The sequence below is a fragment of the Schistocerca cancellata genome, chromosome 6 (assembly GCF_023864275.1).
Source record: "Schistocerca cancellata isolate TAMUIC-IGC-003103 chromosome 6, iqSchCanc2.1, whole genome shotgun sequence".
NCBI lineage: Eukaryota > Metazoa > Arthropoda > Insecta > Orthoptera > Acrididae > Schistocerca > Schistocerca cancellata.
In genome coordinates this window covers 716684050-716828228 of record NC_064631.1, presented here as the reverse complement: position 1 = coordinate 716828228, position 144179 = coordinate 716684050, and positions in this window count along the sequence as shown.

Here is a 144179-nt window from a genome sequence, read left to right as displayed (position 1 = left end):
CTTATATTAGTTGTAATATTGCACTTGCTTTGCTAATTTATGCTGCTTGCTTTGCCATTTCTATTTTTTGTCATTGATGTTTGTGTTAATTATTTTTTTTGCTGCATTGCCTCGTCCCTTGGTATATATATCTGAGCTCAGTAGATTTAAGTTAGCTTAAGAGGGGGTAGACTATAAGAAACTGACTATGGAGAATAGGTAAAGAATGCATTGCGAAGAAAGATTTGGGCCCCAATGAGTATTGTACAATCAGAAATAATTATTTTGAAAGAAATATGGATAGAATACAGGAACGAGGTATAGGTAGGATTTTCTTGGAAATAAATGATGAGGTAAGCAATGTGTGAACATATAAATACAGAAAGCATGCTTGGATAGGATTTTTTTGGTGGAAACAAATGTTGAAATAAGACGAAAGATCTATCGAATGAAGTTGTGGGGTGGACTGCAGTACCAAATGTTACACTGAAAACAAACCCTGTCCTTTCCTTTTGTGTTATCCCACTATGTGTTTGGGTACCCTTGTGTATTTGTGTTTTTCCTGTCTTTATGTGTTTAGCTGATGAGAGCTCTGTTGTAGACTTTTTCTAATAATATGTTATTTACTTTGTAAAGATGCTTAGACATTATTTATTCTGTGTTGTTTTAATGCTCATGTGTGAAGTTGAATTTTTAAAAGTGATTCTGATCTTTTATGTATGTACTCATGTCATCATTCCTGTAACACTGATGTATATGTTTATGTCTATTGTTTTGTAAAGCCTGCACTACAAATATTATCTGTATTGTTATGTTTTTAATGATGTATTTTGTATCTTTGTAATTGTATTCTTATGTTATATAATTGTAATTGACACCAGTTACTCAAATTAAGTAACTTGTAAGCATTCATTTCACTGCACACATTTCTGTTGGTCATAGTATATGGACAATATGTGAGAAGTAGGGACTGTTAGTGTTTGCACATGTGTTAATAATTCAGCAAGGGACTGGATAACAGCATTGCTGGTTCTAAGGACAATTCCAAAAACTTTGTGAGTGCACAAGTGGTGGTTATGGACTTGCTCTATTATCCGCAAGACTCTTCAATGGTGATTGTGCACCTGCACAGTCGCAACAGTTGGCTGCTGGCCATCTCTACAAGGACAACAGTGGGTCTGCTCCTCTGGTGGCCCACCAATACCATACTCTCTACCAGGACTACAGTGGGTCTGCTCTGTGATGACCTACCTACCAATCTTCTTCAAAACGTCGAATGACTCTGCTGTGGGTTTGCTCTGTTGTGGCCCATTACCTGTCAGCATGTCAAGAGTCAGCACTGTCTTTCCGTTGTAAGGACAACACTACTTCTTCAAGACTGCATGGAAATCCACTACTTCTGTGTGCAATTTTTTTTACTAATGAGACTTTGTGAACAAACACCTGTAATTACTATTATGATGAACAATCTGGACTGTCTTTATGGACTGTGAGAAAATTTTAGCTTTTGACCAACATTGTATCAATAAGTGTGTGCATTGGATATCTTTGTTAGTGTAATTATGAAAAATTTTATCAAATCATTATTGGCCACCGGCCAAAAACATTTTGTAAAATTTTTTTGTGGGGAGCATGGGGGCTATGTAAGTAGGCTGTTTAGGCTTTCTTTATGTAAGTTTGCTGTTTATGTTTTTTATTGGCAACGTTACATAGCACTCTGTATGAAAATCACTGGCTGTGCTGTGTGCAGTATGTGGCTAGTTTGCATTGTTGTCTGCCATTATTGTCATGAACTGCTATAGCTGGATGCGAACAGCGCGTAGCGCTGGGCAGTTGGAGATGAGCCGCCAGCAGTGGTGGACGTGGGGAGAGAGATGGCGGAGTTTTGATAATCTGTAAGACTGAATGTCAATTATGAATATTAAGGTAAATACATTGTTTGTTCTCTATTAATATCTTTCATTTGCTAACTATCCCTATCAGTAGTTAGTACCTTCAGTAGTTTGAATCTTTTATTTAGCTGGCAGTAGTGGCGCTCGCTGTTTTGCAGTAGCTTGAGTAGCGAAGATTTTTGTGAGGTAAGTGATTTGTAAAAGGTATAGGTTAAAGTTAGTCAGGGCCATTGTTTTGTAGGGGTTATTGAAAGTCAGATTGCGTTGCGCTAAATAATATTGTGTGTCAGGTTAAGCACAGGCTTGTATAATTGTTCTAAGTGGACGTTTCACATGTAAAATTGTTCAAAGGGGACGTTTCAGTTTGAATTTACACAAGCCTAGGAATCCGGTGCAAGACCTCGCCGGCCATCACCACCAACAGAGCTGGAAAACGCTGGGAGAATTTGCGTCTCTCGGAACATTAGTGCGAGCTCTGATAAAAAAAAAAAAAAAAAAAAAGTATCAAAGGGCGTAGCGAGGGTCGAACTCGACAATAAATAGTGGCGTGGGACCAACAATAATTCACAGCCTGTTTGCAGTCCAGGCAGCGAGTGTACTTGACAACAATACTCGTAGCGCCTGAAGCAATGGCTGGGTCGGTTGTCGACATATTTTGCATGAAGTGGAGGAGGTACTGAATAGAATTGGGAAGAAGAGAAATTTGTGGCACAACTTTACTAGAAGAAGGGATCGGTTTGTAGGACACGTTCTGAGACAATAAGGGATCACCGATTTAGTACTAGAGGGAAGCGTGGAAGGTAAAAACTGTAGAGGGAGGCCATGAGATGAGATTCAGATGGATATAGATTCCAATAGTTAGTCGGATATGAAGACGCTTACACAGGAAAGAGTAGCATGGAGAGCTACATCAAACCAGTTTCTGAACTTAAGAACACCACCACCACCACCACCACCACCACCACCACCACCACAACAACAACAACAACAACAACAACAACAACAGCAACAGCAACAACAGCAGCAACAACAACAACAGCAACAACGCCAACAGAACCAACGCCAACAACAACAACAACAACAACAACAACGCCAGCAACAACAACAACACCAGCTACACCAACAACGCCAGGAACAACACGGCAAAACTTCCGGAAGCTCAGCGATTTATGAGTGCAGCTTTACAGCATTTGGCTTGCACAGTAAACTTAATTTCATTCTTTTCGTTCAGAATTCAATGTGTGGAGTTAATCACTGTTAACTAACACTAACATTTGTGGCAGTTCCTGAACTCGAGGTCAATAAACAATTGAGTTCTGAGCATCCATAGATTACACCACAAATCCAAGTTTTGTATTTCGTAACATGATGAATTAATTAACCCGGCCGCAGTTCATTCCTAGGAGTTTCGTCCCAAAGTTCACTTGTCCTGGTATTGTGTTCAATGAGCAAGTAATAAGTCAAAATATGTTTCTGTTACATAACGCTTGTTAGGTAAACACAATTAATACTCCCAATCACAATTAACAGGCGTCAGCCATGTTTTTCCACTGTTACCGTCCCAACTTTGGCAGACAGTTACCAAAGATACGCGTACTGTCCTTCACGCCATCTACCTCATTGTTAGCTCACGATGAACTGCCCGTTGGCGTGTCTCAACAATTTGTTTAGACGTGTCTCCCCCACCAGTTTAGGGGATATGAGGTCACAGAAACGAAGTATAAATGTGCATTTCAAAGTAGAAGTAAGCTGCCTGATGGGTAGCACTACTTTAATTCATATTAGTTTTTACATAATAGGGTGGCTCTTGTGCGTCCTGCAGTACTTATTATATATACTGGTGTGGTATCAACAACATATGAATCATTAATTCCTCCCCCAAAGCGTTATCTCATATTAGCTAAATAAAATCAGATTAGTTTCTACGAAAGTTAAAGTGACAGTGAAATGATGTCTAAACTCTCTTATTGTAAAGGAAATTTCATGCTGATTTCAAAACTGGTGTTAGATCTCGCGAATCTGTAAAATTTCCGATGTTACCGGGATTTAATATCGAGATTAATATGTTATTAATAGTAGTTCACCTAATGGGTTTAGGTTATAGTTGGTTGTGCAAAACATGTTCTTTTGTTGTCTAGCGCTGGTGGGATGAACATTACGTCTCAAATGGTCGTTTAACTGAATTTTGCGAATGAGTCATAAATTTTCTCGTTGATCCTTGACACAACTGTGGAATGGGTGACCCATAAAGCCTATTATCCTTTCATGATTTTTACTCGTTATAGGTATTCACATCATAGCAGGAAAACATGGGCTGCTAAATTTATCTGGTTTCAACATCTGAAGTATGGACGTCCTACATGACTCCTAAAATAAAATTTAAGACGGGTTGTATGGTATCTATGGACTCAGCAAGTAATTAGAAATCTACTGCTATTGTTGTAGAGAGGTCTTACACATAAAATTATTTAAATTGCGAATTATTAACGTAGGATAGAGTCAAGGAGTCTGATGCTAATGGTCGTGTCAGACTTTTGCTAAACAATCGATAGTCAGCAGTCGATTATGCCACAAGTTCATTCAGAGTAATATAAGGAGATTAGGTCACGACTGGAATTCAATGTCGGTTACACTATTTGAATTTAAATCGCCTATTCATCTTATCAGTGGCGGTCGCTGATCATGTGCCAATACGCTTCAGCACACTGTAAATATCGCACATAAATAATGCCATTTCTCTTTCATAGTGAGCCGGAAATCGGATTAAAAGTACGCCACTTCTCTTCGAATGGGTGCTGGTATGCAAGAAAAAAATGGACGGAAACATGTTTTATGGCGCTCCGCCGCTATAACTAGGAAGCCAGTAGACTGCTGAAATAGTGGACCACTGCACTACGATTAACTCAGATAAGAGACGCAGCTGTCTGTTTTCGACAGCGCATATTCTGATATGACGCAATTCCGTTCACACTACGAGTGCTGTGTTGCCCACAGCACCAGTTCAATGTTTTCCTTTGAAAGTGTGTGTAAAGAACTGTGCATGCATATACAGGGTTATTACAAATGATTGAAGCGATTTCACAGCTCTACAATAACTTTATTATTTGAGATATTTTCACAATGCTTTGCACACACATACAAAAACTCAAAAAGTTTTTTTAGGCATTCACAAATGTTTGATATGTGCCCCTTTAGTGATTCGGCAGACATCAAGCCGATAATCAAGTTCCTCCCACACTCGGCGCAGCATGTCTCCATCAATGAGTTCGAAAGCATCGTTGATGCGAGCTCGCAGATCTGGCACGTTTCTTGGTAGAGGAGGTTTAAACACTGAATCTTTCACATAACCCCACAGAAAGAAATCGCATGGGGTTAAGTCGGGAGAGCGTGGAGGCCATGATATAAATTGCTGATCATGATTTCCACCACGACCGATCCATCGGTTTTCCAATCTCCTGTTTAAGAAATGCCGAACATCGTGATGGAAGTGCGGTGGAGCACCATCCTGCTGAAAGATAAAGTCGGCGCTGTCGGTCTCCAGTTGTGGCATGAGCCAATTTTCCGCGGGCTACGCGTGAAACTTGCCCGCACGGGTTCAACCGTTTCTTCGCTCACTGCAGGCCGACCCGTTGATTTCCCCTTACAGAGGCATCCAGAAGCTTTAAACTGCGCATATCATCGCCGAATGGAGTTAGCAGTTGGTGGATCTTTGTTGAACTTCGTCCTGAAGTGTCGTTGCACTGTTATGACTGACTGATGTGAGTGCATTTCAAGCACGACATACGCTCTCTAGGCTCCTGTCGCCATTTTGTCTCACTGCGCTCTCGAGCGCTTTGGCAGCAGAAACCTGAAGTGCGGCTTCAGCCGAACAAAACTTTATGAGTTTTTCTACGTATCTGTAATGTGTCGTGACCATATGTCAATGAATGGAGCTATGGTGAATTTATGAAATCGCTTCAATCATTTGTAATAGCCCTGTTGAGGGACTTTTAAGGTGCGGTTGACATAATGGTGCTGTGACCCATTGGTTAAGACGACTGGCTGGCAATTTGTCAGCCCGGGTTTGTTTCCTGGTGTTACAATGAACTTTTATTTTTCTCGCAATGTTAAAATACTAACTAAAAAATTTTAATAAATTTAAACAGTTAAATTTATATATATATATATATAAAGTTAATATATTACGTTTACTTATGATAACTACCCTCGTAAGTCGAAAGGCTGTAGGTGGTGGTAAAAAAAAAAAAAAAAAAAAAAAAAAGAGTGTACGAGGGAATTTACGATGAAAGTATACGAGGAGAATTGGATCTGTAGATGTGATACTCACATTGCACTTTTCAGCTATCCATGTTTATTATCAGGGAACAATGTTGCATAACATAAAGGTGAAAGATTTATGACATATTAATGCATTAATAAAACGATGTAGTGGTAATCATAAAATATGAACAACTCACAGGCTGACAAATACTGAACTATATGAAATAAAATCGTCGTAACTTCTGAATGGTCTGCGTTAGGACGCTCAAACTGCGAGTTTGGCCGCGAGGTATGATGGAAATTAGCATGCGCATGCACTCGCGCCCTGTCGTCGGCCATTCGCACGTGCAAACGTCCCGGTAAAGCGTGCCTGAGTGTATTGCGTTTGTGAAGGCCTACTATGCGAGTAATAACAGTCCAAATTCGGCTCAAAAGAAGTTTGCGACCGATTTCAACGCTGAAAACGCCTGAAAATATCGAGAAGCCACGCGCTGTGTTTCAAACCAACCCCAGGAAATCGATCAGACGAGCTGCACGACAGTTGGGAATCAGCTGGGAGATACTACGACAAATTATTGTTGAAGACCTGCATCTCTTCCCATACAAAATTCAAACCCGTCAGCCATTAAGCCCCAGGGCCATGGGACAGGGGTTGTGTTTCGCCAATACTATTGTCCACAGAACTGACGAACAGAACTTTGATGTGAATATAGTATGGTTTAGCGACGAAGCCCACTTTCATTTGGATGGGTTTGTCAACGAGCAAAACTGGGCGATTGGCAGACTGAGAATCCGCGTTTGCCGATCGAGGAGTCTCTTCACTCTCAATGGGTGACTGTGTGCTGCGCAGTGTCCAGTCACGGAATAATCGGTGCGATGTTCCTTGATGGCACGGTGACTACCGAATGGTACGTGAAGGTTTTGAAAGATGGTTTCGTCCCCATTAACGAAAGTGACCCTTATTTCGACAAGATTTGGTTCATGCAAGACCCCATCGAGGCAGGAGAGTGTTTGATGTCCTGGAGGAGCACTTTGGGATCCGCATTCTGGCTCTGGGATACTCAGAGGACACTGCCATGAGCCTCTATTGGTCGCCATATTCTCTGGATCTGAACACGTGCGACTCCTTTCTGTGGGGATATATTAAAGACAAGATGTACGGCAATAGCCCCAAAACAGTTTCTGAGCTGAAAACAGCCATCCAGGTGGTCATCGATATCGCCAATGATGGCAGGCATATCGAACATGTCATAACCTAAATCCGAATATCTGTAGTGACGTTTACATGTTGAATACATTGTGTGCACGCCGTAGCTTGTAGCTAACTTACGTTTTTTTTCATATAGTTCAATAATTGTCGCCCTGTATTTGATGTTAGTGCATTAGGTAAAGCCGGCCGGAGTGGCCGAGCGGTTCTAGGCGCTACGGTCTGGAACCGCGAGACCGCTACGGTTGCAGGTTCGAATCCTGCCTCGGGCATGGATGTGTGTGATGTCCTTAGGTTAGTTAGGTTTATGTGGTTCTAAGTTATAGGGGACTCATGACCTCAGAAGTTTAGTCCCAAAGTGCTCACAAGGGAACCTCCCCATCGCACCCCCCTCAGATTTAGTTATAAGGTGGCACAGTGGATAGGCCTTGAAAAACTGAACACAGATCAATCGAGAAAACAGGAAGAAGTTGTGTGGAATTATGAAAAAATAAGCAAAATCTACAAACTGAGTAGTCCATGCGCAAGATATGCAATATCGTGGATAATGTCAGCTGAGGAGCGCCGTGGTCCCGTGGTTAGCGTGAGCAGCTTCGGAACGAGAGGTCCTTGGTTCAAATCTTCCCTCAAATGAAAATTTAATTTTTTAAATTTTTAGTTTATGTGACAAACTCTTATGTTTTCATCACTTTTTTGGGAGTGATTATCATATCCACAAGAAAACCTAAATCGGGCAAGGTAGAAGAATCTTTTTACCCATTCGCCAAGTGTACAAGTTAGGTGGGTCGACGACATATTCCTGTCATGTGACGCACATGCCGTCACCAGTGTCGTACAGAATATATCAGACGTGTTTTCCTGTTGAGGAGTCGGTTGACATATGACCTTGCGATCAAATGTTTTCTGTTCCCATTGGAGAGGCACGTCCTTTCGTCTACTAATCGCACGGTTTTGCGGTGCGGTCGCAAAACACAGACACTAAACTTATTGCAGTGAACAGAGACGTCAATGAACGAACGGACAGATCATACCTTTGCGAAAATAAAGAAAATAAATTTTCCACCGGTAGGAAGATTTGAACCAACGACCTCACGTTCCGCAGCTGCTCCACGCTAACCACTGGACCACGGCACTCTCGTGATTTTACTATCCTTGATATTGCTTATCTTGCGCATGGACTACTCAGTTTGTATATTTTGTTTATTTTTTCATAGTTCCACACAACTTCTTCCTGTTTTCTCGATAGATCTGTGTTCAATTTTCCAAGGCCTATCCACTGGAGTGTGCTCCCTGCCGCCGTTGGATAAGCAGCTGCAGCAGCAAGTCGTATACTCCTAGCTCACTCATTTGTTGCATAGTTTAATTCTTAATTTCTTTGCGTGTTTTTGTTACTTGCATTGTTAAATTCATAAATTTCGGGCATATTATAGTATTTGAGAGTTGTAGCATCGCGTTTTAGTACCCGAATAGTGTAAATTCGCGTAGTCTCCTTCCGCCGCCGAGCAGTGTGTCAGCAGTGCACAAGTGGCAGCATTACTGCATTTACTAGGCAATCTCGTATTTTAATAACCGTTTAAATTTTGTGTCGATTTGTTTGCGCTCTCTGTAGATTAGTTTAGACGTTCTTTGCACAACAGTTTTTAGCATGGATAGGGACTGCAACTGCTGTGTTCGGATGCAGGCTGAGTTGGCATCCCTTCGCTCCCAGCTTCAGGCAGTGTTGGCTTCGGTCACACAGCTTGAGGCTGTTGCCAATGGGCATCACTGTGAGGGTCCGGATGGGGGTTTGTCGGGGACGGCCAGCTCGTCCCACGCATCCCCCGATCGGGCTACAACTGTGGTTGCCCGGGATACTGCCCGCATTGAGGCTGATCCCTCACCTGTGGTAGAGTGGGAGGTCATCTCAAGGTGTGGCAGGGGGCGAAAGACATTCCGGAGGGCTGAACGGAAGGCCTCTCCAGTTTGTCTGACGAACCGGTTTCAGGCTCTGTCTCAGGCTGATACTGATCTTCGGCCTGACATGACTGCCTGTCCTGTTCCAGAGGTTGCCCCTCAGTCTGCAAGATCCGGGCGGTCGCAGAGGGTGGGCTTACTTGTAGTTGGGAGCTCCAACGTCAGGCGCGTAATGGGGCCCCTTAGGGATATGGCAGCAAGGGAGGGGAAGAAGACCAAAGTGCATTCCGTGTGCATACCGGGGGGAGTCATTCCAGATGTGGAAAGGGTCCTTCCGGATGCCATGAAGGGTACAGGGTGCACCCATCTGCAGGTGGTCGCTCATGTCGGCACCAATGATGTGTGTCGCTATGGATCGGAGGAAATCCTCTCTGGCTTCCGGCGGCTATCTGATTTGGTGAAGACTGCCAGTCTCGCTAGCGGGATGAAAGCAGAGCTCACCATCTGCAGCATCGTCGACAGGACTGACTGCGGACCTTTGGTACAGAGCCGAGTGGAGGGTCTGAATCAGAGGCTGACACGGTTCTGCGACCTTGTGGGCTGCAGATTCCTCGACTTGCGCCATAGGGTGGTGGGGTTTCGGGTTCCGCTGGATAGCTCAGGAGTCCACTACACGCAACAAGCGGCTACACGGGTAGCAGGGGTTGTGTGGCGTGGGCTGGGCGGTTTTTTAGGTTAGATGGCCTCGGGCAAGTACAGAAAGGGCAACAGCCTCAACGGGTGCGGGGCAAAGTCAGGACATGCGGCGACCAAGCAGCAATCGGTATTGTAATTGCAAACTGTCGAAGCTGCGTTGGTAAAGTACCGGAACTTCAAGCTCTGATAGAAAGCACCGAAGCTGAAATCGTTATAGGTACAGAAAGCTGGCTGATGCCAGAGATAAATTCTGCCGAAATTTTTACAAAGGTACAGACGGTGTTTAGAAAGGATAGATTGCATGCAACCGGTGGTGGAGTGTTCGTCGCTGTTAGTAGTAGTTTATCCTGTAGTGAAGTAGAAGTGGATAGTTCCTGTGAATTATTATGGGTGGAGGTTACACTCAACAACCGAGCTAGGTTAATAATTAGCTCCTTTTACCGACCCCCCGACTCAGCAGCATTAGTGGCAGAACAACTGAGAGAAAATTTGGAATACATTTCACATAAATTTTCTCAGCATGTTATAGTCTTAGGTGGAGATTTCAATTTACCAGATATAGACTGGGACACTCAGATGTTTAGGACGAGTGGTAGGGACAGAGCATCGAGTGACATTATGCTGAGTGCACTATCCGAAAATTACCTCGAGCAATTAAACAGAGAACCGACTCGTGGAGATAACATCTTGGACCTACTGGTAACAAACAGACCCGAACTTTTCGACTCTGTAAGTGCAGAACAGGGAATCAGTGATCATAAGGCCGTTGCAGCATCCCTGAATTTGGAAGTTAATAGGAATATAAAAAAAGGGCGGAAGGTTTATCTGTTTAGCAAGAGTAATATAAGGCAGATTTCAGACTACCTAACAGATCAAAACGAAAATTTCTGTTCCGACACTGACAATGTTGAGTGTTTATGGAAAAAGTCAAGGCAATCGTAAAATGCGTTTTACACAGGTACGTGCCGAGTAAAACTGTGAGGGACGGGAAAAACCCACCGTGGTACAACAACAAAGTTAGGAAACTACTGCGAAAGGAAAGAGAGCTTCACTGCAAGTTTAAACGCAGCCAAAACCTCTCAGACAAACAGAAGCTAAACGATGTCAAAGTTAGCGTAAGGAGGGCTATGCGTGAAGCGTTTAGTGAATTCGAAAGTAAAATTCTATGTACCGACTTGACAGAAAATCCTAGGAAGTTCTGGTCTTACGTTAAATCAGTAAGTGGCTCGAAACAGCATATCCAGACACTCCGGGATGATGATGGCATTGAAACAGAGGATGACAAGCGTAAAGCTGAAATACTAAACACCTTTTTCCAAAGCTGTTTCACAGAGGAAGACCGCACTGCAGTTCCTTCTCTAAATCCTCGCACGAACGAAAAAATGGCTGACATCGAAATAAGTGTCCAAGGAATAGAAAAGCAACTGGAATCACTCAACAGAGGAAAGTCCACTTGACCTGACGGGATACCAATTCGATTCTACACAGAGTACGCGAAAGAACTTGCTTCCCTTCTAACAGCCGTGTACCGCAAGTCTCTAGAGGAACGGAAGGTTCCAAATGATTGGAAAAGAGCACAGGTAGTCCCAGTCTTCAAGAAGGGTCGTCGAGCAGATGCGCAAAACTATAGATCTATATCTCTGACGTCGATCTGTTGTAGAATTTTAGAACATGTGTTTTGCTCGAATATCATGTCGTTTTTGGAAACTCAGAATCTACTATGTAGGAATCAACATGGATTCCGGAAACAGCGATCGTGTGAGACCCAACTCGCTTTGTTTGTTCATGAGACCCAGAAAATGTTAGATACAGGCTCCCAGGTAGATGCTATTTTTCTTGACTTCCGGAAGGCGTTCGATACAGTTCCGCACTGTCGCCTGATAAACAAAGTAAGAGCCTACGGAATATCAGACCAGCTGTGTGGCTGGATTGAAGAGTTTTTAGCAAACAGAACACAGCATGTTGTTATCAACGGAGAGACGTCTACAGACATTAAAGTAACCTCTGGTGTGCCACAGGGGAGTGTTATGGGACCATTGCTTTTCACAATATATATAAATGACCTAGTAGATAGTGTCGGAAGTTCCATACGGCTTTTCGCGGATGATGCTGTAGTATACAGAGAAGTTGCAGCGTTAGAAAATTGTAGCGAAATGCAGGAAGATCTGCAGCGGATAGGCACTTGGTGCAGGGAGTGGCAACTGACCCTTAACATAGACAAATGTAATGTATTGCGAATACATAGAAAGAAGGATCCTTTATTGTATGATTATATGATAGCGGAACAAACACTGGTAGCAGTTACTTCTGTAAAATATCTGGGAGTATGCGTGCGGAACGATTTGAAGTGGAATGATCATATAAAATTAATTGTTGGTAAGGCGGGTACCAGGTTGAGATTCATTGGGAGAGTCCTTAGAAAATGTAGTCCATCAACAAAGGAGGTGGCTTACAAAACACTCGTTCGACCTATACTTGAGTATTGCTCATCAGTGTGGGATCCGTACCAGATCGGGTTGACGGAGGAGATAGAGAAGATTCAAAGAAGAGCGGCGCGTTTCGTCACAGGGTTATTTGGTAACCGTGATAGCGTTACGGAGATGTTTAACAAACTCAAGTGGCGGACTCTGCAAGAGAGGCGCTCTGCATCGCGGTGTAGCTTGCTCGCCAGGTTTCGAGAGGGTGCGTTTCTGGATGAGGTATCGAATATATTGCTTCCCCCTACTTATACCTCCCGAGGAGATCACGAATGTAAAATTAGAGAGATTAGAGCGCGCACGGAGGCTTTCAGACAGTCGTTCTTCCCGCGAACCATACGCGACTGGAACAGGAAAGGGAGGTAATGACAGTGGCACGTAAAGTGCCCTCCGCCACACACCGTTGGGTGGCTTGCGGAGTATAAATGTAGATGTAGATGTAGACTGTGCCAACTTATAACTAAATCTGAGGGGGTGCGATGGGGAGGTTCCCTTGTCAGAGCCATTTGAACCAGGCCATTACGTAAATGTTATGAAAATTGAAGTTGGAGGGGGGAGAAAGAAAAGGAAAGGAAGAAAGTATTGACATTAGCTGTACCAAACCTTTATGCAGAATCTGTGGTAACGAGTGAAAATGTGTGCCAGACTGGGAATCGAACCAGGGATCTCCTGCTTACTACGCAGGGGTGCTTTGACCACAGTTACGTTTACCTCAACGCAGTGAGCACGAATTACATAGACTAGGACTGAAAAGAGGCGGTGATAGGTGGGAATGTGAGTCGCTCTAGCGGCGCACCGAGAAGGTCCGTGCAGCTGCGATACACACTGTGTCCGGGTAACACAGTGCCTAACGCATCTGCCTCGTAAGCAGGAGATCCTGGGTTCGAATCCTGGTCCGGTATACATTTTAGTTCGTTGCCGCTGATTCCGCATAAAGTCCCGATGCAGCTGATACCAATAGTTCCTTGCCTTTCCGTTCATTTCTCCCCCCCCGAGGTAAAGCTAATATCGCAACAAATTTAAGTCGTGCCTATCATGACGACGTCGGGGAGCACAATCTATTTATTTTTGTATTATTGTAGCACGTTGGTAAAACTATGCACAAGCCGGCACTGCCCCTTATCTTATATTGCGATACAGGGATATGTAAATTGAAGCTAAATAGACTGAAGCGCCATAGAAACTGGTACACCTGCCTAATATTGTGCAGCGCCCCTCCGAGCACGCAGAAGTGCCGCAACACGCGTGCCATGGACTCGACTAAGTTCTGCAGTAGTGCTGCAGGGAACTAATACCATGAATCCTGCAGGGCTGTCCATAGATCCGTAAGAGTACGAGGGGATGGAGATCTCTTCTGAATAGCACGTTGCAAGGCGTCTCACATATGTTGCTTAATGTTCGTGTCTGGGGAGTTTAGTGGCCAGAAGTGTTTAAACTCAGAAGAGTGTTCCTGCAGCCACTCTGTAGCAATTGCGGGCGTATGGGGTGTTGCAGTATCCTGCTGGAATTGTCGAAGTCCGTCAGAATGCACAATGGACAGGAAAGTATGCAGGTGATGAGACAGGATGATTACGTACGTGTCACGTGCAACCTTTCAGAGTCGTATCTAGACATATCAAGGGTCCCATATCACTCCAACACGCCCCACACCATTACAGAGCCTCCATCAGCTTGAACAATCCCTTCCTGACATGCAGGGTCCATGGATTCATGAGCTTGTCTCCGTACCCGTACACGTCCATCCGTTCTATGCAATTTGAAACGAGACTCGTCCGACCAGCGAAAGTGTTTCCAGTCGTCAACAGTCCAATGTCGGTGTTGACGGGCCCAGGCGAGGCGTAAGGCTTTGTTTCGTGCAGTCATGAAGGGTACACGAGTGGGCCTACAGTTCCGAAAGCCAATATCGATGACGCTTCCTTGAATGGTTCGCACGCTGACACTTGTTGATGGCCCAGCATTGAAATCTGCACCAGTCTGCGGAAGGGTTGCACTTCTGTCACGTTGAACAATTGTCTTCAATCGTCGTTGGCCCCGTTCTTGCAGGACCTATTTTCGGTGTCAGCGATGTCGGAGATTTGATGTTTTACCGGATTCCTGATAGTTACGATACACTCGTGAAATGGTCGTACGGGAAAATCCCCACATCATCGCTACGTGGGAAATGCTGTGTCCCGTCGCTTGTGTGGCGACTGTAACACCACGTTCAGACTCACTTAAATCATGATAATCTGCCATTGTAGCAGTTGTGCGACTGGATTCGTGATTTCCTGTCACGATGGTCGCAGTTCGTAGTAATAGACGGCAAATCATCGAGTAAAACTGAAGTGATATCAGGTGTTCCCCAGGGAAGCGTCCTGGGACCTCTGCTGTTCCTGATCTATATAAATGACCTGGGTGACAATCTGAGCAGTTCTCTTAGGTTGTTCGCAGATGATGCTGTAATTTACCGTCTAGTAAGGTCATCCGAAGACCAGTATCAGTTGCAAAGCGATTTAGAAAAGATTGCTGTACGGTGTGGCAGGTGGCAGTTGACGCTAAATAACGAAAAGTGTGAGGTGATCCACACGAGTTCCAAAAGAAATCCGTTGGAATTCGATTACTCGATAAATAGTACAATTCTCAAGGCTGTCAATTCAACTAAGTACCTGGGTGTTAAAATCACGAACAACTTCAGTTGGAAAGACTACAAAGATAATATTGTGGGGAAGGCGAGCCAAAGGTTGCGTTTCATTGGCAGGACACTTAAAAGATGCAACAAGTCCACTAAAGAGACAGCTTACGCTAGACTCGTTCGTCCTCTGTTAGAATATTGCTGCGCGGTGTGGGATCCTTACCAGGTGGGGTGACGGAGGACATCGGAAGGGTACAAAAAAAGGGCAGCTCGTTTTGTATTATCACGTAATAGGGGAGAGAGTGTGGCAGATATGATACGCGAGTTGGGATGGAAGTGATTAAAGCAAAGACGGTTTTCGTCGCGGCGAGATCTATTTACGAATTTTCAGTCACCAACTTTCTCTTCCGAATGCGAAAATATTTTGTTGAGCCCAACCTACATAGGTAGGAATGATCATAAAAATAAAATAAGAGAAATCAGAGCTCGAACAGAAAGTTTTAGGCGTTCGTTTTTCCCGCGCGCTGTTCGGGAGTGGAATGGTAGAGAGATAGTATGATTGTGGTTCGATGAACCCTCTGCCAAGCACTTAAATGTGAATTGCAGAGTAATCATGTAGATGTAGATGTAGAAATGGTCGTACGGGAAAATCCCCACATCATCGCTACGTCGGAAATGCTATGTCCCGTCGCTTGAGCGGCGACTATAACACCACGCTCAAACTCACTTAAATCTTGATGATCTGGCATTGTAGCAGCAGTGAGCGAAGAAACAATTGCGCCAGACACTTGTTGCCTTATATAGGCACTGCCGACCGCAGCGCCGCATTCTGCCTGTTTACGTATCTCTGAGTACACATGCCTATACCAGTTTCTTTGGCGCTTCAGTGTATTTGTATTTCCTTGACGTTTCTTCGTCCGGATTCGGTTCCGGGCAGATTTAAACGGAATTGGAAATGCCAGTCGCCTGCCCAGTGTTCGACAACACGGAGCAGCGACAACAGCGGCTGTAGGAGGCGCTGATGAATGCGGGGGAGGGCTTCGGCGGTCGGGGCGCGGCAGCTGGCGGTGCGGCTTTAGGGAAAGCCGCAGCCGTGAGAACGCGTGACAAGCCAGAGCGGGGGGACTGCGACGCCACAATGGGCTGGTCGGGCGGACGCCGGCGCTGAATGGCCGCATTGTTGGCGCGGCTACCTGCGCTCACACCTCGCCGCATTGTGCGCGGCCGCCCCCGCACGCCTGCCGCGTCGTCGCGGGTACCCCCTCCCTCTCCCCCTCCCCCATCCCCGCTACGTTCCGGAAACGGCGCGCAACTCGAGCCCCGCGTTTCTGGTTAGGCCGTAATGAGGAACGTCATACACCACACGTGTCTGCCGTAAAATGTCACCGACCTACACTGTCTCCATCTTATCCCCTCCATTCCACATCTACATCCATACTCTGCAAGCCAACTGATGGGGTGTGGCCGAGGGTACCTTGAGTACCTCTATCGGTTCTCCCTTCTATTCCAGTCACGTATTGTTCGTGGAAAGAAGGGTTGTCGGTATGCCTCTGTGTGGGCTCTAATTTCTCTGATTTTATCCTCGTGGTCTCTTCGCGAGATGTACGTAGGAGGGAGCAATATACTGCTTGACTCCTCGGTGAAGGTATGTTCTCGAAATTCCAACAAAAGCCCGTACCGAGCTACTGAGCGTCTCTCTTGCAAAGTCTTTCACTGGAGTTTATCTATCATCTCTGTAACGCTTTCGCGATTACTGAATGATCCTGTAACGAAGCGCGCTGCTCTCCGTTGGATCTTCTCTATCTCCTCCATCAACCCTATCTGGTACGGATCCCACTCTGGTGAGCAGTATTCGAGCAGTGGGCCAACAAGAGTACTACTTCCTTTGTTTTCGGATTGCATTTCCTTAGGATTCTTCCAATGAATCTGACTCTGACATCCGCTTTATCGACGATCAACTTTATATGATCATTCCATTTTAAATCACTCCTAATGCGTACTCCCAGATAATTTATGGAATTAACTGCTTCTAGTTGCTGACCTGCTATATTGTAGCTAAATGATATGGGATCTTTCTTTCTATGTATTCGCAGCACATTACACGTATCTACATTGAAATTCAGTTGCCGTTCCTGTGCATAACCTACACGTTTTAGTTGTAACAGGGCCTAATGACCTATGTGTAGGGGCCAAAGCGGGCTGAGGAAACCTGACGTTGTAATTAATGAAGAGCACTCCACTTGTCCCCTCCAGAGGGACTACGAGGGTCCATCAATATGTAATTGCCCCACTTTTTTTTTCAAAAAAAGCGGCTAATATAGATAGACAAACGACCTTGTTGGTGTTTCACATTTGATGTTTGTTCTGTGCGCCAGTGAAGTTGTGGTAGACGGCAGAGCCGTAGTACAGCGTCAAAATTGCGTCTACATACGACTTACGTTACAAACAGCGTGCTGTTATTGAATTCTTGTGTGCAGAAAAAGAAATCATCACAGCCATTGCTCCAGACATGTTGAATCATGCGGATGGCATTATTCGTGCCGACCGGCGCATCAGAGTTAGACAATTGGTTCCACAGTTATCGGTCAGCATTGGAAGTGCGTCTGCAATGATAGAGACTTTTGGGTATTCAAAGAGGTTCCCACAATGGGTTCCACGAACGCTCACAACGGACCACAAAATTCAAAGAAAGGCCATTTCAACTGAATTGCTGGAGCGTTTTGACACCTACGGAGAGGCCTTTCTGTCACGGTTCGTTACGGGGGACGAAAGCTGTTTGAGAAATTTCCAGAGTACACATATGAAGCATGACACACTCAATGAAAATAACAGAACTCAGATCACATTCCTTGAATACCAAGAATGCTACAATGTGAACCAACCCTCAACCAAGCACATCACAGTGATTTGCAGAGTATAGTTTTACATCTAAATGTATTTGCTTCGTTGCCCTAGTCGCCTTTGTTCAAGTGATAATACCTACACACTAGTGAAACCATCAACGCAATAAAGTCAGTGACACACTTGGTGTTTCCCTGCACGTTTCGGCGTGAGTCTTCCCTCTCTCCCAAACAATACCTCTTAGTTGTTCTGACATACTACAATCCCTGAGTTCGCGGGTGAGTGGGGGGGGGGGGTTTGTAACAAAACCTTCATGCACGATACGGCATTTTTTCCACGAATCCCAGTGTTTATGACGTCAAATGTCCTGAACTATGTTAGCTAGGTGGTTCTTACTCTACAGCGACTGTTCCCAGATAATAAGGAATGTATGTAACACGTTTGGTTGAAATCGGTCCAGTGGTTTAGGAGATGTGAAACGTACACACAAACATACATTCATCTCTATTATATGGATGGATGGATGGATTCAAACTGTACACCATTGTGGTTCCTTACATCGAGTGGAAAATGTGCGGCTTCATATGTTGAAACCACATATACTAGCGAATTCTCAGCGGAATATCTTCTAGGAACTGTAGGAAGACCCACTGATGTAACATTTTGTACACGAGTCCGTTCAGCTGATCAGAAAGTACGCAATCTCCAGTTACATAATCGTTGACAACATCATCCCATATATTAACAGCCATCTCATGTCCGTAAGAACGATACATTAGTGCGTGTGTATTTTTGTCCTCACATACATGGCTATTGTTGAATGAGATTTTCACTCTGCAGCGGAATGTGCGCTGATATGAAACTTCCTGGCGGATTAAAACTGTGTGCCGGACCGAGACTCGAACTCGGGACCTTTGCCTTTCGCGGGCAAGTGCTCTACCAACTGAGCTACCCAAGCAGTTTCATACCAGCGCACGCTCCGCTGCAGAGTGAAAATCTCATTCTGGAAACATCCCCCAGGCTGTGGCTAAGCCATGTCTCCGCAGTATCCTTTCTTTCAGGAGTGCTAGTTCTGCAAGTTTCGCAGAAGAGCTTCTGAAAAGTTTGGAAGGTAGGAGGCGAGGTACTGGCAGAAGTAAAGCTGTGAGGACCGGGCGTGAGTGGTACAGCACTTGCCCGCGAAAGGCAAAGGTCCCGAGTTAGAGTCTCGGTCCGGCACACAGTTTTAATATGCCATGAAGTTTCATGACTATTCTTATTGCTTTACGTGCCATCTCTAGTAAAGATAACCTTGTAAATAAGAAACACGAAAGCAGGAAAACTCTGGTTCTTTTCACATTGTTCTGGGAACCAACTTGCAACCTCCACTTGGCACAGGGAGTACACTCGCTGCAACAATTGCACCTTCTGTGGATGATACGTGTATAGCTGTTGCTAACATAAGATTCTCAAAACAGTTGTTTAGCCTGTGTTCAGGCCTCACACAATGCAACGAAACTGGTGGCACGACTGTTGCCAACCGCCTGTAACACATTGTCATTCAGAACAGGTATTCTAGCACACCTCTCATGCTCACTACCTTCCATTCTGTCACGGTACAATCCAGTTTCTCACAGACACCTACGTACAGCTGCAAAAGTACTGTGACGTGGTTCCTGTCTTTGCGGAACAGCTCAGCATTTACTTCTCTGATCAAAAGTATCAGGACACCCCTATTTAATGTGGAGTTGGCCACTATATGTCACAAGAGGCGGACTCGTCATTAAAAATGGAGGTGGGAAGTACTGTGATGTTGTAAGTAGGCTGTTTAGGTTTTTATATTGGTAACGCCACGTAGCGCTCTGTATTAGACTTGGCCACTGTTTCTATGTTTCGATACAGTGTATCGATACGTGGAACTGTTTCACTGTTTCGAAACTGCTGTGTTTCACTGTTTCGAAACAGTGGTGTTTCATTCCGCACTGTGTCGGAAACGGGACCAGATTCGATCTCGAGCCAGCCACAGAAACTGTATCGTTGTTTCAAAATAACGCTGTTTCAGTCCACTTGTGCTTGGACGGACTAACTGTATCGAAACAGTGATGCTTCATTTCACTTTGTCTCGGACGAGATTCGGGCACGGCACAGATGCGGAAATACGTTTAACATACTACTTCATCAAACTCTTTCAAGAGTGTCGAAATCTTTTTGACACACAACAGCATGATGCTTAAGATTTCCGAAAATAAAGTTTCGTTTCTAATTGACTGTTCTATTCCGAAATGGCGTAATATATGCTTTATAAACACTAACAAACAATAAAATAAGGCACACTATTCGCATTCAAAGTAATAGAAGTGTGAAAAACGTTCAGTTAAATTACACATCTCCTATAAAATATGCTTCTCTGTTCATGTACAGTAATCACATTAAAAAAACTCAAGTAAACCTACAACATTTTGAATTAGAAAAGGCGTAGAGTGGCAGTTTTTAGACATATACATAAACTGTATGTACTTTCAAGCAATGTGATTGACTGATCATTGATGATGTAGTGGTGAACGGGAAGGGCTGGGAAGCATGGTGGATTTATAGTAATGATCTGAAACACCTCGAGGGACAAAAATTTTTTTCTCTTATATTTCGTTATTTTTTCGAATTATGTGGCTTTATTCATGAGTCTATAGTCAATGTGCCTATTCTCCACAATGTGTGCATGAATATTAGCAGGCCGGGTATATATTATCCATACTAACGAAATTTGGGAATCCCAGTAGCGTATCCGTTGTTTCTGCAGTTTGTTCCCGCCTCCAGTACTATTACAAAACACAAACTGTTTCACTGTTTCGAAACAGCGTTTCGAAATATTACATTGTATTGTTTCATTTGTTTCGAAACAGTTATGTGTTTCAGTTTGCCCATCTCTACTCTGTATGAAAATCACTGGCTGTGCTGTGTGCAGTCTGTGGCCGGGTGGTATTGTTGTAATATTCGCTATTGTAGTGTTGGGCAGTTGGCTGTTAACAGCGCGTAGCGTTGCGCAGTTGGGGGTGAGCCGCCAGCAGTGGTGGATGTGGGGAGAGAAATGGCGGAATTTTCAGAGCGGATGATCTGGACGTGTGTCCATCAGAAACAGTACATTTGTAGGACTGGATGTCATGAACTGCTATATATATTATGACTTTTGAACACTATTAAGGTAAATACATTGTTTGTTCTCTATCAAAATCTTTCATTTGCTAGCTATGCCTATCAGTAGTTAGTGCCTTCAGTAGTTTGAATCTTTTATTTAGCTGGCAGTAGTGGCGCTCACTGTATTGCAGTAGTTCGAGTAACGAAGATTTTTGGTGAGGTAAGTGATTTGTGAGAGTTATAGGTTAATGTTAGTCAGGGCCATTCTTTTGTAGGGATTATTGAAAGTCAGATTGCGTTGCGCTAAAAATATTGTGTGTCAGTTTAAGCACAGTCATTTATAAGTTTTCTAAGGGGGCGTTTCAATGTCAGCAGACATGCAGTAACAGCAGAATGAATCGGTCAGGCGAGCTCAGTGGCTTCGAATGTGGACTAGTGATTGGATGTCATCTGAGTAACATATCCCTCAGAGACGTGACAACACTTACAAAGCTGCCCAAGTCGACTGTTAGTTACGTGATTCTGAACTTGAAACGCGAAGGAACGACTTCTCTCCGCCAGTTGTGGTGCTCTTGGAGATCGACGCCTGCTGTCCCCACCGTTGGCGATGTCAGCACCCGTCCCACAGCCTGAACCGATGCCTGTGGATGCATTGCCCCCGGAAGGTCATCAAACTGCCCTGAATGGGGCACAGCATCTGCGTCACTTGATGCGCGCATGCACACTGGGATTGGTTTCTCGAGCCGTGTTTCTGGTTACCAACAAGGTCGATACCATGCTGCAGGCAGGGAGCTGCCATCGGCTGAACAGTTGGATTTCCTGTCTCCGCATTTGCATTCAGTGCCCCAATCCCCACTACATCGTCGTCACATGCATCTGCCCTACACACCGACGGAGGTGTAGAGGTTTGGGAAGTAGGAATGTGTTGGTCGTCCGAACAACAAGGTGCCAAAGGAAGGCTGCCACCTTGTAACGAAACCACAGTAAACTACAGTCTCTTCATGGCGCACCGACGAATGAGAAACGCCGGCATAGCCACGCCTACTAGAGCTTCACTATGCCAGTGCAATCTATGGTCTAGTTACAACTGAGCAGAGGAGTGCTCAGCTCAGTTCGCAGTTAGATTGTATTAAATGTGCTACGCAGAACACTACTACACTTTGGGCCAACAGCCTTGCCGCAGTGGTAAGGTAGCCGAAGTTAAGCGCCGTCGGGCTGGGCTAGGACTTGGATGGGTAACCATCCGGTCTGCCGAACGCTGTTGGCAAGCGGGGTGCACTCAGCCCTTGTGAGGCAAACTGAGGAGCTGGTTGACTGAGAAGTAGCGGCTCCGGTCTCGGAAACTGACATACGGCTGGGAGTGCGGTGTGCTGACCACGTGCCCTCCGTATCCGCATCCAGTGACGCCTGCGGGTGAGGATGACACGGCGGCCGGTCGGTACCGTTGGGTCTTCTAAGGCCTGTTCGGGCGGAGAGTTTATGCTACACCTCAAGTAAAGAGTCTTGTAAATTTGACTATATCAAGTGATACTTTAATATTCAGAGGCAGTTTTTAAATACTTAGAAAATTCCTGTGGAAGTGGACTGTACCACGTTAAGTAAATGATCTTATCCATATTGTAATAAAGTGAACTAATACTTTACGTGTTGTACCACTCAATCTCCTCCAGGAGAAAACCAAAGAAGCCAGTATTTTACTGGTGAGTGTATTTTCGTCCAGCACAACAGTTGTGTTCTTCAAACACCTGGTCTCTAAATGTACTGTAGACAGTTTCGCTAGAACGAGATCGACTTCCTTCCAGAAATTTCCCAATGAAGTTCTCCGAGAGCACGTATACCGTCCTCTCGTGATCCTTTAGCTGAGTTGCCCAAGTTGATCAGTGACATTTGCAGTGGGTTGGGCGCGGCTGCTTCACGTTTTAGTGTGTACTTCTACACCCGTTTTACGCAAAGCAAATCAGTCTAAAGTTAAAACGGATATGCTCTTTTAACGGAACTATAAATAAAGAAAATTTAAAGTATTTGGTTGCGTTTCTGTGCCAGTTTACAGTGATTTACAGTGTTTCATGGGATATTCTGAATTATACTAGACGCCGTTTTGCTGATTCCTCTACTCGAATTTTTTTAAAGGAAACCAAATGCCTGAGTTGTGGGAGAATCCAGAATTTACGTTCGTTCCACTGTTGGTTCTTGAGTGACCTCCTGCACTGCCACTCTGCAAATTGTCGGTACTTTCCGATCGAACTGTTTGCCTTCCCCACGGGTTAAATTTGTATGGCCGTTGCATTTACTGGTCAGCCCAGGCGGTTTCCACTAGCATGTTATTGATGCCGTAATGGCCCTCGTGTCTGAGCACCAAGCTTTCTTGCTTTGGCGGCACTGGGGTGGATAGGGAGAGAGGTTTGAGAAATCGATACGCGTTAGCTTTCACTGATTTTCACGGTCTCCAAGTTCCGCTTCCATTTATTCAAGTTGTTTATTTATTTGGCCTTCGGCAGCTAACGGCTATTTATCGAGCTAAAAGATAAAGCACAAAATGTGAACTACAAAGATATCTCGTTAGCTTGTAAACATTTGAAAAGTTCATTATTACGCACGAGAATTTTCCGCATGCGTTGCGCTATTCATCGCACGGCACTTGCGAAGAGAGAGATTTGAACGTGGAGGTGAAATCCAGTGGCAGATTTCTCCCATTAGGCTACTTGGCTCACTTCGTTTACCGCTACTGCTGCTGTTGATAAGATGGGGAAAGTTGTCCCGCGGACCATACCGCTGATGCCCTTCGGTCGAGAGCGTCAAGCTGCGGAAGCTCAGCACACTGGTTACCAGAAAGTTGAGCTCAGGTCACTGTGCCAACGCTTGCCTCTCGTTAAAAGAGAAACTTTGAGACCCTTGTGAGGTATGCACAACTGCATGGGCTGGAGGTGGCTACAACAGTAAAGTGAGGCACCCGAGAGATGTGACCACAACGAAATTTATTCCGCCAATTAAGGACATGACATTATACAAGTGATAAGCATTGCAGACTAGTACATGCACTGTGACTGTGGATATTCAGTACAGAGTAGCGTCACCACGTGCTGCAATCTAGACGTCGTGGCATGGAATCAAAGAGCGCCTGAATATGCTGCTCGGAAATACTCTGCCACAGAAAACGTTAGCGACAGCCCCGGACATTTGCACAAGCCCCGCCCATTTACCCCCCTCCACACCTACCCCCCGCCACACCAACCAAGAGCGCATCAATATGATCTTTGGTAGTCCTCGTCGCTGTCGTGTTTTTGTTCGTCGTTTTTTGTTTTACCGCGATTGTTCATACTAGCAGTGTTGTGCTGTTAGTACTTCTTAGCAGTTTGTGTAATACTGTCAAAATGAAACGTGGATATGCACTCTCAATGAAGTTATCATACACAAGGTACCTAATCTTGACTGTTGTGCCCAACTGCTGTCAAAACTGATATCTAACAGACATTAAAGTACGAGATGCGTTGGAATGACACTGACGAAATTATGTACATATGTTTAACAAGCTCTCAAACACTGAAGAACAACTCAAAGTAATCTCGTGTCTGCTATAAGCGAGCAGTCATTAGACTTCACAAGTAAAAATTCACCCATTACACAGGCAAATATTAATGAAGAATGCCACTGTATAAATATTTGACTGCTTGCATTACGCGTTTCTACATTATCCCACTCTGTCTTAATGAGGTAATCAGAATCAAACCAAGACATCGACTTTGCCTTGTTTATGCACAACATTGACTTTAGACAATCGAGATAATGGACAGCATCCTTGGCGATACTACCAATTAATATTTCCCAACAGAATTTCTTACACTACGCGAGGTGACGGAAATTTGCGCTCACTGCAGTTAACAAATATCGGATTTTTTGATATAGTGCAGATGAAAGCTCATGAAATAAAAAAGACAGTGTGGATACCATTCTTATTTTTCTTTCTTATTGATGATTTTTCAACTCGCATATTCAATGAACATATTTCTAATTCTTTTCACAATGGTTCCGGAAAAACTGTATTTCGTACTAACTACTGTTTTTCTCCCTTGTTGTGACTGGCATATCTGTGATACGAACAACTTTGACGTTGGAACATGCGGCACACCGTGGGCGGAGCTTAGGATATGGATTGGTGTGGAGGGGCTGATTGGGTGGGACTTGTGCACCGTCCGGGGCTGTCGCTAACGTTACGTCTCTGCCACACTGTTTATAGGCGTGTCGAAAAAGCATCAACTGTAGCTGCAGGACCTGAACGAAGAAGTTGCCGACCGTCACTATCCGAGACATGTTGGATGGGCGACCTGTCAGTCGAACATGGACAAGGTAGGAGTGGTATCTGACGTTCTCCGAAGAAGGCTTGCACATTCCTCGCCACATGTGGCAGTGCATTGACCTGCTGAAATATGGCATGAGCAACTGTCTGCAGTACAGGCAGTGCCACGGGCTGTAAAACCTCCGTGATTTTCCAGTAGCTGTTCAGGTTGCCCCCAAGACCTATGAGGCGAGATCGCGTGTAACGGGCAATGACGCCCCCAAACCATTATAGTTGGCGTTTGTCCGCTATGCCGCTCAACAATACATTCTGTCCGATGGCGTTCATCACAGCGATGACGTCGAACGCAAATGCCGCCATCACTGTGAAACAGGACTCGCCCGAGAACACTACATTTTGCCACTCAGCTCGCCTGTGTCCGCGTTCACTTGTTCATTGTAGTCTGCGGCATTAGTGGGTTCTGGTCAGTGGCAGCCGACACAATGGCATGCGTGCCACCAGTCCAGCTCGTTTAAGACGGCCTCGAACCGTTGACGCACATACAGGGTGATTATAATTACGGTTAAACTTTCAAACCACTGTAGAAATAATATCACTGGTCAGAATGACCTCAAATTGCAACGGAACATTATCGGAGAAAGGGGAAAACTTATGGCAGAAGAAATGGTTCAAATGGCTCTGAGCACTATGGGACTTAACTTCTAAGGTCATCAATCCCCTAGAACTTACAACTACTTAAACATAACTAACCTAAAGACATCACACACATCCATGCCGGAGGCAGGATTCGAACCTGTGACCGTAGTGTTCGCGCGGTTCCAGACTGTAGCGCCTAGAACCGCTCGGCCACACCGGGCGGCATGGAAGAAGAAAACTAGTTACAAAATGTAGCAATAGATTGCGTTGTAAGCATCACAATTTAATAGTAGTCAACTAAAAATGACAAATGAATCATACAACAATGCCTAAGATGTACCTCTGACGTTAAACTAACTGTACTACTCAGTATGCATGGATGTACAGGGGTGATACCGTTAGTTACGTAAGCCCATCCACAAATGCAAGGTCATATCACATCGGATGGGAAAATTCGGTTTTTTATTGTCCTGTGGCCAGTAACAGCATAAAAAGCATCAATCAAAATCAAATCGGATTATTAATTTCCGTGCGACTGGCGCAAAACTTGTTCAATATGCTGTCCATCGTTTTCTGCAACAAGTTGTAATTGAGAAACAGCATGTTCCACAATTGTTCGAAGTGTTTCCGGAGTCACGTTCAGAATGTGTTGCGCAATGCGTGCCTTCAATGTAGCTACGTTTGCAATCGGAACACTGAACACAACATCTTTCAGACAGCCCCGCTGTCAAAAGTCACACGGATTAAAATCAGACGATCGGGACTGTAGGGAAATGGCTGCTGGTAATTCTGGCATTTCCGAAGTGGCGCTTCAGCAGCTGCTTAACTGGATTTGCAATGTGCGGAGGTGCGCCATCTTGCATAAAAATGATCCCATCCACAGATCCACGCTGATGGAGAGCTGGAATGACGTGGTTCCGCAAAAGACGCTCATAGCGCTTACCAGTGACGGTACAGGTAACAGGACCTTAAGCACCTGTCTCTTCGAAAAAAAATATGGCCGTGTGATAAATGAAGGCGTAAACCCGCGTCACACAGTGACCTTTTCAGGATGTAGTGGTACTGGTTGATTTTGAGTGTGGATTTTCCGTTGTCCATATTCGGCAGTTCTGTGTGTTGACATATCCTGTCAGATGGAAGTAGGTTTCGTCCGTCCACAAAATCTTCCACGCCCAGTCATTGTCCAATTCCATGAGAGCAGAAATTCTAAAGCAAAGGTCTCTCTTGACGGCAGGTCAACAGGAAGCAAGTCGAGCATATGGGTAATTTGGAATGGATAGCAAAGAGGATGTTTCGTAGGTTTTTTTACGCACAGTGCTCACGGGTATGTCCAATGTTCGGGCAATTCTCCGTTCACTACACGTTTGCACACCACCACTCGTCTCCTCCTGCATTGCTGTGTTCACTGCTTCCTCTGACGTCGAATCAATTCGCTTCTTCCATCTACCAGGTTGCACATCAAAAGAACCCGTCTTTTCCAATTTCCGAACAATTTTCTCCAGACCCAAGGCAGTCATCGGACCAACGCCTTTTTTCAAGTCCTTCAGTGTCCGGAACTTCTGCAAAGCTACGTGTGCACAGTCACCATCCTTGTAATACAGCTTTACAACCACAGCGCGATCCTCCATTGAGACAGTCATGGCGAACGTTGCAGACGCGAAAGGAGGAAAAGCCGTGTACCCGGCGTTCAAAAATGGCTCTGAGCACTATGGGACTTAACATCTGAGATCATCAGTCCCCTAGAACTTAGAACTACTTAAACCTAACTAACCTATGGACATCACACACATCCATGCCCGAGGCAGGATTCGAACCTGCGACCGTAGCGGTCGCGCGGTTCCAGACTGTAGCGCCTAGAACCGTTCGGCCACCTCGGCCGGCGTACCCGGCGTGTTTATACCACCTTCTTTTATGATTCAGATTGACAGGAAGTGCAAAATGGCTAAGCAGGGATGGCTAGAGGACAAATGTAAGGATGTAGAGGCGTATATCACTAGGGATAAAATGGATACTGCCTATAGGATAACCGAAGAGACGTTTGGAGAAAAGAGAATCACTTGCATGAATATCAAGAGCTCAGATGGAAACCCAGTTCTAAGCAAAGAAGGGAAAGCAGAAAGGTGGAAGGAGTATATAGAGGGTCTATACAAGTGCGATGTACTTGAGGGCAATATTATGGAAATGGAAGAGGATGCAGATGAAGATGAAATGGGAGATACGATACTGCGTGAAGAGTTTGACAGAGAACTGAAAGACCTGAGTAGAAAAAAAGCCCCCGGAGTAGACAACATTCCATTGGAACTACTGACGGCCTTGGGAGAGCCAGTCCTGACAAAACTCTACCATCTGGTGAGCAAGATGTATGAGACACGCGAAATACCCTCGGACTTCAAGAAGAATATAATAATCCCAATCCCAAAGAAAGCTGGTGTTGACAGATGTGAAAATTACCGAAGTATCAGTTTAATAAGTCACGGCTGCAAAACACTAACGCGAATTCTTTACAGAGGAATGGAAAAACTAGTAGAAGCCGATCTCGGGGAAGATCAGTTTGGATTCCGTAGAAATATTGGAACACGTGAGGCAATACTGACCCTACGACTTATCTTAGAAAATAGATTAAGAAAAGGCAAAACTACGTTTCTAGCATTTGTAGACTTAGAGAAAGTTTTTGACAACGATGACTGGAATACTCTCTTCCAAATTCTGAAACTGGCAGGGGAAAATGCAGGGAGCGAATGGCTATTTACAGTTTGTACAGAAACCAGATGGCAGTTATAAGACTCGAGGGACATGAAAGGGAAGCAGTGGTTGGGGAGGGTGTGAGACAGAGTTGTAGCCTATCCCCGATGTTATTCAATCTGTATACTGAGCAAGCAGTAAAGGAAACAAAAGAAAAATTAGGAGTAGGAATTAAAATCCATGGAGAAGAAATAATAACTTTGAGGTTTTGACGATGACATCGTAAATCTGTCAGAGGCAGCGACAGATCTCCAAGGGCAGTCGAACGGAATGGACAGTGTGTTGAAAGGAGGATATAATATGAACATCACCGAAACCAAAACGAGAATAATGGAATGTAGCCGAAGTAAATCAGGTGCTGCTGAGGGAATTAGATTGGGAAATGAGATAGTTAAATTAGTAAATGAGTTTTGCTATTTGGGAAGTAAAATAACTGATGATAGCCGAAGTAGAGAGAATATAAAATGTAGACTGGCAAGGGCAAGAAAAGCGTTTCTGAAGAAGAGAAATTAACATCGGGTATAGATTTAAGTGTTAGGAAGTCTTTTCTGGAAGTATTTGTATGGAGAGTAGCCAAGTATGGAAATGAAATATGGACGATAAGAGAATAGAAGCTTTCGAAGTGTGGTGCTACAGAAGAACGCTGGAGAGTAGATGGGTAGAGCACATAACTAATTAGGAGGTATTGAATAGAATTGGGGAGAAGAGAAATTTGCGGCACAGCTTGACTAGAAGAAGGGATCGGTTGGTAGGACACATTCTGAGGCATCAAGGGATCACCATTTTAGTATTGGAGGGCAGCGGGGAGGGTAAAAATCGAAGAGGGAGACCAAGAGATGAATACACTGAACATATTCAGAAGGATGTAGGTTGCAGTAGGTACTGGGAGATGACGAAGGTTGCACAGGATGGAGTAGCATCAAACCAGTCTCTGGACTGAAGACAACAACAATTTTAATTATAATCACCTTGTATATCCACACTGCAGTGCTTCAACGTCGCGCCAACACTGTGTTCGAATCTGTTCTATCCGTTAGTGCCAAGCGGACATGTTGGCAACATCTCACGCCGTGGTCACATTGTTTCGTCCAGTACCCTTTCGGCACTGTGTACGGCCCTCTTCTCTCCGCTGGTTCCATATACGCCTCACTGCTGTTACTTGCCTTGTACGTGTCGCATTGTCACGGAACGACAGACCCGCATCCGAAGACCAGTCATTCTGCCCCTTTCGAACGTACTCAAATGCTGATTTTCCACCGCCTGACCCAGCGAGGTATAGTGGTACTTGGTTACAAGTTTCCATTTCACATGACAGCTGCGCACTATTGCGTAACACTTACCTCTCTGGCCATACAAAAGAAGGCGCCGCTGGGCCTACGTGCACATCGCCTCTCTGCCTTTTAAATCACTTATTATGGTTCCGTTGTTCTACACTTCTTATCGTGGCGTGCTGCAGGCGCTGGTTCTGAGTGTTTCTCATTCTACAAACAATAGTGTAAATGAGTTGCTAACTACGGGAAGGGAACGAGACTACTTCTACATACTTTACAGGAGAGAGAAAAATTCTACAGTAAAATTATTCTATATACATTTAAAAAAATATGTGATTGTACGCTGCTTTAGATTGGATAATTTTTATTCAGGTTTGTGTTACCTGTAGCTTAAATTTTTTTTTGACTGGGCATGCTCCCTGTTTGCAATGAACAATGTGAAATATAAATTAAAATCCTTATATTTTGAGGAGATAAATTTGTTTTACACATTTTTCTCAAGCTAAATACATTTTAAACATTACTACGCCGAAGTAAGTTCATGGATTTAAACATTATCATCTGCTTAATTTCACTATTTTGTTGAGTATGTCAAAATTTGATTTAAAAATTGTATATTTTCTTGTGGAATGTACATCAAAGTTTTTTTTAATATCATCAATTCTTAAGACGTTTTTAGTTTGGCTTAGTAGGCAGCATCGTAGCAAAGTTATGGATTCATTTGAGTCTTTCTTAAATAAAAGCTATCTACTCACAGGCCACTAATGTTTATCTTACATTGGGCTACATTTGGGGTATCTGCTGAATCTAAATTCCTGATACTTTGGTAGGGCAAAAGAAATATTTTGCTTCTTTTAAACACCTTTGTCAGAATGATTACTAAGGCAAAGATTTCATTTAGAGTTTTGGCCGCCAAGTATTGTAATCCGTAAATAATTCTGTTTTCATGAGAGCAGCACTAGGTTTGTCTTTCTTACGTGAAGAATCCAATATGAGATCTATCACATTACTAACAGTGTGATATCGTTCCTGGTTTCTCAGTTTTCTCCTGACGTTGCCAAAATCCCTTCCATCCCTAGCCTTTTCTGCAAGAAGCAGTGAGTTATAGCTGTTGCTAGAGGCGCTGTTTGACTGTGGACAAGTTGCGTATCCGTAATAAACGATGCGCCTATCGAGTCTGACTTCATTGAAGCAATAAAACGAATTTTCAGAATTTTGGACTTGCTTAATTTCTGCAGTTACCGATTCACATATCTTTTCATCTTTTCACAAACAGCACCAGTTCGACTAATTGGCGTGACAAAAAGACAGCAGAAAAAAAGGGGGAATGTTGTCCCGTTTATCCTTGCTGTAGTTTGAGGAATTTGGTGGGGGGGGGAGGGGGGGGCGAGGGTAGGAGAGGTGACCAGACGGTATCTGCCTGTAAACAAGTGAACTTTGCGCCTTAAACTGAAGCTACGTTCAGGTTAACGCACCAGAATACGAGATATACTTTTGTAACTCTGCTGTAAGTTACAAATATCCCACGATAGTCCTACGCTTTTGTTTAACACGGTAGTCTGACATCCGAATTTGAGGAGCAACTGTATTACAAGCAGAACGTAGTCCTTACTGGAGAGGTTGGACGTAAATAGCAAAACACCGCGCGAAATACGTGCTTGAATATACAGGGTGTTTCAAAAATGACCGGTATATTTGAAACGGCAATAAAAACTAAACGAGCAGCGATAGAAATACACCGTTTGTTGTAATATGCTTGGGACAACAGTACATTTTCAGGCAGACAAACTTTCGAAATTACAGTAGTTACAATTTTCAACAACAGATGGCGCTGCGGTCTGGGAAACTCTATAGTACGATATTTTCCACATATCCACCATGCATAGCAATAATATGGCGTAGTCTCTGAATGAAATTACCCGAAACCTTTGACAACGTGTCTGGCGGAATGGCTTCACATGCAGATGAGATGTACTGCTTCAGCTGTTCAATTGTTTCTGGATTCTGGCGGTCTTTCAAGTGTCCCTACAGAAAGAAGTCACAGGGGTTCATGTCTGGCGAATAGGGAGGCCAATCCACGCCGCCTCCTGTCTGTTTCGGATAGCCCAAAGCAATCACACGATCATCGAAATATTCATTCAGGAAATTAAAGACGTCGGCCGTGCGATGTGGCCGGGCACCATCTTGCATAAACCACGAGGTGTTCGCAGTGTCGTCTAAGGCAGTTTGTACCGCCACAAATCCACGAAGAATGTCCAGATAGCGTGATGCGGTAATCGTTTCGGATCTGAAACATGGGCCAACGATTCCTTTGGAGGAAATGGCGGCCCACACCAGTACTTTTTGAGCATGCAGGAACGATGGGACTGCAACATGGGGCTTTTCAGTTCCCCATATGCGCCAGTTCTGTTTATTGACGAAGCCGTCCATGTAAAAATAAGCTTCTTCAGTAAACCAAATGCTGCCCACATGCATATCGCCGTCATCAATCCTGTGCACTATATCGTTAGCGAATGTCTCTCGTGCAGCAACGGTAGCGGCGCTGAGGGGTTGGCGCGTTTGAATTTTGTACGGATAGAGGTGTAAACTCTGGCGCATGAGACGATACGTGGACGTTGGCGTCATTTGGACCGCAGCTGCAACACGGCGAACGGAAACCCGAGGCCGCTGTCGGATGACCTGCTGCACTAGCTGTGCGTTGCCCTCTGTGGTTGCCGTACGCGGTCGCCCTACCTTTCCAGCACGTTCATCCGTCACGTTCCCAGTCCGTTGAAATTTTTCAAACAGATCCTTTATTATATCGCTTTTCGGTCCTTTGGTTACATTAAACCTCCGTTGAAAACTTCGTCTTGTTGCAACAACACTGTGTTCTAGGCGGTGGAATTCCAACACCAGAAAAATCCTCTGTTCTAAGGAATAAACCATGTTGTCTACAGCACACTTGCACGTTGTGAACAGCACACGCTTACAGCAGAAAGACGACGTACAGAATAGCGCACCCACAGACTGCGTTGTCTTCTATATCTTTCACATCACTTGCAGCGCCATCTGTTGTTGAAAATTGTAACTACTGTAATTTCGAAAGTTTGTCCGCCTGAAAATGTACTGTTGTCCCAAGCATATTCCAACAAACGGTGTATTTCTATCGCTGCTCGTTTAGTTTTTATTGCCGTTTCAAATATACCGGTCATTTTTGAAACACCCTGTACATGCAGATGCTGGCCGAGCCTGCAGGTTGCGCTGTTGTATTTGACCACGAACGGCATCTGTACAATGTCCTCAATACGTTACAAGTGTAAAACATGGTCAAAGCAGGGTGCAGTGTAGTCGTTAGTGCGTAATGTCCGAGATAAATGACTTCGATTGTGGGCAAATTGTTGCTGCTTGTATGGTGGGTCGTTCCATAATCAAGGTAGTGGTTATGTTTGGTATTTCATGAGGCACCACATCGAAGATTTATACCGCGTACAGGGAAAGCGGATAAAACGTAACCCGCTACATCACAACACTGACGGAAGTGTGTGCTGAGAGATCGCGACAGATCGTCACTGAAGGGGATTGTGACGAAAAATAAGAGGTCGACAGCTGCGAAAGTCATTGCAATACTGAATGTCACACACGCGAACCTCGTCAGTATCAACACAATACCAAAGGAGCTCTATAAACAGGGGTTTGCAGGCGAACTGGAATTCCAGTCAATTCCTCAGTGAAGCAAACACCCGTAATAGGAAAACATGGCGCCGGAGACCTAAAAATCGGACTGTGCATCAATGAAAGAAAGTCACTTGATCGAATGAGTCTTACTTTAAACTTCTGGCCCAATTTACGTTTTGAGTATGTGTGAACTCCTAAGGGACCAAACTGTGGAGGTCATCGGTCCCTAAACTTACACACTACTTACACTAACTTATCCTAAGAACGATACACACATCCATGCCCAAGGGAGGACTCGAACCTCCGGCGGGAGGTGCCGCGAAATCCGTGACATGGCGCCTCAAACCGCACGGCCACTCCGCGCGGCTGTGTTTTGCAGCGAAGAGGATATTTCCCTCAACCGGTTATCAATTAATAGAGTATTTCTATGTCAGCACTACTTTAACGTCATTCACCTGGCGAAATAAATGTCAATAGCGATACAAAACAGAAATTGGGGCATTTTAATGGTTTTGGCTACTAGGATGGCTCTTGATTTTCAGGCTGGATTTTTTCTATGAGCTATTCACCAGTTTAGTTCTCCTACACGGAAAGAAAAGTTATCTGCAATTTTTCTCAGTACGAAAATTAAAGGAGTGTCCCCAACACCCACATTTACAAAACCTAAAAACAGCGTAAAACTCTGAAATCATCTTTTCCAAAAAAATAATGCACATAAGTAGCTGGTTATTTTATTTATTTATTTATTTACACGTCAAGTTTCGTAGGACCAAACTGAGGAGCAAATCTCCAAGGTCATGGAACGTGTCAGTACATGAAATTTCAACATAAAAGTAATAAACAGATAAAAATAAATGTTCATGAACCTGAAAAAAGTCAGTCCATAAGTTTAAGTAAACGCTATCAGCAATACAATAAGAATCAGCTTAATTTTTCAGGGAACTCCTCGACAGAATAGAAGGAGTGGCCCATGAGGGAACTCTTCAGTTTCAATTTGAAAGCGCGTGGATTACTGCTAAGATTTTTTAATTCGAGTGGCAGCTTATTGAAAATCGATGCAGCAGTATACTGCACACCTTTTTGCACAAGAGTTAAGGAAGTCCGATCCAAATGGAGGTTTGATTTCTGCCGAGTATTAACCGAGTGAAAGCTGCTTATTGTTGGAAATGAACTAATATTGGTAACAAGGAACGACGATAAGGAATATACATATTCACAGGCCAATGTCAAAATACCCAGACTCGTGAACAGAGGTCGAAAAGAGGTTCGTGAACTCAACCATTTATTGCCCGAACCGTCCGTTTCTGAGCCAAAAATATCCTTGTAGAATGGGAAGAGTTACCCCAAAATATACCATACGACATAAGCGAATGAAAATAAGCAAAGTAGACTAATTTTCATGTCGAAGTATCAGTCACTATTGATACCGTTCGAATAGTAAAAAATGGCAGTATTAAGTCTTTGAACAAGATCTTGAACGTTGGCTTTCCACGACAGCTTACTATCTATTTGAACACCTATAAATTTGAACTGTTCAGTTTCACTAATCATATGCCTGTTCTGTGAAATTAAAACGTCAGGTTTTGTTGAATTGTGTGTTAGAAACTGTAAAAACTGAGTCTTACTGTTATTTAACGTTAGTTTGTTTTCTACAAGCCTTGAACTGAGGTCATGTACTGAACTATTTGAAACCGAGACAATGTTGCACATAACATCCTTCACTACCAAGCTAGTGTCATCAGCAAACAGAAATACTTTAGAGTTACCCGTAATACTAGAGGGCCTATCATTTATATAAATAAGGAACAGGAGCGGCCCCAACACTGATCCCTGGGGCACCCCCCACTTGACAGTACCCCACTCAGATCCCACATCACAGCCGTTATCAACATTGTGAATAATGACCTTTTGCTGCCTGTTGCTAAACTAAGAGGTGAACAAATTGTGAGCTACTCCCCATATTCCATAATGGTCCAACTTCTGGAGCAATATTTTGTGATCAACACAATCAAATGCCTTAGTTAAATCAAAAAAATACGCCAAGCGTTCGAAACTCTTTGTTTAGCCCATCCAGTACCTCACAGAGAAAAGATAATATAGCATTTTCAGTTGTTAAACGACTTCTAAAGCCGAACTGTACATTTGATAGCAAATCGTATGATATAAAATGATCAATTATCCTTACATACACAGCCTTTTCAATAACTTTTGCAAACACTGATTGCATAGAAATAGGTCTGCATTATCCCTTTCTCCCTTTTTATAAAGCGGCTTTACCACTGAGTACGTTAATCGCTCAGGAAACTGACCATTCCTAAAGGAAAAATTACAAATATGGCTAAATACAGGGCTAACATGTGCAGCACAGTACTTTAATATTCTGCTAGATACTCCATCGTAACCATTGGAGTCTTTAGTCTTCAGTGAGTTAATTACTGACTATCTCCCTCTTGTCTGTATCACAGAGGTGCATTTCAGACTTCAAGCTCAGAAAGGCATTTGCCAAGTAAGTTATATGATTTCCTGTAGAAACTAAATTTTTATTTAATTCACCAGCAATGCTCAGAAAATGATTGTTAAATACTGTACATATATCTGATTTATCAGCAACAGAAATATTTTTACTGCGAACCGACTTTATATCGTCGAACTTGTGCTGCTGACCAGACACTTCCTTCACAACTGACCATATGGTTTTAATTTTATCCTGTGAATTAGCTGTTCTATTTGCGAACCACATACTCTTTGCCTTCCTAATAACATTTTTAAGCACCTTACAATACTGTTTGTAATGGGCTACTGTAGCTTGATTGTGACTACTTCTAACATTTTAATATAATTCCCACTTTGGTCTACATGATATCCTTATCCCACTCGTCAGCCAACCGGGCTGTCCATTACTGCTAGTACCCCGTTTTGAATGTTCTAATGCGAAGCAATTCTCAAAGGGCATGAGAAATGTGTTATGGAAAGCATTGTATTTATCATCTATGTTATCTGCACTATAAACATCCTGCCACTCTTGTTCCGTGACAAGTTTTTAAAACTCTCTATTGCTGTTGGATAAACTTTCCTACATAGTTTGTAATTAAATACGACATTGGTTTGAGTACAAAAGCCTTTTAGTGTTAAAATTTGTGCATCATGGTCTGAAACGCCATTCACGCTTTTACTAACAGAATGCCCATCTAGTAATGAAGAATGAATAAAAAATATTGTCTATGACTGTGCTACTGTTCCCCCGCACCATAGTTGGAAAAAACACAGTTTGCATCAGATCATAGGAATTTAGGAGATCTACAAATATCCTTTTTCTTGCACAATCATACACAAAATTAATATTGAAGTCACCACACATAACTACTTTCTGGCACTTCCTACAAAGAGAATCAAGAACTCTCTCTAGCTTGAGCAGAAATGCTCTGAAGTCAGAGTTAGGGGACCTATAAACAACAAAAATTAGAAGTTTAGTTTCACTAAATTCAACTAACACTGCACAACTTTCAAATATCTGTTCAGTGCAGTGTCGTGATACGTCTATGGACTCAAATGGAATACTGTTTTTTTTACGTACAGAGCCATTCCCCCACCTCCAAGTAACTCCTTGAGAAACGGCCAGCTAATCTGTAGCCTGGTAAAGTAAGCCTCTGAATTATCAAATTATTTAAGTGGTGCTCTGATATATCAATAATTTCAGAATCAACATCTATTAGCAGTTCAGTAACCAGAATGAGATTTCACTCTGCAGCGGAGTGTGCGCTGATATGAAACTTCCTGGCAGATTAAAACTGTGTGCCCAGCCGAGACTCGATCTCGGGACCTTGGCCTTTCGCGGGCAAGTGCTCTACCATCTGAGCTACCGAAGCACGACTCACGCCCGGTACTCACAGCTTTACTTCTGCCAGTATCTCGACTCCTACCTTCTAAACTTTACAGAAGCTCTCCTGCGAAACTTGCAGAACTAGCACTCCTGAAAGAAAGGATATTGTGGAGACATGGCTTAGCCACAGCCTGGGGGAGGTTTCCAGAATCAGATTTTCACTCTGCAGATGTGAGGACGGGGCGTGAGTCGTGCTTGGGTAGCTCAGTTGGTAGAGCACTTGCCCGCGAAAGGCAAAGGTCCCGAGTTTGAGTCTCGATCGGGCACACAGTTTTAATCTGCCAGGGAGTTTCATATCAGCGCACACTCCGCTGCAGAGTGAAAAACTCATTCTGGAAACCTCCCCCAGGCTGTGGCTATGCCATGTCTCCGCAATACCCTTTCTTTCAGGAGTGCTAGTTCTGCAAGGTTCGCAGAAGAGCTTCTGTAAAGTTTGGAAGGTAGGAGACGAGATACTGGCAGAAGTAAAGCTGTGGGTACCGGGCGTGAGTCGTGCTTCGGTAGCTCAGATGGTAGAGCACTTGCCTGCGAAAGGCAAAGGCCCCGAGTTCGAGTCTCGGTCGGGCACACAGTTTTATTCTGGCAGGAAGTTTCATAGTAGTTCAGTAACTTTAGCTCTAATATCTCTTATGTTTTGATGAAATATGCTAACTCCTTGTCTACTTGGAAACATTACATCCTCTTATGGTAAGCCCTTAGTTAGAGGGACTTCCTTTAAGAGGGTATACCTATCAGCTGACTTCAATTTATAAAATGTGCAGCTCTAACACTCACTACTACAGGAATTTTTCCATTAGTGACACCACCACCACCACCACCACCACCACCACCACCCACTACACTGTCACCTATAAGCTTAGCCAGCCTCCCCTTCCCATAGCTATTGAGGTGCAGGCCATGCCTAGTGAAACCGATCTACTGATAGACCCAACTGGCACCACTGAGATGTGATCCATGCCCTCCGCCATCAGTGCCCTCCCCAGCCCCACATTAACGCGCCTAACAGCCGCATTAAGGTGAGGCCGATCATGACGCTGAAACAGTGGCACGAAATGCACATTAGTACCACCAGTGTGAGTAGCAATCTTAACCAAGTCTTTACCGACATCATATCCCCCGTCCCTATTGAGACTGTTCCCTGCTTCACCCACTATCACTACCCGATCCTCCTCCGTAAAATTCTTACATAACTCCCCTATGCTTTCAGTCACCTGAGCCGACCCTTCACTAGGCTTCACAACGCTGGTGACCTGGTACTCACTCCCCAACACTTCCTGCAACTGCTGGCCCACACCTCTATTATGGGAACTACATAGCAGCAGAACCATCTTTCTGCAAGACTTTGCAACTAACCTAGGTCTCCTAATTGCTGAGGACTGCTGCAAGTTCCCTACATCTACAGGTACACGATGTTCCTCTCCACTCAACTCAACTCAACTCAACTCTGACAGTTGGTCATATCTACTGCATGTATGCAAAGTAAAACTGTCTGAATACCTCCTCTTCCTATCTGCCTTCTTGCCAACTGCCAGTTCCCATTCCCCACCACCCTTTACCCTCCTCAACCTATCTACACTCCTGGAAATGGAAAAAAGAACACATTGACACCGGTGTGTCAGATCCACCATACTTGCTCCGGACACTGCGAGAGGGCTGTACAAGCAATGATCACACGCACGGCACAGCGGACACACCAGGAACCGCGGTGTTGGCCGTCGAATGGCGCTAGCTGCGCAGCATTTGTGCACCGCCGCCGTCAGTGTCAGCCAGTTTACCGTGGCATACGGAGCTCCATCGCAGTCTTTAACACTGGTAGCATGCCGCGACAGCGTGGACGTGAACCGTATGTGCAGTTGACGGACTTTGAGCGAGGGCGTATAGTGGGCATGCGGGAGGCCGGGTGGACGTACCGCCGAATTGCTCAACACGTGGGGCGTGAGGTCTCCACAGTACATCGATGTTGTCGCCAGTGGTCGGCGGAAGGTGCACGTGCCCGTCGACCTGGGACCGGACCGCAGCGACGCACGGATGCACGCCAAGACCGTAGGATCCTACGCAGTGCCGTAGGGGACCGCACCGCCACTTCCCAGCAAATTAGGGACGCTGTTGCTCCTGGGGTATCGGCGAGGACCATTCGCAACCGTCTCCATGAAGCTGGGCTACGGTCCCGCACACCGTTAGGCCGTCTTCCGCTCACGCCCCAACATCGTGCAGCCCGCCTCCAGTGGTGTCGCGACAGGCGTGAATGGAGGGACGAATGGAGACGTGTCGTCTTCAGCGATGAGAGTCGCTTCTGCCTTGGTGCCAATGATGGTCGTATGCGTGTTTGGCGCCGTGCAGGTGAGCGCCACAATCAGGACTGCATACGACCGAGGCACACAGGGCCAACACCCGGCATCATGGTGTGGGGAGCGATCTCCTACACTGGCCGTACACCACTGGTGATCGTCGAGGGGACACTGAATAGTGCACGGTACATCCAAACCGTCATCGAACCCATCGTTCTACCATTCCTAGACCGGCAAGGGAACTTGCTGTTCCAACAGGACAATGCACGTCCGCATGTATCCCGTGCCACCCAACGTGCTCTAGAAGGTGTAAGTCAACTACCCTGGCCAGCAAGATCTCCGGATCTGTCCCCCATTGAGCATGTTTGGGACTGGATGAAGCGTCGTCTCACGCGGTCTGCACGTCCAGCACGAACGCTGGTCCAACTGAGGCGCCAGGTGGAAATGGCATGGCAAGCCGTTCCACAGGACTACATCCAGCATCTCTACGATCGTCTCCATGGGAGAATAGCAGCCTGCATTGCTGCGGAAGGTGGATATACACTGTACTAGTGCCGACATTGTGCATGCTCTGTTGCCTGTGTCTATGTGCCTGTGGTTCTGTCAGTGTGATCATGTGATGTATCTGACCCCAGGAATGTGTCAATAAAGTTTCCCCTTCCTGGGGCAATGAATTCACGGTGTTTTTATTTCAATTTCCAGGAGTGTAGTTCCTCCTTTGCGCATTGTAACTGCACCTGAAAGGCACAGATCTTACGCTCCTGCTCCTCTACCAACTTGTTTCTACTACAGATTCTGCATTCCCAGGAGAGGATCTCACTAAAATGACCACTGGCTTCCCCACTGCAATCCCCCCAATGAAAATACTTTGAACAAATCCAACACCGTAATCCACTACTCACAAACCTACGACAGAGCCCACACTTCTCACTCATGGTAAAATTTTACAGCTACTGAAAAAAAACTATACGTTACAAAAGTTCAAAACACCAGTAGAACTATTTAAGAACTAACAATAGTGGTCTCGAAATTCTCTGCCAACTAAGAGAGCAACTACTTGTATTAATACTACTACAACACAGCCAATAACAATACCAACAAAACTTCACAAAATTATTAGGTAAAATCAAAAAAATTCAAATGGCTACTGTAACACTAAGCGAAGTTAAAACACTGAATGAAAATATTAGTGAAATATTTCACTAGAAACAATAATAAACATCAGTTGAAAACTAAAGTACGAAATTTACTAAAGGACTTCAACGCACTGAAAACTCTAAAACACAGCGAGCGAACGATTACAGAAGTTTATTAAGTCGTTATTTCGCCACAAACGGCACGCAACACCGCTGAAATCTATGAAATTTAATAACTGTATTACAGAGCACAAATAAGTCTGTCAGTACTTACTTTTATAACCGCTACAGCTGCAGTGCACGCCGCAAAATGTAAACACACTACTGAGGCGCGAGGCTTAGACGAACGATTTAAGTACACTCACAAACAATAGACCACTCGAGTCAATAATACAGGAAGAAAGACTGCGATTAATGAAAATACACTAATAGTTACTTTTACGGCAAATATTAACACAAATAAACTTTAAAATAAGTAAATGAAGTCTAAAATTTTATAAAATATTAACGAGCTATTTCAACAGCAGTGCAGCACACGTGACTTTATTAGTACTGCTACGTTAGCTTCGGCATTGGTATGTAGACACATTGGAGTTTTACGTCTCGTCGACAAAAAGGTCAATAGAGACGGAGTACAATCCCCAGTTACCAAATGATGGGGAAGGAAATCGTCCTGCCCTTTTCAAAGAAAGGAGCCTCAAGCGATTTAGCGAAATTACGGAAAACCTAAATCTGGATGTGCCGAAGGCAATTTGAAACATCGTCCTCCCGAAAGTGAGACCAGTGTGCTATCCACCGCGCCACCTCAGTCGGTGGTTCGAAAATATAATCAGTCATTTTACTGTCTAGAATTTTGTGAGACAAATATGATGATAAAGTCAATCTGCCTCCAAAGAAAGTTATTCTCTGATAAACTGCATTTTTATGCCATCGAAACGTTGGACAATCCTCAGGTACAATCTGAAGTACATACTGTTTCTATATCTCGTTTTCTGTCGGTAATTTATTGTAGTTATCCTTGAGACTGACAGCTTTGTCAGGCAGTACATTTACAACTTTCAGTTTATAACTAGGTAACGCTCTAGCGTTGACGAAATCTTCATTTTCCTGTCACTCGGAAGAATCTGTATTAAGATATTAGTCACTCAAGTCAAATTTTGGAAAAATAGTCTTGTTTCATTAGAAACAAAGTGTTCATCACATTATTGATAGCTTTTGGGAACTGCTCGATCCCTGTTAGAAAACTTTTAATGTTTTGTTTCGGAAAACAAATTGGGATCAAAGATTTTGAGCTGTCACCAGGGCGACAGATTCAGTAAGTAGGTACCATAATTGATTTTTCAGATTTTGTAAAGCCACACGACAACCATGTAGTTATAAAAATTTGGAAGGATGCTGAACTTGAGAAAGCGTTCTTTGGCTATAGAACCGCGCTCCGACATACATACTGACAAGTATCATCAAGGCATGTTTGAGTCCCAAGCAACACAAGCCGAGGTTAGGGTGCCAAGCTGAGAGGGAAGCCCAAGTTCAAGATTTGTGTACAGTGCGGTATCACGAACAGTAACGACAACTGCCATGACTGAAAGTGTACGAGGAAAGGTGAATGGAGGAAAGAGGCTCCAAATGATAAGTCGCTTATGTGGAAAAATGTTGTCGGACTGCCTCCTAATATCGTAATTACATTCTCTACTTGAGCCGATAATTCACGTTTATTTCGGAACATAAAGGTTTTCAAGCAATAAGCAGCTTTCGTGATCCACGTTTCATGATGAATAGCGCTTGGAGGACGCAGAGATACGCCACGAAGCGGTGATTCGCCAAGAACAGCATTGATTGCCGGGTACAGTCAACTTACGAACTTCCAAATTTTAAAAGAAAACCATTAACTTTTGCCTGTCAGATAACAATGTGCTACCAGTGATTTCGCGTTGGTAATAGCCGAGCAAATAAATTTTCTCTCAGAAACGAACCAAAGGCGAACGAAATGTGCCTGCAATCACAGCTACTTTCCCTCGAAAGTGAAAGACGACTGGAATGGTGCTGGCTGGTTGTTAACAAGGAACAGCTCGATTCGCTACGCCTTCCCTTTTACCAGGCCTGAACGGTCATGTCGCCCTGCCAATGGGAACTGTAAAATAATAACGAATTCAGTTAAAGAGACTGGAGTGACCAACCAGAGTGCAGGAGTTAATGAATCGGTTTGTCATGTAGGAATAATATGTTTCATGTTGATAGTTTTTTGATTTTCCATCTTTGAAATCATCGACGCACCATTTACCAATATTCTCCCGTGTCTTAATTTCCAACAACTTATTTTCACATAAAATGGGACCAAGCTGGAGCACAGCCCAAGAAAAATTAACGAAACTGTAATAGGTGCCGTGTGAAAGCCACTCTTGTGAACGCCGATGATAAAGTTGGTTCTGTTGCGCTGGAGCGGTCTAACGGTCAACAACTCTCGATTATTCACAACGTGTATGACACAGCTACTTCGTGGTGGAAGACTGAATGAATTGCTTAACACGTCAGCGTACCTGTGAAATCGGAAGCACAATGATACAGCCAGCTGTTTAAGAAAGGATCTAGGAGGAAGACAAAGAGCGGAGCATAAAGAGAGAGACGTAGGGTGAACACAATGACAGAGGACGTGTTACATTCCACTTCGTTCCCAAGCTGACAACGGAGAACCCGAGAACACAGACATTACCTATACGTGCTGTGTAAAGAGCTTTCACCTGCTTCCAGCTTAACATTTGCACGCTTTTCCAATGTCGCGCCGTACAGTGTGAAGTCCTAAAACTGTAACACATTGGCTGCGCTCTTGAGCTGTCGTCAGTAACAACTAGATCATCACACACACACACACACACACACACACACATTCAGAGAGAGAGAGAGAGAGAGATAACCGTAGACGCAACCAGCTGCAGGTTGGCCGATCAGCGTTTCTCGCAGCCACAAAAGCGCGTCCTGCCGGATTCAAGAAGCCGCCCCCCCCCTTTCCCCCACCTGCTCCCGTTGGCTATACAGCCGGCGGTAGAGGATCACCTGCACGTTCGCTCAAGGTCGTTCCCCCTCTGCGCCTCCCCTGTCCCTTCTTTTTCCTTAGACCTTTTTTTTAAAACTGCGGCCGTGTCATTGTGCTTCCGATTTCACGGGCACGTCGAGTTGCGCGGTTCGATTTTGTCCGCGGTGAACACGTTTCGTCAGAAACCTCTGCTGCGGACTGCTTGCTCGCTCCCTCTGGCCGTGTTCCACTAGGATCGACCAAACATAAAAAAATGGAGCTTCGAGTCACTTTGCTGTGGCTCGTAGTCCACCGCTGTGTGTCGAGTAAGAGCAATGATTTCTCATCCATGTTGCGAAGAGCAAAGGATAGTGACGTACGTCCATTAACAACACGAGGGATTTTCTTTAAAATTTGGCCTCCGTCTTTCCCCTAGTTGAGATCTGTTAAGATGTGGTGGGATCCCCTCCCCATCTCCTCACGTGAGGTCTATCCTGTTGTTGTCTGATAAAAATACGTAAAAATGAATTTTTTTAAAAATTTGTTTTAAACATAGATTAAAACGATTTAATAAAACAAAGTTTTTTTTATAAAGTACATTTAACAGTTTTTTTAACACGTGATTGAAAAGAATTTATTTTAATATGCCAACCATGAGTTGTGTTCGGACGAACAAACTGTCAGAGGCAGGCAGACAAAAAGGCTCCACGAAAATACAGGGCTATTACAAATAATTGAAGGGATTTCATAAATTCACTGTAGCTCCATTCATTGACATATGGTCACGACACACTACAGATACGTAGAAAAACTCAAAGTTTTGTTCGGCTGAAGCCGCACTTCAGGTTTCTGCCGCCAGAGCGCTCGAGAGCGCAGTGAGATAAAATGGTGACAGGAGCCGAGAAAGCGTATGTCGTGCTTGAAATGCACTCACATCAGTCAGTCATAACAGTGCAACGACACTTCAGGACGAAGTTCAACAAAGATCCACCAACTGCTAACTCCATTCGGCGATGGTATGCGCAGTTTAAAGCTTCTGGATGCCTCTGTAAGCAGGGAGCTAAACGTACCGCAGCCGACGGTTTGGAAAATCTTACGGAAAAGCCTAAAGCAGAAGCCTTACCGTTTACAATTGCTACAAGCCCTGACACCCGATGACAAAGTCAAACGCTTTGAATTTTCGACGCGTTTGCAACAGCTCACGGAAGAGGATGCGTTCAGTGCGAAACTTGTTTTCAGTGATGAAGCAACATTTTTTCTTAATGGTGAAGTGAACAGACACAATGTGCGAATCTGGGCGGTAGAGAATCCTCACGTATCAGTGCAGCAAATTCGCAATTCACCAAAAGTCAACGTGTTTTGTGCAATCTCATGGTTTAAAGTTTACGGCCCCTTTTTCTTCTGCGAAGAAAACGTTACAGGACACGTGTATCTGGACATGCTGGAAAATTGGCTCGTGCCACAACTGGAGACCGACAGCGCCGACTTCATCTTTCAACAGGATGGTGCTCCACCGCACTTCCATCATGATGTTCGGCATTTCTTAAACAGGAGACTGGAAAACCGATGGATCGGTCGTGGTGATCATGATCAGCAATTCATGTCATGGCCTCCACACTCTCCCGACTTAACCCCATGCGATTTCTTTCTGTGGGGTTATCTGAGAGATTCAGTGTTTAAACATCCTCTACCAAGAAACGTGCCAGAACTGTGAGTTCGCATCAACGATGCTTTCGAACTCATTGATGGAGACATGCCGCGCCGAGTGTGGGAGGAACTTGATTATCGGCTTGATGTCTGCCGAATCACTAAAGGGGCACATATCGAACATTTGTGAATGGCTAAAAAAACTTTTTGAGTTTTTGTATGTGTGTGCAAAGCATTGTGAAAATATCTCAAATAATAAAGTTATTGTAGAGCTGTGAAATCGCTTCAATCATTTGTAATAACCCCGTAGTATTAACCGTTTTGAACGATCGCAAAAAAACTACGTTTTATTGGTATATTACGATATACAGACATTAAATGTCACTGATCCTTTACTTCAGTGGTTCCCAGCCTTTTTAAGACCATTGCCCCTGAGTGCCCTACCCCCGTCCACATTATCACCAACTTCAGCACCTTACTAAATCGTAGAATTAAATATTTTTCTTGAATCACTTTTATTTTTAAGATGATGAAATATGAATGATATTTTGTGTGTATGTGTGTGTGTGTGTGTGTGTGTGTGTGTGTGTGGGAACGAATGACGACGGAATTTCTGGTGCATCGCAAGTGCTACTCACAACTCCTCCTCAGACAAGAAAGCCAACTATGTACGGAGATGGTACACACTTGTTACAAAACATACTTCCCTTGCCTTATTCTTCTCCATTGTGGCATTTGCTTGACCTGCACACTGCAATCCCAATGAAAGTCAATCAAGTTAAAATGTGTGCACTATAGTTAATGTTCGTATATCGCTTGATTGCTGCAGTCCTTACTTCAGAACTGGCGCAAGCTGGAAGACTTCAAGCTGTCAATATTTTGTTTCTAACAACTACCACTAGTAGTAATAGTAACAACAACAACAACAACAACAACAACAATAATAATGATGATGATGCTGTGTACAGCACTGTAGTAGCCCTTGTGTAGTTACTGCTGTGACATGCTGTCAATTAATCCATGTACCTGTTTCGAAGCGAGCAATGAAGCAATTTCCGGACTACTGCAGGTACTGTCTACAACTTGGAGAAGACATTTTCTTGAGATATTTAGCTTTTGTTACGTGTATGTCTCACTTTCGTCATCAGCGATGTGAGGGACAAAGCACGACATGCGTGCGCAGTGGATGGACTGTGTGAGGAACCTGTAACCTCCATCGCATTAATGCTACTAATTGAGAAAGAGTAATTATTGATAACTTACATGATCAATATTAGAGTCTTACAAAATTTTGATAATAGTAATGATCTTTTGAAAATAACAGCTTCGGGACTGAAACAGAATCAAACCATTTAGTTTGTTTCCAGAATGAGATTTTCACTCTGCAGCGGAGTGTGCGCTGATATGAAACTCCCTGGCAGATTAAAACTGTGTGCCCGACCGAGACTCGAACTCGGGACCTTTGCCTTTCGCGGGCAAGTGCTCTACCATCTGAGCTGCCGAAGCACGACTCACGCCCGGTACTCACAGCTTTACTTCTGCCAGTATCTCGCCTCCTACCTTCCAAACTTTACAGAAGCTCTCCTGCGAACCTTGCAGAACTAGCACTCCTGAAAGAAAGGATATAGCGGAGACATGGCTTAGCCACAGCCTGGGGGATGTTTCCAGAATGAGATTTTCACTCTGCAGCGGAGTGTGCGCTGATATGAAACTTCCTGGCAGATTAAAACTGTGTACCCGACCGAGACTCGAACTCGGGACCTTTGCCTTTCGCGGGCAAGTGCTCTACCATCCAAGTTTGGAAGGTAGGAGACGAGATACTGGCAGAAGTAAAGCTGTGAGTACCGGGCGTGAGTCGTGCTTCGGCAGCTCAGATGGTAGAGCACTTGCCCGCGAAAGGCAAAGGTCCCGAGTTCGAGTCTCGGTCGGGTACACAGTTTTAATCTGCCAGGAAGTTTCATTTAGTTTGTACTCCTCAGAACGTTTCATTTTACCCCTCAGGGGGTAATTACCCCTAAGTTGGGAACCACTGTTTTACTTAGTTTGCGAATAAAAGAAAACATTGTTTGTTCCTTCCTTTGAGGCGTAAGATTACGTAGCTTTTCAGTCTTTTGATTTACATAACCGTAAGTGAATTCTTGTCGGTGAACATTAGCTTAGCTTCCTTCCAAAAACGATTAACTTCCTAATAATTTAATTTGTGTGGCCATCTTCCGCCGGAGCTGTTAACATCTGTTATCGTAGACAGATAAGAAGATGCTTTGTAAATAAAAGCAAAACGCGTCTGGTGTAATTCTTTTTCATTACACAGCAGTCAACTCAAGACAGATAACCTATAATAACAGGAACTAAAAGATGCATTCTTTAAATTTTGATACGAATTTACGAGAGCAGTTCAATAAGTAATGCAACACATTTTTTTTTCTGAAACAGGGGTTGTTTTATTCAGCATTGAAATACACCAGGTTATTCCCCAATCTTTTAGCTACACAACACTATTTTTCAACGTAATCTCCATTCAATGCTACTGCCTTACGCCACCTTGAAATGAGGGCCTGTATGCCTGCACGGTACCATTCCACTGGTCGATGTCGGAGCCAACGTCGTACTGCATCAATAACTTCTTCATCATCCACGTAGTGCCTCCAACAGAGATGGCAAGTTGAGCACTGAGTTGTTTGATGGTGATCCGTCGATCTCGAACGAGTGTGTTCGCACGCTCCGCCATTGCAGGAGTCACAGCTGTGCACGGCCGGACCGCATGCGGGAGATCAGACAGTCTTGACCTTGCGGCGATGATGACACACGCTTTGCCCAACGACTCACCGTGCTTTTGTCCACTGCCAGATCACCGTAGACATTCTGCAAGCGCCTATGAATATCTGAGATGCCCTGGTTTTCCGCCAAAAGAAACTTGATCACTGCCCGTTGTTTGCAACGCACATCCGTTGCAGACGCCATTTTAACAGCTCCGTACAGCGCTGCCACCTGTCGGAAGTCAATGAAACTATACGAGAGGAAGCGGGAATGTTTGAAAATATTCCACAAGAAATTTCCGGTTTTTTCAACCAAAATTGGCCGAGAAAAAAAATGTGTTGCATTACTTATTGAACTGCCCTCGTAAGTTTCATATGCGTTATTGAATATTGCAACTGACTTTCTGACTGAAGCGCAGTGATTTCGACCCGGGCGATAGGGCACTTGCCGAATGATATTTTGCACTTGGGCGGCACTTGTTTCACATCGGGGAATCCTAAGCATGTACGCGTGTAATGCATTCAGTTCAGAGAGTCATAAAGACTAATGGGCACTTTAATACTGTCTATGCTAATCATATAAAACAAAATGTCATCCGTTATAATAATGTGTATTCTGTGAATAAAATAGTTGACGTGAAATTTTCATCCCAACCCCGTCCCCCTTTTTTGAAAGAGATTTTGTGAGACACTGCCGGACCGTACCCCTCTCATAGTGTGCTTACGTAATTAATGGACGTCCCCACACTAGCCTAGAAAGGGCTCCGGTCTCAAAGTGTGTAAGGCAAAGAAACGACGAGAATCAACCAAGCAACAGTCGGTATTGTAGTTGTAAATTGTCGTAGCTTTGTTGTTAAAGTACCAAAGCTTCAAGCGCTGATAGAAAGCACTGAAGCTGAAATCGTTACATAAATTCTGCCGAAATTTTGACAGAGGTGCAAACAGTGTTCCGAAAGGATAGATTAAATAAAGTAGGTGGTGGTGTGTTTGTGTCTGTTGGTAGCAGCTTATCTTGTAGTGAAGTTCATTGGCTCCGAGCACTATGGGACTCAACATCTTAGGTCATAAGTCCCCTAGAACTTAGAACTACTTAAACCTAATTAACCTAAGGACATCACACACACCCATTCCCGAGGCAGGATTCGAACCTGCGACCGTAGCAGTCCCGCGGTTCTGGACTGCAGCGCCAGAACCGCTAGACCACCGCGGCCGGCATTGTAGTGAAGTTGAAATAGTTCTTGCGAATTTCTATGGGTAGAGGTTATACTGACCTTCTAGCGACCCCCGACTCAGATGATATAACAGCGGAACGGTTCAAAGAAAACTTCAATCTCGTTACAAATAAGTACACCACTCATACAGTTATAATTGGTGGAGACTTGAATCTACCCTAGATTTGTTGGCGCAAATACGTGTTCAAAGCCGGTGGTAGACAGGAAACATCTTCCGGAATTGTACTAAATGCTTTCTCTGAGAATTACTTTGAACAGTTAGTTCATGAGCCCACACGAATTGTAAGTGGTTGCGAAAACACACTTGACCTCTTAACCACAAATAATCCTTATCTACTAGAGAGCGTCATGACGGATACAGAGGTCAGTGAACACAAGGTCATTGTAGCGAAACTCAAAACCATATCAACCAAATCCACTAAAAATAAACGCAAAATACATCTATTTAAAACAGCTGATGAAAATTCGCTTGATGCCTCCCTAAGAAAGTGTCTCCATTCCTTCCAAGCTATTTATGTAAGTGTAGACCAGATGTGGCTCAAATTCAAAAATACAGTATCGACAGAAATAGATAGATTCATACCGCATAAGTTCATAAGAGACGGGACTGATCCATCATGGTACACAAAACACGCCAAAACACTGTTGCAGAAGCAACGAAAAAAAACATGCCGAATTCAGAAGAATGCAGAATCCCAAGGCTGGCTAAGTTTCACGGAAGCTCGAAATTTAGTGTGGACGTCAATGCGAGACGCTTTTAATAGTTTCCACAATGAAACATTGTCTCAAAATATGGTTGAAAACCCAAAGAGATACTGGTCGTAGCGATGGAAATGTCACCGATGATGGTGTCACTAAAGCGGAGTTAGTAAATACGGTTTTCCGCAATTCCTTCACGAAAGAAGACAAAGTAAATATTCCAGAATTCGAAACCAGAACAGCTGTTAGCGTGAGTGACATAAAAGTAGATATCTTAGGTGTTGCGAAACAACTCAAATCACTTAAGAACGACAAGTCTTCCGGTCGAGATGGTATACCAATCAGGTTCCTCTCAGAGTATGCAGGCAAAATAGCGCCTTTCTTAGCAATCATATACAACCGCTGACTTGACGTAAGGTCTGTTCCTAAAGACAGGAAAGTAGCACAGGTCACACCAATATTCAAGAAAGGAAATAGGAGTAATCCACTGAATTACAGACCCATATCACTGGCCTCACTTTGCAGTAGGATTTTGGAGCACAATCTGTACTGGAACATTATGAATCACCTTGAAGAAAATGACTTATTGATATATAACCAACACGGATTCATAAAATATCGTTCTTGTGCAACACAGCTAGCTCTTTATTCCCGTGAAGTAATGAGTGCTGTCGACAAGGGATCTCAGATCGAATCTATATTCCTAGATTTCCGGAAACGCTTTTGATACCTTTCCTCACAAGCGACTATTAATCAAATTGCTTGCATATGGAGTATCGCCTGAGTTGTGTGACTGGATTCGTGACTTCCTCTCAGAGAGGTCACAGTTCGTAGTGATAGACTGTAAATCATCTAGTAGAACAGAAGTGATATCTTGCGTTGCGCCAGGTAATGTCATAGGCCCTCTGCTGTAATTTACCGTCTAGTAAAATCATCAGACGTTCAATTCCAATTACAAAATGATCTGGAGAGAATTTCTGTATGGCGCGAAAAGTGGCAATTGGCACTAAAGAAAGGAAAGTGCGAGGTCATCCACATGGGTACTAAAAGAAATCCGATAAATTTTGGGTATACGATAAATCGCACAAATCTAAGGGCTTTTAGTTCGACTAAATACGTAGGAATTACAATGACGAGCAACTTAAATTGGAAAGACCACATAGATAATATTGTGGGGAAGGCGGACCAATGAGCTTTTTTGGTAGGATACTTAGAAGATGCGACAAGCCCACTAAAGAGACAGCCTACATTTTACACTTCTGGCCATTAAAATTGTTACACCACGAAGATGACGTGCTACAGACGCGAAATTTAACCGACAGGAAGGAGATGCTGTGAAATGCAAATGATTAGCTTTTCAGAGCATTCACACAAGGTTGGCGCCGGTGGCGACACCTACAGTGTGCTGACATGCGGAAAGTTTCCAACCGATTTCTCCTACACAAACAGCAGCTGAACGGCGTTGCCTGGTCAAACGTTGTTGTGATGCCTCGTGTAAGGAGGAGAAATGCGTACCACCACGTTTCCGACTTTGACAAAGGTCGGATTGTAGCCTATCGCGATTGCGGTTTATCGTATCGCGACATTGCTGCTCGCGTTGTTGACACAGAATGACTGTTAGCAGAATATGGAACCGGTGGGTTCAGGAGGGTAATACGGAACGCCGTGCTGGATCCCAACGGCCTCGTATCACTAGCAGTCGAGATGACAGGCATCTTATCCGCATGGCTGTAACGGATCGTGCAGCCACGTCTCGATCCCTCAGTCAACAGATGGGGACGTTTGCAAGACAACAACCATCTGCACGAACAGTTCGACGACGTTTGCAGCAGCATGGACTATCAGCTCGAAGACCGTGGCTGCGGTTGCCCTTGACGCTGCATCACAGACAGGAGCGCCTGCGATGGTGTACTCAGCGACGAACCTGGGTGCACGAATAGCAAAACTTCATTTTTTCGGATGAATGCAGGTTCTGTTTATAGCATTATGATGGTCGCATCCGTGTTTGGCGACATCGCGGTGAACGCTCATTGGAAGCGTGTATTCCTCATCGCCATACTGGCGTATCAACCGGCGTGATGGTATGCGGTGCCATTGGTTACACGCGTCGGTCATCTCTTGTTCGCATTGACGGCACTTTGAACAGTGAACGTTACATTTCAGATTCTTACGACCCGTGACTCTACCCTTCATTAGATCCCTGCGAAACGCTACATTTCAGCAGGATAATGCACGACCACATGTTGCAGGTCCTGTACGGGCCTTTCTGGATACAGGAAATGTTCGACTGCTGCCCTGGCCTGCACATTTTCCAGATCTCTCACCAACTGAAAACGTCTGGTCAATGGTGGCCTAGCAACTGGCTCATCACAATACGCCAGTCACTACTCTCGATGAACTGTGGTAACGTGTTGAAGCTGCATGGGCAGCTGTACCAGTACGCGCCATCCAAGCTCTGTTTGACTCAATGCCCAGGCGTATAAAGGCCGTTATTACGGCCAGAGGTGGTTGTTGTGGGTACTGATTTCTCAGGATCTATGCACCCAAATTGCGTGAAAATGTAATCACATGTCAGTTCTAGTATATTTGTCCAATGAATACTCGTTTATCATCTGCATTTCTTCTTGGTGTAGCAATTTTAATGATCAGTAGTGCACTTGTCCGTCCTCTGCTGCAATATTACTGCGCGGTGTGAAATCCTTACCAGGTGTGATTGGCGGAGGACATCGAAAAAGTGCAAAGAAGGGCAGCTCTTTTCGTGTTATCGCGCAATGGGGGTGAGAGTGTCGTCACTGATATGATACGCGATTTGGGGTGGCAGTCACTGAAACAAAGATGGTTTTCATCATCAACTTTCTCTTCCGAATGCAAAAATATTTTGTTGATACCCACCTACGTAGGGACAAATGACCATCAAATAAAAAAAGATAAAAAAGATCTCGAACGGAAAGATTTAAGTGTTCCTTTTTCCCACGCGCCATTGGAGAGTGGAATGGCAGAGAAGTAGTATGAAAATGGTTCGATGAACCCTCTGCCATGCACTTAAGTGTGAATTGCAGAGTAACCATGTAGATGTAGAACTCTTTTTTATTAGAAAGGACAAATGAAAACAATACTGTGTGTCAGTCACATTTGTTTTCTTCCATGACGTGCTTCAAGGGTTTACACCCTCATCTCCAGGTGGATCATTGGTTCCTATTTTTTATTTCTGACAAATGACTATGTCCGGGAAAAGATATATGTAAATCACTGATCCAACTGAATACGAGAGTTTTAGCCCTTGAATAACGACTTGAAAGAAAAAAGAAAGTGGCTGACATAAATAAGTTTTTATTTTCTGTAAAATCACATTCTTGTTTACTCTGTCCATTGGCAGTGGTTGGTGAAAACCTGCGACTGTAACAACAATCGTTTTGTGTTTCTATAAAATAACATTTCATGCTGCCAGTTACGACTATCGTTTATTTTTTTATGACGACGCGTTTCGGAAAATAATTCCTCTTATAAAATACATTATTTTTTTGTGTAATATGACTTTTTGTCGTGTGATGTTTGCAAAGACTTCATGAGGCGAATAATTTTTGAATCGCGCCGTGCAGAAAATAAATGATGGAAAATTGACACTGACAGGAGCAAGTGTTATTTTATAACTAATGCCAAAGTCCAATACGGCCGAAATGATTTTAACTTGTTTCTTCCATTTGGTAATTGTTTTAGACGTATTCTTGGAAATACACTCCTGGAAATGGAAAAAAGAACACATTGACACCGGTGTGTCAGACCCACCATACTTGCTCCGGACACTGCGAGAGGGCTGTACAAGCAATGATCACACGCACGGCACAGCGGACACACCAGGAACGGCGGTGTTGGCCGTCGAATGGCGCTAGCTGCGCAGCATTTGTGCACCGCCGCCGTCAGTGTCAGCCAGTTTGCCGTGGCATACGGAGCTCCATCGCAGTCTTTAACACTGGTAGCATGCCGCGACAGCGTGGACGTGAACCGTATGTGCAGTTGACGGACTTTGAGCGAGGGCGTATAGTGGGCATGCGGGAGGCCGGGTGGACGTACCGCCGAATTGCTCAACACGTGAGGCGTGAGGTCTCCACAGTACATCGATGTTGTCGCCAGTGGTCGGCGGAAGGTGCACGTGCCCGTCGACCTGGGACCGGACCGCAGCGACGCACAGATGCACGCCAAGACCGTAGGATCCTACGCAGTGCCGTAGGGGACCGCACCGCCACTTCCCAGCAAATTAGGGACACTGTTGCTCCTGGGGTATCGGCGAGGACCATTCGCAACCGTCTCCATGAAGCTGGGCTACGGTCCCGCACACCGTTAGGCCGTCTTCCGCTCACGCCCCAACATCGTGCAGCCCGCCTCCAGTGGTGTAGCGACAGGCGTGAATGGAGGGACGAATGGAGACGTGTCGTCTTCAGCGATGAGAGTCGCTTCTGCCTTGGTGCCAATGATGGTCGTATGCGTGTTTGGCGCCGTGCAGGTGAGCGCCACAATCAGGACTGCATACGACCGAGGCACACAGGGCCAACACCCGGCATCATGGTGTGGCGAGCGATCTCCTACACTGGCCGTACACCACTGGTGATCGTCGAGGGGACACTGAATAGTGCACGGTACATCCAAACCGTCATCGAACCCATCGTTCTACCATTCGTAGACCGGCAAGGGAACTTGCTGTTCCAACAGGACAATGCACGTCCGCATGTATCCCGTGCCACCCAACGTGCTCTAGAAGGTGTAAGTCAACTACCCTGGCCAGCAAGATGTCCGGATCTGTCCCCCATTGAGCATGTTTGGGACTGGATGAAGCGTCGTCTCACGCGGTCTGCACGTCCAGCACGAACGCTGGTCCAACTGAGGCGCCAGGTGGAAATGGCATGGCAAGCCGTTCCACAGGACTACATCCAGCATCTCTACGATCGTCTCCATGGGAGAATAGCAGCCTGCATTGCTGCGAAAGGTGGATATACACTGTACTAGTGCCGACATTGTGCATGCTCTGTTGCCTGTGTCTATGTGCCTGTGGTTCTGTCAGTGTGATCATGTGATGTATCTGACCCCAGGAATGTGTCAATAAAGTTTCCCCTTCCTGGGACAATGAATTCACGGTGTTCTTATTTCAATTTCCAGGAGTGTAGTTAGATCGCTTATGCAGAATTTCTTTTTTTTTTTTTTTTTTTTTACCTGTCTTCTACCCACGTTCCGAGCAGCAACGAAATCATACAACAAAGCAGTGGCTGCACGAATCAGGGATTACCGCAGGGGTCGGTTTTAGTGCCGTTATTTATTACTATGTATACTGTCGATCTACGCGCTATCCGGTGTAGCAGTGCGGTATAATGAGCGAATCGGAGGTGAGGGTATCATCTGGATTGCCCCAGGGAAGTGTGGTAGGTCCGCTGTTGTTTTCTATAAACATAAATGTTCTTTTGGATAGGGTGGATAGCAATGTGCGGCTGTTTGCTGATGATGCTGTGGTGTACGGGAAGGTGTCGTCGTTGTGGAGGAGAAGGAGGAGGATACAAGATGACTTGGACAGGATTTGTGATTGGTGTAAATAATGGCAACTAACTCTAAATATAGATAAATGTAAATTAATGCATATGAATAGGAAAAAGAATCCTGTAATGTTTGAATACTGCATTAGTAGTGTAGCGCTTGACACAGTCACGTCGATTAAATATTTGGGCGTAACATTGCAGAGCAATATGAAGTGGGACAAGCATGTAATGGCAGTTGTGGGTAAGGCGGATAGTCGTCTTCGGTTCATTGGTAGAATTTTGGGAAGATGTGGTTCATCTGTAAAGGAGACCGCTTATAAAACACTAATACGACCTATTCTTGAGTACTGCTCGAGCGTTTGGGATCCCTATCAGGTCGGATTGAGGGAGGACATAGAAGCAATTCAGAGGCAGGCTGCTAGATTTGTTACTGGTAGGTTTGATCATCACGTGAGTGTTACGGAAATGCTTCAGGAACTCGTGTGGGAGTCTCTAGAGGAAAGGAGGCCTTCTTTTTGTGAATCGCTACTGAGGAAATTTAGAGAACCAGCATTTGACTGCTGTACAATTTTACTGCCGCGAACTTATATTTCGCGGAAAGACCACAAAGATAAGATAATAGAGATTAGGGCTCGTACAGAGGCATATAGGCAGTCATTTTTTCCTCGTTTTGTTTGGGAGTGGAACAGGGAGAGAAGATGCTAGTTGTGGTACGAGGTACCCTCCGCGACGCACCGTATGGTGGATTGCGGAGTATGTATGTAGATGTAGATGAATGGCTTATGTTTTTGTACAAAGAATCAAAGTCTAACGGGATACCGACCTCAAATATCTTCAGCCATGACGACGTGTAACAACTGGTTGCACCGAAATTCCTTAGAAATCTCCCTAGCGAAATCCGCCTTGTGTGTCTATACGCGACGTATGTAGCAAGAAACAAGGAGCATGCCAATTGGTGCCTTTCGTATCGTGCTTGCACGAGTCGTCCCTTGTCTCGGACTAGTTGATCACAAACATACATGGTCTTTTCCTTCATAAAAAAATAATAATTTCAGAAAAATTGGATGATGTTTTCACGAGGAAGAGCTTCACAAATTGAACAACTCAACAGAGCGTTGGTCCACCTCTGGCCCTTATACAAGCAGCTACTCTTCTTGGCATTCATTGACAGTTGTTCGTTATTCTCCTGAGGAATATCAAGCCAAATTCTGTCCAGCTGGCGCCTTAGACTGTCAAAACGCCGAGATGATTTCGGGGCCCTGCCCATTATGCTCCAAATGTTCTCAGCTCTGAAGAGATCCGGCGAACTTCCTGGCCAAAGTACGGTTTGCCGAGCACGAAGACAACTAGCAGGGCCGGCCGGAGTGGCCGAGCGGTTCTAGGCGCTACAGTCTGGAACCGCGCGACCGCTACTGCCGCAGGTTCGAATCCTGCCTCGGACATGGATGTGTGTGATGTCCTTAGGTTAGTTAGGTTTAAGTAGTTCTAAGTTCTAGGGGACTGATGACCTCAGAAGTTAAGTCCCATAGCGCTCAGAGCCATTTGAACCATTTGAACAACTAGCAGGAACTGTCGCCGTGTGCGGATGGGCGTTATCTTGGTGACATATAAGCCCAGGATGGTTGTCATGAAGGGCAACGTAGAATTTCATCGATGTATCGGTGAGCTGTAAGGGTGCGGATGGCAACCAAAGGCGTCCTTCTATGAAAAGAAATGGCACCCTAGACCGTCACTTCTGGATGTTGGACGTACTGCACGCGACAGGTAGGTTGGTACCTCACGGTTGGTTGGGGCATCTCCAGACACGGTGGTCACTGATCCTCGGGCTCAGTTCGAAGTGGGACTCACCACTGAAGGCGGTCCTACGTCGGTCAATGTGATTCTAACCAAGACGTGTCAGGATACGCGCCACACAGCGGTAGGAAACCAACCTGACTGTCGCCAGCCATACTGGCCGGCAAGTAGGAGTGATAGTCTGAGGTGCCATTTCTTTTCATAGTAGGACGCCTTTGGTTGTCATCCGCGGCACCCTTACAGCATAGCGGTCGTGGACGGTATTTTATGTCCTGTTTTTTTTTGCCCTTCGTGGCAAACCATCCTGGGATTATACACTACTGGTCATTAAAATTGCTACACCACGAAGATGACGTGCTACAGACACGAAATTTAACCGAGAGGAAGAAGATGCTGTGATATGCAAATCATTAGCTTTTCAGAGCATTCACACAAGGTTGGCGCCGGTGGCGGCACCTACAACGTGCTGACATGAGGGAAGTTTCCAACCAATTTCTCACACACAGACAGCAGTTGACCAACGTTGCCTGGTGAAACGTTGTTGTGATGCCTCGTGTAAGGAGGAGAAATGCATACCATCACGTTTCCGACTTTGACAAAGGTCGCCTACCGCGATTGCGGTTTATCGTATCTCGACATTGCTGCTCGCATTGGTCGAGATCCAATGACTGTTAGCAGAATATGGGATCGATGGGTTCAGGAGGGTAATACGGAACGCCGTACTCGATCCCAACGGCCTGGTATCACTAGCAGTCGCGATGACAGGCATCTTATCCGCATGGCTGTAACTGATCGTGCAGCCACGTCTTGATCCCTGAGTCAACAGATGGGGACGTTTGCAAGACAACAACCGTCTGCACGAACAGTTCGACGACGTTTGCAGCAGCATGGAGTACCAGCTCGGAGACCATGGCTGCGGTTACCCTTGACGCTGCATCACAGACAGGAGCGCCTGCGATGGTGTACTCAACGACGAACCTGGGTGTACGAATTGCAAAACGTCATTTTTTCGGATGAATGCAGGTTCTGTTTACAGCATCATGATGGTCGCATCCGTGTTTGGCGACATCGCGGTGAACGCACGTTGGAAGCGTGTATACGTCGTCGCCATACTGGCGTAGCACCCGGCGTGATGGTATGGGGTGCCACTGGTTACACATCTCTCTCACCTCTTATTCGCATTGACTGCACTTTGAACAGTGGACGTTACATTTCAGATGTGTTACGACCCGTGGCTCTCCCCTTCATTCGATCCATGAGAAACCCTACATTTCAGCAGTATAATGCACGACCGCATGTTGCAGGTCCTGTACGGGCCTTTCTGGTACAGAAAATGTTCGACTGCTGCCCTGGCCAGCACATTCTCCAGATCTCTCACCAATTGAAAACGTCTGGTCAATTGTGGCCGAGCAGCTGGCTCGTCACAATACGCCAGTCACTACTCTTGATGAACTATGGTATCGTGTTGAAGCTGCATGGGCAGCTGTACCAGTACGCGCCATCCAAGCTCTGTTTGACTCAATGCCCAGGCGTATAAAGGCCGTTATTACGGCCAGAGGTGGTTGTTGTGGGTACTGATTTCTCAGGATCTATGCACCCAAATTGCGTGAAAATGTAATCACATGTCAGTTGTAGTATAATGTGTTTGTTCAATGAATAACAGTTCATCATCTGCATTTCTTCTTGGTGTAGCAATTTTAATGGCCAGTAGTGTACTTGACCAAGGTAAATCCCTCTCGCACACGGGGTGGGTTTTACTGCTTGTCGCCGTGCTTACCAAGACCTGCCTCGCCCTGAAAGGTCACCTGCTCTCTCTCTCCCCAGTTGAGAAAATCTTGAGCGTTATGGGCAGGGCTCTCCAATCATATCGGAAATTTGCCGATCTAACGAGCCAATTGGACAGTATTTGGCACGGTATCTCTCGGGAGGACATCTAACGCCTGTATCAATTCCAAGCCGAATAACTGCTTGCATGAAGGCTAGAGGTGGACGAACGCGTTATTGACTTGATGAATTTACTAAGTTCTTTCTCTTGAGCACATCTACATCTACATGGATACTCTGCAAATCACATTTAAGTGCCTGGCAGAGGATTCATCGAACCAACTTCACAATTCTCTATTATTCCAATCTCGTGTAGCGCCCGGAAAGAGCGTACGGAATTTACCCAAACCGATAGTGTTAGGTTTGAATATAGTAAAATGGCCTCTCTTGAAAAACATGACGAAACAGCTAACAAGGGAACTTCCCCATCGCACCCCCCTCAGATTTAGTTATAAGTTGGCACAGTGGATAGGCCTTGAGAAACTGAACACAGATCAATCGAGAAAACAGGAAGAAGTTGTGTGGAACTATGAAAAAATAAGCAAAATATACAAACTGAGTAGTCCATGCGCAAGATATGCAACATCAAGGATAGTCTGAGCTCAGGAGCGCCGTGGTCCCGTGATTAGCGTGAGCAGCTGCGGAACGTGAAGTCCTTGCTTCAAGTCTTCCTTCGAGTCAAAAGTTTACTTTATTTATTTTCGCAAAGTTATGATCTGTCCGTTCGTTCATTGACGTCTCTGTTCACTGTAATAAGTTTAGTGTCTGTGTTTTGCGACCGCACTGCAAAACCGTGCGATTAGTAGACGAAAGGACGTGCCTCTCCAATGGGAACCGAAAACATTTGATCGCAAGGTCATAGGTCAACCGATTCCTCCACAGGAAAACACGTCTGATATATTCTATACGACACTGGTGACGGCATGTGCGTCACATGACAGGAATATGTTGTCGACCCACCTAACTTGTACACTTGGCGAATGGGTAAAAATATTCTGCTACCTTGCCCGATTTAGGTTTTCTTGTGGATGTGATAATCACTCCCAAAAAAGTGATGAAAACATAAGAGTTTGTCACACAAACTGCAACAAATGAATGCAACAGTTTCACAGTCGCAGTTTTCCCTGTGCTCTGTCAAAACATATGTTTTTAACATTTCAAATTTTTCCGTGTGTAGACCGTCAAATCCACCATATGTCCAAGCAAATTTGAACATGTCCTGATATTTTAGAGACGGACGGACGGACAGATAATAATTGTCTGAAAATAAAAAATTAAACTTTTCACTCTAGGGAAGACTTGAACCAAGGACTTCCCGTTCCGCAGCTGCTCACGCAAACTACTGGACCATGGCGCTCCTGAGCTCTGACTATCCTTGATGTTGCATATCTTGCGCATGGACTACTCAGTTTGTATATTTTGCTTTTTGTTTTCATAGTTCCACACAGCTTCTTCCTGTTTTATCGATTGATCTGTGTTCAGTTTTTCAAGGCCTATACACTGTACCAACTTGTAAGTAAATATGAGGGGGGTGCGATATGGAGGTTCCCTTGTAAGAATTCTGGAAGGCTTCAGCATTATGACGTAACAGATGAATAAGTTTTTTGGTAATAAGTATGCTTCTGTAATTATTAATAAGGTGGTAACATATGTTTATAGAATAAATGTAAGGATTGAGCGACTAACGTTGGATGATAGAGCTAGTAAGAAAATATTCGAAGATCAGGGAGCACTGGAGAAAGTCCGTATAGCTTGTAGTAATAAAATGGGTGCCTTTGATCTTAATCCTCAGCGTTCTACAGGTGTTCCATGGCGTAAATATATTAGGAAGAATAGATTTAAGTTTGTTACATATTGTAAACCTGAAATTAGTGCAGAAATATCTAAAGTTAAATCTTTGACTGATCTAGAAAAAGAATGTAAAGTTAAGAATCTGCTTTTCCAAGGCACTAATCCATTTCATACTGGACTTAAAATAGCTGGATATGAACCGAACATGTCAGACAACGTTCAAAGCGAAGTTAAGTATGTAACTTATGTAATAAGGAATAGAGTGTATATGACTTTTTGTAAAAGGAAAGGTAATGTTACTTTCTGAATAAAGGTTATTGTTTACAGCTAATGTCTTCGTTGGAGTTTCTTTATGCCAACTGGGACCATATCCGAAATTATCCGGACGACCTCCGCCTGGCATTCCTTGTTCCCAACAATCAGCAGAGGATTGATGAATTAGCTGTAACATTCTATGGCAACAGGATTAATTATTCAGCAGCTGTTATTGTTTTAGAAGAATTGTGGTATTATAAGCCCAACTTGGACGTTTTAATTCGTCAATTTAGGGACGCATACAGAGAATATGTATTTATGCCTAATGGTATAAGGTGTGCTAATAGGTATTTCGACTTTAGGTAAGGTCATTATAGGCCATTGTGGTACACTTATGTATTTCCGTACGAGCTCTGATTTCCGTAACTTTATCGTGGTGATCGATTCTCCCTCTGTAGGTCGGTGACAAAATATTTTCGCATTCGGTGAAGATTGATGCTGATTGGAATTTCGTGAGAAGATTCCATCGCAACGAAAAACGCCTTTATTTTAATGATGTCCAGCCCAAATCCATTTTCTTCTGAATCTGTGATCAACTGTCTGTGCATGCACACCGCAACTACCGATTTCCATCGCTTTCGGATACTTCCTTCGTGGTGTCTTTTTTTTGTGTGAGTGTATATGTGTGCATACAGTAAGGTTTCAATACTGAAAATTAACGTAAACTGACGTCTTAGAAAATTAAACACGTAGACAGAATCGTCCAAATGAGGCTGGACACAGAGAATATGTAGAAATTGCTACCAAATGTAAGTGGTTACGACTTCATACAGGTGTGTACACAAAGGTCCTTGCGTGACCAGAAAGGCAATTGTACCCGCAGCTCAGTCGGTGAGTTTCGTCACAATATTCAAATGGCTCTAAGCACTATGGGACTTAACATCTGAGGTCATCAGTCCCCTAGACTTAGAACTACTTAAACCTAACTAACCTAAGGACATCAAACACAACCATGCCCGAGGCAGGATTCGAACCTGCGACCATAGCAGCAGCGTAGTTCAAAACTGAAGCGCCTAGAACCGCTCGGCCACAGCGGCTGGCTCACAATATTCTTCTGCCCTGGCCGTAGTAGAAATTTTAAAGAACTTGTGCATGGCAGCAGGTTCACAGCGAACTCTTTTACAATCTGGGACAGTAGTTTGCAGGATCCGAAGAGATGTGACGAGACATGTGTACAGTACTGACATCGAAATAAGTGTCCAAGGAATAGAAAAGCAACTGAAACCACTCAACAGAGGAAAGTCCACTGGAGCTGACGGGGTACCAATTCGATTCTACACAGATTACGCTAAAGAACTTGCCTCCCTTCTAACAGCCGTGTACCGCAAGTCTCTAGAGGAACGGAAGGTTCCAAATGATTGGAAAAGAGCACAGGTAGTTCCAGTTTTCAAGAAGGGTCGTCGAGCAGATGCGCAAAACTATAGACCTATATCTCTGACATCGATCTGTTATAGAATTTTAGAACATGTTTTTTGCTCGCGTATCATGTCGTTTCTGGAAACACAGAATCTACTCTGTAGGAATCAACATGGATTCCGGAAACAGCGATCGTGTGAGATCCAACTCGCTTTATTCTACATCTACATCTACATTTACACTCCTCAAGCCACCCAACGGTGTGTGGCGGAGGTCACTTTACGTGCCTCCTTTTCCTGTTCCAGTCGCGTATGGTTCGCAGGAAGAACGACTGCCGGAAAGCCTCCGTGCGCGCTCGAATCTCTCTAATTTTACATTCGTGATCTTCTCGGGAGGTATAAGTAGGGGGAAGCAATATATTCGATACCTTCTCCAGAAACGCGCCCTCTCGAAACCTGGCGAGCAAGCTACACCGCGATGCAGAGCGCCTCTCTTGCAGAGTCTGCCACTTGAGTTTGCTAAACATATCTGTAACGCTATCACGCGTACCAAATAACCCTGTGACGAAACGCGCCGCTCTTCTTTGGATCTTCTCTATCTCCTCCGTCAACCCGATCTGGTACGGATCCCACACTCATGAGCAATACTCAAGTATAGGTCGAACGAGTGTTTTGTAAGCCACCTCCTTTGTTGATGGACTACATTTTCTAAGGACTCTCCCAATGAATCTCAACCTGGTACCCGCCTTACCAACAATTAATTTTATATGATCATTCCACTTCAAATCGTTCCGCAAGCATACTCCCTGATATTTTACAGAAGTAACTGCTACCAGTGTTTGTTCCGCTATCATATAATCATACAATAAAGGATCCTTCTTTCTATGTATTCGCAATACATTACATTTGTCTATTTTAAGGGTCAGTTGCCACTCCCTGCACCAAGTGCCTATCCGCTGCAGATTTTCCTGCATTTCGCTACAATTTTCTAATGCTGCAACTTCTCTGTATACTACAGCATCATCCGCGAAAAGCCGCATGGAACTTCCGACACTATCTACTAGGTCATTTATATATATTGTGAAAAGAAATGGTCCCATAACACTCCCCTGTGGCACGCCAGAGGTTACTTTAACGTCTGTAGACGTCTCTTTATTGATAACAACATGCTGTGTTCTGTTTGCTAAAAACTCTTCAATCCAGCCACACAGCTAGTCTGATATTCCGTAGGCTCTTACTTTGTTTATCAGGCGACAGTGCGGAACCGTATCGAACGCCTTCCGGAAGTCAAGGAAAATAGCATCTACCTGGGAGCCTGTATCTAATATTTTCTGGGTCTCATGAACAAATAAAGCGAGTTGGGTCTCACACGATCGCTGTTTCCGGAATCCATGTTGATTCCTACATAGTAGATTCTGGGTTTCCAAAAACGACATGATACTCGAGCAAAAAACATGTTCTAAAATTCTACAACAGATCGACGTCAGAGATATAGGTCTATAGTTTTGCGCATCTGCTCGACGACGCTTCTTGAAGACTGGGGCTACCTGTGCTCTTTTCCAATCATTTGGAACCTTCCGTTCCTCTAGAGACTTGCGGTACACGGCTGTTAGAAGGGGGGCAAGTTCTTTCGCGTACTCTGTGTAGAATCGAATTGGTATCCCGTCAGGTCCAGTGGACTTTCCTCTGTTGAGTGATTCCAGTTGCTTTTCTATTCCTTGGTCACTTATTTCGATGTCAGCCATTTTTTCGTTTGTGCGAGGATTTAGAGAAGGAACTGCAGTGCGGTCTTCCTCTGTGAAACAGCTTTGGAAAAAGGCGTTTAGTATTTCAGCTTTACGCGTGTCATCCTCTGTTTCAATGCCTTCATCATCCCGGAGTGTATGGATATGCTGTTTCGAGCCACTTCCTGATTTAACGTAAGACCAGAACTTCCTAGGATTTTCTGTCAAGTCGGTACATAGAATTTTACTTTCGAATTCACTGAACGCTTCTCGCATAGCCCTCCTTACGCTAACTTTGACATCGTTTAGCTTCTGTTTGTCTGAGAGGTTTTGGCTGCGTTGAAACTTGGAGTGAAGCTCTCTTTGCTTTCGCAGTAGTTTCCTAACTTTGTTATTGTACCACGGTGGGTTTTTCCCGTCCCTCACAGTTTTACTCGGCACGTACCTGTCTAAAACGCATTTTACGATTGCCTTGAACTTTTTCCATAAACACTCAACATTGTCAGTGTCGGAACAGACTTTTCGTTCATGAGACCCAGAAAATATTAGATACAGGCTCCCAGGTAGATGCCATTTTCCTTGACTTCCGGAAGGCGTTCGATACAGTTCCGCACTGTCGTCTGATAAAGTAAGAGTCTACTGAATATCAGACCAGCTGTGTGGCTGGAGTGAAGAGTTTTTAGCAAACAGAACACAGCATGTTGTTATCAATGAAGAGACGTCTACAGACGTTAAAGTAACCTCTGGCGTGCCACAGGGGAGTGTTATGGGACCATTGCTTTTCACAATATATATAAATGACCTAGTAGATAGTGTCGGAAGTTCCATGCGGCTTTTCGCGGATGATGCTGTAGTATACAGAGAAGTTGCAGCATTAGAAAATTGTAGCGAAATGCAGGAAGATCTGCAGCGGATAGGCACTTGGTGCAGGGAGTGGCAACTGACCCTTAAAATAGACAAATGTAATGTATTGCGAATACATAGAAAGAAGGATCCTTTATTGTATGATTATATGATAGCGGAACAAACACTGGTAGCAGTTACTTCTGTAAAATATCTGGGAGTATGCGTGCAGAACGATTTGAAGTGGAATGATCATATAAAATTAATTGTTGGTAAGGCGGGTACCAGGTTGAGATTCATTGGGTGAGTCCTTAGAAAATGTAGTCCATCAACAAAGGAGGTGGCTTACAAAACACTCGTTCGACGTATACTTGAGTATTGCTCATCAGTGTGGGATCCGTACCAGATCGGGTTGACGGAGGAGATAGAGAAGATCCAAAGAAGAGCGGCGCGTTTCGTCACAGGGTTATTTGGTACGCGTGATAGCGTTACAGATATGTTTAGCAAACTCAAGTGGCAGACTCTGCAAGAGAGGCGCTCTGCATCGCGGTGTAGCTTGCTCGCCAGGTTTCGAGAGGGCGCGTTTCTGGAGAAGGTATCGAATATATTGCTTCCCCCTACTTATACCTCCCGAGGAGGTCACTAATGTAAAATTAGAGTGATTCGAGCGCGCACGGAGGCTTTCCGGCAGTCGTTCTTCCTGCGAACCATACGCGACTGGAACAGGAAAGGGAGGCACGTAAAGTGACCTCCGCCACACACCGTTGGGTGGCTTGAGGAGTATAAATGTAGCTGTAGTAGATGTGCTAAAGCTGTGGTCGCAGCAGTCTCAGCCTAGGAGTGAGCGCTTGTCAAAGCTCAGGGTCAGAGGCGAACACGAACATTTCACGTGCTCATCACGTGCCATCAGATCTCTCAACTCGGTGTTGTCCACCAGCAGTCAGTGTGCCAGTCTTTGTGTTTACTCTTTACGCATTCGCGTCGACCGCAGACTGTTGTACCCACTAACCCATCAGCATACTTGTTTCCCTCAAAGAGATCCACACCAAGATTTTCTTAATGGTGCGGATAGCTGGACGGTCAGAAGACTTGGCCTGGACTTAGGCACGCTCAGTGGTTCGTTCCCACAGCGCTTACTCATATGCAGTTTAGGATCCTCGCGTTATACCCTAAAGCAGCCTATATTTTGCATACAAGGATTCATTTGATGAAAACCGGTTTCATCGTATGTCTGTCTTCTATGGCGGTGTACATTACTCATTATAGTATGGTGTAGGTCGCTACTTCGATTACATTTCTCGACATTTGGTATTCCTGCGTGTTGCGAAAGGTTACCATTTTGCGTAGATATCGCTACTTTTTTTTATTGAAACACAATGACTTCTAAATTACTGCACGATTTTCAAAACGACTGCAAATAACTTCAGCATGTATCACCAGCAACGAATTGCGTCTCACAATTTCCTGAGGTGCAGATGAAATTATAAGGGGTGATCAATAAGTTTCAGTTCGAAGCCCACACTCATGGTTTGCCTACATGCCGGTGCTTATATAGCCGCACCGGAGTCGCGGTGGCTTGCATATACGCTGCAGCAACGCACTCAAAGTGTAATCTTTTGATCGCCACAATATACTTCCCTGTCCGAAGATTACTTTCCATCTAAAATAATAAGCTACATCCGCCTATGAAGACAAATCTACGTTATATAGTTGGGAATCTGAAAATTTCATACGTGTATATTGCGTGAAATATACAGGGTGTTACAAAAAGGTACGGCCAAACTTTCAGGAAACATTCCTCACACACAAATAAAGAAAATATATTATGTGGACACGTGTCCGGAAACGCTTAATTTCCATGTTAGAGCTCACTTTAGTTTCGTCAGTATGTACTGTACTTCCTCGATTCACCGCCGTATCCTGGACGACATCATCCAAGCGTCCGGACCGTTCGCTGGTTAGTTACGTTATTTAAAGAAACAGGAAGGGTTGAGCCACATGTGAAAAGTGAACCACGACCTGCAACAAATGATGATGCCCAAGTAGGTGTTTTAGCTGCTGTCGCGGCTAATCCGAACATCAGTAGCAAACAAATTGCGCGAGAATCGGGAATCTCAAAAACGTCGGTGTTGAGAATGCTACATCAACATCGATTGCATCCGTACCATATTTCTATGCACCGGGAATTGCATGGCGACGACTTTCAACGTCGTGTACATTTCTGCCACTGGGCACAAGAGAAATTACGAGACGATGACAGATTTTTTTTTTTTTTGCACTCGCTCTATTTAGCGACGAAGTGTCATTCACCAACAGCGGTAACATAAACCGGCATAATATGCACCATTGGGCAACGGAAAATCCACGATGGCTGCGACAAGTGGAACATCAGCGACCTTGGCGGGTTAATGTATGGTGCGGCGTTATGAGAAGAAGGATAATTGGCCCCCACTTTATCGATGGCAATCTAAATGGTGCAATGTACGCTGATTTCCTACGTGATGTTCTACCGATGTTACTACAAGATGTTTCACTGCATGACAGAATGGCGGTGCACTTCCAACTTGATGGACGTCCAGAACATAGCTCGCGTGCGGTTGAAGCGGTATTGAATAGCGTATTTCATGACAGGTGGATTGGTCGTCGAAGCACCATACGTGGCCCGCACGTTCACCGGATCTGACGTCCCCGGATTTCTCTCTGTGGGGAAAGTTGAAGGATATTTGTTATCGTGATCCACCGACAACGCCTGACAACATCCGTCAGCGCATTGTCAATGCATGTGCGAACATTACAGAAGGCAAACTACTCGCTGTTGTGAGGAATGTCGTTACAGGTATTGGCAAATGCAGTGAGGTTGACGGATATCATTTTGAGCATTTATTGCATTAATGTGGTATTTACAGGTAATCACGCGTGTAACACCATGCATTCTCAGAAATGATAAGTTCACAAAGGTCCGTGTATCACATTGGAACAACCGAAATAAAATATTCAAACGTACCTACGTTCTGTATTTTAATTTACAAAACCTACCTGTTACCAACTGTTCGTCTAAAATCGTGAGCCATATGTTTGTGACTATTACAGCGCCATCTATCGCAAAGCGATAAAAGTGGTCCAACTAAAACATTAATATTTCTTTACGTACTACAAGAATATGTAATAAAAATGGGGGTTCCTATTTTTAAAAAACCAGTTGATATCCGTATGACCTATGGCAGCGCTATCTAGACGTGCGAACCATAGCGCCATCTGGTTTCCCCCCTCAAGCTAGCTTCGTTCTTTGTAGGTTTTCGTTTGACCAGTATTTCATGAGATATTTGGCCCGGTCACGATCAATGGACCACCCTGTGCCTGTAATATATATATATATATATATATATATATATATATATATATATATATATATATATATATATATATATATATACAAAGGTGGATTAATGGGTATCATTTGCAGGAAGGAAGGAGAAAGAGGGAAATAGAAAAGAAATGATGTACGACACACACAAGGAATACCAAAGAAGCCGTTTCGGCACTTCTCCTTGACTGTCGCACGAAATCGCTACAAGGAGAGTGTTACGCAACTGAAAATCCCGCCTACAGTCCACTATATGGAATCATAGCACTGTATGATACGAAAGCTTCATCTTCGAGTGTAGAAACGGCACGTAAACTATTGATAAAGAACATGTAAATGGTTGTCATGGCATGAAACCCTCAACGGCGTACTGGAAGAAGACGGAAGACCGCTTAGTTCAAACTTAGTGTTAGGTTAGCCTCCCGTTAGGTCAATGTACTCCGAATTTTTTTCTAGGGAGCTGATTGTAACACTTAAGTGTCTAACATTGTCTTTCCGTAAGTCGAAATACAAATCTTTCTTACATAAACTGTTAGTGATGTATTTGCATTTCTTTAGTAAGATGATCTGCTGTGTAAATACGTAGTTGAATAGAAATGGAAACAGCAGTGCAGAAATCAAGTTCTGAAATTATTGTTGCAATGACTAGAAAGGTTACTTAATACGCATCTTTGTGTTTTTTTTTTCGAAGTTTCTGTGGCGCCAGTCGATGTCCTTTTGTTGTCTAGGGCATGCTGATGAGGTCTAGGGTTTTAAATATATTCACATATTCAGGACCTCGTTGTTTACTTCCATTTCACACACGGCAGGCAATCAACTTTACGCCTCAGCATTACGCACTGTGCTAAATAGAGTCTTCCACGTTTTTTTATGTTAAACACTGTCCACAAATTAGTAAGACTGTATTACTTTTCTTATACTTTTCAATTGAAAGTCAGAAGTATGAATAAAAATGACGTTCATGATGCACACTTCATTCACAGTGCTCAGACCAAATATACCACGCAACTCTAAAAACAAAGTTAAGCAGAGACCGTCCCACTTTTGGCGCGCGTAATTAATTAAAATAATATTGGTACACATTTTTCTGCGTACATGAATGAACCGTTACAAAGAAGTTATGATTCTCTGAGATAAGCAAAATTTATAGAAATAAAATTATTATATATTATTAAATGTAATTTTGAAATTGAGGTTTTGTAAAATTGATAAAGTATGCCAAAACGCTAAAATAAATATGTATACTTTCTTCCATATGACTTTTTTTCTGAAAAATTGTAACAATTGCTAATGTAATGGACAGTAAAATTTATGAGAAAATTTCATAACCAAATATAGCGTAATATAAAACATATGTCAACTACGTCAAAATGAAACAAAAGGAATTTATAGGATATAAAATCAAAGATAGTTACAGAGATCCTAAATATTATAAAAAAACATGGAGAAGATTGAAATGTAAATAGATATTCCCATACCGCATAGGCTCCCATTTTGAATATCATACTTACAATTGCAGATAAAGTTTAAAAAAGAGTAATCGCAAATTTTGTCAGTCAGAAAAACTATCACAATGTACTGTCGACAGAAGTTTCCTGTAATACAGATTCGTTTTAAGTGCGATTATGCAAAGTTTGTAAAATACCCGTTTCAGTCTAACATAACCTTTCCATTAGCTACGAAACTTTCACCAGCTCTAAATTTCTTTAGAATTTCTTCAGTGGATACCAAATCAGCAAACGGTGTGCTACAATTTTTACTTCATAAATTCTTCCATTACCAAGGTACCTCTGTGGGCAGATGCGTCATCTCGGTTTTTCTTTTGTAATCCATGTGTCATCTTGCGTATTTTGATCCGTTTGGTTCAGAAAATTTGAGGAATTACGTCAGACATCGCTTTAGCCTATACAGTGTTTAGAACAATAATAGATGCACCCCAGAAACAATGGCCTGTCACATAAATGTACTACTACTTACAGGGTGTTTCAAAAATGACCGGTATATTTGAAACGGCAATAAAAACTAAACGAGCAGCGATAGAAATACACCGTTTGTTGCAATATGCTTGGGACAACAGTACATTTTCAGGCGGACAAACTTTCGAAATTACAGTAGTTACAATTTTCAACAACAGATGGCGCTGCAAGTGATGTGAAAGATATAGAAGACAACGCAGTCTGTGCGTGCGCCATTCTGTACGTCGTCTTTCTGCTGTAAGCGTGTGCTGTTCACAACGTGCAAGTGTGCTGTGGACAACATGGTTTATTCCTTAGAACAGAGGATTTTTCTGGTGTTGGAATTCCACCTCCTAGAACACAGTGTTGTTGCAACAAGACGAAGTTTTCAACGGAGGTCTAATGTAACCAAAGGACCGAAAAGCGATACAATAAAGGATCTGTTTGAAAAATTTCAACGTACTGGGAACGTGACGGATGAACGTGCCGGAAAGGTAGGGCGACCGCGTACGGCAACCACAGAGGGCAACGCGCAGCTAGTGCAGCAGGTGATCCGACAGCGGCCTCGGGTTTCCGTTCGCCGTCTTGCAGCTGCGGTCCAAATGACGCCAACGTCCACGTATCGTCTCATGCGCCAGAGTTTACACCTCTATCCATACAAAATTCAAACGCGGCAACCCGCTACCATTGCTGCACGAGAGACATTCGCTAACGATATAGTGCACAGGATTGATGACGGCGATATGCATGTGGGCAGCATTTGGTTTACTGACGAAGCTTATTTTTACCTGGACGGCTTCGTCAATAAACAGAACTGGCGCATATGGGGAACCGAAAAGCCCCATGTTGCAGTCCCATCGTCCCTGCATCCTCAAAAAGTACTGGTCTGGGCCGCCATTTCTTCCAAAGGAATCATTGGCCCATTTTTCAGATCCGAAACGATTACTGCATCACGCTATCTGGACATTGTTCGTGAATTTGTGGCGGTACAAACTGCCTTAGACGACACTGCGAACACCTCGTGGTTTATGTAAGATGGTGCCCGGCCACATCGCACGGCCGACGTCTTTAATTTCCTGAATGAATATTTCGATGATCGTGTGATTGCTTTGGGCTATCCGAAACATACAGGAGGCGGCGTGGATTGGCCTCCCTATTCGCCAGACATGAACCCCTGTGACTTCTTTCTGTGGGGACACTTGAAAGACCAAGTGTACCGCCAGAATCCAGAAACAATTGAACAGCTGAAGCAGTACATCTCATCTGCATGTGAAGCCATTCCGCCAGACACGTTGTCAAAGGTTTCGGGTAATTTCATTCAGAGACTACGCCATATTATTGCTACGCATGGTGGATATGTGGAAAATATCGTACTATAGAGTTCCCCAGACCGCAGCGCCATCTGTTGTTGACAATTGTAACTACTGTAATTTCGAAAGTTTGTCTGCCTGAAAATGTACTGTTGTCCCAAGCATATTGCAACAAAAGGTGTATTTCTATCGCTGCTCGTTTAGTTTTTATTGCCGTTTCAAATATACCGGTCATTTTTGAAACACCCTGTATTTGGTTCAGGACTAGTGACTTAAACACCTCGGCTCTGATTACTCTCACGTTTTTTGAGTGGTGATGCGGCTCAGTCTCGGCAACAAAACGGTGTGGCAACTCAGGCAGAATACGGCTAAAAGTTGCTGAGAAATTCGTATTGGCATATCCGTATTACCAGTATTCAATAAATTTGGTACCCATCTTTCACACAGTGTTGTTGCAGTTGATTTTTCACGTTAAACGTAGCGTACTCAGTGTTAACGTGTTTGCATACACGTTTAATCACCAGAGTGTATGGCTGTTGAATTGTTCAGTGTGGTTATAGTTTTGAGATGTGTTTCAAGTAATCCATCTTCAACAGAAGTGCGACCACGCTTGACTGCAGCCGTCCGTATGTAACTGTTGAAAATGAAGGAATTCATTTAGTATAAAATCCTACCAACACTGGACACATTTCCGTTGGCGTTAAACGCAACGTTTGTATCCGGCAGACAAAATTGTCCAGACCATCCAGGATGCCCTCCTCCGACTACAGCGACTGGGGAAGGTGGTGGCTTTTTGCTGGGTTCCGGGGCATGTCAGCATTGCTGGGAATGAAAGGGCAGATCTCGCAGCCAAGGAGGCGTGTCTCGCCCCACAAGTATCTCAGTGTGCTATCCCCTTGCACGCACTCACCTGAGCTCACGGGTCATGCGTCGGTGGGAGGATGAGTGGCTGGAAGTGACTGACAATAAGCTCCGTATAGTCAAGCCCACAACGCGTGTGTGGTGTACTTCCTTTCAGCCCCATCGACGGGACGAGGTTCTCCTCACTCGGCTTCGAATAGGCCACAGCCCTATGACGCATGGCTTCCTTCTCCGGCGAGAGGACCCTCCAATGTGTGGTGCTTGTGGCGTCCAGGTCACTGTGCGCCACGTTTTATTGGATTGCGTTTTATTTTCTGACCAGCGGGTCGCGGCTGACTTGCCAGCGGACCTGCCATCTCTTTTAGGCAACACTCCGACGAATGTGGTTAAAATTTTAAAGTTCTGTGCCCTGTCAAATGTTTTTACAAAGATTTTAGGGAGAGGATTGTAATTTGCTCACTGTGTGACAAGCTCGCCCATATTTTATGTAAGTGGCCAGCCAATAACAATTTCCTGTGACATTTTTGTTGCTATGTTTCCCCTTTCCTTAGGTTTTACTTTCTTATGTAGCATTTTCCTTCTTTTCCTGCTTTCTTTGAGTGTGTGCTTCAGTTTTCTTAGGTCTGTCCACATTCGTTCCTTTTAATGTGTGTCAGGGCGCTGATGACCTCGATGTTGAGCGCCCATAAGCCCCAACACACCACCACCACCACTAAACCATACGTGGCATGTCACTCCAAGTTATTCATTCGAACAAAACGCACACAACACGGTTACTTAAAATTTCATATAACGAAAACTATTCCGCAGATGAAGTTGATACTCGAATAGCGCTATATTACAATATGTACTAATAAAAAAACTGTAATACCGTACAAAAATACTATCAATGACGTATACTAACTTCCTGTCTAATCGTCTAAACGGCTTTAGGCAAGTTTTAATTAATATAAAATGATTATTGCGGAGGAGCAGATGGTCTAATGGTGATACTGTTCCTGTATGTGGAATTACTACAGTTACTATCCCTTCTGTCATGGCAGATTCCTCACTTTTACCCTTACTCATTCAGGCTTGTGACCTCACTGTCTGCATCTTCAAAGCTAGCAAACATAATTTGTTCCTACGTAACCTTAACAAACATCGCGAAAGATAAATAATCACTGACAGAAATTATGTTTTTTCGATTTGTGTTTCAAAAAAGGGATGTTTTACATACAAAGAAACATAGTTACTAATTACTTCCTGGAAGTGATGCTGCGATATCTGTATCTATGGTTAGCACGTTTTACTGATGTCCAAAATCAATCTTGTTACGTAATAAAGTTAAGACAATTCGTTGCTATGTTAAATCAATTACATTTGATTTTTGTGTATCCAACTCCCCAGTGTGTGTTTCGCTCATTATCATGCAGCTAAATCGTCAGAGTAACGCAACACGTCGTGCCACGCATGGTGAAATCTCTCCAGGAGTACACAATGGCAGAAGCGTCGTAACCTGGCAGGCGACGAACTCTTGATCTGTGCCTGGCGAACTAAGTGCTATTCCACACATGATTAGCAGTCGCATACAGTCCGAATAACTGATCTTGAAATGAATTCAGGCGATGTGACTAACATAGTCTCACTATTTCAAAAAAGCGTGACAAACCAGTGATGTGCAATAAGTTTCTCGTGTTGGATGGAAAATCATGCTGAAAACAGTACATAAGTGTCTGGTAAATTTTTTTGGGTTGACGAAGTGTGATCTTCCTTCGTGACTTGCTTCATAAGGATAAAAAGTGTCGTCGATCTTTAACTAAATATCTTGTTTACACCAGTTACTTATTTTTTTTCAGCTTAGCACAACGCGTTTCGAGAATTTATTCTCATTTTCAAGTGCAATTGTGCGTTTGTTTACGTAAATGTGTTCAGTGATGTTTGCATGTGTGATTTTCTGCCTCTTTGCGTCTATTAGAAATTAGACTGTCATTGGAAATTCGTACAAAATGAATTTTTGACAGCTTTCAAATGCTGATGTTAAAAATGGTATTTTTGTTTGTTCACTTACAGGTATTGCGCCTCCTCCATTGTATAGGATAACACACACATGCAGATCGTCACCTACACTGTTTGTTTACAAAACTTGCTGCGACCAAGTTATGACACTATGACTTCACAAAGTGTTTATGCGCAGTCAGAGTCGTCACAGTGATTTAGATTACGTTATGTGTGATATAAGGTTGTATAAAATAAAATGTATTTTTTACCACTATGTGCTTCTAAATTATCGATTACAACTTTTTTTCTAATGAGTAAATGTACGTATTTATGAAAATTGTCACAGTTATCAGATGCAGAAGAAACATTTGATGAAATTAACTGATTCACTGTCTAGCTTGTCACTCAGAATTTTTTTCTGCTTGCATTTTGTGGTGCACAAAAGTTTCACGCTCCTTCATTAAATCATTGTATAAGATTTTTGGAAGTGGTGGAGTATCTGACAAACTTCAGGTATTTTTTCGAATGGGTGTCCAGTGTTTTTGTGTGTGCGTGTTTCTATTGCTGGTTTTGTAAACTGGTTATGTGTGTAACAGTTAATCTGATCAGTGCATCTCATTTGAAAATTCCTGTCAGCGTGTCCTATGTAGTAGCTTGAGCAAGTTATACATGTATTTTGTATATTCCTGAGTCTGAGAATTTATGTTTTTTTTATTGAGTAAGTTGTGGACTGGTTTCTGGGCCAACCGATGTGGCCGAGCGTTGCTAGGCGCTTCAGTCTGGAACCGCGCGACCGCTACGGTCGCAGGTTCGAATCCTGCCTCGGGCATGGATGTGTGTGATGTCCTTAGCTTAGTTAGGTTTAAGTAGTTCTAAGTTCTAGGGGATTGATGACCTCAGATGTTAAGTCCCATAGCGCTCAGAGCCATCTGAACCATTTGAACTGGTTTCTGTTGAAGTTTGTTGTATTCGGAGAAAGCTACTTTCACTTTCTGTGACCTAAGTAGGTTTGCCATTGTTTGAGAGATGTTACCTACCTAAGGTATACTAGCCATACATTTGATTGCATTGTTGGTTCCTTCTTTTTTGCTTTTTGTCTTCGCATACTGTCTATCAATGAGCTGGGGAAATCATTCATCATTGCAATTTGCTTAATGATCTCTAATTCTTTCTCCCTGTCCTTTTTGTTCGCTTGGATTTTTTGTGCTCTTTCTATCTTTCGTAATGACAATTGTGTGGTTTTTCTTGGACTTCACGGTTAGTGCCTGATTTTCTCTAAGTTAGTGGCAACAAAGAATGTAACAGACATTGGGGGGCATTTTTAAGGTGGGGCACTGAAACCTATGGGACTACCTCTTTTTTAGACAAAGATCAGTGTCCAGTCATCTAACATTGGTTGAATTTAAACTTAATGAGAAGCTCAGGAAGGAAAGCATCATAGATGTTAAAAGATAACAAAATTTTCATAACAATACAGTGAAAAATAATGTTAGTATGTCACAAGATTCTCATAACAGCACAGTGAAAAAAGTTAGTATATTGCAATAGAATATCAGGGATATTATCAAACTGCATAGGGTTGCCTCTTCCATTAGTGCCCTTCATTTTCTAATGAATAGCTGGATCCTACTTTCTCTACAACTCTTAAAAATGATTAGCAAAAATGTTATGTACTTCTAATTTCTTGTTAACAAACTGTTCATTGTAACTGATAGAAATACAGTCTTCCTGTGCTCTCAGTTTACCTGCTTTCCTTTTAATAGTATTCCAAATTGTTTTAGTTTTATGGTTCAAATGGCTCTGAGCACTATGGGACTCAACTGCTGGGGTCATAAGTCCCCTAGAACTTAGAACTACTTAAACCTAACTAACCTAAGGACATCACACACATCCATGCCCGAGGCAGGATTCGAACCTGCGACCGTAGCGGTCGTGCGATTCCAGATTGTAGCGCCTTTAACCGCTCGGTCACTCAGGCCGGCGTTTTAGTTTTATCATCTCAGACATAATGCTCAGACTTCTGGACTTTTCTTAATACTGAGCAGTACTTTTTATAAGGTTTCACTGTTTCTGGATCATTACTACTCCTAGCTATAAGTTACATTTCTCTTTTCTGTTTACAAGATATTTTTATCCCTTTAGTAAGTCATGGCTTTTTAGATACTTTCTTACAATTATATTTCACTGTTTTCTTAGGGAAGCTGTTTTGAAATATGCTGTCAAAGGATATAATGAAATAGGTTAAATTTTAAATTAGCATCAGGTTCCCTGTATACAAGTAACTGGTGCAGTTTTCGATATTCAAATAATGAGTGGCAGAGTTTCAGGCTTTCCCTAAACATTAATATAATGAACAAATTAAACTTCCTGTTCTCAGCTCCACGAAGACAAGCCAGACACATGGATGAAGTGAATATTATTTACAGTTTTAGGAGACAAGATATAGGTGAACATGTCTTACACACCAGTAGTGATATGAAATAGTTCAAAATATTGTAACATTTATAGGTTACAATGCGATTTTGATTCACTGTTTTAATTACAATCAGGTTTTGTCTGGAACAGTATTGTGAATGGTTCCTGTCGACATTCCTTCAGAAGAATAGATGGTAAGAACCAAAACCGTCTCGGCACATGCGGACTCAACCCAAGAAATATTGAAAATAATTAACTACTAAATGCTGGGTAGTTTCAACGATGCTGCATGTCACTCCAATGAAAATCTAATCACAACTAGTAGCATCTGGAGAAGTCGTGTCAAACATCATTAATACTCGTTTATATTCCATTGCGGAGCAAACACTTCCCGAACGTCAGTGTGGCTTGCTACCAAACTATCAAATCGAGTCACTGTCGAGGCTCTTCCTCTAATTAAGCAACTACAGGAGAAAGCAGTAACGAATTAAACAGTTCCACTTTCTTGTATGAATAATTTTCTTCTATTTTTTTTAATCCCCAGATATAATTCACCACAGCTGTGGGATCTTCAGTGTTTTTTTCTCTTTTATTGCTTCCGAAATGCATACATGCAAATTTTTTGAAGGTTAGGAATATGTTGACATAAACTTGTGGTTTAGTTTAAGTAAAAAAAACCTACATGAAACGCAACTTTCCTAAAAACGACAGAATCTCATGACAATATATTCCTAATCTGCATAAGATTTTTAAGTATATATTTCATAAACAAGAAAAGGCGGACGCTATTTAATTCATTATTACACTAGTGGCATTTAAAACTACTACACCACGAAGATGACGTGCTACAGACGCGAAATTTAACCGACAGGATGCTGTGATATGCAAATGATTAGCTTTTCAGAGAATTCACACAAGGTTGGCGCCGATGACATGACGTGACGTGAGGAAAGTTTCCAACCGATTACTCGTACACAAACAGCAGTTGACCGGCGTTGCCTGGTGAAACGTTGTTGTGATACCTCGTGTAACCGAGCGGGGTGGCGCAGTGGTTAGACACTGGACTCGCATTCGGGAGGACGACGGTTCAATCCCGCGTCCGGCCATCCTGATTTAGGTTTTCCGTGATTTCCCTAAATCACTCCAGGCAAATGCCGGGATGTTTCCTCTGAAAGGGCACGGCTGACTTCCTTCCTAATCCTTCCCTAATCCGATGAGACCGATGACCACGCTGTGTGGTCTCCTTCCCCAAACCAACCAACCAACCAACCTCGTGTAAGGAGGAGAAATGCGTACCATCACGTTTCTGACTTTAATAAAGGTCGGATTGTAGCCTATCGCTATTGCGGTTTATCGTATCGCGACATAGCTGCTCGCGTTGGTCGAGATCCAATGACTGTTAGCAGAATATGGAATCGGTGGTTTCAGGAGGGTAATACGGAACGCCGTACTCGATCCCAACGGCCTCGTATCACTAGCAGTCGAGATGACAGTCATCTTATCCGCATGGCTGTAACGGATCGTGCAGCCACGTCTCGATCCCTGAGTCAACAGACGGGGACGTTTTCAAGACAACAACCATCTGCACGAACAGTTCGACGAAGTTTGTAGCAGCATGTACTATCAGCTCTGAGACCATGGCTGCGGTTACCCTTGACGCTCCATCACAGACAGGAGCGCCTGCGATGGTATACTCAACGACGAACCTGGGTACACGAATGACAAAACGTCATTTTTTTGGATGAATCCAGGTTCTGTTTCCAGCATCATGACGGTCGCATCCGTGTTTGGCGACATCGCGATGACCGCACACTGGAAGCGTGTCCATCGCCATACTGGCGCATCACCAGGCGTGATGGTATGGGATGGCATTGGTTACACGTCTCGGTCACCTCTTGTTCACATTGACGGCACTTTGAGCAGTGGACGTTACATTTGAGATGTGTTACGGCCCGTGGCTCTACCCTTTATTCGATCCCTGCGAAACCCTACATTTCACAGCAGGATAATGAACGACCGCATGTTGAAGGTCCTGTACGGGCCTTTCTGGATACAGAAAATGTTCGACTGTTGCCCTGGCCAGCACATTCTCCAGATCTCTCACCAATTGAAAACGTCTGATCAATGGTGGCCGAGCAGCTGGCTCGTCACAATACGCCAGTCACTAGTCTTGATGAACTGTGGTATCGTGTTGAAGCTGCATGGGCATCTGTACCTGTACACGCCATCCAAGCTCTGTTTGACACAATGCCCAGGCGTATCAAGGCCTTTATTACGGCCAGAGGTGGTTGACCTGGGTACTGATTTCTTAGGATCTATGCACCCAAATTGCGTGAAAATGTAATCACATGTCAGTTCTAGTATAATATATGTGTCCACTGAATACCCGTTTATCATCTGCATTTCTTCTGGGTTAGCAATTTTAATGGCCAGTAGTGTATTTTCTGCAAGCACAGGAACAAAGCTCAAATTCCATTACGATAAATACAGGAGACAAGCCAAAGACTGTCCTGGTTATTGCTCGAGTCGAGAGCAGGCAGAATGCCTTAGAAGCTCGCTAATTTGATGTATACGTTTTGTGATGGCACATCTGTCTGAGACTTCCTGGCAGATTAAAACTGTGTGCCGGAACGAGACTCGAACTCGGGACCTTTGCCTTTCGCGGGCAAGTGCTCTACCATCTGAGGCCGCGAAAGGCAAAGGTCCCGAGTTCGAGTCTCGGTGCGGTATACAGTTTTAATCTGCCAGGAAGTTTCATATCAGCGCACACTCCGCTGCAGAGTGAAAATCTCATTCTGGACACATCTGTCTGCTCACGTCACAGCAGACAGCCTCGAAGATCAGTATCCTGTGACAACTGGCTATCAAGTCCCAACCGCCTTGTATGAGAACGTGACATGCGTGGCGCAATCGGGACGTCAACGGCAGTGTGCGCCGAGATCTCCTAATTTCTCCTTAACGTAGTGAGACGGAGAAAGACTCCTAGGATATTTGGTAGTAATATTGGACTGGAGAGGAGAGGTTTGTAACACGTGAATAAGGGTGCTAACACTTCCATATACGATTTAAGAACACCTTCTTTGTCTTACAGTCGCTTTTTATCCACCAATGATTACACTATCACTCTAGCAACCTCCAGTTCCTGAGTACTATCTTTTTAATGTCAAAGACGATTGCTTTGCTAGCGACTCGTTTCATGATATCACTAAATACTCGAATCAAGATAGGAGACGAGTGCAAGACAGCTGATTCCTTCCTATACACGGTGAACTATCAATTTTTCCTCCTTGTAACTCCCGAAACAAGATGCTAGGAGACAAGTGTGAGGCGACACTTGTTTCTCTGTATATTCTGCCACACAGAGATAGTATTAGCTTTTTCGTCTTCTACAGACAAACTCTACAGGCAGAAACCTCACCGTAAGAACTATAACTGGACACTTATTGGAACAATCAGTGCCTCCCATGAATGTGTATAGTCTTTGAGTCTTCGCGTAGCTAAAAAAATAGGGGGGGGGGGGAGTTTACCCGCATAACGTCCGTCTTCCACGTTGGTGTGTATTTTTTAAGGCTAATAATTTTACTTGTATTTTATAAAAAAAAGTTTTCTTGCTAGACGTTCTAGCTCCGAGTGACGCAGCATTGAGTGTTATATGGGCGGCCTCTTTATTTGAAATTATGGTCCTGTGTTTTTAATGTTCTCGTTCTAGTGGTATATCATACGAAAAATCTGTTTATGTACGTCATCTGTGTGTTGTATTATACACCTTGTTCTCTCATTTTAAATTTACCGCCTTCATTTATATTTTACTTCGTCAAAATTTTAGACCAAGTTAAACACAGGTGTTGCCTTTAGTAATTCCATATTACCAATGTTTTATGTGCATTACATTTATAAAGTTTTAGTGGGTATGTATATCCAGTTTACGATCTCTCATTTATAATCACTGCTGCGTCGCAGCGCCACCTCTTGAGGTGATTCTGTATTAGAGGCTTCAGTACTGGCACACGACGCTGTGGCGCATTATGCTTACTACCTGAGCCCCTATCTTACTCTGTTACTCGCTCATTTGAACGGGAACGCGTTATGCAGATCTTGGTGCCTCTCGCGTCCATCTAGAAAAGGTAAAGATATTACTATTTCATATTTAATTCGTTATTACACTCAAAGAGAAAAAGGGAAAAAGGAAAAAAAAGAAAACAAACGACGCAACATGAAATAATTATCCGAATGGGATGGAAATTGATAGATGTGATGTAGATGTACAGACAAACAAATGATTCAGTTTCAGAAAAACTGGATGATTTACTCGATAGATAAAGCTTCAGAAAGCTTCAATAACCCACTGTTTCACCTCTGGCCCTCATGCAAGCAGTTATTCCGCTTGGCATTGATTGACAAAGTTGTTTTTTATTTTGTTTATTTATTTACAACATGTCTTATTACAAAATTTGTAATACTACATGTATGCATTGTGTGTGTATGCGTGTGTGTTGTATGATTATGATGATGATGATGATGATGAAGATAGACTATCAAACCTAGTGCTAGGACATAGCCTACTCCTCGGAAATAACTCCAAGGAAGCCTCCAAGCGTAACGTCCTCATCCGACGGATGGTTCACCATAAACAGTGAGCTACCACCTCTCCTCCCCTTGTTGGTGAAATAATGGAGTGAAACGTTTTTCGATACCCGAGAGTGGTTGGATGTCCTGAGCGATGTTGTACCAAATTCTGTCCAACTGGCGTGTTAGATCGTCAAAATCCCGACGTCGTTGGAGGGCCCTGCCCATGATATTCCAAACATTGCGCAGAGAAAGGACGACATGTGGGCCAAGGTAGCATTTGGGAATCACGAAGACAAGCAACAGAAACTCTCACTGTAGGTGGGCGGGCATTATCTTGCTGAAATGTAAGACCTGGATGGCTTACTATGAAGGGCAACAAAATGGGATATAAAATATCGTCAGCGTACCACTGTGCTGTAGGAGTGTCTCGGATGACAGCCAGAGGGCGTACTGCTATGAAAAGAAGTAGCACCCTAGACTACCACTCCTGGTCGTCAGGCCATATGACGGGCGACAGTCGGGATGCTATCTCGCCATTGGCTGGGTCATCATCACTGCTCATCAGGATCATTTAGCGGGACTCATCACGGAGGACAGTTCTGCTCCAGTCAACGAAGTTCCAGGCCAAAGACCTGTCTGGAGATGCCCTGGACAGCGGTGAGTTAACAACGTACCTGTCGTCCGCCATACGACCAGACAACCAACAGTGATGGTCTGGGGGTGGCATTTCATGTAATCGCAGGACTTGTTTTATGTCCTTTCAGGACAGTGGTACGTCGTCGATATTGTACACACCGTTTTGTTGCCCTTGACGGCAAGTCATCTGGTCTTACATTTCAGTAAGATAATGCACGCCTGCGCACGACGAGAGTTTCTACTGTTTGTCTTCGAAGTTTCCAAAACCTACCTTGGCCAGCTCGGTCGTCGGATCTCTCCCCAGCTGAGAACGTTTGGAGTATTATGGACAGGGCCCTACAACCAGCTCGGGATTTTGGCAATCTACTTACAATTTCCCGCGTCGTATCTTTGTTCAGCGAACAGGTGTTGTTTAGAAACCAATAAAGCGATTAACTGTTTACGATCTGGACTGTTTTTCTCCAAAAACTATTTTTAGTACCAAAATAGCTTCTACTATTGGCTGTTATCTCCAGAATTTCATCTGCTTCTCAGTTAGCTATCTTCTGGGCATTGAACTATCAGGTGCAGAGAAATAAGAAAGTTGTGAGCCTGGTCATTGGACGACTGTATGAAACAGTAAATAGATGACACACAGCTCTTCCAGCTGTTAATATCACGTTTTCCACCACATGCCAGTCCTTCAACAAAGTAGCGGTGAAAATCGTCCCCAGGTTCTCCGTGTGGCCGGCAGAAGAGGAATTCGTGAGCAAAACCGCCTCTCGGTTCCTATTTGCAGGAAACAATATGCCAGCATGGCAAACGAGAAAGTTGCGGCATTACCTCGAAACAATGTCATAAATACAACGCAGGTGGAAGAAGCGTTTTGTGGGAATCGCTTTGTGCGGACCGTAGAGTGTTGACAAGTGCGTTTTACGACGCAGCCGGTAGACACTAACATGTTTACGGGGCTGTAAAGCGCGATTTACATGTGTGCAGTTAATTGGAGAAGTCGTCGCTTGTATAGAATCCCGCCAAGCGGTCACAGCTTTCAGATGTGCCTTCGGATAACAAGCAGGGCACAAGGCGAGTTTGGCGCGGAGACAGGGATGGGCGTCGGCTCAGTCTACCCCTCCCCCCACCCTCTCCCACCTTCTTTCCTCTGTATTCATCCACTAATGGTGGTCTCTCGCATCTGACCAGGTCGCTGGCGGCCAAGATGCCATCACACTATATTTACGCTGAGAACCCCTACGGTGCAGTACACGGTATGTCAAAGCGACTCCTCCGATTGCAGAAAGCTGTCTTCTACAGGGTGAGGCAAAGTAACTTCCCGATTTCAAAACGCAATAAAATCAATTTTATGAATCGGCTTTTTTTTGTTTTAAATACTGTTGATATATATACAGGGCTATTACAAATGATTGAAGCGATTTCATAAATTCACTGTAGCTCCATTCATTGACATATGGTCACGACACACTACAGATACGTAGAAAAACTCAAAGTTTTGTTCGGCTGAAGCCGACTTCAGGTTTCTGCCGCCAGAGCGCTCGAGAGCGCAGTGAGACAAAATGGCGACAGGAGCCGAAAAAGCGTATGTCGTGCTTGAAATGCACTCATATCAGTCAGTCATAACAGTGCAACGACACTTCAGGACGAAGTTCAACAAAGATCCACCAACTGCTAACTCCATTCGGCGATGGTATGCGCAGTTTAAAGCTTCTGGATGCCTCTGTAAGGGGAAATCAACGGGTCGGCCTGTAGTGAGCGAAGAAACGGTTGAACGCGTGCGGGCAAGTTTCACGCGTAGCCCGCGGAAAATTGGCTCATGCCACGACTGGAGACCGACTGCGCCTTCATCTTTCAACAGGATGGTGTTCCACCTCACTTCCATCATGATGTTCGGCATTTCTTAAACAGGAGATTGGAAAACCGATGGATCGGTCGTGGTGTAGATCATGATCAGCAATTCATGTCATGGCCTCCACGCTCTCCCGACTTAACCCCATGCGATTTCTTTCTGTGGGGTTATGTGAAAGATTCAGTGTTTAAACCTCCTCTACCAAGAAACGTGCCAGGACTGCGAGCTCGCATCATCGATGCTTTCGAACTCATTGATGGGGACATGCTGCGCCGAGTGTGGGAGGAACTTGATTATCGGCTTGATGTCTGCCGAATCACTAAAGGGGCACATATCGAACATTTGTGAATGCCTAAAAAACTTTTGAGTTTTTGTATGTGTGTGCAAAGCATTTTGAAAATATTTCAAAGAATAAAGTTATTGTAGAACTGTGAAATCGCTTCAATCATTTGTAATAACCCTGTATATATATATAGGGTGTTACAAAAAGGTACAGCCAAACCTTCAGGAAACATTCCTCACACACAAATAAAGAAAAATGTTTTGTGGACATGTGTCCGGAAACGCTCAATTTCCATGTTAGAGCTCATTTTAGTTTCGTCAGTATGTTCTTCTACCTACGCTCTATGGAGCACGTTATCATGATTTCATACGGGATACTCTACCTGTGCTGCTACAACATGTGCCTTTACAAGTACGACACAACATGTAGTTCATGCACGATGGAGCTCCTGCACATTTCAGTCGAAGTGTTCGCACGCTTCTGAACAACAGATTCGGTGACCGATGGATTGGTAAAGGCGGACCAATTCCATGGCCTCCACGCTCTCCTGACCTCATCCCTCTTGACTTTCATTTATGGGGGCATTTGAAAGCTCTTGTCTACGCATCCCCGGTACCAAATGTAGAGACTCTTCGTGCTCGTATTGTGGACGACTGTGATACAATACGCCATTCTCCAGGGCTGCATCAGTGCATCAGGGATTCCATGCGACGGATGGTGGATGCATGTATCCTCGCTAACGGAGGATATTTTGAACATTTCCTGTAACAAAGTGTTTGAAGTCACGCTGGTACGCTCTGTTGCTGTGTGTTTCCATTCCATGATTAATGTGATTTGAAGAGAAGTAATAAAATGAGCTCTAACATGGAAAGTAAGCGTTTCCGGACACATGTCCACCTAACTTATTTCCTTTTTTTGTGCGTGAGGAATGTTAGCTGAAAGTTTGGCCGTACCTTTGTGTAACACACTGTATATATATATATATATATATATATATATATATATATATATATATATATATATATATATATATACAGGGTGAGTCACCTGACGTTACCGCTGGATATATTTCGTAAACCACATCAAATACTGACGAACCGATTCCACAGACCGAACGTGAGGAGAGGGGCTAGTGTAATTGGTTAATAGAAACCATAAAAAAATGCACGGAAGTATGTTTTTTAACACAAACCTAAGTTTTTTAAATGGAACCTCGTTAGTTTTGTTAGCACATCTGAACATATAAACAAATACGTAATCAGTGCCGTTTGTTGCATTGTAAAATGTTAATTACATCCGGAGATATTGTAACCTAAAGTTGACGCTTGAACCTCCGACGTTCAGTTGCGTGTTGTAACAAACACAGGCCACGGTCGGCGAGCAGCATCTGCAGGGACATGTTTACGATGACGAGCGTGTTGACGAGTGTGGCTGTAGTGCACTGTTGTGGTTTGGTTTAGCTGTCGCAGTGTCCGCATGTAGCGCTTGCTGCTATTGTTATTCTGCATTCGTCTCCGAACGCAGACCAACTGTAGTACACCGTGTTACCAGACGTCTGTGATAGTGTAGTGTTGTAGGAACTGTGACCATGGTGTATTCGAACTCTGAAGAGGCGGAGATGATACTCATCTATGGCGAGTGTCGACGAAATGCAGCTGAAGCCTGCAGGGTGTATGCAGAACGGTACCCGGACAGAGAGCATCCAACGTGCCGCACATTGCAAAACATCTACCGCCAACTGTATGCAACAGGTATGGTCGTAGCACGCAAGCGGGTCCGTAACAGGCCCGTCACAGGAGAAGCGGGTGCAGTTGGTGTGTTGGCTGCTGTTGCCATGAACCCACACATGAGTACACGGGACATTGCGAGAGCCGGTGGACTGAGTCAAAGTAGTTTCATGCGCATACTGCATCGTCACCGCTTTCACCCGTTTCATGTGTCGCTACATCAGCAATTACATGGTGATGACTTTAATCATCGAGTGCAATTCTGTCAATGGGCATTAACAGAGAATGCGTTGCAGTTCTACCTGTTTACCGATGAAGCGGGTTTCACAAATCATGGGGCAGTGAATCTACGGAACATGCATTACTGGTCCGTGGACAATCCTCGCTGGCTCAGGCAGGTAGAGCGACAGCGACCGTGGACTGTAAATGTATGGTGCGGAATCATTGGCGACCACCTGATTGGTCCTCACTTCATTGCAGGGACCCAAACAGCTGCAACATACATCGCGTTTCTACAGAATGATCTGCCAACGTTGCTCGAAAATGTCCCACTGGAAACGCGTCGACGTATGTGGTATCAGCATGATGGTGCACCTGCACATTCCGCAATTAACACTAGGCTGACCCTTGACAGGATGTTCGACGGGCGCTTCATAGGACGTGGAGGACGCATAAATTGGCCAGCCCGTTCTCCTGATCTTACACCTCTGGACTTCTTTCTGTGGGGTACGTTGAAGGAGAATGTGTACCGTGATGTGCCTACAACCCCAGAGGATATGAAACAACGTATTGTGGCAGCCTGCGGCGACATTACACCAGATGTACTGCGGCGTGTACGAAATTCATTGCGCCAGAGATTGCAATTGTGTGCAGCAAATGATGGCTACCACATTGAACATCTATTGGCCTGACATGTCGGGACACACTCTATTCCACTCCGTAATTGAAAACTGGAACCACGTGTGTACGTGTACCTCAGCCCTCATGGTAATGTACATGTGCGTCCGTGAAAAAGACCAATAAAAAGGTGTTAGCATGTGGACGTAATGTGCTGTTCCAGTCTCTTCTGTACCTAAGGTCCATCACCGTTCCCTTTGGATCCCTACTTAATTCGGTGCTCTCCGATACACACGATCGAACAGCGGAGGAGTGGTACTCAAGCGTCAACTTTAGGTTACAATATCTCCGGATGCATTTAACATTTTACAATGCAACAAACGGCACTGATTACGTATTTGTTTATCTGTTCAGATGTGCTAAAAAACTAACGGGGCTCCATTTAAAAAAAACGTAGGTTTGTGTTAAAAACATACTTCCGTGCATTTTTTTTATAGTTTGTATTAACTAATTACACTAGCCCCTCTCCTCACGTTCGGTCTGTGGAATCAATTCGTCAGTATTTGATGTGGTTTACGAAATATATCCAGTGGTAACGTTAGGTGACTCACCCTGTATATATATACAGGGTGTTACAAAAAGGTACGGCCAAACTTTCAGGAAACATTCCGCACACACAAATAAATAAAAGATGTTTTGTGGACATGTGTCCGGAAACGCTTGAGTTCCATGTTGGAGCTCATTTTAGTTTCGTCAGTATGTTCTTCTACCTACGCTCAATGGAGCACGTTATCATGATTTCATACGGGATATTCTACCTGTGCTGCTACAACATGTGCCTTTACAAGTACGACCCAACATGTGGTTCATGCACGATGGGGATCCTGCACATTTCAGTCGAAGTGTTCGTACGCAGATTCAGTGACCGATGGATTGGTAGAGGCGGACCAATTCCATGGCCTCCGCACCCTCCTGACCTTAACCCTCTTGACTTTCATTTATGGGGGCATTTGAAAGCTCTTGTCTACGCAACCCCGGTACCAAATGTAGAGACTCTTCGTGCTCGTATTGTGGACGGCTGTGATACAATACGCCATTCCCCAGGGCTGCAACAGCGCATCAGGGATTCCATGCGACGGAGGGTGGATGCATGTATCCTCGCTAACGGAGGATATTTTGAACATTTCCTGTAACAAAGTGTTTGAAGTCACGCTGGTACGCTCTGTTGCTGTGTGTTTCCATTCCATGATTAATGTGATTTGAAGAGAAGTAATAAAATGAGCTCTAACATGGAAAGTAAGGGTTTCCGGACGCATGTCCACATAACATATTTTCTTTATTTGTGTGTGAGGAATGTTACCTGAAAGTTTGTCCGTACCTTTTTGTAACACCCTATATACATATATACACATATACATATATACACACATATACATATACACATGTATACATATATATACATTTACACATATATACACACATATATATACATATACACATGTATACATACATATACATATACACATGTATACATACATATATACATATACACATATATACATATATATATACATATACACATATATACATACATATATATATATACACATATATACATATATAGATATATATACACATATATACACACATATACATATATATACCTAAAAACAAAGATGATGTGACTTACCAAATGAAAGTCCTGGCAGGTCGACAGACACACAAACGAACACAAACATATACCCAAAATTCAAGCTTTCGCAACAAACTGTTGCCTCATCAGGAAAGAGGGAAGGAGAGGGAAAGACGAAAGGATGTGGGTTTTAAGGGAGAGGGTAAGGAGTCATTCCAGTCCCGGGAGTGGAAAGACTTACCTTAGGGGGAAAAAAGGACGGGTATACACTCGCACACACACACATATCCATCCACACATATACAGACACAAGCAGACAATGAATTCACGGTGTTCTTATTTCAATTTCCAGGAGTGTATATATAAGTTTTGTTTTACACAGTTTTGAAAATCGTTACCAGGTAGGTGGCGCTCCTCATTGCCCAGGTGCGGCAGAACAACTTCCTCGTGTGACAGGCGCGTCATTCCAGGCTGTAGCGGTAATAGTGGGACAGGAGTGGTCTTATTCGACGACAGGCGTAGTTCTAAAGTGCTGTTCTCTTCCAGGTCAGTCACCAACATGGTTTGGAAAAGCGACGAGCTTTCATTTGCCGCCGAGGCTTACTTTCTGAACGGATGCTCTGTGATCGAAAACCAGCGCGCCTTTCGAAATCGCTTCATTGTTGCCCTGTTGGACCGTGTCCTGGCAAGAAATCAATTGTTGCATGGCTCACTACTAGTGATGGGCTAAACTGCGATTTTCCGATATCAGTGATTTCTGTGAATGCTACTTTTCAGTATCTGTTATTCTTAACTGTGATTTGTCGCAGTTAAGAGTCGCAGTTAAGGAACATAGGTCGTGTATCCCTCCGCCACTGCTATTTCTGCGATTTCTGCTACTTCCGCGATTTCTGCGATTTCTGTGACTTCTGCGATTTCTGTGACTTCTGCTACTTCTGCGATTTCTGTGACTTCTGCTACTTCTGCGATTTCTGCGACTTCTGCTACTTCTGCGATTTCTGCGACTTACCACCGTATGAAAAAGTTACATCTGTCAACACAGAAAATTGCATCTCAACAAACCTGTCATTGACAAGTATGTTTTACGTTTTTTCTTCCGTTGGCTTTAATTTTGTATTAAAGAAACAACTGTGAAAATATTAATAGTGTAATTAATATGTAAGTAGCCGTACAGTACCGTAATAGTTCGTATTTAGAAAATGAATTCTAACATATTGTTATGTTCACAGGTATCTGAACTACATTTCAGTCACTCAGTAAAGTGATAACTCAAAATATCATTGTCAACAGATCTGAAAAAATTGCCACTGCGTCTTTAGAGCGTTTTCGTCAGACGAGAGGTTAGTTTCTAAGCGTTTCGATGGACTTAATTACTTCAGTGAGATCGTTCTTGCAAATGTGATATTTATTATAGCAAATATTAGCAATCTACTCTGTCAATTATATTGCTAGTAATTAATGACAGCAAAAATTGTTTAATAATCCTTGTGTTTTTGCAGACACAGTTCTGACTCTGATTACTGGTTGCTGTACGTATCTATCCACATCAAGGCTGTTTTTGAGAGAGACTCGCGAAGATTCAAGACAGCTCTTAGAGGATTTACAGTTTAAAAGTGAAGTAATTGTGAAATAAGTGTGTGAATGATTAAACTGTGTTTTATTGAAGTTGTTGTGCGATTTTAAAGGAATAATAAATGTCAAATACAGTGAGTGAATAATAAAAATCTCATTTTCCACATGTTTAAGCCGTCCTATACCCATAATTTTCCGCCACTTACATACTGGTAAACACTTGTTGGAGAGTGACATGCCGCCCCCCCCCTTTCTCCACAATCTTGGTGTGACACTGATCTGTAACATATCCCGAAGTCTACAATATGCATTTTGAGGCTGTCGATATGAAAGTGGTAAGTACAGATCTTCCAGTTAAATCAGGAATAGCTTAAGTGCATTACTTGAAAATAACACAGGAAAAGTTTACTTATGTAGGTGGTATTAGTGTCGGCAAAAAGTTCTTGTGTGTGAAGTTGCCATGTAGAACACCAGGTGTAAAACTTGTCTCCCGAGTCTTGAACTGTGTCGGAACTAAAGTGAGGCATTCATATGACTGTTTTCATTTCTCTACACTTATACAGATGTCTGAGTTCTGCTGTGTTAGCATTGCAAAGTCCTGTAGGCATGTGGAGTATTAACCAAAACTGTCATATTGGAAGCAGAATCAAACACATTTGTTACGTTACTTGATATTTTCAGGAGAAAAAGGCAATGTTGCTTCTTATTAATATAATACATTCAGAGTCACAGCAGTATTTGACCAACCATAACTGATGCTGAATGTGCATGTCGTCATATAATATGAAGGGCTTATTTCAATAGTGGTACAAGTCCATTACCTCCACTTTTCTGTCTTATAATGCTTCTGAAATTAGTGATCCAAACAAACATAAATAAAGGTTCATCTCTAGCAAGAAGCCATATGTTTGAATATTTCTGGTATCTCAAATGCAGATTTGTCAGCGCTCATTTATTTTTACGACTCTGTATCTCAAAATGAACAAAAGTGGACTTGTACCACTATTGAAATAAGCCCTTCATATGCACACACAACACATCGCTCTCGTGAGGCACAAGACTCTCATAACGAAGTACGTACGTCGGTCAACAGATGACACTAGGAATAGTATGTTAACTGCGCTTTTTAGTTGCTACTTGCGACTCTTAGTTGCGATTTGTCACAGAAATCGCAGTTTGACTGGTAGCGAATAGCGTAGTATGAACTTTGCTCAACAGATGGCAGTGCTAACTGCGCTTTTTAGTTGCTACTTGCGACTCTTAGTTGCGATTTGTCACGGAAATCGCAGTTAGACTCGATACCGTATCGCAGAGATGGACGTATTACGAACTTTGGCCAACAGATGGCACTGTTAACCGCGCTTTCTAGTTGCTACTTGCGACTCTTAGTTGCGACTTGTCACGGAAATCGCAGTTAGACTCGATACCGATCGCAGAGATGGACGTAGTACAAACTTTGGCCATCAGATGGCACTGTTAACTGCGCTTTTTAGTTGCTACTTGCGACTCTTAGTTGCGACTTGTCACGGAAATCGCAGTTGGACTCCATAGCGTACCGCAGAGATGGACGTAGTACGAACTTTGGCCAACAGATGCCACTGTTAACCGCGCTTTTTAGTTGCTACTTGCGACTCTTAGTTGCGACTTGTCACTGAAATCGCAGAAAGCAGTGCTAAATTCGACCAATAGATGTCTCACGTCTTTGAATATGAAATACTACTTGCGACTGCTAACTGTGACTGAAATCACAGTTAGAATCTGTAAAGTTGCTACTGTGATATCTGTGACTTCTCAGTCACAGTGATTTCTAACAGATACGCGATTTTCTGCCCACCACTACTCACTACTAACCTCCGAGGCTTTCTGCACGCAGACATGCGTCCGCCCTTGGACTTCACGATAGTTCAGTGAGTCGAATTCTTTGCGATGACCCTCCGTACAGGTTGGTGGTTGCGCAGGAGCTCCCCGAACACGACTTCAGTTCTTGGAGGAACGCATGTCAGACACTTCTCGATAACGATCCTGATGACGCAGTTGTGTTTTTTTTATTTTTTAGCGATGAAGCCCATGTTCACTTAACTGGATGCATCAACAAACAGAACAAGCGCTAGTGGGCCGACACCAACCCCGAAAAATTGCATAGAAGACCTCTGCAGTTATCTGAAGCCAAAAAAATTGTAGAACAAATGCAGACTGGTGCTTTTCATTTATTATTCCAAAAAAAAATTCATAAAATGTGCGTACAATACATTTTTCCTTAGTTTCAAAAGTGTAATGGTGCTCAAATAATAACTATTATTGGTGATACACTGTTAAAACCTTTCGCAGAAGTTATCGAAGGAGGGACGGAAATGATTCGCTTGCTGCAAGGGTTCAGTGTCTCCATGACAACTTGTGTTGTTTTGCTACAGAAACAGTAGTGTAAAACATTGTGCTACAGTATGCTGCGTCTGCTGATGATACGTCACAAAATTCCACGTGAGTGAGGAACACGCATGCACACACCCATGTACACACACACACACACGCACTCCTGACGTTCATTCGATGTGAAACGTGTCGCGCTTAGTGTATTCTCTATTCGGAAAAATACAGCTCCCACACTATTAATTCGACTCTGGCACATAAACAAGACACGCTACGAAAGCTTATGGAGTGCGATATCGGAAGTTCCGTATCTTTACTCTCTCACACGGACTAAAATTCTCACAATGACTGAACAGCAATACGACTGTGGGAAGGACATGGTTGAGATTCCTGAGAAAGGCTCGGCGGGGCTTCGCAGTCTCTTTCGCTTAGTTCCCGACCATGAAATTTCGTAAGTCGGAGTTCTGCCCTCAGACACATCTGAAATTCGCAAGAACGTAGGGCTGCTTACTTCCACAAGTTCAAATGGCTCTGAGCACTATGGGACTTAACATCTGATGTCATCAGTCCCCTAGAACTTAGAACTAATTAAACATAACTAACCTAAGGACATCACACACATCCATGCCCGAGGCAGGATTCGAACCTGCGACCGTAGCGGTCGCGCGGTTCCAGACTGCAGCGCCTAGAACCGCTCGGCCACTCCGGCCGGCCTTCCAGAAGTCTTTTTGATGTTATACGCCCTAGTTCACTGCCTGGTGGATACCGTCTTGAAAACTAGAACTAATCGCAGAGTTTCATATCCGTTTTATCTACCAGCATGGTTGATTTTCTAGGGAACAATCGTTTTATTCAGGCGTTGGCTGAGGTACGCTTTGGATTGAATTTGCAAATCTCAGTGACCAAAGCAATTGGGCATACAGTTGAGATGTAAATTACATAAATATTTAATTTTGGTTGGCTCTGACATACACAGGACGACACACTTCCCGAAGTACCTAACTAGTCCGGAAATTACTGCCATAGGTTCTTTGGAATTCTTACTCATATTACTCAAGAAAACAGAGGAACATATTTTGCACCAGCTGAATAACGTAGAAGCGGACTAGGCAGTCAAAATCACTATATTCCAAGACAGCATGTTGTCACTGTGAGCGGGCGGAACCACTTCGCATCTGCTGAGGAAATTGCAAATAATGCCTTTCAGAAAATTAGTAAGTGATTCTCTACAAATAGACTCTCACTAAATTTTGAGAAAACACCATTTATACAGTTCTGTTCAGTAAATGGCATAACACCATTGATAAGGTAGAACACTCAAAATTTCTGGGTATGTGCATTGATGAGAAATTGAATTGGAGAAAAACACATTGATGATCTGCCCAAACGGTTAGGTTCATCTATGCATGCTATTAGGTTTATTGCAAATTTTGGTGTAACAGATCAGTAAATTAGCCTACTATGGTTATTTTCATTCACTGTTTTCATATGGCATTTATTTAAGCAACTCATATATTCACAGTACTTTTTTAATACATATATTCATTTAAGAAATTTGTCATCATCAACCCATCCCAATTAAAAAATAACAGTGAAGTGCATAGCTACAACACTAGAAGAAAGGATGATCTTCACTCTTCTGGATTAAATCTCACTTTGGCACAGAAAGGGGTGAATTATGCTGCCTCAAAACGTTTTTGTCATTTGCTAAACAGTATTAAAAGTCTGACAGATAGCCAACCAACATTTAAAAGCAAATTAAAAAAATGTTCAAATGTGTGTGAAATCTTATGGGACTTAACTGCTAAGGTCATCAGTCCCTAATCCTACACACTACTTAACCTAAATTATCCTAAGGACATACATACACACCCGTGCGAACCTCCGCAAATTAAAAGAATTTATGAATGACAACTCCTTCAACTCAATAGATGAATTCTTATATATGAAGTAGTAACTGTAAAAAAATTAATTATTTTGTGTAAAGAAAACTTATGTTAAAGTGACTCGTTCCACATAATTACGAAATGTTGTATTCATGATCTATGGAACAAGAAGTAATGTATTCATGTACATTATGCGAAAGTATTTTCAGGTTCCTAAAACAGGTAAAAATAAAAAAAATTAAAGTAATTATTCAGCTCTGAAATAACTGCCTAAGGCATGTCTTCCATACGTGTCATAGCCAAGTTGACTTAAACGCGGGTACAAGGATCACGGAGGTCACGTATTCCTGTGACGTCTTCATCTCGTAGCAAGATGTCTACCAACTGAAATCTTAAGTGGAGCACTGTCTCCTATAATTTCAGTACAAAAGTTCACAGTCTGCATAAAATTCTTCCACACTGCATACCGCTTCATGTTTAAAAAAAGTAGTCATATTGTTTCGATTTACAATATGATAAAGCCTGTAAGAGTGAAAAATTTTTTCTGTGTATTGTGAAGAAAACGGTTCCTGGAGATTTACTATGACCATGAATTTGTAATCAGAAAATGTTTAAAGAAAAACTTCATGAAGTAAACTAATATTGTATAATCCCCAAGAACCCGTTTTACTTCCGAAAACTTCAAAACCAAACCTCTATATGAGAAGTTTCCCGATCTTGTTAAAATTCTGATGATAAATTCCTTAAATCCTTTGATAGTGGAAAATAGTAAAACACTCTGAAGCTAATTTGATAAATAATGACACAGCATACTGTAATTTTGCTTACCAGATAAATTTGCATCTAAACATGAATGAATGGGAACATGACGTTAAGTGGCATGTAAACCAAGATAGCGTACAGTTCCTTCTAATGCGCTAACTTGAATCAATGGCGAATAAGCTACTTCTTTTTAACTGGTCGGTGTAAATAACTTCAATGCCGGATGCCTCAACTTACACGTCTGGCCACGTTCCACAGTACAACACATAAATCCTATCTAAACTACTGTATACACACACATCGAAGCACACCCTTTCGAAAGAAACATACCACGCAAGCAACGATTAGTAAAAATACGCTGAAAAGCAAAAACAAACAAATGATGTCAATAACTACTATTAGTGATGGGGTAATCAATCACTGAAGATGAACAGCCTTTACAATACACTACTTTTATTGACAGAGAGAAACATTAAGAGATAGTCTTGTACAAAGCAGAAAGAAATTAAATTGGTTACAATTGTGTTTCTGGAAGAGAGGAATGGTTTTGAGTCTTATCTGTTCTGGGTCGGCGTGATGTGGCGACGGCGGTAGAAGCCTTTGAAGTTGCTGATATGAATCCTGTAAGTTCATCCAGTCGTGTCCCTGGCCTTAATATATCGTCTTTTCCTGATATCCTGTTTCGGCTGGCGGTAGTAATAAGTTGCGTAGCATCCATTTGTTGTAGGCTGGAACGAAGTATCTGTTTATGCAGCACCTGAAGGTCATTTTAGTTCAACTGCAACTTTCACACACGATGGTTTGGCACAGTATACATGACGTGTTTAAATTAACATTCCATTTGCTATACCTTGCCAATTGCGAAGCTAGACAGCCCATCTACTGTTAATATTCATGGTTCACGATAACCCTGTTCCCACGAAAACACTACTCACGTAGCAACGCAGTTCACAGTTTCCACATTGACAGTTTGTGTTTTAGCGCACGTCATATTTCGCTGTCTAGCAATGAGCAATCTTAAATTCACAGTTTATGTAATGCAGTTCACTTCTAAACCGACGACAACACTGTCTGTTCACTAGTGCATTGTCACTGCCACAAGCGTCATTCTGCAAAAACCAACAGCGCTCGCAATACAATGTCCGTTTAGAATGTCCATCACGAAGTCAAATATCAAACCGTATCTACGACACAGATGTCTGGTATTAATATTGCGTTAAACACACACCATTACTATACACAGTACTTCCTTTCGTATCGCCACGCTCATGGGCCATTCGCGACTGTTTGCATCACTGTTCGACCGACAACTATCGATATCTCTCTCGCTCCACAGTGCTTACAACACTTCTGCCTATTGCATTCTGTTTGACACAATAAATTTAATAAAACTAATTGAAAGATTACCAGAAAAATTTAAGTATTTACATAAGGAACTCGTTTATAAAACAGCAAGTAGACAGTCACACATCATGTTCTATACTTTATAACCAAATGAAAAATATTGTGTGTCATAAGAAATAGATCTTTGAAGTACAAGGTAGTACAAGAAAGAAAAAAAAATATCTCTCTTTATTTAGTCATGGCATCACAATATCCATTGTGGATGACTAATTGTAACTGTGATTTAAATTGGCGATTATCTGGTAATAAATATGCAACCAGTCACTTTTTTAGTTTTCTGATACGATGTGTTCAAACATGAACATGTTTTCGAGCCATTGCAGGCTCATCATTAGATGGAGGCGTTGCAAGAACATTATGCTGTTGACGGTGTAGCTAGATGCAGTGCTGATGTTACTGGTGGAAATGGCGGAAATTTAGTAATCGGTGACGAAACGTCTACGAAACCGAAAGATTTTTATGTTTCAGGTACTTACAGTGCACTGCCTTGTATCCACACCAGATCTCTTCCTATAATGTGCATTATTAAGCTACGTACATTATAGGAAGCGATCTGGACACGACAAGGCAGTGCACTGTAAGTACCTAAAACATAAAAAACTTTCGGTTTCGTAGACGTTTCGTCACCGATTACTAAATTTCCGCCATTTCCACCAGTAACATCTGCACTGCATCTAGCTACACCGCCCACAGCATAATGTTCTTGTAACACGTCCATCTAATGATGACCCTGCAATGGCTCGAAAACATGTTCATGGATGAATAAATCGTATCAGAAAACTAAAAAAGTGACTGGTTGCATATTTATTACCAGATAAATCGCCAATGAAAGATTTTTGTTAAAACTAGCCCTGCCAAAATAGCAGAGGCATATATATATCAGATAATCTGTCTCTACCATGAAACGATCAGACAACTGTTTCGTATGCTGCAGAGTTCTGCTCGACAGCCAGTGTTGATTCAGGCTCAGACTGTCAATTTGAGGTTTGACGTAACTGAAGTCATGTAAAATTTATAACAGCAATTGTACTCAGTAGCGTCCCTTAAGGGGCTCCGGAAAGGCTCAATATCATGAAAAGTTCAATTTTTACTTTTTTGCGTTTTCTGAATCTGCAGACTATTACCTTTTAATAGATATATAATTTATTCAATTCCGAAGACTACAACTATTTTTAAATTTTTTTTGAAATGTGTTCTACATGGGCATGACCCACTGTGGCGCTGTTAAACTGCTGTCAAATGGTGTTATTATTAACGTCCGTGTTCATCAGGTACATTTTAGTGATGTGAGATAAAGTATTTGTTGTGGCTAACCTGTGATGGTTCAATATATATCGCTGGTGTGATTGTCGATTGTTTCATGTTTATTTACTCTGTCGTTATCTCGAAAATATTCGTAATTAATTCTGTTTCTTGAGTCTCTGTTTTGTTTAAGTATAATAATGAGTATGATGCTGTTGCGACTTTCAATGATGGCAACATTGTAAGGTGCAAGGTATTTAGAAATATGGGAATGAAGATAGGTTCTAACATGGTACGAGTGATGCTTGCTTTAGACAAGGAACGCCTTCGGGCTGCAGACAGGGCTGTAAAGAGTCTAGAAATACAAGCAAGAGTAAACAGGAGGAGGAACAAGAGGAAGCTGGAGGAGGAGTTTGCAGAGGATGAAGATAATCCATCCTATGGACCTGGAATGCACTAAAAAGTTAATCCAATCTTTGTCGCTCGATTCCCAAAACTTTTATTTTCTCATACTAATTTCATGTTTTCTAAGGATCTTCCAAACATATTTGCTTCAAACTTTCAGTAAATGTTACACAGTACCTTCTGCATAATTTAACACAGCTGTTTCCAAAAAACTGTATATTTTTGAATATATAAATAAAAAATTGCAAAAAAATGTTGTGAATTTTCATTACAATTGAAAAAAAATCATCTTTAATAACTGAACTAAAATTTTGTAAAATCCCTGTGTTAAGTTGTAGCCCATATTCCAATAAATAATCTGTAAAAAGTTCAACTTCCTACCTCAAATGCTTTGTTAGGAAAGATGTAATTTATAAGCGTAATTTTAACATTGCAAGTATAGGGCGTTCCGGAGCCCCTTAACGTAGTGAAATATTTTTTGTACTGTACTGCACCGATGCAGCTTGCTTTAACTGGTTTTCTCTACTTGATTAAAAAGTCACATGGTTCCGCGTGGCTGAGTATAAGTTGTCGCACTAATTGAAAACATTCCATGTACGATTCCATGTATGTACTTGAATGTATATGCGAGTACGGAATACAGAAACGTGTGTGTGAATGAGTGATTTTTCTAACTGTAACATAATGATGAGATTCAACTGCGATGCAAAATTCGACGTAGTCGTTATAGTATCACGTGTTTTTAAATTACTCATGTGCATGTCACCCTACATTTTCTGTCAATTAAACGTGACAGAAAGCAGTTTAAGGCTATACTGTGTCGTGGCTACAGCGAACTAGTTTGACTCCGCACTCCTAAATTACAGCATTCGGGAGGACGACAGTTCAATCCCGCGTCCGGCCATCCTGATTTAGGTTTTCCGTGACTTCCCTAAATGGCTCCAGGCAAATACCGGGATGGTTCCTTCCAAAGGGCACGGCCGACTTACTTCCCCGTCTTTCCCTAATCCGATGAGAGCGATGACATCGCTGTCTGGTCTTCTCCCCCAAAACAACCCCAACCCCTAAATTACACAGCGAAGAAATGGTGATAATGGCGACAGTTCATTGTTTGGCTGTGCTTCTCAAAGACAAACAGCAGTTATGGTTACAGCTCTCTTTTGGAATGTGCATTCCATATTGGAAGAGTTATCGAATTGCTTCCCTTCAGTTAGCAGTACTGGGAGAGAGTGTCTAAGAAAATGTACGACTAAGGTTCAATGTGTCGACAACGAGGTCATTAGAGAGGAAAAAAATCTAGTATTAGTCAAGAACGGGGAACCAAATTACCCATAGTCTCTTTAAATGAACTATCGTGGCACTCTAATGTATCAAGAAAATCACGGAAGGTCTAAATACTGATAGCTGAACGGGGATGTAAATCCCGTTCCTCTAGAATATGAATCCAGTGTTTCGAATAACGTGCCACATCGGTCCATTCCGTGTTGCATTCCAAGCTGTCAGACATAACATTATGCCCACAATGTATCAAGGCTATCTGACCTATCTACTAGTTACGGCCACTTTATATGAGATGCAGAGTGTTTTCTTCGTGTGAATCTTAAAACACACGCAACTTAAGTTTACACTGATCAGCCAGAATTTATGACCACAAAGCAAAAACTCACATGGAATTGATGACATTTCCAGCAAAATACTAAAAGCTTGTTCTCAACAGATAAGTAAGATTCTCGATAGACTGAAATATGCTATTGTTATACCTTTGCACAAAAAGAGGGATAGATCTGATGTCAACAATTACCGTCCAATCTCCCTTCTAACAGCTTTATCCAAACTTTTTGAGAAAGGAATGTATTCAAGAGTAGCTTCACATATCTGTAACAATGAAGTACTAACAAAATGTCAGTTTCGTTTCCAGAAAGGTTTTTCAACAGAAAATGCCATATATGCTTTCACCAATCAAATTTTGAATGATCTGAATAACCGAACACCACCCATTGGGATTTTTTGTGATCTCTCAAAGGCTTTTGATTGTGTAAATCATGAAATTCTGCTAGACAAGCTCAAGTATTGTGGCATGAGTGAGACAGTGCTCAAATGGTTTAATTCGTACCTAACTGGAAGAGTGCAGAAAGTTGAAATAAGTAGTTCTCATAATATGCAAAGATCAGCACATTCCTCAAACTGGGGCACTATCAAGAATGGGGTTCCACAAGGGTCAGTCTTGGGTCCTTTGTTGTTCTTAATATATATTAATGACTTGCCATTCTATATTCATGAAGAGGCAAACAAGAATTAACTGGTGAAATTGTCAATACTGTCTTTTTCAGAAAATTACTAAGTGGTTCCTTGTAAACGGACTGTCACTGAATTTTGATAAGACACAGTACATACAGTTCCGTACAGTGAATGGTATGACGCCATTAATAAATATGGACCTTAATCAGAAGCATATAGCTAAGGTAGAATATTCCAAATTTTTAGGTGTGTCCATTGATGAGAGATTAAATTGAAAGAAACACATTGATGATCTGCTGAAACGTTTGAGTTCAGCTACTTATGCAATAAGGGTCATTGCAAATTTTGGTGATAAACGTCTTAGTAAATTAGCTTACTACGCCTATTTTCACTCGTTGCTTTCATATGGCATCATATTTTGGGGTAATTCATCACTGAGGAATAAAGTATTTATTGCACAAAAGCGTGTAATCAGAATAATAGCTGGAGTCCACCCAAGATCATCCTGCAGACATTTATTTAAGGATCTAGGGATATTCACAGTAGCTTCTCAGTATATATACTCTCTTATGAAATTTGTTATTAACAACCAAACCCAATTCAAAAGTAATAGCAGTGTGCATAACTACAATACTAGGAGAAAGGATGATCTTCACTATTCAAGATTAAATCTAACTTTGGCACAGAAAGGGGTGAATTATACTGGCACTTACCAAATAGTATCAAAAAGTCTGACAGATAACCAACAAGTATTTAAGAAGAAATTGAAAGAATTTCTGAATGACAACTCCTTCTACTCCATAGAGGAATTTTTAGATATAAATAAAAAAAAACACAAAAAATGAAAAAGATGTTATATTAACTTAAGTATGTTGTTAAATTAACTTAATTATGTCATGTATTGGAAAATTTGACTCGTTCCACATCATTACGAAATATCGTATTCATGATCCATGGAACTAGTATTAATCTAATCTAATCTAATCCACCCTACTATTGATATAAACCCATCCAGGCGATAGCATTGTCACCTGCTGAGAAACGACTGCTAGTCAGACGCACGCACGTTGCATGTAGTATTAGTGCGCGTGCTGTCCGGGTGTAGAAATGGGAAGGCGCGCTATCTATCTGAGTTGGAACGAGGGCTGATTCAGATGGCCCCGGGGTTCGACACGCGCAGTCTGGAATCTGCACGTCTTTTCGGGTGTTCGAGGAGCGCTGCGGTGAGTGTTTTCGACGTGTCGCGAAACCAAGGTGAAACAACGTCCAGACGTCGTAGGCTGGGCAGACCGGTAAAACAGGACAGGCGGTGAACTGTGGCGGAACTAACGTAAGACTTTAATGCTCCCTGAACACTCAGCCCACCGGACACTCCTGACGATGGGCCTCCGCAGAGATGACTCACGCATGTGTCATTGTTAATACCACGACATCGGGAACTACAGGGTGTTTCAAAAATGACGGGTATATTTGAAACGGCAATAAAAACTAAACGAGCAGCGATAGAAATACACCGTTTGTTGCAATATGCTTGGGACAACAGTACATTTACAGGCGGACAAACTTTCGAAATTACAGTAGTTACAATTTTCAACAACAGATGGCGCTGCAAGTGATGTGAAAGATATAGAAGACAACGCAGTCTGTAGGTGCGCCATTCTGTACGTCGTCTTTCAGCCGTAAGCGTGTGCTGTTCACAACGTGCAAGTGTGCTGTGGACAACATGGTTTATTCCTTAGAACAGAGCATTTTTCTGGTGTTGGAATTCCACCGCCTAGAACACAGTGTTGTTGCAACAAGACGAAGTTTTCAACGGAGGTTTAATGTAACCAAAGGACCGAAAAGCGATACAGTAAAGGATATGTTTGAAATATTTCAACGGACTGGGAACGTGACGGATGAACGTGCTGGAAAGGTAGGGCGACTGCGTACGGCAACTGCAGAGGGCAACGCGCAGCTAGTGCAGCAGGTGATCCGACAGCGGCCTCGGGTTTCCGTTCCCCGTGTTGCAGCTGCGGTCCAAATGACGCCAACGTCCACGTTTCGTCTCGTGCGCCAGAGTTTACACCTCTATCCGTACAAAATTCAAACGCGGCAACCCCTCAGCGCCGCTACCATTGCTGCACGAGAGACATTCGCTAACGATATAGTGCACAGGATTGATGACGGCGATACGCGTGTGGGCAGCATTTGCTTTACTGACGAAGCTTATTTTTACCTGGATGGCTTTGTCAATAAACAGAACTGGCGCATATGGGGAACCGAAAAGCCCCATGTTGCAGTCCCATCGGCCCTGCGTCCTCAAAAAGTACTGGTCTGGGCCGCCATTTCTTCCAAAGGAATCATTGGCCCATTTTTCAGATCCGAAACGATTACTGCATCACGCTATCTGGACATTCGTCGTGAATTTGTGGCGGTACAAACTGCCTTAGACGACACTGCGAACACCTCGTGGTTTATGCAAGATGGTGCCCGGCCACATCGCACGGCCGACGTCTTTAATTTCCTGAATGAATATTTCGATGATCGTGTGATTGCTTTGGGCTATCCGAAACATACAGGAGGTGGCGTGGATTGGCCTCCCTAATCGCCAGACATGAACCCCTGTGACTTCTTTCTGTGGGGACACTTGAAAGACCAGGTGTACCGCCAGAATCCAGAAACAATTGAACAGCTGAAGCAGTACATCTCATCTGCATGTGAAGCCATTCCGCCAGACACGTTGTCAAAGGTTTCGGGTAATTTCATTCAGAGACTACGCCATATTATTGCTACGCATGGTGGATATGTGGAAAATATCGTACTATAGAGTTTCCCAGACCGCAGCGCCATCTGTTGTTGAAAATTGTAACTACTGTAATTTCGAAAGTTTGTCTGCCTGAAAATGTACTGTTGTCCCAAGCATATTGCAACAAACGGTGTATTTCTATCGCTGCTCGTTTAGTTTTTATTGCCTTTTCAAATATACCGGTCATTTTTGAAACACCCTGTACGACTGAAATGGGCACATGACCATCGGCACTGGACGTTGGCGCACTGGCAGAGCGTTGCGTAGTCTGACGAATGCCAATACCTTCTCCGTCATGCCTATGGGAGGGCGCGAATCCGTCGCCTTACAGAGGAACAGCTCCTTCACACCTGTACTGCGGGACGGAGACAAGATGGCGGCGGCTCCATTCTGCTCTGGGGGAACATTCACGTGGGCATCCATGGGTACAGTGGAGCTCGTGCAAGGCACCATGACTGCCAAGGAGTGTCGTAGACTGGTTCCAGACCTCGCGCACTCCTTCATAACGACCATGTTCCCAGACGGAAGTGGCATTTTTCAACAAGATAATGCGTCATGACACAAGGCCAGGAGGGTGATGGGATGGTTCGAGGAGCGCAGTGTCGAGTTCCGGTTGATGTGCTGGCCCTCCACATCGCTACACCTGAATCCGATCGAACACATCAGGGCTGTGATTGAAAGCGGTGTGAGAGTTCGTCGCTCCCATACCCGGAATATGCGGGAATTAGGTGACTGTGTGTGTGTGTGTGTGTGTGTGTGTGTGTGTGTGTTTGCAGATGTGGTGCCAAATCCCTTCAGTGACTAACCAAGTCCTGACTGCTTCCATGGCACGAATTGTCGCCGCTTTTATCCGTGCCAAAGTGGACATACCGGCTATTAGGTAGGTGGTCATAATGATCTGCCCTATCAGTGTAAAAAAATCAACTTACAGGCAAAAAGAGAAATATGATTACACAGAGCAGTGTTGAAAATTATGTGGGTGGATCGGATAACTAATGAAGATTTACTGAATAAAACCGGAGAGAAGAGCAGTTCACGGCACAAACTGGCTGAATGAAGAGTTTGGTTGGTGGGACATATTCCGAGGGGAGACAGAATAGTCAGTTTTGAAATGGAGGGAAGTAGGAATTCTAGAGGCTGACCAAGACATTACCATAGTAGACAGGAGCTCAAGTGGATGCACGTTTCAGTAGTCATGCAGAGTTGGAGAGGCTTGCAAAGAATGGACTAGCTAGGAGAACTGCATGGAACCAGTTTTCGGACTGAAGACCACAGCAACAACTTCCTTTCCTTAGAGAAAAACATACTGATGGAAATGAAGCATCAGTCCGATATTTATCCAACTTTGTGTAGGCGTTCATCACTTAAAGGATATTAAGTGATTAAACTTTCGTTCACTTCGGAACTGACGTCCATAATCAATATGAAGTGTGACACCCACGGGCATGAGTACATTCTTCTATTCGTCGCATCAAACAGTGTCCAAAGGGATTTACTTCCATGTTCGAAACACATCCTGTGTCAGTTCAAGAAGGATGTTCGCTGAGGACTGGTACGAAAGTATGTATTTCCCCTTCACATCCCAGGCATGTTCTATGGGTGAAGAATCTGAGGATCAGGTAGACCAATCAAGGGTTCGTATATTCCTCAAAGCCTTTGTGGTGTGAACTAGAGTGGGTCTAGCGTTATCCTGTTGGAAAATGCGACTTACTACCCTGGTGATGAAGGGTATGGTAACAACGTTTAGCATTCTGGCCACATAATAGCGAGCATTCAGTCTCCCTTGAACAATTACGAAAGCAGTCCTGTTGTTATGTCCAGTAGCTTCCCACATCATAGTTCCAGGAGTCGGAGAAGTGTGGGTCTCAAGAATCGCTGCTTTCTGCCACCTTCTACCAGATCGTGTACGGGCACATAGGCGACGAACTGAATGCCACAAGCAGAAGCGAGACCCATCCGTGAACTTCACAGAATGCCACTCAATGTCCCAGTTGATCCTGACCCTACACAAACCAAGTCTCTGTTATCTGTAGTATGATGACGACGGTAAAAGATTCATGGCCACTGAGCCCTCAACTCGTCTCCTAGTAACCTGTTCCCTAGTGTTCGTGTTGACGAAATCTCTGACCGCATTTCAGCTGTTATCAGTCTGTTCATCCGAGCCAGTCCAACAGCCCTTCGATCCGTTTGTGGTGCAGTCCTTCTCGAAGGATCAATGCCTTCTCTTCTTGCCACATTGTTGACGCAAGTCCATCTTGTAGCCTTACGTTTTGTAGTCACGGCACTACAGCTGTCTGTACGGTATGTCGGTTTTATCCCCCCCATATCCCTCTTGCTAATGATGATTGGACGATTCTCAAAGCTTGAAAGATGGCGACAAGCTGTACGTGCACATCTCATGGGCGTGTTTTGCTGCAATTTCCATAATGGCTTGTTTTGTACAGAAAGTAATGAGAATAATAGTGCATAAGTATGGTTTTTCAATCAACATATCCCATAGCCATGGAAATACTGGCATCTTAATTTGCAACTGTTCGGTCAAGGTGTTCATGGTGTCGTACCTTCCATTTCTGTCGTGTATTAGGAACTTCTTTAACAAAAGGAAGGCTATACTCGCATGGCACCCGGTCGTGAGGATGTTTCCTGTGATTGATCATACTAACTTTGGTATACTTTTCTCAAAAACTACTTGTTCCCATCGAACTAAATTTGAAATGTGCATAAATAGTCGTATCTTCTTCAAAGTGTATTACGTATGTGACAGTAGCGTTGTAATCACAGTATAAATTCATAGAAAACTATGTGGCCTTAAATACTGGTTTAAAAAAAAGTGATACATAACTGTCACACCTTTTATTTGATTGCCATAATTCTCGTACATTTTAATGAAAGTGGTGTAATTAATTTCTGTGACATGTTTCATTGACATAGGTGTACCAGTAACGGAGAAAATTTGTCCCTAAAACCGAACATTTCAGTCTTTCAGTAGAATGCATTTAACGTTTTTGGTACGACCTGATCCACTCACAGTTAAAGTTAAAACATCCCAGGTCCATATCTGTCATCGTTCCAGGATTCTGTGTCTTCAGCTTACGTCTTGATTGTGACCTGTCATTTGGAGAGGACAGAAGTGCAGTCTTTATGTGTACTCCAAGTTCTATGTCCGTGTCACCGAAAACTTTCAGCCTATTGACTGACCAATAATTTTAACAGAAGACTGCATCCACGAAACCAGCAATTAGGGCTTTGAGGCCCACAAATACTGTTTTAGCCAACTTTGAAACTTTCAATGAATTTTGAATTCTCCCATGGATGCATTTACCAGGTAAATTTTTGCTCTCGGTAGATAGGTTCTGTGACATCTGCTACTGACGTTGATAGTGGATGGTGTATCTATATACATGAGGCGCTAGCTCTCCGATATCTACATCGTGACTTGGGATCCTTTGGACAGAGAGACTAACAGGTATCCTCGTCTGTAGCAGTCATGTAAAAGAAGGTAGCCTACAGAGACACTTTCATTTCCTCTAAATTATTAGTATTTCTCCTCATTATTTTGCCTACGCCAGCTATCTATACAGATAAAATATAACTATAAAGACAGTAAGCTTACTTAGTAAGATCAGTCAAATCACTATGTTGAATAAAAATCATAAATCTAATGCTAAATTGATGTTCAGCTGTTAATACACTCCTTCTAGGATCGATGTGACCAACTAGCAAAGCAGTGGTCAAAGAATAAATAAAGACAGAGAAAGTCTGCTGCAGCTACGATAAACACAGCTCAATTGACAACGTGCCGTTGTTTAAAAAATGTTCCCACTTTCTTTTCAACATACACCAAACATAAAAAAACCATAAATATTCTGGTTCATAACAGACTTGGGTATAAAACTTAACACGGATTTTGGCTTCCTCGATTCCTTAACCTTTCTCATTTCTTGTTTTGCAGAGGACGTGTTGTCCATGATTAGCTTTTAATACGCTTCATCTCAAGCAAACTGAAACAGACATGTGAAGCGAGTGTAGTGATTCGACAACGTTGATGTCAGTATGTGATCTGAGCTTATACTACAATAAACTGAAGACAGTAGCAGACGAAATATCGCAGGTCTTCAATATTTAGTGCACAGTAAATAGAAATGTTTGTGCAACGCTGTTAATGTCTGTACTTTCTCAAAACAAATGAACGCTGAACAGACGAAGTGAAGGAGACTACAATTAAATTCCTGTGTGCTGCTTTCATTTCTCTCCTGGGTCCAATCCTTCTATTCCACCCCCTCACCTCCTTTTTCTCTTCCAGCATTTTCTCCTCGAATCTTTTGTCTGCGGTATGAGCCACTTCATCAGACGATTGTATGGAAACGACGCTGCTCACGTCTCCCGTGTTTTGACAACTGTCGTTAGTAAGAGTACTTCGGAGCCCCGGATGGTAACGTCCCATTGTGTTTCGTGGCGATGGGCGGTGGGCGTTGCCAGCAGTTACCGAAGATGGGAACGGCGCCAGCCAGAGTGGGAGAGGCTGTATGACTGTATGGGGGGAGGGGGTAGAGGGGGGAGGCTGAGGTTTACACCGCGCTGACAATGCCAGTCGACAAATCGAGGGCAGATCCGGCTTGCTCGGGTTCAAGGGCACTCGGGTTGCAGCAGATCACACTGTTCCAGCAGTTCTTTATGCACAGCTCGAGATTTGAAACTGTTGTACAAGGAGCAAACAACACGATTTCTACACAGGCAGTGCTGTCTTGCAAGTACATTTAGTTTATTCTTCACAACGTGTAACAGTGTGGGTGCGAATACTGTATAGCTGCGTGATGCATGGGAAAATTTAAAGGAGACCTGTATGCATCAGCGGATGTCGTATGGCGAATGATGATGATGACGACGGTAAGGTAAATAAAAAATAATAAACTTCAAGAAATTATTGCATTACGATTTCGTTGTTTACATTCATATTAATCTCGTCATGTTCTATTGTTTTAGTTTGTGTGGAAATAAAATTCACCCCACTACAAACTTCTTTAAATGCTCTTCAAAAACTATTATTTAAAGCCTGGTCTTAGGTTTGCACGATGAATATTTCGTTGCCGGAAGGACTCTCAAGTTTATTTTGTGAATACTATCGAGTATTTTGCACCTATGACCATTATAACAGCAAAGATCGCATGCTAAGAAACAGAATAAATACACAGGAGAGTAAAGACGGGTTTGAGTGCTTTTCGTGAACTACATACATAAAGTATGTTGATTCTAAGACAAGTAAAAATTGTAAGATTCAAGAAGTTACTGCACTGGTTGTTTAGTACTTATGTACACGAAAACATTGGCTTATTGCGTTTATTTTACTTTGCGTGTGATGTAGCTCCGTTAATATACGAGGGTTGGAACTTGAATAGTGGCAACTATTTATTTACAGCTCGTACAGAATAGATACGTGTGTCAAAGTTTTACTGACCTTCAGAGTAGTCTCCAGCATTGTGCATAACCCGTTGCCAGCGATGTGAAAGTCGTAGGATACACTTAGCAGTGCCAGTTGTGTTGACAGTTCGAGCTGCGCGGTCTATTGCCCGATGAATTTGTAGCAGCTCTATAGCGAATGTCGTTAAGTGTTTCGTTCAGTTTAGAAATCGAGTTGAACCCTCGAGGGGAGTGCAGTAGGTGGTATAGCACTTAGCAGCCCCCGCATCAGCCAAACAAATCGGTAACAGCTTGCACCCACACACTGTCCTGTTAAATTATGTTCAGATCCTGCATGAAGTGTCACCACTTCTTTCTCTATGCTGTTCATTTTTGGAACACAACCTACGACCAGCTTAGAGACACAAGAGATGACACTTTTGAAGGACCTGACCATCATTTTGCAGGACAATGCTCAACCACGTACAGTGCAAGCTGTTACTGATTTGTTTGACTGATGGGGCTGCTAAGTGCTATACCACCTACTGCACTCCCCTGACTTAAGCCCTCGTGAGCTCAACTCGATTTCTAAACTGAAGGAAGCACTTCACGGCATCCGCTTCAGAACTGCTACAAATTCGTCGGGCAATAGACCGCGCCGCTCGAAATGTAATCACAACTGGCACTGCTAAGTGTATCCTACTACTTTCACATCGCTGGCGACGGGTTATACACAATGCTGGTGACTACTTTGAAGGTCAGTAAAACTTTGAAACACCTATCTATTTTGTACGAGCTGTAAATAAGTAGTTGCCGCTACTGAAGTACCAACCCACGTATATACAAAAATACTGCACAGAATTAATTACCCATAGATAGATTATTAATACCAAATACGCCGGCAAAAGAAGAGAAAAAAAGAGAATTTTCTTACACTTTACAGGAAGACTCCTCTCCCTCTCTCTCTCTCTCTCTCTCTCCCTCCCTCCCCCCTCCCTCCCACTGTTATTCCCTCTCAACTCAAAGTTTAGATTCGTTCGCTCTGAAGTACTGAAATCCTGTTTTGCTTTGTTTGTGCGAAATACGAGGTAAATCTATTAAATATTGTCCTACGTGCTTGCTGTCAACCGAAACCTTCTTTTAGGCAATTTGTGCATGAATTTATTTTCTCTCCTGTTCGATTTAGTACCTCTTCACTACTTACCCTAATCTACCCATCTGATCTACAGTATTCGGCTGCAGCAGCACATTTCAGAAGCATCCACTCTCTTTTCTCTCCCTCTCTCTCTCTCTCTCTCTCTCTCTGTGTGTGTGTGTGTGTGTGTGTGTTTATGAGCGCCCTTACAGGTATTAAGAGAAACGAATGTTGATGAAAGGGCTAAAAACATTGTCACACCGTCAGTAGTAAACCTACAAAATGACGCTCGCTCACTCAGTCACTCTCTCGCGTTTATTCTCTTCTTGATAACGTATCTACTGTCGGTGTTTCACTTCCTTACAAGGCTACACCCCAGGTAACAACCTTCAGCAAATTCTTCCTAACATATACATATTCAATGTCATCAAAATGTCTCTTTTTCAGAAACGCTTTTCTTGCTATTGCCAGTCTGCATTTTATATTGTCTCTCTTTCGGCCATCCTCAGCTATTTGCTGCCCACATACCGTAACTCATCTGTTACTTGTAGTGTATCTTTTTTTACTCTGAGTCCTTGAGCATTTCCTGAATTAAATGGAATCCTGGCCGCAACCTTTGGTTCACTTTTATTTATATTAATCTTATAACCTCTTTTCAGGGAGCTATGCATTTAGTTCAACGGACTTTTCAAGACCTGTCTCATCTCTGACAGAATTACACCGCGAACGGGAAACAGTTCTTTTCTTCACCGTGAACACTAATTCCATCAATAAAAATCTCCTAAGTTCTCTGTTTATTTTACAGATCGCATAACATTGGGGATAGACTACAACTCTGTGTCACTCCCTGCTCAACTACTAATTTCACTTAATTTCCTTCAACTCTCGTAAATGCAGTCCTTTTTTTGCCTTGCTACCTTTAAAATTTCAACCGGTGTATACCTCAGTCAAAATCTTTCTCTAAATCTATAGATTCCAAAAAACATACGTCTGATCTCCTTCATTCTATCTTCTATGATATGTTGTAGGATAAGTATTGCATCCCGTGTTCCTACAGTTGTCCGGAACACAAAATGATTTTTTTTTTCTCGAGGATGGCTTCTACAAGTTTTTCCATTCGTCTATAAAAAGTTTGTGTCAGTTTTTTGCAGCCGTGACTGATGGCTCAGTGATATTAACACCTGCCAGCATCGGTCTTGTTTCTGATAGGAAATAATACATAATTTTCAAAGTCTGAGGGCGTTTTTGCTTGTCTTCTGCATTACGCATATCAGGTGGATATTGTGTTCTTCCAAGGAGCTCAATAATTATGAGGGAATGCCATACACTCCAGGCGCCTTGCTTTGAATTACGTTTTTCTCCGTTCTGTCAAATTCTTCTCGCAATATCACATCTTCCATCTCACCTTCATCTACTTATTCTTCCATTTCTGTAACACTGACTTTAAACTGGTTTTCTGGGTACAGCCCTACTAAATATTCTTTCTGCATTTCATCCTTGTCTTGTTTGCTTCGAAATTGCTTGCTGTCTGAGCTTTAGATTTATCAGCTGCTTTTTTTTTTTTGTCGAAAGGCCAATCTGCACTTCCTACAGCTCTCACTTTTAGATTATATTCCTTATAAATTTTAATAGTCTTTGTCGCAAAATAATGTAATATATAAATGATATGCCTTCTAGTATTACAGGTGATTCAAAAATATTTCTGTTTGCTGATGACACCAGCTTGGTAGTGAAGGATCTTGTGTGTAATATTGAAACAGTATCAAATAATGTAGTTCATGAAATAAGTTCGTGGCTTGTGGAAAATAATTTGATGCTAAATCACAGTAAGCCTCGGTTTTTACACTTTCTAACTCACAATTCAACAAGAACCGATATTTTGATCAGACAGAATGGGCATATTATAAGCGAGACGGAACAAATGAATGGTTGAAATGGCTCTGAGCACTGTGGGACTTAACATCTGTGGTCATCAGTCCCCTAGAACTCAGAACTCCTTAAACCTAACTAACCTAAGGACATCACACACATCCATGCCCGAGGCAGGATTCGAACTTGCGAACGTAGCGGGCTCGCGGTTCCAGACTGAAGCGCCTAGAACCGCTCGGCCACCACGGCCGGCGAGACGGAACAGTTCAAGTTCCTAGGCGTTCGGATAGATAGCTGTTGTGGAAAGCCCATGTTCAGGATCTTGTTCAGAAACTAAATGCTGCTTTATTTACCATTAGAACAGTATCTGAAATAAGTGACAGTTCAACACGAATAGTAGTCTACTTCACATATTTTCATACGCTTATGTCGTATGGTATTATTTTTTGGGGTAATTATTCTGATTCAAAAAGGGTATTTTTGGCTCAAAAACGGGCTGTTCGAGCTATATGTGGTGTAAGTTCGAGAACCTCTTGTCGACCCCTATTCAATAGTCTGGGAATTCTGACATTGCCCTCACAGTATATATTGTCTTTAATGTCGTTTATTGGTAGCAATATTAGCTTATTACCAAGAGTTAGCAGCTTTCACTCAGGTAATACTAGGTAGAAATCAAATCTGCATGTGGAATGCACTTCCTTGACTCTTGTGCAGAAGGGAGTGCAGTATTCTGCTGCATCAATTTTCAATAAGCTACCACAAGAACTAAAAAAATCTTAGCCTTAGCCCAAACACTTTTTAGTCTAAACGGAAGAGTTTCCTCATGGCTCACTACTTCTATTCTGTCGAGGAGCTCCTGCAAGAGCTGAAAAATTAAGCAAATTCCAGTGTTACATTGTTGATTTTCTTTATTTAAACTTACGACTTGTTGCCTGAATATGTTTCTTATATATCATTTTATCTGTTTCTACTATCGTGTTATAATTTCATGTATTGACTCGTTCCATGACCATGGAGACTTCTCCTTAATTTGGTCCCACGGAACAATAAATAAATAAATAAATAAAAATAAATTAGAGGATAACCAGTTTCGGATGTCCGATTTACTGGAAGAAATCGAAATTAACAGTAGAAAGAGACACTATCCCGTGTTAATATTCAAGGAGCAATGCGAGTGACTCGACTATCTGATTTAGACATTGCAAATATAGTGTTTTAGAGTCATTAATGTGCCGATAGGTAGGAAAATCCACATCTCTTATGTGTTCAACACGGAGGACTGCCGACATACACACCGGCCACGCGGAGTGGCCGCCCGGCTTGAGGCGCCATGAGACGGATTGCGCGCTCCCTCCCGCCGGAGGTTCGAGTCCTCCCTCGGACATGGGTGTGTGTGTGGTGTTCTTGGCATAATTTAGTTTAAGTAGTGTGTAAGTCTAGGGACCGCTGACCTCAGCAGTTTGGGGGTTGGTCCCTTAGGACTTCACACACATTTGAACACACACACCGTCTAGCCCATGATCCACTGCGCCCGTGATGCGACATCGGTTCTCCTACGCACGCCTGCAGAAAGATGGTGCCTCATGCACGGGGAACGACCATTGGTGATTAACAACATTTTGAATATTGAATTGGGACACGACCCTTACCAGTTTTCATTTAGCCGAAATACAGAAATTACATTTCTTCGTTTACCTTTTATTTTAAATAGTTAGCGTCTGATACGTAATATCTGTTCTTACGTAATTTTTGCACAGTTTTGTGAATTTGGTATTTATATTGGGAACACCAATATCTTGAACGTTTTTATGCTTGTATCCATAATTCCTGAAGTTTCACCATAAAGATAGTACTCTTTTCTGATTGTTTCTCGAAACTCCCACTGTGCCCCCTTGTGCGCCACCTGTCAATTGTAACTGGTAAACCACGGTGGTCGTGGGCAAGCACGTGCAGCGGTTGGTATCCTATGGGTTTTATACACTGGCAGCCATAATAATAATAATAATAATAGCTTTATTCAACATCGAATGGTACACTGCACATGTACAAAGAAACAGTAATGATTAAAGTTATTTGTACAATACACAAGACACATTCTTCTGAATACGTCATTAATTTACAACAAAATTACAATAAGATGTTTGCTGATTTCTATTCACATAATTTCACAAAGCATTTGTTGTTCTTCATGTAAGTATGGTACTCTTCTAATGAGTAGAAAGGGTGTTTTACTCAACATTTCTTAAGTTGATGTTTCAGTTTAATTGTAGGAAGAGCCATGACTGCACTAGGCAGTGCATTAGCTAATTTTATACCTGCATACTGAGGCCCCCTTTCGTAAAGTGCTGTTCTGTGGCTGCCAATGTAAAATCTTTCTTTATTTCTAGTATTGTACTGGTGGAAATCTGAATAAGTGTTTGGGTGCAGTCTTTTCACAAGCAATATGGCTTTCAGAATGTATGTGTTTACAACAGTTAACACCTCTGTTTTTGGAAACAGGTTGCGACAAGATTCCCTATATTTTGCTCCACAGATTATTCTCACACTCCTTTTTTGAACAATGAGTAGCTTATCTAGATTAGCTTTGGTTGTTGCCCCCCAAATTTCAATACCGTAGTTCAAGTGAGAGGAGAAAAGAGCATGGTATGCAGTCTTTAGGACTACGGTGTCTCTACAGAACTTGCTAATAGTACTGATTGCAAATACATTTTTTGACAGCTTAGTTGCTAGGGAGTCAATATGTGTGTCCCATTTCAGGTTGCTTTGGATTGTTATGCCAAGGAATTTTACACTAGACTCTTTCTTTACCAATTCGTTGCCCATGTATAATTTAATTCATTATTCAAACTACTTTTGTTAAACTCCATCAAACATGTTTTACTGGTGCTTACATGTAAGTGGCTTTCATTAAAAAACTGAACAATTTTTTTTGTCACATTATTGCACTCTGCCTCTAGTTCATTACATGATTCCTTTTTACATACAATGGACGTGTCATCGGCATACAGAACAATTTTGGAATTTATAGTACAGTTTTTAACATCGTTCACATAGATCAAGAACAGAAGGGGGCCAACACCGAGCCCTGGGGCACGCCATATTTTATGCACGTGATCTCTGATTTGTAGACACCACTTCCCGTTTTAAGTAGAACAAACTGTTTTCTATTGCTCATATAACACGTTATTAGGTCATACGCAGCGCCTCTAATGCCCATTTTCCATAGCTTGTCTAATAGGATGTCAACGCTCACACAATCAAAGGCTTTTTCCAGGTCTAGGTATACACCTGCCACATGTTCCTTGCTTTCGATACCCCATATCACCTCTTCAATTAGTTGAGCAGCTGCAGTGCTAGTTGATTTACCTTTTATGAATCCATTTTGATTTTCGAACATCAGGTTGTGTTTGTTAAGAAAGTTTGTAATCCTGTTGAATATAACTTTCTCAACTATTTTGGAAAAGACGGGAAGGATTGAGACTGGTCTGTAGTTTTCTATTTTGTTGTTGTCACCTTTCTTAAAAATGCTTTGACCATCCTTTTAATAGCGACAAATTACGCTTAGTAACGATGTTGCCGTAGTTAACACTGTACCTAGGTACTAACTGTAGTGTAGGCACGGTAGATTTTTCACCATTTTTAATTTTTGAATATTTTTACAAAATTGTGTGTTTATTAAATATTATACGGAGGTTTTCACGTTAACTGAAAGAAAATTTATGTATTTCTTTAGTCGATCTGAGGATGGTTGTTAGTCAAACGATAGCTCTTATCGTCTAGTTATTACATTATACTTCGATACCCGCCAGGGTAGCAGAGAGCGCTAACGCGCTGCTTCCTGGACTTAGGTAGGCGCGCCGGCCCCAGATCGAATCCGCCCGGCGGATCAACAAGGGCCCGTGTGCTGGCCAGCACGGTTTTCAGGCGGTTCTCCACATCCCTCTAGGTGAATACCGGGCTGGTCACCACGTTCCGCCTCAGTTACATGCATCGCAGACATTTGAAACACGTTCGCACTATTTCACGATTTACACTCGACGCAGACAGCTGGGGTACACTGATTCCGTCCCATGGGGTACGGGAGTGGCGGCAGCAAGGGCATCCGGCCACCCCTAAAACTAACCTTGCCAAATCCGTTCTAACCACGCCGACTGTGCGATCGCTGCGGGACTAAGGCTTAAGCGAAAGAAGATTACGTTATAGTGCGATGAAGGCAATTAAAATATATAATGAATTGTACAGATCACTGTTGCTCCCTCACATGAGGATGTCATCTCTTACAAATGATGTTGCCTTTTGTTTGCTTCAAGTGCTGTGTTTTCATACATTCTTCTTTCACGCGTTTAAGTCATTGCTACATGTGTTGTCCACTGATTTTTACTAGGATTTGTCATTTTTGCCTATTTGATCCACTGCTGTCTTCACTCTTTCCTCTCTCGAGGTTACCCTTTCACCTTCTATGGTCTTATTTACGCCTATTTTAGACAAACCTTGCCTAACGCTCCCTCTTAGACTCTTAAAAACGTTTAGCTCTGTCAGTTTATCCAGATTCCATCGACTTAATTTCCTACCTTTGTGCAGTTCCTTCAGTTTTAATCTGTAATTCACAATCAATAAATTATGGTCAAAGTCCACATGAAACGTTTGTTCGATTTGAATCTCATTTCGAAATCTTGTCTTACCATTAACAGTGTAACATATCTGAAAGGTTCGTGGGTCTCCAGGACTCTTCCACGTATACAACCGTATTTCACGATTCTTAAACATAGTGTTAGCAATGATTAAATTGTGCTCTGTACAAAATTGTACCAGACGGCTTTCCCCAGTCCATGTTCTGTTATTGTTCCTTCTCTGCATTTTCCCACTGTCCAATTCCAGTCCTCCATACTAATCAAATTCCAAGACGCTACTACAGGCGGGTGTAAAATGAATGTGAGGAACGGAAAACACTGAAGGCGAAAATGAAGATTTAGCCGTGTCTGACTACCCCCTGAAGCAGATTTTAGGATCTCTTAATGGTGACATTATCTTCTCCTTCTTGCTCTTTAACATATAAATTACAACATAAACATAAATGAATGATTAAGGGAACTAGTAACTACAAAATGATAAATGCTGTTATTGTAGATTAAAATCCCTTTATATATTACAAATGTTTTATATATCATTTTCAAATGGACATAGAGATACAAATGAATTTTCTAACTAAAATGATTGATCATTCTAATATAAATAACGCGAGATAACGGACATCATCTATGTACCAAACACTAGAAGACACTACTTTCAAAGATGATCTACAGTGGTGCGCAACGTAAGTGGAAATAAAATTTACGTGATCACAGCTGTTTAGCTGTGTAGCCCTAATAAGCCGAAGCAATTAGCAATATCACCGTATGCACTGCATCTGGTGCGTCGGAGTGACGGTTCTCGTACACGTCTGCAACGACGGAAGAACTCCAGCCACAAAACATAAAAAAAACTCATTCAAACACTAGGACGGCAGAAGACGGTCCTCTGACTAGTATAATCTAATATTGGCTTCTCCTCCCTGTGTTGTACAGATGAGAAACGCGAACTCCCAGCCACATGGGCGGAATTCAGGTGAGTATAGACAGAAGAAGTTATTTCCAACACTGGATGCTGCGTACTCAATGACGACTCCCTACCCGGAGGCGAAGTCCCGAATCGTGTGAGTTCGCAACAGTACAGTGCCTAACCGTTCTAACTACAAAATCTCCTGAGAGCAAAGACAGGTAGTCCGTCTGTACCAATAAAAGCTGATGCTGAGTGGCTGTCAAAGACGAGCGCTCAGAACGGAAGATCCCATTTTATCGACCGCTGGCTTCCCAGCAAAGCTCTCTTCCCCTGCAGAAGGCCAATCATATCCTCGAAACCACGGAATATTCTCCCCCTCTACAGATTCTTCTGAACACCGACCGACCAAATTTTAGTCTTTTGTCGTCCAACGCGGAAAGTTTGCGAGGAAATATCTATCCCCGTTAATTAGGAATTCGTTCAATGGCACGCTTCTCAGAGTAAAAATCCTCAGAATTAACCCAGCCTGCGTGATTTCCGGGGTGACGCTTCCTCATTCCTCTCTGCTGCGCCCAAGATTTTCAGAGTTTCCGATGTATTATCCGGTTGTCCTTCCGGCCCCGCTACAAAACTGACCTGCCGCCGCTGTATTGTGCTTCAGCACTCAGCTGCCCCTACCGTGCGTCTTGGGCTGCTTGCTGTATTAAGCGGGACCAACACACCTGCGCGGGCTTTTCCACCCAGGGCGTGAGTTAAGCCTGCCGTTTCATTTCCACTGGCGTTCCAACTCCCCTAGTATAGGAAATCATTCATTACGACGTTTTGATAATAAAGATCCTCTATCACCTCTTATCGTTATCAGGAGAAAGAAAACTGGCGTTCTACGGATCGGAGCGTGGAATGTCAGATCACTTAATCGGGCAGGTAGGTTAGAAAATTTAAAAAGGGAGATGGATAGGTTAAAGTTAGATATAGTGGGAATTAGTGAAGTTCGGTGGCAGGAGGAACAAGACTTTTGGTCAGGTGATTACAGGGTTATAAATACAAAATCAAATAGGCGTAATGCAGGAGTAGGTTTAATAATGAATAAAAAAATAGGAGTGCGGGTTAGCTACTACAAACAGCATAGTGAACGCATTATTGTGGCCAAGATAGACACAAAGCCCATGCCTACTACAGTAGTACAAGTTTATATGCCAACTAGCTCTGCAGATGATGAAGAAATAGATGAAATGTATGACGAGATAAAAGAAATTATTCAGGTAGTGAAGGGAGACGAAAATTTAATAGTGATGGGTGACTGGAATTCGTCAGTAGGAAAAGGGAGAGAAGGAAACATAGTAGGTGAATATGGATTGGGGGGAAGGAATGAAAGAGGAAGCCGCCTTGTAGAATTTTGCACAGAGCATAACTTAATCATAGCTAACACTTGGTTCAAGAATCATGAAAGGAAGCTGTATACATGGAAGAAGCCTGGAGATACTGACAGGTTTCAGATAGATTATATAACGGTAAGACAGAGATTTTGGAACCAGGTTTTAAATTGTAAGACATTTCCTGGGGCAGATGTAGATTCTGACCACAATCTATTGGTTATGAACTGCAGATTGAAACTGAAGAAACTGCAAAAAGGTGGGAATTTAAGGAGATGGGACCTGGATAAACTGAAAGAACCAGAGGTTGTAGAGAGTTTCAGGGAGAGCATTAGGGAACAATTGACAGGAATGGGGGAAAGAAATACAGTAGAAGAAGAATGGGTAGCTCTGAGGGATGAAGTGGTGAAGGCAGCAGACGATCAAGTAGGTAAAAAGACGCGGGCTAATAGAAATCCTTGGGTAACAGAAGAAATATTGAATTTAATTGATGAAAGGAGAAAATATAAAAATGCAGTAAATAAAGCAGGCAAAAAGCAATATAAACGTCTCAAAAATGAAATCGACAGGAAGTGCAAAATGGCTAAGCAGGGATGGCTAGAGGACAAATGTAAGGATGTAGAGGCTTGTCTCACTAGGGGTAAGATAGATACTGCCTACAGGAAAATTAAAGAGACTTTTGGAGATAAGAGAACCACTTGTATGAACATCAAGAGCTCAGATGGCAACCCAGTTCTAAGCAAAGAAGGGAAAGCAGAAAGGTGGAAGGAGTATATAGAGGGTTTATACAAGGGCGATGTACTTGAGGACAATATTATGGAAATGGAAGAGGATGTAGATGAAGATGAAATGGGAGATAAGATACTGCGTGAAGAGTTTGACAGAGCACTGAAAGATCTGAGTCAAAACAAGGCCCCGGGAGTAGACAACATTCCATTAGAACTACTGATGGCCTCAGGAGAGCCAGTCATGACAAAACTCTACCATCTGGTGAGCACGATGTATGAGACAGGCGAAATACCCTCAGACTTTAAGAAGAATATAATAATTCCAATCCCAAAGAAAGCAGGTGTTGACAGATGTGAAAGTTACCGAACTATCAGTTTAATAAGTCACAGCTGCAAAATACTAACGCCAATTCTTTACAGACGAATGGAAAAACTGGTAGAAGCCGACCTCGGGGAAGATCAGTTTGGATTCCGTAGAAATGTTGGAACACGTGAGGCAATACTGACCTTACGACTTATCTTGGAAGAAAGTTTAAGAAAAGGCAAACCTACGTTTCTAGCATTTGCAGACTTAGAGAAAGCTTTTGACAATGTTGACTGGAATACTCTCTTTCACATACTGAAGGTGGCAGGGGTAAAATACAGGGAGCGAAAGGCTATTTACAATTTGTACAGAAACCAGATGGCAGTTATAAGAGTCGAGGGGCATGAAAGGGAAGCAGTGGTTGGGAAAGGAGTGAGACAGGTTTGTAGCCTCTCCCCGATGTTATTCAATCTGTATATTGAGCAAGCAGTAAAGGAAACAAAAGAAAAATTCGGAGTAGGTATTAAAATTCATGGAGAAGAAGTAAAAACTGTGAGGTTCGCCGATGACATTGTAATTCTGTCAGAGACAGCAAAGGACTTGGAAGAGCAGTTGAACGGAATGGACAGTGTCTTGAAAGGAGGATATAAGATGAACATCAACAAAAGCAAAACGACGATAATGGAATGTAGTCAAATTAAGTCGGGTGATGCTGAGAGAATTAGATTAGGAAATGAGACACTTAAAGTAGTAAAGGAGTTTTGCTATTTAGGGAGTAAAATAACCGATGATGGTCGAAGTAGAGAGGATATAAAATGTAGACTGGCAATGGCAAGGAAAGCGTTTCTCAAGAAGAGAAATTTGTTAACATTGAATATAGATTTAGGTGTCAGGAAGTCGTTTCTGAAAGTATTTGTATGGAGTGTAGCCATGTATGGAAGTGAGACATGGACGATAACTAGTTTGGACAAGAAGAGAATAGAAGCTTTCTAAATGTGGTGCTACAGAAGAATGCTGAAGATAAGGTGGGTAGATTACGTAACTAATGAGGAGGTATTGAATAGGATTGGGGTGAAGAGAAGTTTGTGGCACAACTTGACTAGAAGAAGGGATCGGTTGGTAGGACATGTTCTGAGGCATCGAGGGATCACAAATTTAGCATTGGAGGGCAGCGTGGAGGGTAAAAATCGTAGAGGGAGACCAAGAGATCAATACACTAAGCAGATTCAGAAGGATGTAGGTTGCAGTAGGTACTGGGAGATGAAGAAGCTTGCACAGGATAGAGTAGCATGGAGAGCTGCATCAAACCAGTCTCAGGACTGAAGACCACAACAACAACATCACCTCTCATGCAATAAGCGTTAACAACTATTTACAAGGCGTATGCAAAAATGTCAGTCCTCTTTGAAAATTCATAAATACGATGTACACCTATAAAATGATGCCTAATTCTGGTTGTAAATCACGCGAAAGTATGTGAATGAATGCTTGTAAGGTGCGAAATTATAGCCACCTTAAAAAAATTTTCTTCTCTCTTCGCGATTTGAACAACTTCGTTTACGATTAAGGTAATATATTTTAAGTTATTCACACTAATGCAGCCATGATAAAATATTTTTATTCGTTGCTCCATATGGGTAAATTATTTTTCAGTGAATATTTAGATGTGTGCGTTAAAACAGGTAGTGCTATTCGAAAGTTTCATGTTATTGGCGATTCTGTGTGTATTTTCTTCTGTTACAGCCTGTAGGCGATATAACAAAGTGTTGTTACTGCAACACGTATTGTCAGGCTGCTCTGTATAGCATATTTTACGAGCTACGAGACGCTACAGATTTTAAGACTCACCTTGATTTTTAAGAATTTTTTAAAATATAACATTTTATAATATTTATTATTAGATTGTATAAAAAACTAAACTCCGTCCGAACAGGACTTGAAGGCCCAAAGGTAACGATCGGCCGCCGTGTCATCCTCAGTCACAGGCGTCACTGCATTCGAATATGGAGGGGCATGTGGTTAGCATACGCGCTCCCGGCAGTTTTTATCAGTTTACGAGACCTATTAGATTGTATAGCAAGACAAAAAAAAACCACGCATCGTATATTATAAAACCGAACTGACCCCTTCACTGCCATTGAGAGCGTTACTTATGCTGCACTTCTTGAAAGACCTGACAATGATGTCTTTTCTCACACTCTAGTCCACGACTTTTTTTATCCACTGACATACTTGTTTGATTGTAAGTCATTTTAAAGCTCTCTTCTAGGCGTGAATTCATGTTGGGTTTCATCCACTATCCATTTGCTCCATTTCTCTTTCATACGTGCTTTAAATAATTTATTTATCGAGACATCAAGAAGTTGCAGTTGTGAAGTAAGTCCTCTCGGGTAACGGCAACCTCTGTACAGTTTCAGTTCCTCTTTCATAGAATTTTTCAAATGACTACTAAACTAATCTACCACAACAAGAGAACTCTTTTTCAACAAAGCACCTTTCCTTTCTCCCACATTCTGTTAATTCATGATTTCATACCAGTCTGGTTCATCCAACTCTTGTCATGTACATGAACAACACCACCTGGCGGTATTTCAGAACGTTTTGGCATTGTTTTGCGCCTGAAAATGTTCGCTGTATTAAGTTTAGTACCGTCAGCACAACATGAAAGGACGTCAATGTAATGCATTTTTTCGTGTCCACATGTGTTTTTAGTTAGTTTTAGCATCTTTCATGGCTATAGTTCTGTTACTCGGCACATCAAACGTCAGAAGAGGTTTGTCCATATTCGCTGTTTGGCTTAGTTCCTCCACGGTTTTTCTTTCCATGTTGAATAATACAGCGATTGACAGATAATATTTTGTCTCCATACTCTTATGTATTTTCTGAGCAATGTTAGTATTGGTTCACATACTAATTCCACGACTCTTCATAAACCTGTCGCACCGACGAACTCCACCTTTAAACTTTAATGAGCGAGGTGGCGCAGTGGTCAGCACACTGGACTCGCATTCGGGAGGACGACGGTTCAATCCCGCGTCCGGCCATCCTGGTTTAGGTTTTCCGTGATTTACCTAAATCGCTCCAGGCAAATGCCGGGATGGTTCCTTTGAAAGGGCACGGTCGACTTCCTTCCCCATCCTTCCCTAACCCGATGAGACCGATGACCTCGCTGTCTGGTCTCTTCCCCCAAAACAACCCTTAAAGTATGTTAAGCTCCACTGTAGCGCTAGCTGATGAGATTGTAATTGAATCTTTTTGTACTAATCCCATTGCCATACGACGGTGTCCTGTAATGCATTTCAATACGTGATGATCTAGTTTTGAGCATTTTACATTCAGCCTTCTGTTTGGAAATTTAGTCTTCCTTTTTTTCAGTTCTTCTTTACTAGCCGCCAATCGCGATTTTTTTTTTTTGTGTGTTGGTGGAGGCCAAAATGTCGCTCAGCTACTCTGTTTCCATGGTATTCTCCATATGCTATTGTTTTCAATTTATAGCCCGCATCATACGATACCTTTTATTTTTTCCAAAAATATTCTACTGTTACCCATAACACACATCACTTTCAGTTCAAGTTCACTGGAACCGTAGGCTGCAACGACGCATTATAGGCTGGACAGTGGTCAGAGTTTGTGATTTTTTTTTGGGGGGTGGGGGGGTGGGAGGGTGGAGACAGTGGTTGCAAGATTGTGCATCCGAGCAACTCATGTTCATCGCCTCGGTGCACTGTTGCTGCCAGTTGAATACAATGTTGCCAGATAGAGGTAGATTTCCCGCGACATCGAACAAATTTTTAAGACTGGCGTAAATTTTAAATCAAACACTTGATACTTTTATATCATATAGGTTTCTTTAGGGCAGTTTTCAGCAGTCGATATATGTTTCAAAAACCTCTTGACACTGAGCTTCATTAACTGGATTCTATTAGCAGTAATAAAATCCAGTCAATGCAGTTCAATGTCATGAGTCTTTTAAACATTTTTATATTAATTTCGAGTGTAAGACACATCTGAATTTTGGAATGAATTTTGCGAAGAAAAACGTGTGTCATAGTCCGTAATATACGGTACCTTATGTGTGTTGTAAGTCGTCCTAGAGTAGCAGACTCTGTTGTTTCTGAATGGTCTTCCAGTATTAATTGTTCCAGTTTAAGAGTTTCTTTCTAGGCAAACTACGCCAGTTATCAGAGAAGGACGTATTTTATGCTTTGGGAATGTAGGACGTATTTATAACTGAATGTAAAGAATAAAGAGCGTTTTTTGAAATTATATATCTCAGCGATGTGTGTACGCGGGATTTTTGAACGTAGACAAGCTTCAGTAATACTCTGAAAGTTTCCTGGAATAATACAGTACATTAAAGCAATCAATTTTTTGTGCTTTCACGTATTTCAAGCCTTTTTTTTCCAACTTGGAACTACATAAGAGGTACGCCAATTCAGTGATTTCCAGTACTAAAAAATACAGTTTTCAGCTAAATGTGGAGCTAATAGTTTGAGAAGGAAATACCTCTGAGAGGGGATGTAAAGGTGGACCAAGTGATAAGAGCAAGGTCTGGAAAACGAGTTTCTCCGCAGAGGAAATGATAATTACTTCAGAGTGGGAACACCTGTTGTTCTAGAGACACTTGTTTGGGGCGCAGGCCTTATCCTCTCAGACAAGTTCCATTAACGACTACAGGACCATACTTTCACGAACAAGAATTCAGGACGGAAGACGTCATTCCTAACATGGACGGGGATGTGCAGTGCCTTGTAACTCTTCCTAGTATCGGTACGCGCTTCATCCTCTCTCTCTCTCTCTCTCTCTCTCTCTGTCTCTCTCTCAGACACACACACACACACACACACACACACACACACACACACACACTCTCATACGCACTCACTCACGCTCTCTCTCTCTGCACAGTATGCTCGCCGCGTCAGTTATCTCCGGTGTCCGTTAATGAACGGTGCTCAGGATAAGACAGAAAGTCGGACCGCCAGCTATCGCGCAGACCAAGTGCCGGAGCGAATCGCAGTCGAGTGCGTGGAATGGACTACGGCACACTCGCGCTGCCTACGCATCTCGTAGCGGCGGCAGAGAGTAATGGAAAACGGCTAACGTCCCACTCATCCACTCTGCTGCATTTCGTCGTCCTAGGCAAACAGCCTGACTTCGTGTGTGTAGATGATGTTAAGAGTGGAGGATCATATCCAAGGAGGCAATGGCCGACCAATCATAGATGATTTATGCACGCGCACGTCTACGAAGATACACACACACACTCGTCTTAAAAGTTAATGAACTTGCGCAAACGCCTCTACGGTCTTACCTGGAACTCCAATGAATTAGCATACGGTATCATTTTCGGATTGTACTGTCAAATAGAGGCACAATCAAACTACTAACGTTATCGTCATGTTAAGGAATTGTGCTTCCTGTGATGCAAAATAAACCATGACTGACGGAGCGAGGATGACATGGAGGGTGACAGTTATTGAACTATATGAAATAAAATCGTCCTAAATACCAGAAGATTGGAAATGCGCCCTAATTCATCCACTGCATAAAAAGGGAGACATGGCAGATATAAACAACTATCGAAGAATCTCCCTTCTCCAAGTCACTTATAAAATCCTCTCAGCTTGTCTTCTTCAACGAACACAAGAACAACTCGAACACAGTATTGGTGAATACCAAGCTGGCTTTCGCCCTCACCGATCCTGTGCAGAACAAATTTTCAATTTGAAGACAACACTAAAATACAAAGCAGTCAGAAACAGTCCGATCATTTGTTCCTTTGTTGATTTCGCAAAGGCTTATGATTCAATCGATAGGCAGTCTCTCTTTATTATCCTTGAGGAGCTAGGACTCGATCCGAAAACCCTAAACCTTATCAAAGAAACGCTCACAAACACAACTTCTAAGATAAAATTCCTGGGTGAAATATCAGAGCCCTTCCTGATCAAAACCGGCGTCAGACAAGGTGACGGCTTGTCTCCACTCCTCTTCAACCTTGTCTTAGACAAAGTCATCCGAGAATGGGAAAAAGAACTGAAGAATCAAAATTACTGGAAGCCTATACAACTAGGAAGATCGAAAGATGGTATTAAAATTTCATGCTTGGCGTTTGCAGATGACGTGGCCATTCTAGCAGAAAACGAGACCACAGCAATTAAACAAATAGACATTCTCAAAGAATGCGCCGAAAAAGTTGGGCTACAAATTTCCTTCGAAAAAACCAAATTCATCTGCTCAAAATTTGAAACTCAAAAACTGACTACAAAATATGGACAAATTGAGAGAGTTCCATTCTTTAAATGCTTAGGCGAGGTCCTAGAACCCACAGGGGGAGAGAAAACTGCACAAAAAGTTCGACTGCAAAAACTGAAAAGAGCATACTGGAAAACCCACAACATCTACAATAAAAAATGTCTCTCCATTCACTCAAAAATACGACACTACAATACAGTAATCAAGCCCGAAGCACTATATGCCAGCGAAACACTCACACTCCATAGAAAAGGCGACCTGGAAGGCATCCTGAAAGAGGAACGCAAAATTATCAGAAAGATTCTTGGCCCAAAAAGAACTGAAGATGGATACAGGTTACAGTCTCGGAAAAGTACAGAAAAATTATCTAACCTCGCCGCAGACATCCGGAGAAGAAGACTAAAATTTTACGGTCGTATCCACAGAGTCCCAACACCCAGACTCTCCCACAAAATTTTAATATACATTGAAAAATTGAAAACCATACCCTGGATAAAAGAAACCAAAACAGATCTAGCAAATGCATAAATAAATTCTTCAGAAGTTATAAACAGAAATGTATACAGGCAAAAAATCAATAGTTGGAAAGTACAACCCGAGAATGAAGTTTGCAAGAGACAGGAGACAAAATGGACAGAGGAAAGAAAGAGAATTCATGGGGAAAGAATGAGAGAAGTTTGGAGAATTAAAAAATTGAATCGGAAAAGCTTTGCGTGATCCGTATGGGTCCAATCGCACATAATAATAATAAATCGTCCTAACTTCTGAACGGTTTGCGTTAAGACATGATAGGAATTGGTAAGCGCATTGTCTGAACTAGTTGGTTTGGTTTATCGACGAAGCCCGCTTTCATTTGGACTGGTTTGTCAATAAGCAAAACTGGCGCACTGGGGGGACTGAGAAAGCCCATTTCGCGATCGAAAAGTCTCTTCACCCTCAACGGGTGACAGTGTGGTGTGCAGTGTCCAGTCACGGAATAATCGGTGCGATATTCCTTGATGGCACGGTGACTACCGAACGGTACGTGAAGGTTTTGGAAGATGATTTCATCATCATCATGCACAGTGACCAGAGGCCACTGGCATGGGCCTCGATTGTCTGCCATAGTCTCCGGATGTGAACACATGCGACACCTTTTTGTGGGGCTTTATTAAAGATAAGGTGTACAGAAATAACCTCAAAACCATTGCTGAGCTGAAGATAGCCACTCAGGAGGTCATCGACAGCATCGATGTTCCGACCACTTCAGCGGGTCATGCAGAATTGCGCTATTCGTCCGCGCCACACCATCACCAATTATGGCAGGCATATCTAACATGACATAAAATCAGAGTATCTGTTTTGACGTTTACGTGTTGAATAAAGTGTGTGCATGCCTTAATTCGTAACTAATATACGATTTTTTCATATAGTTCAATAGCTGTCGCGCTGTAAAAAGCAGAGTTGTTGTTGTTGTGGTCTTCAGTCCTGAGACTGGTTTGATGCCGCTCTCCATGCTACTCTATCCTGTGCAAGCTTCTTCATCTCCCAGTACCTACTGCAACCTACATCCTTCTGAATCTGCTTAGTGTATTCATCTCTTGGTCTCCCCCTGCGATTTTTACCCTCCACGCTGCCCTCCAATACTAAATTGGTGATCCCTTGATGCCTCAGAACATGTCCTACCAACCGATCCCTTCTTCTGGTCAAGTTGTGCCACAAACTTCTCTTCTCCCCAATCCTATTCAATACTTCCTCATTAGTTATGTGATCTACCCATCTAATCTTCAACATTCTTCTGTAGCACCACATTTCGAAAGCTTCTATTCTCTTCTTGTCCAAACTATTTATCGTCCATGTTTCACTTCCATCCATGGCTACACTCCATACAAATACTTTCAGAAATGACTTCCTGACACTTAAATCTATACTCGATGTTAACAAATTTCTCTTCTTCAGAAACGCTTTCCTTGCCATTGCCAGTCTACATTTTATATCCTCTCTACTTCGACCATCATCAGTTATTTTGCTCCCCAAATAGCAAAACTCCTTTACCACTTTAAGTGTCTCATTTCCTAATCTAATTCCCTCAGCATCACCCGACTTAATTCGACTACATTCCATTATCCTCGCAGAGTAGCACTGACAAAATGGAGATTTCCTGGCCAGGAAAAGTCTACTGGTATCGAACATAGGCCTTAATTTGAGGAAGATGTTTCTGAGAATGTACGTTTGGAGCACAGCATTCTATGGTAGCGAAACATGGACTGTGGGAAAACCGGAAAAGAGGAGAACAGAAGCGTTAGAGATATAGTGCTACAAAATGATGTTGAAAGTTAAGTGGACTGATGAGGTAAGGAATGAGGAGGTTATCCGAAGTATCGACGAAGGAAGGAGTGTATGGGAAACACTGGCAAGAAGTGTGGACAGGGTGATAGCTGTAGAGGGTAAAAACAGCAGAGGAAAACGGAAATTGGAATAGATCCAGCAAATAACTGTGGACTTAGGCTGCAGCGGCTACTCTGAGGTGAAGAGGTTGGCACGGGAGAGGAATTTGTAGTGGATCGCATCAGACCAGTGACTCATAAAAAAAAACCTGTCTTCTCTAATTTCTACTTCTTTTTCAGTAACTAAAATAAATACGAGAGCGGTGTTTGCAAGGTTGCTGTGTTCAATGTATCCCGAGCGAGCGCACGCCGATGTGCGTCTTTTGGTATAACTCATCAAGCGAAGCCAATGTTTTCAGAGTTAAAAACTTCGTAATGATGATGAAAATTATTTGTGGCGCGAATTCAAGTATGCATTGCGGAAGACACTTAAATGAACTGGGTGTAGTAGTACATTTATTCTTTAATGAAATTTGTCAGAAGTAATATACACTTCTTCCGAAGCAACAGCCGAGTTGATAGAACCAATATTAGAAACAAGAAAAATTTACATGAAGACATAAAGTTACTTTCAAAAAAATGTTTCAAATGGCTGTAAGCACTATGGGACTTAACATCTGAGGTCATCAGTCCCCTAGAATGTAGAACTAATTAAACATAACTAACCTGAGGACATCGCACACATCCATTCCCGACGCAGGATTCGAACCTGCGACCGTAGCAGCAGCGCGGTTCCGGACTGAATAGCCTAGAAACGCTCGGCCATAGCGGCCGGTAAAATTTACTTTTGTTCGGAGAATGGTTGATTATTAGAAAGACACTTGTCTACTTACTTCGCATAAACTATAAAACCTTTAGCGACTAATGATGTTCAGTTTAAAAGTAGCTTAAAGGAATGATAATTAAATCGACAACCTATCTGCAAACAGGCGTTGATATACATCATTGGGGGCATGTTAAGAATGTGTGCCCCGTCCGGGAATCGAACCCGGGATTTCCTGCTTACATGGCAGATGATTGCCGGCACGGTAGCTCAGCGTGTTCGGTCAGAGATCTGGCGTGTCTCTGTAATAAAAAAAAATTAAAAAACTGAGTGAAAAGATCAACAACGAACTTCAATGGATGTCATGTGACTTCCGATTCGACCAAATACAACGAACAAAATGCGAATGGATAGAGCGTCTGCCCCGTAAGCAGGAGATCCCGGGTTCAAGTCTAAGTCGGGGCACACATTTTCAACATGCCCCCAATGATGTGTATCAACGCCTGTTTGCAGCTAGGGTGTCGATTTAATTATCATTTCATTCTAGAGAAGCTGCACGGTGATCAATGGTATCTGTTCGTTCGGGAACAGATACTACCTTCATATGCAGTTTAAAGGATTTGTAGATGGCTAACTGTTTCTGTTCTATTAATGAATTTTTTAACAGAACCGAATGAGGCATTACCTATAACACGCGAAAAGAGTGCCACGTGATAGGTGATTCTGACAAAGTTTCGGAGCAGTGCTGCAGACCTTGAAAACAAGCCTTGCAAACTGTCTCTGTTTTGACAATGCTTAGCTGCGACAGCTTAGGACTATTGTATGAACTTTTCTGCCAATTTATTTAAAAGTTTATGGTAAGCTCGAACGCCCTCACCACCTTATACACTATTGGCCATTAACATTGCTACACCAAGAAGAAATGCAGAGGATAAAGTGGTATTCATTGGACAAATATATTATACTAGAACTGACATGTGATTACATTTTCACGCAATTTGGGTGCATAGATCCTGAGAAATGAGTTCCCAGAACAACCACCTCTGGCCGTAATAACGGCCTTGATACGCCTGGGCATTGAGTCAAATAGAGCTTGGATAGAGTGTACAGGTACAGTTGCCCATGCAGCTTCAAAACGATACCACAGTTCATCAAGAGTAGTGACTGGCTTATTGTGACGAGCCAGTTGCTCAGCCACCATTGACCAGACGTTTTCAATTTGTGAGAGATCTGGAGAATGTGCTGGTCAGGGCAGCAGTCGAACATTTCCTGTATTCAGAAAGGCCCGTACAGGACCTGTAACATGCGGTCGTGCATTATCCTGCTGAAATGTAGGGTTTCGCAGGGAATGAATGAAGGGTAGAGCCACAGGCCACATCTCAAATGTGACGTCCACTGTTCAAAGTGCCGTCAATGCGAACAAGAGGTGACCGAGACGTGTAATCAATGGCACCCCATACCATCACGCCGGGTGATATGCCACTATGGTGGTGACGAATCCACGCTTCCAATGTGAGTTCACCGCGATGTCGCCAGACACGGATGTGACCATCTCGTTGCTGTAAACAGAACCTGGATTCATCCGAAAAAATGACGTTCTGCCATTCGTGCAACCAGGTTCGTCGTTGAGTACACCATCGCAGGCGCTCCTGTCTGTGATGCAGCGTCAAGGGTAACCGCAGCCACGGTCTCCGAGCTGATAGTCCATGCTGCTGCAAACGACGTCGAACTGTTCGTGCAGATGGTTGTTGTCTTGCGAACGTCCCCAACATCAGCTGACTCAGGGATCGAGACTTGGCTGCACGATCTGTTACAGCCATGCGGATAAGATGCCTGTCATCTCGACTACTAGTGATACGAGGCCGTTGGGATCCAGCACGGCGTTCCGTATTACCCTCCTGAACCCACCGATTCCATATTCTGCTAACAGTCATTGGATCTCGACCAACGCGAGCAGCAATGGCGCGATACGACAAACTGCAATCGCGATAGCCTACAATCCGACCTTTATCAAAGTCGGAAACGTGATGGTACGCATTTCTCCTCCTTACACGAGGCATCACAACAACGTTTCACCAGGCAACGCCGGTGCACTGCTGTTTGTGTATGAGAAATCGGTTGGAAACTTTCCTCATGTCAGCACGTTGTAGGTGTCGCCACCGGCGCCAACCTTGTGTGAATGCTCTGAAAAGCTAATCATTTGCACATCACAGCATCTTCTTCCTGTCGGTTAAATTTCGCGTCTGTAGGACGTCATCTTCGTGGTGTAGCAATTTTAATGGCCAGTGGTGTATCTTTAACCTGTGAGTACACAGGATATAACAATGGTGAGCGAAACGTACGGACGAAAGTAACTTTCGCATGACGCTTCACTGACAAGTAAGTCGATGAAACTCGGGCTGTACATAGAAAGAACTGCTACAATGTAGCACAGAACGTAATGGAAAGAAATACGCAATGAAACCAACAGAAATCACACTTTTATACAAAGACAATAATTAAGTTGAAGTTACCTTGATTCGCGACGGCCCCTGGACATGGCAAGAGGCATGGTTCGTATTGGAGCACGTGATCACCACGAACGACAACGCTCCTCCGCAACGTGCTCGCACTCAAGACTGTTAAGGAGTTCTTGTGGTAGGGGGTTTCATTCATCCACCAGTGCAGTTGACAACCGCTTGATCGTCGATGATGCACGTATATGTGCTGCACGACAAGTACTCGGTGGAACTTACGTCGAGGGAACAGGCAGTCCAGTCCATTCGCCGAATATTCTCTCTTTCCAAGAACTACTCCACTTCCGCTGTTTGATGCTATCCTGCTTTGTCATCCATGAAAATGAAGTCAGGGCCAAATACAATCCCGAAATGACGACGAAGAGAAAGGAGTTCATTGCCACAATAACGTTAACCAGTGAGTGTACGTTGTTCGAAGATTTGCAGGTCACTACACCCATGCAACAGTATGCTTTCACACACCGCAACACTTGGATCACCAACGATCATGTTCGACAATGTATCTGGGTGCATAACGTGTTCCCAGTCTCGCCGTATGTGGTTACGATTGTCGAACACCATCATTTTCGTGTTCCAGGTGTTGCCGTGTGGGGCGCCATGATGTTGCATTAGCGTACTGACCACGGTACACTCACCGGTCGCTGTTATTCCCATGTGCGTCTTTTCAGGGGCGCATCCGGCCCTGACTTCATTTATATGGATGACAATGCCGACCGCACTGAGCAGCGCAGGTGGAGTAGCCCCTGGAATGAAAGGTATTCGGCGAATTGTCTGGTCTGTCACAAGTTGTCAACCGCGCAGATGGAGGAATGTAACGTCGTACCACAAGAACGCCCTACCAACATTGCGAGGAGCTCGTTGGAGAGCGTGCACTGTCGTCTGTGGTTATCACATACTTTCACCAACTGCGACATAGTCGCGTATACAAGCACTGATCCAATACTGTCAAATGTTTTTTTATTCCAGTCTTTGATTACAATATCAATTCTTCAGACGATGACCGGTTTCAGTCTGTAATGACCATCCTCTGATCTTTTTTACACCATGTCCTACAGTGATAAGGCCATAATGGCATCGTAAAAACATATAATCATCACAACATCGTCATATATATCTAAAATAGGGTGTAGAATAGGCCACATCGTCCATACAGTGGTTATTGCACTATATGTTTTGACGATGCCATAATGGCTTTATCACTTCAGGACATGGTTTAAAAAAGATCTGAGGATGGTCATTAGGGACTGAAAGCGGTCATCGTCTGAAGGACTGACATTGTCATCAAAGACTGGAATAAAAACCATTTGATCACATAGTTTATTAAGAACCATGCCACGCCTCTTGTAATGTGCAGGGGACCGTCATAAATCGCTGCCTTTGAATAAATATGTCACTAGTTTTTATCTCATTGCGTACTTCATTCAGTTACCTTCTGTACTATACTGTAGCAGTTCTTTCTACAGTATGTATGTTCCAAGTTTCAACGAGCAATGTTACTTGTAACCGACACATCATGCGAAAGCTACTTTCGTCCTTCGGTTTTACCCAACAGAGTAAATCTTCAGTTTTAATGCCATGAAAATTTCCCCCTTTTTACGAAATTTGACATTTGAATAAACAACGACATCTGATTTCTTTTTTAAAATGAAATATGAGGTAGTGAACCAACTTTCAATGCGCAAAGCAACAGTAAATAGGCATTTAACGCAAGTTAAATATAGATAAATTACAAACAAGATTTTCAACTGTCCGAATACAACTTATCGGCGCCAGTGTATCACGTCTCATAGGAACGATACGTGCAATGTTGGTGTATCTTCTAATAGCTTACGAATGGAAAATAGCTCACTTGAAAACAAAGTCGCGAGGCGCTCTTCACTGGAACAAATGTCTGTAAGATCACTGCGACTCGCACGTATCTTAGCTGAAAATTGCTTATAAGTCAGGGAAGAGCATTACTCTTGATGGCAGTTTCTAGAAATCCTGCCTCGGCTGAGGGCAGGTCAATAAATATTTGAAACAGATTGAACGTGAACTTCTTGCATCCATACACGAAACTTAAATGAGCACAAGTGCAAAGGAACATTAAAGATTTGAGGATTAAAACATGAATTCGTGAAAAAGATAATTAATCGGAGATTTGAATTTAAACCCGGTTATTATTAGGAAAGAAGACACAAAAGCTCGAACACATGCAAATATAATTACGTAGGCTTCCATGGCCAGAGTCACATTTAAGAATACTTTACTGGAGAAACCAGCGTTTCGGCCACGGTTACAGTAGCCTACTTCCGGGTCTACTGAAGTATGCCACTAACAGTAGCCGAAACGTTGGTTTCTCCAGTCTGCATTATATATATGAAAATAGTAACTGTTCTCGAAAGAACAGATACCATTGATGACCGTGCAGCTTCTCTAGAATAAATTATAATTAATTGAAACCCTCAGCTGCTGATATACCTTGATCGGAACAGCTGAAGATGTATGCCCAGACAGGGACTCAAACCCGGGATCTCCTGCTTCCATGGCAGACGCTCTATCCATCTAAACCACAGTCTGTGCGAATGCGCACAGGTTGCCCGAACTCTTACTGGAATCATCACCGTAGTGTGCGCGAGTAATGAGTGGATGGGCTGCTACTAGTTTTTAGGATGTGTAAGTCAGTTTCAATAACAAGACAAAGACATTAAAGACCACTGCAGACTGGGAAACACCGGAAGGCACTGTGGAAATGGTGGACAAATTTAAAAACCTGGGAGAATTTATAACAGGAAGGAACAGGAGCAAGGAGGGAATAAGAGAGAGGATAAAGAAGATGAGGTCAGCCTTCTGCATGACGAGAGAGATATACAATAAAGAGAATATATCCACAGAGGCAAAGAGAAGCCACTACAAGGCAACGGTGAGGAATGCAGTATTATATGCTGCCGAGACGATGACACTAGGAAGAAATGGGGCAGAACAACTAGAGAAAGAAGAGAGAAGAATACTGAGAAAAATACTGGGTCTCAAAAGGGGTGGAGAGAAGTGGATGCGAAGACCCAGGGAAGAACTGTACCGGAACATGAGAACAATATCCGGGGATCTCAGACTCAAAAGGGTAAGGTTTGCTGGACATATAGTTAGGATGAGTATGGACAGAACGGCGAAGAGAGTGTGGAAAACAGGGAGGCCAAGGGGAAAGACGGGAACCAAGTGGGTTGTTGAACTTCGGAAGGATTGGTTGGAATTGGGGATCAAGGTCGAATGAAAGGAAACTTGCAGGAACAAATATACACCGACCAATGACAGAGAAGAATACAGAAAAAGATTAGTGTCACCAGTGGAGCCGACAGGAGAAACTGACACTGAAGATCTCGGAAGAAGAGCGGGAGAGAAGAAGAGAAAGAATTAAGAAGTTCTGGGAGAAGAGGAGGAGAATGCAGTCCACGAAGGGGCTACCCGTGGTCCTAGAGAGGCCGTAACGCAAGAAGAAGAAGAAGAAGAAGAAGAAGGTTTGTTGGGTGGTGATTGTGTGCTATCAGGTGGTCTGCAAATGTTGAGTGTGAGCTATTGCTTTTCAGGAATAATGTTGTCAACAACATAATGTTAACAACACAAATGTTAATTTGTAACAACAATTTTACAGTTAAAAATAAAAAAATTGAATCCACTAACGATAGTACAAAAGTGCTGAAACATGTATGGGTGAAACAAAACAAAAAAGGTGTCTTGCATAATGCGGAACTTCTCACCCCAGTATGTTCTACGCTGCACTCTTCATAAGGTACGGTTCACCAACAGAAAAGCAGGTTTTCATCATTCGTCTCGTTTTTCGATGGAAACGAGAAAACTACTCAGTTTCATTGCAGTGTTTTTATTCTTGATGTTAAAATGTTACTAATTTGAAACAAATGAAGACTACTCGTGCATTGTCACGGTAATAAGCAGCCTTAGACTTCTGTGTCGCAACCTGTTACGCACAGATAGCTCCTTGCAGTCCGGATGTTTCTCGCGTGTCCACAACGTCTGCTTCCCTTCGGAACGTTCCGTCGCAGTCGTATCGCACTGCAGCCGTGGTTCACTAATAGGCACGCACGCACGCACGCACGCACGCGGCTGTAACTCTCGTCTGCGCCGTATTCGTTTAATTGGTAATAAAGTAATAGGTGTCGACAGCGGTAGCCATGACACCTTTACCGTTTCAAGCGACGAGTGCGTTCATATTTACCGAAGGACGCATTAATACACGTTTTTCTTCGAATCTTAAGTAAATAGTAATTCAAAATGATTTCCTGAACCATATAATAGAAAACATTGCTAGAGCAGTGTAACGTGACTATTCGCTGGTTTTATTATACTTCACTGCCTAAGTGGAACCTATAAATTAAGTAATACGTTTCTGGAAACAATTACCAGGCTGGAACCGGAACATTGAATGTATTACTCGCAATCAATAGTTTGGTACATCCTTTGTGGCTTCAGATTCCAGCAGCTTTATAATCGCTCCCGATACTGTACACGGCCAAAGAAGACTGCATTGACAGCGAATACACTATCTGTTCAAAAAGTATACGGACACCTCTATGTACGAGGGTTTCCCAGAAAGTAATGCACCGCATTTTTTTTTCTTAGCCGAAAATAATGTTACGAATGTGAAACATTACGCAAGTATTATTTGAAGTCTCTTGAGTGAGCGCGCCAAGTTTCCGTCACTTCCGAGCTGCAAGACAGTTTCGAAATGGCGTCTGTAGGTGATGTTCGTTACAAGCAACTTGCCGTCATAGGTGGTGGTGGTAGTTAGTGTTTAACGTCCCGTCGACAACGAGGTCATTAGAGACGGAGCGCAAGCTCGGGTTAGGGAAGGATTGGGAAGGAAATCGGCCGTGCTCTTTCAAAGGAACCATCCCAGCATTTGTCTGAAACGATTTAGGGAAATCACGGAAAACCTAAATCAGGATGGCCGGAGACGGGATTGAACCGTCGTCCTCCCGAATGCGAGTCCAGTTGGAACGTCCCCTTAGAACAATTATACACGACTGTGCGTAAACTGACACACAATATTTTTAGCGCAACGCAATCTGACTTTCAAAAATCCCTACAAAAGAATGGCCCTGACTAACATTAACCTATACTTTTCACAAATTACTTACCTCACAAAAATCTTCATTACTCGAACTACTGCAATAGAGCGAGCGCCACTACTGCCAGCTAAATAAAAGATTCAAACTACGGAAGGCACTAACTACTGATAGGGATAGTTAGCAAATGAAAGATTTTAATAGAGAACAAACAATGTATTTACCTTAATATTCATAATATATATAGCAGTTCATAATATCCAGTATAACAAATTTCAAAACTCCGCCATCTCTCTCCCCACATCTACCACTGCTGGCGGCTCACCTCCAACTGCGCAACGCTACGCGCTGTTCACATCCAGCTGCCGCTGCCAAACACTACAATGGCAGACAACAATGCAAACTAGCCACAGACTGCACACAGCACAGTCAGTGATTTTAATACAGTGCGCTACGTAACGTTGCCAATAAGAAAACATAAACAGCCTACTTACACAGTGTGCTAACCACTGCGCCACCTCGCTCGGTCTTGCCGTAATAGAGTTTCTCATTGCAGAGAAGGAAACTGTGGGGAATTCTCACAAACGCTTGTGCAAAGTCTACGGAGCATCTGCTATCGACACAAGTACAGTTAGTCGCTCGGCACGGAGGGTGAGGTCATCAGAAGGCGGTTCGGTGGAGCTCCACGATTTGCAGCTGTCGCGGAGGTCATCCACGGCTGTCACACGTGACATGTTGCAGCGAGCTGATGTCATTCGCGACGACAGACGCCATTCATGGAAGACGTTTTCAGGCCGTTGAGGTGATTCACACAGTGAAGCACTGGCTCCGCCACCAGGACAAGGATTGATACCGATACGGCACACACGACCTTGTTTCTCGCTGGAGGACGGCCATAGAACGGGACGGAGATTACGTGGGAAAATAGGGTGTGTAGATAAAACACCATTCTTTCGTCTGTGTACTTCTTATTATGTTGAATGAAGAATTGTTGAAGAAAAAAAATGCGGTGATTTACATTTTGGGTAACCCTCTTAATCTATCTGTTAGAAATGTATCAAACCTCTGAAGCTACCCAAGTCGACAGTTGGTGATGTGACTGAAGTGGAAATACTATAGAACAACCATAAATAAATCAATACCAGGTAGACCTTGTGTGGTTCTAATGGCTCTAAGCACTATGGGACTTAACATCTGAGGTCATCAGTCCTGTAGACTTATACCTACTTAAACCTAACTAACCCAAGGACATCACACACATCCATGCCCGAGGCAGGATTCGAACCTGCGACCGTATCAGCAGCGCGATTCCGTACTGAAGCGCCTAGAACCGCTCGGTCACAGCGGCCGGCTAGACCTTGCATGCTGACGGCGAGGAAACATAGAGCATTGCGGCGGATGGCTGCAAAAAAATTACACGAAATCAGCGGAAAGGAATCACTCGTTGGTTCCAAAGTGCTGCCATCAGTCCAGCTAACACAATGACTGTGCGTAGCGAGTTAAAAAGAGTGGAGTACAATTGTCGAGCAGTTACCCATACACACTTCCTTAGTCAGTGGTAGGCAACGCTCGAGATGGCGTACAGAGCGACGCCACCAGACAATGTATGACTGGAAACGAGTGACTCGGAATGCTTAATCACGATGTACCACGGCGAAGCGATGGAAGGGTTTGGGTCTGGCGAATGCCAGGGGATCGTTACCTGCAGTAATGTACTGTGCCAGCAGTGGAGTACAGGGAAGGACGATCACTGATTGTCAGACTGGCAACGCACTCTGTCATAAAGCAGCATCTGTAGGGAGATGGTGTGTGGAAATGGACCTCGCGGTTATGCCGTTTATTGCTCGTCACCTTGTTAAAGAGACCTTTGAAGATAAGAGAACCACTTGTATGAACATCAGAAGCTCAGATGGAAACCCAGTTCTAAGCAAAGAAGGGAAAGCAGAAAGTTGGAAGGAGTATATAGAGGGTCTATACAAGGGCGATGTGCTTGAGGACAATATTATGGAAATGGAAGAGGATGTAGATGAAGATGACATGGGAGATACGATACTGCGTGAAGAGTTTGACAGAGCACTGAAAGACCTGAGTCGAAACAAGGACCCCGGAGTAGACAACATTCCATTGGAACTACTGACGGCCTTGGGAGAGCCAGTCCTGACAAAACTCTACCATCTGGTGAGCAAGATGTATGAAACAGGCGAAATACCCTCGGACTTCAAGAAGAATATAATAATTCCAATCCCAAAGAAAGCAGGTGTTGACAGATGTGAAAGTTACCGAACAATCAGTTTAATAAGCCAAAGCTGCAAAATACTAACACAAATTCTTTACAGACGAATGGAAAAACTAGTAGAATCCGACCCCGGGGAAGATCAGTTTGGATTCCGTAGAAATACTGCAACACGTGTGGCAATACTGTCCTTACGACTTATCTTAAAAGAAAGATTAAGGAAAGGCAAACCTACGTTTCTAGCATTTGTAGACTTAGAGAAAGCTTTTGACAATGTTGACTGGAATACTCTCTTTCAAATTCTAAAGGTGGCAGGGGTAAAATACAGGGAGCGAAAGGCTATTTATAATTTGTACAGAAACCAGATGGCAGTTATGAGAGTCCAGGGACATGAAAGGGAAGTACTGGTTGGGAAGGGAGTGAGACAGGGTTGTAGCCCCTCCCCGATGTTATTCAATCTGTATATTGAGCAAGCAGTGAAGGAAACAAAAGAAAAATTTGGAGTAGGTATTAAAATCCATGGAGAAGAAATAAAAACTTTGAGGTTCGCCGATGACATTGTAATTCTGTCAGAGACAGCAAAGGACTTCGAAGAGCAGTTGAACGGAATGGATAGCGTCTTGCAAGGAGGATATAAGATGAACATCAACAAAAGCAAAACCAGGATAATGGAATGTAGTCGAATTAAGTCGGGTGATGGTGAGGGTATTAGATTAGAAAATGAGACACTTAAAGTAGTAAAGGAGTTTTGCTATTTGGGGAGCAAAATAACTGATGATGGTCGAAGTAGAGAGGATATAAAATGTAGACTGGCAATGGCAAGGAAAGTGTTTCTGAAGAAGAGAAATTTGTTAACATCGAGTATAGATTCAAGTGTCAGGAAGTCATTTCTGAAAGTATTTGTATGGGGTGTAGCCATGTATGGAAGTGAAACATGGACGATAAATAGTTTGGACAAGAAAGGAATAGAAGCTTTCGAAAAGTGGTGCTACAGAAGAATGCTGAAGATTATTTTTTTTTTTTTTTTCCTTTATTGTAATTTAAACACCTATACAGGTGGGCTGGCAGCAGCATGGTTCGCTGCTCTTCAGCCTTTAGTTGAACAATAAACATGATAGAGAGGTGATATACAAAAAAGACGGCGGGCAAAAACATGGAGATACAAAAAAAAACAAGAGACAAGAAGCCGTTCACGTTGGACGAAAAAACACTAACACTTGGAAACATGGCGCACAAAACACGGAGAGCGGCGACGGCACATGTGAACAGTTGAGTCGGGACTGTACGAAACACAGAACGATGCACACACACTAAACACTGGTGGCGATGGTCTCCGGCGCGCGAATGTTCACTGAGCATGTACGAGTCCGGGGACCTGCCAAGAGGGGGGGTGGAGGAGGAGGAAGGGGAGATGGGAGAGGGGAGAGCAGAGATGCCACAGGCAAAGGAGAGAGGGGGAGGGAGGAAGGGGGAGGGGAAGGGGGAGGGGAAGCCCGGAGGAGAGGGTAGGAGGGAGGGGGAAAGGAAAGAGAAGGGAAGGGAAAGGGGGGAGGGAGGGTGCCGAAAGGAAAGGACACAGGAGGGGGGGGGAAGGATCAAAGTTGATAGGAGGGGTAGATGCAGGGGAGGAGGACATCATCAGGGAGGGGGAGCTGGCGGAAGCCACCTTGGGAGAGGGTATGGAGGGTGGAGAGATGGAGACCAGGTGGGACATGGGAGTACAGGCGCGGCAGCGGGCGGGGGTGGGAGAGGATCGGGGAGACGAGCGGGTGAGGAGGATCGAGTTTACGGGAGGTGTATAGGATTCGTATCCTTTCGAGGAAGAGGAGGAGGTGGGGGAAGGGGATAAGGTCATACAGGATCCGCGTGGGGGAAGGGAGACGGATGCGATAGGCAAGGCGGAGAGCATGGCGTTCAAGGATTTGGAGGGATTTATAAAAGGAAGGGGGGGCGGAGATCCAGGCGGGATGGGCGTAACAGAGGATAGGGCGGATGAGGGACTTATAGGTGTGGAGGATGGTGGAGGGGTCCAGACCCCACGTTCGGCCGGAAAGGAGCTTGAGGAGACGGAGTCGGGAACGTGCCTTGGCTTGGATTGTCTGGAGATGGGGAGTCCAGGAGAGGCGACGGTCGAGATCCTGTGTGGTGATGGGGGCATTAAGATCTGTGTGTGGAATGTTGTCCAAGTACTGGAAACCAGGAGCGAGGGGAGGGACAGAGGTGTCAGTTCGATCGCGGATATCTGGGAAGAGGGAGTAATCGAACTGGGGATCATCAGGGATGGAAAACACATCGGACAGGTAGGAGGCAAAGTGATTAGCCTTACTAAGGGCGTCAGGGAAGGGGTGATCATCGTGGAGAAGAGGATAGTAGGGGGAGGGTTTGGTTCTGGTAAGGCGACGGAAGGCGGTCCAGAACTTGGACGAGTTTAGAGGGAGGGTAGCATTTAAACGGGTGCATGTCTGTCGCCAGTCCCGGCGTTTCTTAGCCGCGAGCAAATTTCGAATGTGTCGCTGTAGTTGCCGGTGGCGTCGTAGTGTGTCCGGGTCACGCGTGCGGAGGAAGGCACGGTAGAGACGACGGGATTCACGGAGGAGGAGGACGGCCTGTGGCGGTAAGGTAGGACGGTGGGGGTGGATGGCAACAGTAGGGACGTGGGCCTCCACGGCCTCAGACAAGGTCTGCTGGAGAAAGGAGGCGGCATGGGTGACATCATCGGGACGGCGGTAGGCGAGAGGGTGGCTATCGACCTGAGTGGAGAGGGTATCCCGGTAGGCATTCAAGTTGGCACGGGAATAGTCATGGATGTACTTAGGGGGAGGGTCATGACGAGGGTCGGGGCGGGGGTGACGGCCGTCTGAAACGGTGAGGAGGACAGGGAGATGATCGCTACCAATAGGCTCCAGGACATCCACCGTAATGCGACCAAGGAGGTTGGGGGAGGAGAGAATAACATCGGGAGTGGAGTTGGATTCGGGACGGGTGTGCTGGGGGATGGGGATGAGGTCACCTTGAAGGGAGGAGAGGAACCGATGCCACCGCCGTAACTGGGCAGCGGAGCGACTATGGATGTTGAGGTCGGCGGCGATCACATAGGAGGAGAAGGTACGGTCTATGTGGGAGAGGAAGTCGAAAGGAAGAGGGGCGTTGGGGCGGACATAGATGGTGGCACAGGTAATGGTAAGGCCGGGGAAGAAGAGACTAAGGATCAGGTGTTCGGTGGGGTCGGGAAGGAGAGGTTGGAGCCGAACGGGGATCTGGCGGTGGTGGCCAATGGCAACTCCGCCACGCGCAACTGGGAGGGGATTATCGGAGCGGTGGAGGAGATAGGGGGAGGTGTGGATTGAGTGGTGGGGTTGGAGGAAGGTTTCATTAAGGAGGAAGGCATCCACACGGTGGGTAGCAAGGGTGTGCAGGAAGAGGTTCTTGTTGGCGGGAAGGGAGCGGATATTGTTGAAAAGGATACGATGCTGTCGCGCCATGATAAGGACTTATACGAGGGTGTCAAGGCGGGAGAAGGTGAAATGGGCCTGGTTATTGGAAAAGGTGGCGTACATTTTAAGGTGGAATATGGAACGGGCGGCGAGGGAGATCTGTTGTAAGGTGTGGGGGCGCTGAAAGGGATGGACGTTTTGGAGGACAATGGTGAGGAACCTGATGATGTCCTCAGCAGTGGGGGGGGGACGAAGGGAATTGCCAGGAGGGGTGGGGGCGTCCAGGGGACGGACAGGTACGGTGAGTTCAGGAGTGGCGGGAGGGGATCGGGCTTTACACTTTTGGGAGTAGGTGGGGTGGGGGAGGCTGCTGGTATTACAGGAGGGAGGGGATTGGAGGTTGGGGCACTGCCGGAGGAAGTGCGCTTGCCGACAATGCGGGCAGGTTGGGGCCTCGCGGCACTCCGCTGTTGGATGTGCATTGTAGCGCAGACATCTCTGGCAGCGCAGGGATTGAGGGGGGGAACGGGAGGGGTCGACCTTGTACCGCTGATTGAAGAGGAGGGCACCCTCCTTCAGGAGACGGTCAATGGAGGGGGCGTCCTCAGAGAAGACCCGCATAAGGCGGGTGGGGCTGGTCGCGTTGAAAATGCGGCGGACTGCCCGCACCTCCAGGGTGGGATGGGCCTTCAGCTCCGCCAGCACCTCCTCCTCCGTGATCGACGGGCTAAGCCGAGTGATCACGGCGGTGAGGGTCGGCGGGCGACGCGGGGGTTGGGGTTGGCGGGTAGGAGATGGGGATGGAGCAGGGGTGAGGGAGGCGTGAGGACCAAAACGGGTGATGGGGAGGCGGGAGAGGATGTCAGTATGGAGGGTGGGGCTGGGGGAGGAGATAAGAACAGAGTCCCGTCTGGGAGTAAGGAGAGAGATGGGGGCGCCTGGGAAATGTTGGCGGAGGAGGAGGGAGAGATTCCGGGCCTCGAGGAAGGAAGGATCGGGACGGGACAGGAGATATTTGTAGAGACCGGGTGGGGAGGAGGAGGAGGAGGAGGGAACGGGGCCTGGTGGGGAGACGTCCATGGCATTTTGGGGTGGGGATGGGGGGGGTGGAGCCTTTTTAGGAGCAGAGGAAGTGGAGGCGCCACTAGGGCGTTTGACAGCGGCAGATGGGCGGGTGGTGACAAGAGGGACGGGAACGATGGGGAGGTGGTGGGAAGCGACAGGTCCCGGCACGGACGCAGCAGTCGGCGCCGGAGGAAGTGACTGTGACGGTGCAGGCGAATGTGGCAGTGATGGCGATGGCGACGATGATGATGACGGCGGTGGCGATGACGATGGCGATGGCGACGGGGAGAGCTGGGCGTGGGCAGTGGCCCGACGGGCCACCACCCTAGCCGGAGCTGCAGTGACAGGCTGGGGGAGTGGGGGGAAGGGATCAGAACGAGAGGAGGAAGCGGGAGAGGGGGCGACAAAGAGCGAGGGCGAAGGGATAGAGAGGAGGGGAGGGATGGAAGGAGGGGGGTGGGACTGGGCACACCAAGTGATTGTGGTGGAGGCGGCGGAAGGGGACGTATACACGATGGCGGTGGTGGTAGTAGTGACGGTGGTGGTGGGGGCGGACATGACGACAAGAAGAAGAAAGAAAAAACACAGCACTAAAAGGACAGGACACACACTGGGAGACGACGGACGGCGGACGGACGGACGGCGGACGGACGGCGGACGGACGTCGACGGCGACGGCGGCGGCGG